The sequence below is a fragment of the Vulpes lagopus genome, chromosome 2 (assembly GCF_018345385.1).
Source record: "Vulpes lagopus strain Blue_001 chromosome 2, ASM1834538v1, whole genome shotgun sequence".
Lineage (NCBI taxonomy): Eukaryota > Metazoa > Chordata > Mammalia > Carnivora > Canidae > Vulpes > Vulpes lagopus.
This window is the reverse complement of record NC_054825.1, coordinates 94,149,539-94,271,434: the sequence shown is the minus strand read 5'-3', so window position 1 is coordinate 94,271,434 and position 121,896 is coordinate 94,149,539. Positions and strand designations below refer to the sequence as shown.

At 36.5% G+C, this 121,896-nt stretch overlaps 1 protein-coding gene and 1 pseudogene across 2 annotated transcripts; both read left to right on the top strand.

Annotated features, from left to right (window-relative positions):
- The first annotated feature begins 422 nt into the window (after positions 1 to 422).
- On the top strand, positions 423 to 92,939 carry SHPRH (SNF2 histone linker PHD RING helicase). Of its 2 annotated transcripts, none has more exons than XM_041744076.1 (30): positions 423 to 642; positions 8,383 to 9,053; positions 11,719 to 11,848; positions 13,731 to 13,949; positions 16,458 to 16,536; positions 17,414 to 17,564; positions 18,567 to 18,675; positions 19,285 to 19,541; positions 21,713 to 22,372; positions 26,945 to 27,196; positions 28,031 to 28,109; positions 35,059 to 35,222; positions 35,334 to 35,590; positions 36,896 to 37,017; positions 42,066 to 42,154; positions 43,695 to 43,787; positions 45,712 to 45,819; positions 46,755 to 46,897; positions 50,546 to 50,719; positions 51,023 to 51,085; positions 52,091 to 52,316; positions 54,250 to 54,393; positions 55,865 to 55,966; positions 62,365 to 62,436; positions 65,859 to 66,047; positions 79,950 to 80,042; positions 80,707 to 80,793; positions 81,529 to 81,707; positions 86,922 to 87,002; positions 88,400 to 92,939. In XM_041744076.1, the coding sequence occupies exons 2-30, from the start codon at positions 8,415 to 8,417 to the stop codon at positions 88,494 to 88,496; spliced, it is 5,058 nt and encodes a 1,685-aa protein (XP_041600010.1). In that variant the 5' UTR covers positions 423 to 642; positions 8,383 to 8,414; the 3' UTR covers positions 88,497 to 92,939. The 2 variants fall into 2 exon arrangements, with proteins under 2 accessions (XP_041600010.1, XP_041600011.1); XM_041744077.1 differs by lacking the exon at positions 423 to 642 and adding an exon at positions 707 to 851.
- A 7,210-nt stretch (positions 92,940 to 100,149) lies between these two features.
- LOC121485718 lies at positions 100,150 to 100,690 on the top strand (annotated as a pseudogene).
- The last annotated feature ends 21,206 nt before the right edge of the window (positions 100,691 to 121,896 follow it).

Genomic DNA, 121,896 nt, shown 5'->3' with positions numbered 1-121,896 from the left:
CGCGATCCTGGAGACCCAGGATCGAATCCCACGTCGGGCTCCCGGTGCATGGGGCCTGCTTCTCCCTCTGCCTGTGTCTCTGCCTCTCTCTCTCTCTCACTGTGTGCCTATCATAAAAAATAAAAAATAAAAAAAAAAAAAAGAGGTGCGTTTGCAGAGCACTCGCCGGCCAGTTTCCTAAAGCCACCAACTAACTCCCATCCCAGGCTTCCAGGGCAGCCCCGCCCACACCTAATACTCTGCGTAGGGCCCCGCCTCCCCCTTAGAGGTTCCAACCAATCCTGAACTCCTAATGTGGGGCCGCGCTATCGCGAGATTCCAACTGTATCCTCCGCGAGGCTTTCACCGTGTGGACTTGCGCAGAAGCGACTTGTGAAGCCATCACCGGAGAAAAGGGGCGGGGCGCTCCGACGTGCGCGTTCGCCTTGACCCCACGCTCCAGCGCGCACCCGGCAGCTGGGCGCTGTGGTTTCTGGGCCCCCGCCCCCCGGGAACCCCGACACAAACCAGCATAAAGCGCGCGTGCCCGACTGAAGCTGGTGTTCGGCGGGTGGCGAATGCATGCCCGTGACCTGCGGGGGCTTTAGAAGAGCCCCGGACCTTGGTGCAGAGCGGTTCAAGAGGCTTAGAGAACCAGCCTAGGTAGGCGCTTGGGGGATGGAGGGTCAGGGGTCAGAGGTCGGGGACGGTAGACGCCTCCACTCGGAGACGGAGGTCCCCGGGAGGGAAGACTGTTGTTCTGGAGCCCGGGAAGCTACAGGGCTGAAAGGGAGCCTCTGCGCGAGTCTCTCGGACCCTTTCCCATCCCAGGCTTGGGGGCCGCCGGACCGCTTCGGCTCCCCCGGGGGAAGGTAGGGCCGTGGGAAAGGAGGCTGTGCTTCTCCCCGGGGGCTGGGGCCGGGGCCGGGGCCGGGGCCTGCGGCGTTCAGACCGAGCGTCCGAGGGACCGCCGTCGCGCTCCCCGGCCTCGCGGGTGGCCTGTTTGCCCGGCCTGCTGCGAGTGATGCGGCGCTGACAGCCCAGCTCAGACTCCGGGAGTTTCGGAAGAAAACCGAGTGGGTATCACCGTTGGTCGGGCACACGCCCCTGGAGACTGGATCCGGGCCGCTGCCTAGCGTCTTGGTGCTCGGGGCTGTAATGTGGTAAAGGGGAGGCGAGGCTTCCAAGTTAGTCTGAAAGTTCTCAGTTACCTTTGGAGTCCGATGAATTACATTCGCTCTCAGAACCATCCTTGTACGTTGTGCATTTTGACTCCGTGGTCCGTGGTCGTTGCTAAGGTTGATGAACAAAGATACATTATTTGATGAGCAAAGATCTGCTATTTGATGATTGTCACTTTGAGGCATAGCACTATTAGTTAATGGCCATTAAGCTCGTGCTGTTTTGTTTTTTTTTTTTTCTAAGTGACTTTACATGACCCAGGAGGTAGAAATACTAGATGTTTGATGGTTTCCTACGTGTATTTAAATTACTTTAACTCTTTAACTGGACAAACTATCTTTTTAAAGCCATTACAGCTACTTAAAATTGTTGTTATTGGATGGTAGCAAGATGTTGAAACGTCCATTGATAGAAATGATGCATCACATCTGTACTGTCACCAGAAAGACCCTTTGGTTTATAATCAGAAATGATGCTGAGCATTACTGAGCATTAACGAGAGACGTGTGTATGTACTGGGTAACCTGTGCTTGCTAGATCTTCCCAAGTCGAATTAGCCAATAAGCTAGCAGTTGACAATAAAATAGTTTACTTTTGAAAGATGCTACTGTGTATATGTCCTCTTTTGGCCCAAGCCTAAGAACTCCACTTGCAGAATTATTAAATCTTTTATTAAAAGTTCAGGCTACAAAGATTCGGAGGAAGAGAATGTACTGGTGAAAAATGCCTTCTTTTTGAGGGCATTTTTCAAGTTTATGTGACTGACACATTTTGGGGTTCAATAGATGCAAACACTCTCATCTTGCTGAAGTCATTACTACAGAAAGATTGTGATATTGCTAGATCATTAAAAGCTTCTCACTAATCCGTGATGATTGGGCTTTGCTTGCATAAGGCTCACCTTGGGCAGCAGTGTGGCAGATGTATACTTCTTATTGTTCTTAAATTCTAAATCCAGGCCTACCATGGAATTGTTTTAAGTCAGGATTTGTATGTGTCTTTTAATGAAGAGATAATAATTTGGAGGGAAAAAAAATCTAAATCAGAGTTTAGTAATCATTTGTCATATTGTCTTAGTAACTTAGCATTTTATGTTTATTTGTCTAAAAATCTGTCTTTTGTTTTCTCTTGAAGGTATGGGTCAGTCAGTTTTCTCTGTCTCATTCAGGGCCAGAAATAGTAAAGAATAGTTTCACATTACTTGTGATCTTCTAGAATGTGGTTAAGAGACTTGTCTAAAAACGAACATAGTACTTAAGAGGGAGGATATTTGGTATTTGGGGAATTAGAGATATTTGTTTCACCTTGTTTTGAATATCAATTCCATGCTGGCATTGGGGGTACAATGGTGAATAGGATACCATTCCTGCCCAGCTGTCATAGCCTTCAAAGTCATACAGTTGGAACAGTACAGCAGTTGGGATCAGGGAGGAATGGCCCTTAACTCAGCATGCCTGGTGGTGGAAGGTTTTCTGGGGAAGATTGGAAGAGCAACAGGTAGAAAAAGTATGAGAGGGCATTTCAAGCAAAAGGCTTTTTACACTTAAATGTAGGACAATTAAGATGTGGTTCCTATTTTTTTTTTTTTTTAATTTAATTTTATTTTTTTTATTTATTTATGATAGTCACAGAGAGAGAGAGAGAGAGGCAGAGACACAGGCGGAGGGAGAAGCAGGCTCCATGCACCGGGAGCCTGATGTGGGATTCGATCCCAGGTCTCCAGGATCGTGCCCTGGGCCAAAGGCAGGCGCCAAACCGCTGCGCCACCCAGGGATCCCTGGTTCCTATTTTAAAACCTCAAATAAACATGTTTTACCCAAACTCTGATATTTAAGGAGGAGGAATAAGAAGTAGAATAATCAAAAATGGGACTCAGGTAGTGTATAGAAAACCAGAAGAAGGATTTGGAATATGATTAGAAGTCTATAGAATTTTACTGGTACTTGACTTATTAGCTGCCAATTAACATTATGATTATAAGTAGTTTTGATCAAATAACATCTTCTTAGTTCAAGAAGTTATCCCTGGATAGAAATCCCTTAAGAAAAGAGTCAATCTGGGATCCCTGGGTGGCTCAGAGGTTTAGCACCTGCCTTTGGCCCAGGGCCTGGTCCTGGAGGCCTGGGATTGAGTCCCACATCAGGCTCCCTGTGTGGAGCCTGTGTCTCTACCTCTTTCTCTCTCTCTCTATCTCTCATGAATAAATAAATAAAATCTTTAAAAACAAAAAAAAAGAATCTAAATAAGATTTTTTTTTTTTTAATCATGAATGTATGTTCAGTTCTGGTTTAATTGGCTAGCATAGAACTTGGGCATCAAGATTTTTTAAAGTTCCCCCAGATGATTCTAATGTGCAGTCAACTTTGAGACACACAGATGCATGGTCCTCCATCCTACCACATTACAGCTTGGTTATTAGAATATATAATTTATAGTTTCAAAGATGGTGGTGATTAGCAGTTACTGCTCATTGAATGTATGCTAAACTTCTGTTAACTATATTATGGCACTTATATTATTTCTAAGGATAATCCTATCATCCCCATCTTAGAAATGAGAAAACTCGCACAGAGAGGTTAGTTAGATAACTATCTGTGCACACAGTAAATGCCAAAGCTAGAATTAGAATCTTTTCTCCTGTAAGCCATTGCTTTGCAGCTGTGAGACTCTATAGCTAGTTCCTTTTGGGGCCTTTAGAGTTAACAATTCCATAATTGCCATGTTTTTAATATTAGCATTATTGTTGGTAATAAATTATGTAACCCACCATCACCACCACTGCTGCCTCATATCCACACTCTGCCATTAGCAGTTCTACCCGGTAGAGAAGTATGGTACATTACCCTCCCTCTTCAGTTTGGTCCGTTACTGCGACTTGCTTTATTTATTTTGTGGAACCTTGTACTTTTGCTGTGACCACACTTTAAAAAGTACTTGTGTGATTGGATTTACACTGTTACCCTTCAGCTATAGTGATAAGTATATTTGGGAGTTGCTTTACTGGTCCTAGGAGGAAAATGAGAACTACATTATAAGCAGGGTTGAACTGCTCCTCCAGAAACCTCACCTACATCAGCCAACCCTCAGCTAACCAGCTAACCTGCAGATCTGTGAGATTAAATGATTGCTTTCTTAAGATATTGAGCTTTGGAGTGCTGTACAATGTTATCTGGCATTATTTGTGGCCATAATCAACTAATAAGTTGATATAGCTGAACTTTTCAGAGTTCTAGCAGAATGACCAATTTCCAGTATTCTAACCTATGTTCTGATAAGAACTGGACGAAGATAAACATAGGTTATTGGGTATTATTCTTCCAAGATCATAGACAAGATAAGGTACTTATAGTTAACCATAGTAAGAGATTGTTTACAGTTTATTACTTGCAGATTCATAAAGCAGGCACTGGCTAAGGAAATGGAATTCTCATGATTGACTTAGACCTGTACTACTTGCTAGCCTTTTTGCAGTTTTGAGAATGTCTTATATTTGCACCGTCTAGTATAGTAGCCACTGTTCACCTATGACTGTCAAGTGCTTAAAAGTGTGACTAGTGAGATTGAGGAGCTGAGTTTATGATGCTGTTTAAGCTTATTTAAAGTTAAAAAGCCACATGCAGTGTGACTACTAAGAGAATTAATTATCCATTTATATTTTGTCAGTAAATTACTCATTTTTTCTAGAATTTTCAAGTTAATTAGAATAAAAATGTTCTTTTTTTAAATAAGATTTTTATTTATTTACTTATAAATGAGAGACACACAGAGAGAGGCTAAGACATAGGCAGAGAGAAACAGGCTCCCCAAGGGGAGCCTAATGTGGGACTCCATCCCAGGACCCCAGGATCATGCCCTGAGCCAAAGGCAGATGCTCAACCACTGAGCCACCCAGGCGTCCCAGAATAAAGCTGTTCTTAATAATTCTCTTATAATTTTATTTTTTTAGGATTTTGTTTATTTATTAGAGAGAGAGAGAGAGAAAGAGAACACAAGCTAGGGGCGAGGGTGGCAGAGGCAGAGGGAGAAACGGACTCCCCATGGAGCAAGGCGCTTGACTCAGGGCTTGATCCCAGGACCCTGGGATCAAGACCTGACCTGAAGGCAAGTGGTTAACCAACTGACTGAGCCACCCAGGCACTCCATTCTCCTCTAGTTTTTTTTTTTTAAGATTTTATTTATTTATTCATGAGAGACACGCAGAGAGAGAGAGAGGCAGAGATACAGGCAGAGGGAGAAGCAGGCTCCATGGAAGGAGCCCAACGTGGGACTCAATCCTGCGTCTCCAGGATCACACCCTGGGCTGAAGGCAGCGCTAAACCGCTGAGCCACCCCGGCTGCCCTCTCTTCTAATTTTAAGTCTTTTCTGCATCTCCTTTTCGTTTGCACTTTTAAAATCAGCTTTATTAAGGTATAATTTACATATAGTAAAATCCAGCAATGTTAAGTGTACCATTTGATGAGTTTTGACAAGTATATACAATTACGTAAATACCAGTTGAACATTTCTGTCATCCCAAAACTTTCTCTCCTGCTCCATGCCATCAGTCCACCTCTTCCCACTTCCTCTGCTTTAGTAACCACTCACTGACTTTCAATCAGTAGGTTTTTGCCTTTTCTAGAATTTTACATAAATAGAATCATATAAGGTCTTACACATCTGGCTTCCTTCACTTAGCGCAATGCTTTAAAAATTCATCCATCTTTTTTTTTTTTAATTCATCCATCTCATCATATGTTGTATCAGTAGGTTATCAAGAAATATCCTCCTGTTTATCCATTTACCAGGTAATGGACTGTTTCCATTTTTGGCTTTTGTTAAAATTGCTATTAACACTCAAGTTTAAATCTTTTGTGTAAATCTATGTTTTTATTTCTCTTTGGTAAATATCTAGGAGTAGGATTACTAGGCTGCACAGAAAGTTTGTATTTCATTTTGTAAGAAAATTGATGGACTTTTCCTCATGTTTGAGAGTTCAGTTTTAGTTGCTCTACCTCTTCAGTCTTTTAAATTTTAACCATTCTAGTACACACATACATACATAGTTCCCTGTCATGGATTGTAGGTTGAATTTGCATTGCCTTAATGACTGATGATGGCGAAGATATTCTCATGTGCTTATTTGGCACTCGTAGATCATCTTTGGTGAAGCGTATGTTCAGAATTTTTTCCGTTTCGTCATAAGGTTGTCTTACTATTGATATGTGAGCTTTTTTCTATTCCACATACAAATCCTTCATCAGATACTTGCTTTACTAATACTGCATCCCATCCCATCCCATCTGACTTCCCATTTCCTTTCTATAACAGTATCTTCTGAAGTGCTAAAATATGTAATTTTGTTGAAACTTTATCAATTTTTTGCATTCTGTTTTTGTGCCCTATTTAAATTTTTTTACCTAATTTAATGTCACTTTAATTTCTCCCCTGTTTTGTTCTAGAAGTTTTATAGTTTTAGCTTTTATATTTCAGTTGGTGATCTATTGCAAGTTAATTTTTCTATGTGGTGAGAGGTAAAGGTCAAAGTTCATTTTTTTGCATATGGCTATCTGTTTATTGAAAAGAATATTTTTGCCCATAGATTGCCTTTGAATTTCTTTCAAAAATTAATCGACCAGGTGCCAGGGTAGATCAGTCAGTTAAAACATCTGACTCTTGGCTTTGGCTTAGATCGTGATCTCATGAGTCCTGACATCAAGCCCCAAATGAGGCTCTCCGTTCAGTGGGGAGTCTATTTGAGATTCTCTCCCTCTCCCATTCTCCAGCCCCACCCCCATGCTCACTCTTACTCTCTAAAATAAATAAATAAACAGTAAATAAATCATTTTAAAAAAAATCAGTTGACCATACATGTATGGGTCTATTTCAGGATGCTTTAGTTTGTTACATTGATCAGTATGTCATATACCATTACCACACTGTTTTAATTACCATCAGTATAAGTCCTAGAATAAGTGTAAGTCTTTCAACTTTATTCTTCTTTTTGGAAATTATTTTGACCCTTCTAGATCTTGGGCATTTTAATATAAATTTTAAAATCACTTGTCAGTTTCTGGGGCGGGGGGGGGGGGCTATTGGGATTTTGAATAGGATTACTTTGTAGGTCAACATCTAGGAATTGACATTTTGACATCTTGCATCTTTCAGTCCATAAACTTTCCAAATTGAGAATATTTCTTAAACTACCCTGAAGCTAAATTTTAACTGTTTATACATCCTTTTTTTTTTTCCAGCTGTATCATTAGAATAGGTGGAATTAGGCATCAATCATCATTACAACTTCATGATTTAACCTCTGAGTTGTGTGTTTCATATAGAAATTGGCTATTATTTTGAGAAAAGTATAGTTTGACCCTACCTAATTGGTGTCAGACCAATTTCCTCTTCAGAGATGACAAAGCTTTCTCTTCTTTTTCCTACATTTTTTCATCTCTTTCTTCTTTTGTCTTTGCTCCATTTCCCCTGGTTGCCATCACCAGCTTATTCCTTGCCCAGCTATTCTTATTTATGCCAATTCATAAAAAAGAAATATGTTCTGTATTTTTTTTTTAATTTTTATTTATTTATGATAGGCACACAGTGTGAGAGAGAGAGAGAGAGGCAGAGACACAGGCAGAGGGAGAAGCAGGCTCCATGCACCGGGAGCCCGACGTGGGACTCGATCCCGGGTCTCCAGGATCGCGCCCTGGGCCAAAGGCAGGCGCCAAACCGCTGCGCCACCCAGGGATCCCCTGTTCTGTATTTTTATTTTCTTCTTTTGAGAGAGAATATATATATTCGGGAATTCTTCAGCTATGTGTGGGTCAAGGGAAGTTTTGTTAACCTGTTGGGATTATAAAACAAAATCGAATTTCTGTTGTGATGAGTTCAAATGTTACTAAAACTCTTCAAATAGCATTTCCAGGATATTTGAGAGATTTACCTTAGTGTCATGCTGCTCATTACATGCATTTTTAGAATGTATTTTGTTCTATATAACACACTATTACGTTTATCCATTAAAGAACTGGTAAGACCATTGAATTTCTATGATGCATGAGATTATCAATGTGACCTTACTTGTATTTGACTTATTTTAAAAAAATTAACCATTGCTTTTTGTATCTTTTTAAGATTTCATATTATGTGTGTGAGCTGTTAGTTTATGGTGAATTATTCATCTGGGAGCACTTTAATACCAAAATTCTCTCTTGGAATGCTTACTTGTTGCATTTGTCTCCTAGAGTTCACATTTGCTAACCAAGAAAACTTGAAAATGAGTAGCCGGAGGAAACGTGCTCCTCCAGTGAGAGTTGATGAGGAAAAACAACAGCAGCTTCATTGGAATATGCATGAAGACAGAAGAAATGAACCTCTCACCCTAACTGATGATGAGAACCCCTCCTCTGGTTCAGATTTCTCTTCTGCTCACTGCATCATCTTAGGTGATAGTCTAAAGGAAGAAGTGGCTCACAAAGATAAAAAGAGGTGTTCGGAGGCAGTGAGCATCTCAAAATCAAACGATAAAGAAGAGACTTGTGGCACTTTTTCTCCTTTGTCTATAAAGCTGAATATCGTGATTTCTCCCTATCACTTCGATAATTCTTGGAAGGCATTTCTGGGAGAATTAACTCTTCAGCTTCTTCCTGAACAGAGTTTAATTGAACATTTTTCTGAAAAGAGTTTTACACTGATGAGTTCAGAGTCAAGCGATCATTTCCTGATCTATGTTAATTCAGAATGTGAAGATGTAGAGAAGCAAGAAAAAGGACTCAATGAGCCAATTAGTACTTGTGACAAGGGTATTCGAGTGGAATCATCTTTCAGTGGTGAAATATTAGAAGATTTGGGGTGGCTACAAAAGAAGAGAAGAATAAAACTTTACCAAAAACCAGAAGGAAATCACATGATCAAGGTACTCAATTTTTATGGTGTCTCTTAAAGGTTCTTCTGTGTTGGGCAGTCCCATTTTGAAGTTAACTTAGAAGGAAGGTCTAAAAGCCAGAAATAAACCTCTCATTAAGTTTCAAAGTGTACTTTATTTTGAGCTTTCAGTAACTGTAAAAAATGTATACTCTAGCTGATCATTTCCAGGCTGTCCTTTTTCAAGATACTCTTCCAGCTCTGCTCTCCGTGTCTTGTCATCTCTCCTTTTTCCTGTAGCAGTCCTTTAACCATTGCCCTGCTTGCCTTTTCAACTCCATCTACTTTGTCTCTGGATTAGTATAATGTGAATGAAATGAAATTCTATTCTTTACTGCCTACAGAACCAAGTGTCATCCGGCACATAACTCTCTTCTTTGATAGGCCCTTTTCTACTTTTCCAGCCTCTTCTTTTATCACTCTGCTTTTTATTTTGTCCCAGAAATTCCAAATTGATTTATTTCCTACATGTTTTCTGGCCATATATCTGCATCTTTGCTTTTGTTTAATGGTTCTCTGCCTGGTTTTTTCCCTTCCTTTTCCCTAATAACTCCTGGGCATTCTCTAATATTAAGCTCAGAGTTCACTTCTCTAGGGAGATCTTTTTGTAAATTTCATGGATTGTCTTACATGCCCTTTCCCCATAATACTCTATACACATTTGTTTTTACCATGACCACTTGTAGTGTACTTTCATTTTAGATTTTTCTCCTTCAGCAGACTACGACATCATTTATCTTCACAGCCTAGTAAAAGTCCTGATACTGAACAGATTTCCAGCAAATGAATGAGTAAATTTATAATTCATTTCAGGCTCTTCTATTTCCTAGCTAAGTATCTTTATGTGACTCATTTAAATGCTCAAATTTCAGTATCTTTCTGTATAAAATATAAATAATAAACATTCTTTTTGCTTCATATAGTCATGTTGAGAATCAAGTGCATTGCTGTAAATAGATGTCCTTTATAAACTATAAAGTAGGCTAATATGCCTTCAGGCCAAAGCTTGAAAGGAAAAGAAATTCTAAAATGTTAAATTCACTTTTGTTCAATTGAAATCTGTGTCTTGTGTTTCTTACATTAAAAAGCAATTGTAAAAAAAAAAAAAAAAAAAAAGCAATTGTAGGGCAGCCCCGATGGCCCAGCGGTTTGGTGCCGCCTTCAGCCTGGGGTATGATCCTAGAGACCCGGGATTGAGTCCCACGTCAGGCACCCTGCGTGGAGCCTGCTTCTCTCTCTGCCTGTGTCTGTGTGTCTGTCATGAATAAATAAATAAAATATTAAAAGAAAAAAAAAAAAAACGGGTAGCCCGGTGGCTCAGCAATTTAGCGCCACTTTTAGCCCAGGGCCTGGTCCTGGAGACATGGAATCGAGTCCCATGTCGGGCTACCTGCATGGAGTCTGCTTCTCCCTCTGCCTGTGTCTCTGCCTCTCTCTCTCTCTCTCTGTGTCTCTCATGAATAAATAAATAAAATCTTAAAAAAAAAAAAAAAGCAATTGTAAAAAAAAAAAAAAGCAATTGCATTGGTATGCTTTCAGAATTGATAATAGGAAAGAAAACTTAGGAGCATTAGATTGTAATTAATTCCTCCCTGGAGAACGAAACTATGCAACCACTTACTCCCTTTCCTTGCTGATTGTGTGTGAGGAAATTGTGGCTCAGTGATAAGCATGTATATAAGAATTCGTGGCTTGTGTATCTATTCTGTCCACCTTCCCCATGGACCAATCCTTGATCTATTCTGTTTTCTTATCCCAATTTTTATAAATATTTAAACGTTTATTGCTGTTACAATAAGCTAACTCTAGATGCATACAAGGCAGAGTACAAATAATAATTAAACGTACTCTTTGTTACTCATTCCTAAATAATGCTGGGTTGGCTTCTTGTTCTTTAGGAAAAGAATATGAGCCTCTGTGTGATTATGGAATCAGATCCAGGATAATGGAAATGAAAGAAAATGTATTTATTGAGTATTTACCATTAGGAAGTTTTAAGATTGTATTATCTAGGCTATTTCATAGAGGTTTCTCTCCTATTGCAAATAACAGCATTTGGGTTTAAATAAATCAATTACCTTGCCTATTTTTTTAACTTTTAAACACCGATGCCAGTATTCAACTTTAAATATTTTGACTACAGAACTTCATACTGAATTGTTTTACAAGAATCAGGATATATTACATCAATCAAGATCTGTTTTCCTATACATTTTAGTGTTTGATCTAGTAATAGGTATTCCCAAACCTAACTGCTTAAGAACCCTGGCATATGCGTCAGAATCTTCTGAGGGAATCTGCATTTTTAACCAACTTCACTGATTATTTTGATACTCATCAAGTTTGAAAATCATTGACTTGGTAGGTGGGATTGGTATTCTCATCACATTGTCCCAAGTTCAGTTCCAGTTTAGGAAGTATTTTTTTCTAGCAACTTGAATGGTGCATCTCACATAGTAGGCACTACATTTGTAGAATGAATTTGTTATTGAAGTTTTGAAATTTGTGAGGGAGATTTAATAGGTATGTATCTAATATTTGTGGAGCAAATATGGTAAATATGTTTAAAAAAAGTAATGGTTAAAAAATTTTTTATGTCCTCATATAGAATGTATAGGACTATTAAAACTATTTTTATGTTGATTAATTCTTTGTAGGTTGGAATTTATCTTTTGGAAGGTGGTCTAGCGAAACTAGACTTTTTGAGTGATGCAAATTCAAGAATGAAGAAATTCAATCAACTTATGAAAAGAGTGATGGAAAAGTTATACAATTTTGTTATTCCAGGTAAATTAAAAATTGCTGATACTTTAAGAATTGGGAGGTTCCCCAAATCATATACATAACAAGCAGAAAAATGATAAACCATAATAAAATTAAACAATCTCTATAAAATCACTATCTGATAAAATTATATGTATCTGAAATGCCCCACTAATTTGTGTCTTTCCTTGCTAAATACTGAGCTTAGAGAAGTACCCACGAAATATTTGCAGTCAATAGTCAGAGTCTAAAGGATCCAAGCTGATTAGAATTTTTGCATCATTCTTGTGCTTTTATTTTGTCATGGCCAGAGATTCTTGGCTGGCCTTATTCCACCTCTCCTTTGCAGTCTGACAAATAATCTCAAGAGCCTGCTTCCCATAAAGACCAGTTAACTTTGCTACTGTTTCTTGGCAAGATGTTGCATCTTTGGTCAGGACTGCAGCTTCAGAGTTGTCTACCTTTGGTTCCCAAGGAGAGAGTGTGGATGGCTTGGTGCAGCCCATCAACACTCCTGGAAAAACAGCTCAAACTCTACAAGGCCTGCTCATGGTGGGTCAGCATTATTTCAGGTTCAAATTACAGAACATTTCATACTGGAATATTTGGGAAATCAGTTTCTAAGCTTGACCATTGAGTTGTTTCTTTAGTACATTCTTTTGCAAAGCTTCATAATACTAATAAAAGTAGGGGTGCTTGGCTGACTCATTTGGTAGAGTGTGCAACTCTTGATCTCAGGGTCATGAGTTCAAGCCTCATGTTGGGTGTGGAGCCTACTTAATTAAAAAAAACTAATAAAAATAAATCATTTTGTATATTGACTTAAAAGAAGGAAAATCTCTGGTTTCAGAATTGGAAGGGATGCTTTTAAGTACATCTAGAATTTTTAAGGTTATGGTAAGAATTATTCTGCCTTTTCAAAATAATACAAATTGAACTTTCTTTTTTTCAAAGAAAAACTTCAATTTAGTTATCAGTACTAGAATACACAAGTATAGTAAAAGTGTGAAATAACCTAACATAAAACTAGACATTAATTATAAAATTTTGAAAATCTTGTATGGCATATTTTTTGTTGAAAAAAGCAAATTATGTATTTTGTGATACAGTCTTCACTCTATGGCATGTGAAGTGCATTCTGTAAAAGTGTAGATAGGCCTTTTTGGAACAGTTCAGAAGTAAATCATAAGCTAAAGTGGGTTTGTACAGTTATTCAAGATTTTGAATTTTTGTTCATGTTATAGTAGGCACCAGTCTTCTTCCAAATGGCAGTCATGCCCAACAAATGTATCTGATATTTTTACAAATTTGTATTAGTGGCTTAAGCAATTATCTCCTAGTTGGCTTCTGCTGCTACCAAATGCCTGTCCTTTTTTAGCATAAGAAATAAAATGGGAACCTTTGTCTTACTAGACATAGAAAAATTATGTCTGCATATGGATTTTTTATGTTAAGATGTAAAAGTGAAATAAATTATCCTTTTATAAACTGCAAAAGATATTCACATTCAAATGTTTATTAAATATCTACAATGGGCAAAGCATGTGCTAGCTGCTCTGATGAGCTATAAAAACAAAAGACAGCCTTTGCATTACAGTTCAGTGCACAAGGGAAAAATACACATAAATGACTGTACTGCCAGATTGATTGCAATCTATCGCTATATCCAAAGTAGAAGAATGTTACAGGAAACAGAGGAGAACATTAGTTCTAACCAAGGGAAAAAAGAAAGGAAAAGCCATGGAAAAGGTTGAACTATCTTGAAGGGTGGATTTTTGATCAGTGAAGAATTTAGGTAGGGCCTTCCAGTCCCAGAGATGGAAAACTACATAGTAGAATAAAAATTGCTTATAGTTTCAAGAGGTAGATCGGGTTGTTTTGAGTATATTTATTGTTGGATATACAGACGTGTTGGAAGAGGATGAGGAAGAGTCAGAGAGTGAGCCAGAGGGACAGGAGATTGATGAACTCTATCAGTTTGTGAAGCAAACACATCAGCAAGAAACACAGTCCATCCAAGTGGATGTGCAGCATCCTGCCTTGATTCCTGTGTTGAGACCGTACCAGAGAGAGGCTGTCAATTGGATGCTACAACAAGAGCATTTCAGAAGTGCTCCTACTAATGGCAAGTATAAGATGCTTAAAGAAAGGCAAATTGATCATAGAGATTATATGAGAGATAATTGGGATGGGGGATATTGTTAAGCAAATCATATTGAAACAGTAGAATGGGTTTTACTATGAACAAAATGAGAGCTTAAGAAATTCTTTAAAATTAAAATCTAGAGAAATTAATTTGTGGGTTCCCTCATCTTTAAGTGTTTGAACTAATTTTTCCTACCTTGATTAGAATTTTTAAAAACCAATACATTTTTTACATGTCTTTCCAACTAAGAATTGCTTTTGGAACCTGATCAGATGGGAATCTTGCTAATTATCTGCAAGAGGCTTCATAATTTAATGATGGATATTAGCAACAGAAAGCAAATTTACCAAAGTGGGAGAGTGATGTGTAACTAATTCTTCTGGGTTTGCATTTATTTTCTTTGCTCCACAAAATAAATAATAAAATCTTATCTGTTAAGTGTTTTCCTTAAAGTGAATTTATGGGAGTCATTTATACCACTTCTTTATTCATTATCTTTAAAGAGACAGGCACCAGGTGAGATTTTTTTTTTTTTTGTATGATTCTAGAAAGTGAAGTATCAACTGTCTCTCTTTCTTTCTGTACAGATTTATTTTAATGATGGATAGCTCTTATTTCTCCCATAGGATCTAGTTTGTACTTTTTTATTCCACAAAATTCTTTTTTTTTTTAATTTTTAATTTTGGAAAAAAATATCCATTTATAGTCAAAATTTCTTCCCACTCCCCCTCATTCCATACTCTAAATTATTCTGAAGTAACCATTTCATATATCACTTAATCTGCTAATATTTCAGTTTATTTTATTAAAACAAAGGATTCCTTTAAAACAGATATAAAATATATATCTTATAATGGCTTTTTAAACCCAGTAATTTCTTAATATCACTGAATCTCTCCCTTCTATACCTTCCTTTCTTCTCCCCTTTCTCTCTGTTTCTCTATTTCTCTTTCCCTCTTATAATTTATTCAGATCTGAAACCATGTAACATTCATACATTGGAATTAGTTGTTGTCTCTTAAATTTCTGTAATCCATAGATTTTTATGTCTTCACATTCTGTATTTTTACTTCAAATTTATTCATTGAAGAAATTGTTAGGTCTGAAGTGTGCCACAGACAATTTGTTCTTCAAAATGAAATAACTTTTCTTTTAAGTAATTAAGATATAACTTACAGTAAAATGCACAGACCTTAAGGGCACAGTTTGATAAATTTGCACAAATCTGTGCATCAGTATCTCCAGTGACCCAATTAAGACGTAGAACGAAATTTCCTCAAAAGCCACCAGCCACCCCTGCCTCTTAAGACTTGAAATGGCTGTCTAAATTATGTGTTTTAAGTTTAAAATATATATCAGATTTCAAATAGTACAAAAAAGGATGCCAAACATCTCACTAATAATTTTTATATTGATTACATGTTGAAGTGATAATATAGTGGTTATATTAGGCTAAAAAATTATTAAAATTGACTTTACCTATTTCTTTTACGTCTGTTTTTCAATGTTGACATGAAATATTTCTGTCACTCCAGAAACTTCCCTCATGACCCAGTCAGTTCTACTTCAGCCCCTTCAGGAGGCAACTACTGCCATCATAAGTTAGTTTTGCCTGTTTTTGAAACAGTAAATAGTTTGACAAAATATGGACACCTGAGGCAGGAGAGAAATTGACCTCTTTCAACATAATGTTTTTGAGATTCAACTATGCTGCATGAATCAGTAATCCATTCTTTTTCTCCACAGAATTTATTTTCTTGATTCAGTCTCATGTGTCATTTAATAGTTATGTTCCCTCTGGCTCCCATAAATTGAAGCTTTTTATCTTTTAGTTTTTTCATTTTATAAAACCTATATATCTTTATTCATACTTCATCTATTAATCCCTAAAGAAGGCAACAAAAAATTACTTGCTGTTTCACTGGTAGGTAGAGACATACTTCCTAATTTGGCAGTTGGTTTAAATGACTTAAAATATTAAGGGAAAGGATAGTGAAAGATTTTGATTGAAATACATTCTCTACTTCAGTGTCTTAAGATACTTTTTCCTCAGTTAAGTAAGCTGTTCCTCTCAGCCCATGTAAAACGTTAGGTCTGATTTAGGTTAATGTATTAACCCACTAGCATATGTCTGTTGAGTTATTTAAAAACTCAGGCAACTTCTTGAAAGATTTATAAAGGATAAGCTACTTTCCTTTATTGGGTAGGAATTGGTCACATATACTAGTTTTCTTTTCCTGTTAATCCTCTGTGATTTACTACACTTTGTTTTTCTGTCTTAACACTTTATCTAGAAAAATAGTGGTATCTAAAGCAAAGGAAGAATAATTGTAAGAAAGATATCTGAAGAAAAGAATGAAATCCTAACCTTTTCCAGGTGTATGTGACTTTCCAGGGTGTCCTGACTGCTAATTTATTTTTATTTTAATGTGATTAGCAGAAGGCAAGACAAACAGAAACTTTTCTCATGGTTATATTTTTCTTTAGAAAATGCCTTGCACTTCTTATGGCGTGAGATTGTTACACCTGAGGATTTGAAACTCTACTACAATCCATATACAGGCTGGTAAGACAAATTTCTTGTGCTTGGTATTAAAAATAAATATTATGAAAACCTATTTGAGATTGGTAGTATATGTCTTTAGTTTTGACAATAACTTTAAAAGGAATACTAAGTTAAAGTCCTGTTAGACTTCATATCTTTACCTTTTTTAGAAGTAGAACAAATAGAAATTAATAGTAATTTTCATTTTTCAGTAAATGAATGCTATATATAATAGACTTAAGATGCTTAGTTATTGACATTCAAAGAGATAATAATGTTAAGTGAAAATGTCATCTTACGGACCAATTTTTATATTTTCTTTTTTTTTTTTTTTAATTTTTTTTTTATTTATTTATGATAGTTATACAGAGAGAAAGAGAGAGAGGCAGAGACACAGGCAGAGGGAGAAGCAGGCTCCATGCACCGGGAGCCTGATGTGGGATTCGATCCCGGGTCTCCAGGATCGCGCCCCGGGCCAAAGGCAGGCGCCAAACCGCTGCGCCACCCAGGGATCCCCTATTTTCATTATTAATTTCTATTATAAAAGCCTTAGGAATCATTAAATATAATAACATAATGGGTGAATCAGTAGTTATTGGCCTCTTTTTTTATTCACAGACACGAAAGAAAGCAGACATGTTTCCTGTTATTTATAGGAGAGAAAAAAATGATGGGCATTTACCAGTACCACTCCTGTTTCTACAGACTTAGTTGTCAGCTCGGGTAGTTTTTTGATTACCGCAGTTCTTTGTTTATGACCTAGGGTTTCAGATTGCTTCACCCTAAGATATATTTTAAAGAAAACTTAGACTTTTATGGATTTCTTCCAGTTTTCTTTAGGAATAGTATAGTTTTTACTTAGATTCCTGTGATATGTTTTTCTTGTTTTTTCCTTTAGCATCATCCGTGATTACCCAAATGCTGGGCCACAGTTGCTTGGTGGAATCTTAGCAGATGAGATGGGTCTCGGAAAGACAGTGGAGGTTTTGGCTCTGATTCTGACACATACTCGACAAGATGTCAAACAAGATGCTCTCACTCTTCCTGAGGTAGGAGGAGTACTGTAGTGCTGAGAAAGCAGGGGACATATGTTCTCAAAGAGCATCATATGGCGAACATTTGCTTGGCACTTAAGCCAGCACTTTCAGTTTACTTTGAGGCTAATGATTTTTACAAGTTATTAGTTAACTTCAAGTGGGCACAGATAATAGGATGTTTGTGACCTGGCAGGGTTTTTGTAAGTGGTATTGGCCAACTAGGAAGGAGATATGCTCTCTTAGGAAAGTACTGTGAGTTCATTGAATATTTTGCCAGTACTACAAGCTTCCATATTACCACTAAATATTTTTGAGTGATTTTTTTTTTAATTGTACAGATCTCAGATATGTAAATCATAGAATCTAATGATTGATTAATAGATTGCTAAATGAATCAAACTCTTAAGTCCTCATTCCAAAATATATAATTGTGTTTAAAAATATAAATTTTAGAGTTTATGAGGGTGCCCTGAGACAAATGTAGCTCATAATTTCAAATAACCAGATCTAAAAGCAACACCACACTAGTTAAGGACATAATTGATTACTTGTAGGGCCCATGGTGCTCACAACTTTAATGATAATGTGATCTTCTGATAGGGTCAGATTTGCAAAGTTAAAGTTAACTTTATAGATTTGAGTATGGAATAGAAAATACCTATTTAATTGTAAAAAAGAAAAATGTTAGAATATATAGTTTTAATTGTCGGTAACTTCTATATTAATTCCATACTTAAACAAGCCTTTAAAAGGTAATTTTAGAAGTTCTACACTTAACATTTGGGTAATTTAAGATAACAGTTTTTAAAAGTGATGGCCAGCAGTAAGCCCTGAGATATTAAAAAAAAAAAAAAAAAAAAAAAAAGGTTTGTATGTATGAATAGCATTCTAGCTCTTTCATCATTTTTTACAACTCTCTTGCATCTCCTTAGTAGAAGGAGGGTTAATTTTAATAAGCAATCCCAATTACTTAAAACAAAGCACTGTGTGACTACTGAATGTTGTTTATATCAGGGAAAAGTGGTGAATTATTTCATTCCATCACATTATTCTGGAGGAAAAGTAAAAAACACAGAAACCCAGAATATGGAATTTGAACCAAAAGAAAAAGTTCAGTGCCCCCGTAAGTATGAAATCTTTAAAGAAAATACCTTTTTTACAGTCATCTTTGTGATAGTTCTTTCATTCCTTGTATAGAGCTATATTGTAATTGTTAAGAATTGTTTTCATAGTCATTTATACTTTGTATAAATGGAGTCAATTACAAGTCTTAACAAAAGTAAAGATTTATTCTTTCATTTGATTTTTTTTTAGTCTAGATAGTTCTTATTTAGTCTTTTATATTTGAATTTCTTAATCTTACAGTTTAATCCAGGTTTTATTTATTCTCAGTCATAGTTACTTCAAATTCTTCTAGCAAATGAATATTTCCCTTAGGTAGCATGTATATAGATAATTGTGAGAGGTTTTTTAAAATACAATTTTAAATGATAGTTGCTTTCTAAGGTTAACAAATTAAAGAATAATTCTTCCTTAAGTTATTTCTATAATAATTTATTAATGTATTGAGATAAACTTATTACATATTCTTCAAAATGATGATACACAAGCAATATATCTCCAATAAATCTTTGCTTTATATTTTCTCAACTTAGTTCTCAATGCATTTAACTGTGTTGTGTTTTTTGATTTTAATTATTTTGACTGAGCTAGCATATCCTTTTGCATATAGCTACACGTGTGATGATCCTGACAGCTGTGAAAGAAATGAATGGAAAAAAAGGAGTTTCCATCCTTTCCATCTATAAATATGTCAGTTCTATATATAGATATGATGTTCAGCGGAACAGGAGTCTTCTGAAACGGATGCTGAAATGTTTAATTTTTGAAGGTCTTGTGAAACAGATCAAAGGCCATGGTTTTTCTGGAACTTTTACATTGGGGAAGAATTACAAGGAAGAGGATATATATGATAAAACAAAAAAGCAGGTAACAGAACATTTGTTAAGTTACTGTTTGTGATGCCTTATAGAAGGCATTGAATAGATCCCATTTGATACTGAGGCTCTTAGACACTAAAGGTAAAAAACAAACTAAAATAATCACATATGGCTGTGACTTATCTTTTCTACTTCCTGAATATAAGTTTCACCAGAGTAGAAATATTATTTTGTTTACTAAGCCCAGAGAAGAGTGCTTGGCACATAGCACATACCCAATAAATATTTACTGGATGAATTATATTAGTGGGTTAAGCATATTATAGGGTTTAAAATAACTCTAAAGAATATATTTTTTAAAGAGAAAAAATAAGCAGCTCTATCCTCATCATGCTATTGTCAGCAGTTAAAAACATCTGTAGTTTAAAAATATTAGATACCTTACATTTGCTTAGCTCTTTATATACATTTTCAGTTTTTTATATAGATTCTTATTTTTCTCATATCATCTTAGGAAATTTTTACATTTTGTTATAAAATTGCTTTTTGGGGCTCTTAATTTCAAATTGCATTTAAAAAATTGGTTACATAGCTATTAAATCAGGTAAAGGGGGCTTGACTGAATCAATCAGAATAGCGTGAGCATTGGTTATAGAGATTACCATAAATAAATGAATGAATAAACTAACTTTATTTTTTTTTAATATTTTATTTATTCATGAGAGAGAAGACAGAGAGACAGAGAGAGGCAGAGGCACAGGCAGAGGGAGAAGCAGGCTCCATGCAGGGAGCCTGATGTGGGACTCAATCCCGGGTCTCCAGGATCAGGCCCTGGGCTGAAGGCAGGTGCTAAACCACTGAGCCACCCAGGCTGCTCAGTAAACTAACTTTAAATAAATAAATCAGATAAAGACTAATACAATAAGTCAAAGATTAGGACAACCAGCTTGTCTACTGTGAAAGAAATGGCAGATTAAAAAGTTCACTTTCTGGAGTAGGGAGACTCCAGCATTTCCCTCTCTAGATTAGAATGCTACAAAGATTTTCTGTGCTCTAGTAATCCATTTGTCACCAGGAAAGAAAAATCTTTTTCTTTTCTTTTTTTTTTTTTATTTTTAAGATTTTATTTATTTAGTTATTCATGAGAGACACAGAGAGAGAGGCAGTGACACGGGCAGAGGGAGAGACAGGCTCCCTGCAAGGAGCCCAATGCATGACTCAATTCTCGAACTGGGATTACACCCTGAGCCAAAGGCAGATGCTCAACTGCTGAGCCACCCAGGCATCTCAAAAGGAAAATCTTCAATTAAAACCATTCACTTAATTTTAAGTGTTCCAACTCCTCTGTTCAATCTCAGTTCTTTTTTTTTTTTTTTTTTAAGATTTTATTTATTTATTCATGAGAGATTGAGAGAGAGAGGCAGAGACACAGGCAGAGGGATAAGCAGGCTCCATGCAGGGAGCCTGACGTGGGATTCGATCCCGGGACTCCAGGATCACACCCGGGGCTGAAGGTGGCACTAAACCGCTGAGCCATCCAGGGATTCCCCAATCTCAGTTCTTATATCACTTCTAGGGCGCTATTGCTAGTGCCTACCTCTCCGTCACAGCCCCTCTGTTACATACCCTCTTACACATTCCTATACCATTGTTTCACTTGTTATTATTCTCCCATTTCCAATTGACCCCTTTGGAGACCACGAATTAAGTATTTCTTGTATTTGTATCCCCAGCATCTAGCACTATACCTGGCACAGAATTGGCATTCAGTAAAAAATTTCAGGAAGGGACACCGGTAGAAAGGAGAAAAAAGGAATTTATTTGCTAATTGTAGTAACTAGTAGATTAATTTTCACTTTATTTAAATGCTATGTCTTAGTGCTTGGTATGTTTATAATGATCCTAGTTTGTCTATTTATGTATTATAAAAACTGCAGTCTTTTATAGGTTTAGACAAACTATAAATTATAAGAGGTTAATTTCAATATACTACCTTTCTAATTTTTATTGTCTTCAAATTTTACTTTACCATAATGGAGCCTCCCTTTTTTAGACCTAGAGACTACAGAGGGCAGATTGAAAGCCACTGATCAGGAATGATTCTCCTCTGGGAAAATGGTATCAAAGAATGACTGTTGGGCTTTTATGGAAAACTTATAAGTAAGGTTGGGAATATAATTTCAGAAATGTAATCATTTGAAATCAATTTATTTTCCTTAGGCAGTAGGGAGTCCAAGGAAAATTCAGAAAGAATCCAGAAAATCAGGGAGCAAAGACACAGATTCTGAATACTTGCCATCAAACACATCTGATGATGATGATGATCCTTACTATTATTATTATAAGGCTCGGAGAAATCGTAGTAAATTCAGGAAAAAGCCTGTTACATCCACAAAAAAGGGAAAAGGTCAGCCTAACATTAATCTCAGTTCACAAGATCACTGTCCAGCTACCAATGACTCTGGAATTACTGATGTTGCCACATCTGAAAGTGCATGTATCTTTGAAGGCAAGCAAGAACATGCAGCTGAGGACCAAGCTGAATCTCTAAACCCTGCTGATGGTGATGTGCCGCAATCTACTATCTTGAGTCCCTGTAATTCCTCTGATTATCGCTTTGAATGCATATGTGGTGAACTTGACCAGGTAGACCGTAAACCTCGTGTTCAGTGCCTGAAATGCCACCTGTGGCAACATGCAAAATGTGTGAATTATGAAGAGAAGAATCTGAAGATTAAACCTTTTTACTGTCCCCACTGTCTTGTTGCAATGGAACCAGTATCAACAAGAGCAACTCTGATCATCTCACCCAGTTCCATCTGTCATCAGTGGGTGGATGAAATCAACAGGCATGTGAGGTCATCATCTCTTCGAGTCTTGGTAAGGCAGTTTGGGCTCTTAAAAGGGATAGGAAAATGTTAGTTTTTGCTTCCTTGTGATAAGTTTCATAATCTTTGTCACTTTGTTCTTTATCCCAAAAATTAACTTAATGAGATAATATGAAGTCAGAACTTGAAAAGGAAAACGAGAAATGAAAATGAAATGAAAGAGTGGATTCTATATTCTTGTCTGACATCAGGCACTTTGAGTGAAAAGATGTGAAAGCTTTTGAAAAAATTCATCATGTAAACAAAAAAGACTTCATATATGCATTTATACTCTCAGACAGAAATGCAGTCCAAAGGCACCATTGTGTTTAACAGTAGCTACTTGTCTGATCTCTACCTCTTAGCTCCAGAATCATCCTCTGATGCCTCACTGTATCTGTAAAAATAAGAATTTACTCATTCAACAGTTATTGAGCACCTACAATATACTAAGAATTGTGCTAAGTTCTAAAAATAGTACACCCTCACATACTTTGAAGATTAAATGATTTGATAAAAAGTGCTGGTACATAGTACGTTGTAATTTACTAATGTTAGTATTTCTTTTTTTATTGAAGTATAATTGACATACAGGGTTCTATTAATTTTAAGTATGTAACAGTGAATTGACAATTCTATATGTTAAGCTATACTCAACATGGTAAGTGTAGTTATCTGTCACCATGCAGTGTTATTACAGTATTATTGATTATATTACCTATACTGTATTTTTCATCCTGGTGACTTACATATCTTAGAACTAGAACTCTGAGGCAGCCTGGGTGGCTCAGTGTTTCAGCACTTCCTTCAACCCAGGGTGTGGTCCTGGAGACCCGGTATCGAGTCCCATGTCAGGCTCCCTGCATTCAATGGAGCATGCTTCTTCCTCTGCCTGTGTCTGTGCCTCTCTCTCTGTTTTTTTTTTTTTTTTCTCTCTCTCTCTCTCTGTGTCTCTCATGAATAAATAAATTATAAAAAAAACCTTAAAAAAAAAGGACTAGAACTCTGTACTTCTTAATTCCGTTCACCTATTTCACCCACCCCCTCAATTCCCTCTGCTCTGCTAACCACCAGTTTGTTCTCACTAGTTATACTTTATGTTTATTCATTTGGTTTTTTAGGGTTCCACATATAAATGAAATATGGGTTTATCTTTCTTTCTCTGACTTACTTCATCACGCCTAATACCTCAAGGCTCATATTGTCACAAATGGAAAGATCTTACTCTTTTTTATAACTAATATTCAACTAATATTTTTATACACCATATCTTTTTTATCTGTCCATCTGTCATCTGTGTCAGTGAACACAGGTTGCTTCCATAACTTGGCTATTGTAAATAATACTGCAATAAACCTAGGGGTGACTGTATTTTCAAATTAGTGTTTTCATTTTCTTTGGGTAAATAGTGGAATTACTGGATCATATAGTATATAGTATTTCTGGGTTTGTTTGTTTTAAAGATTTTATTTATTTATTCATGAGACACAGAGAGAGGCAGAGGGAGAGGCAGAGGGAGAAGCAGGCTCCATGCAGGGAGCCCGACACAGGACTCGATCCCAGGTCTCCAGGATCCCGCACGGGGCTGAAGGTGGTGCTAAACTGCTAAGCCACCCAGGCTGCCCAGTATTTCTCTTTTTTAATTTTGGTGGGAACTTTCAAACTATTTTCTACAGTGGTTGCAGCAGTTTACATTCCCACCCACAGTGCACTAGAGAATTTCCTCTTCTCCATATCTTCACCAATGCTTGTTAGTTCTTATCTTTTTGATACTAGTCATTCTGACCAGTGTGAGGTGATACCTCGTTGTTTGATTTGCATTTCTGTTTAGTGATGTCGAGCATCTTTTTTATGTGTCTGTTGGCCATCTGTATATCTTCTTTGGAGAAATGTCTGTTCAGATCCTCTGCCCATTTTTTAATCATATCTTTTTTTTTTTATGTAAAGCTATATAAGTTCTTTATATATTTTGGATATTAACTCCTTAATGGATATATCACTTGCAAATATCTTTCCCATTCACTGGATTGCCTTTTTGGCTTTTTTTTTTTTAATTTTTATTTATTTATGATAGTCACAGAGAGAGAGAGAGGCAGAGACACAGGCAGAGGGAGAAGCAGGCTCCATGCACCGGGAGCCCGACGTGGGATTCGATCCCGGGTCTCCAGGATCGCGCCCTGGGCCAAAGGCAGGCGCCAAACCGCTGCGCCACCCAGGGATCCCGTTTTTTTTTTTTTTTTTTTAATATTTTATTTATTTATTCACGAGAGAGACAGACAGAGAGAGAGAGAGAGAGAGAGAGAGAGAGAGGCAGAGACACAAGCAGAGGGAGAAGCAGGCTCCACGCAGGGAGCCCGACATAGGACTCGATCCCGGGTCTCCAGGATCAGGACCTGGACTGAAAGCGGCGCTAAACCGCTGAGCCACCAGGGCTGCCCTGCCTTTTGTTTTGATGGTGTTCTTTGCTGTGTTTAAGGTTTCTGTTTTGCTTCAGTGTCAGTAGTTTACTTTTGTTTTTGTTTCCCTTGCCTGAAGTTGCCAGGCCAACTTCTAAGAGGTGACTGCCAGTGTTTTCTTTTAGGAGTTTTATGGTTTCAACTCTCACATTTAGATTTTTTATTCTATTTTGAGTTAATTTTTATATGGTATAAGAAAGTGGATCACTTTTATTTGTTTGCATGTAGCTGTCCAGTTTTCCCAGCACCCATTTATTGAAGATACTATCTTTTCTCCATTGTATATTCTTGCCCTTTTATCATAGATAAACTAACCATATAAGTATGGGTTTATTTCTGGGCTGTCTTGTTCCATTGCTCTTTGTTTTTCTTTTTGTGCCAGTACCATACTCTTGATTACTACAGCTCTCCAGTATATCTTGAAGTCGAGGATTGTGTTACCTTCAGCTCTTGCAGGATTGCTTTGACTATTCAAGGCTTTCTATGGTTCCATACCAGTTTTGAGGATTATTTGTTCTAGTTCTGTGAAAAAATGCTATTGGTATTCTGATAGGGATTGCACTGAATCTGTAGATTGCTTTGGGTACTATGGATATTTTAACAATATTAATTGTTTTAATGCATAAGCATGGTTTATCTTTCCGTTTGTGTGTTTCATCTTCAGTTTTTGTCTTCAGTGTCTTACAGTTTTCAGATAATAGGTATTTCACCTTCTTGGTTAAAATTATTTCTAGTATTATTTTCTTTGTGATATAATTGTAAAAGTGATCATTTTCCTAATTTCTCTTTCCTAATTTCCTAATTATTAGTGTAGAGAAGTACAAAAGATCTCTGTATATTAGTTTTGTATCCTGTAACTTTACCAAATTCACTAATTGGTTCTGATAGTTTTTAGGTGGAATCTTTAGGGTTTTCTATATATATACAATTATGCCATCTGATAATAGTGACAGTTAAACTCCCTTCTTAATAATTTGGACCAGTTTGGGTGTGTTTTATTTCTTTTTCTCATCTGATTGCTGCAGCTAGGACTTTCAGGACTATGTTGAATAAAAGTGGTGAAAATAGATACCCTTGTCGTACTCTTGACCCTAGAGGGAAAGCTTTCAGTTTTTCACCATTGAGTACGATGTTAGCTGTGTGTTGTCATATACGGTCTTTACTATGTTGAGATGTTTCCTCTAAACCCATTTTGTTGAGTTTTGAGGGTGGGTTTTTTTTTTTTTAAGATTTTAATTTATTTATTCATGAGACACATCGAGAGAGAGAGAGAGAGAGAGAGAGAGGCAGAGACACAGGCAGAGGGAGAAGCAGAGTCCATGCAGGGAGCCTGATGTGGGATTCGATCCCAGGTCTCCAGGATCATGCCCTGGGCCGAAAGCAGGTACTAAACCACTGAGCCACCCAGGCTGTCCAAGTTTTGAGTTTTTGATGTTAGTGTTCTTCACTCCCTTTGTTCTTTCCACACAAATGTTACTTAAGGTTTTTGATATTTCAGCTACTGCTTATAGACATGGAAAAAGAATATAGTAGTAAGTAAAACACCCATCTGTGCCATTGAGGAGCTCTGTTTTGTAAGGTAGATAGCCCTTGCTTTGAATCTAGACTCTGCCAGTTTTGAGCAAGAAACTTGATGTTTCATATGTGTAGGATAGGAGTAATAACAACTACGAACAAGATTGTTATTGAAGATAAGAGTTAAAGCTTAGCATGGTGTCCGAAATATAAAAGATATTCAGTAAATTATAGCTCTTACTGTTCTACTTTTTCGTACCTTTGTGCTTTTGCACTACCTACCTTTTTCTTCTTGCTCCCCCTGGGAGAACTCCTAAGTGTTCTTCAAGATCCACCTCAAATTTTCACTCCTCTCTGAACTTACCTTCTCAGCTCCAACATTGGTCTTTCCACTGTGCTACCACTTTTACTTCTGTTACATTTCCTTTCACATTGCTTATGTCATTGGTCTTCCACCCTAAAATGTATCTTTCTCTAGGCATGTTGAGAATATATCTCATAGCATGTCTGGTACTAAACAAATAGAGCTCAGTAAAGATATAAAGGAATGAGTATTTTAGTTATCTTTGATGAGCCTTTCTGCAATAATTCTATCTGTGGTGATTATTTCCTAGGTATACCAAGGAGTGAAGAAAGATGGTTTTTTACAACCTCATTTTTTGGCTGAACAGGATATAGTTATCATTACCTATGATGTCCTTCGTTCAGAACTAAACTATGTAGATATCCCACACAGCAATAGTGAGGATGGACGTCGCTTACGGAACCAGAAGCGCTATATGGCCATTCCCAGCCCCCTAGTAGCTGTGGAGTGGTGGAGGATTTGCCTCGATGAAGCCCAGATGGTTGAATGCCCTGCTGTGAAAGTGAGCATTTCTGCAGAATCTTATGAGCACTGGGGAAGAAGAAAAAAGAGATTGGGGAAACTGTCCATAAAAAATTTAATAATTTAAGTGTAATTAACCCACAATACTGATATTGGCAAAAAGTTTGCTATTAAACACAATACATTTGCTTTTCTGTTGTTCCATGAACTTCATAACCCTTAGGAATTATTTTGGTACTAGGTGAATTATTGCTTTATATGCAGAGCCTATGTGTATTTCAATAAGATGGCAGTTTATGTGTGGTGCAGATGAAAGTAAACTCTGTTTAGGGACTTTTCTAAGCATTTCTGCTAAGTGGAAAGCTTATCATATAGGTCCTGATAGTTTTGGGCCAAAGTTAACCGGCAATTTTTTATCAGAGAGACCATATCATAACAGACCATGCTACTTTAGAATGCAGAGTATTGATTCAGCTTTTGTTCATCATATATCTTTATTCTGTCTTCTTTGGCCAGTTTGTAACCTGAACTCAATTTATGAATGGTATCTATTAGTACATTAGTCCACATCTGAAGAATGGAGTGTCTTAGGGGATGTATCGGTCATTCAGGGAGGCTTTTCATTCTACACAAACTTGAACTACTCTTCCTCTTTTGAGGAGGGCACATGGCAGCTTGCTACTAATGGGAGCCACTGCTAGAAGATGACCCATTCATTTTGACATTTAACTTTGAGTGTGATAGCTGTTAAATAAGAGTGAATATGTCTGACCTGAAGCATAGCTTTTCATGGACTGTTCTTAGGAGTAAGCATATTCCTGATTTGCCGTCTTTTTTTTCTTTTCTTTTTTATTTCATATTTCTCTCTCATTAGGCTGCAGAAATGGCTCAGCGCTTGAGTGGGATTAATCGCTGGTGCATCAGTGGCACTCCAGTGCAAAGAGGATTGGAGGGTAATGTGTGCTTTCCTCACATTTGGCATGTATTTTTAAAGCTTGCTTTTTTTGAAGAAAATATATGTTTAACCTTTGTTAAAATCCTTACTTAAGTGATGTACATATATTTATATTTAATTCCTAGTGGTCTCAAGCATTTATCTTTTTAAATGAAATTGAGGGGGTTTTTGTTTTTATCTATGAGGACAGATACACCATGAGTAGTCCCATAGTCATAAGTCAAACAGTCATTGTGCCCTCCTCAGCAGGTCTAAAGATGCAGGTCTAAATTGAAGTCAGAGTTCCAAAGCAGTAGGTACAAAACAGAAAGAGCCTAACAAGAGAGAGAGGAGAGGGAAAAGGAATTAATTTCAATTGGCTCTGTCTACAAAAATCAGGATCATGATTTTCATTGGCTGATCCATAAAGAGTGGGATCACAATTTTATTAATTGTAAGAGTTATAAAAGTTCATAGCTTTCTAATATCGCCTCATACACTTAGACCATTATTCCTTCAACTGTTCCTCTTGGGCATTTAGATTGTGTCAGGTTCTCCTCCACTCCCACTTGCACGTTGTAACTCTTGCCTCTACATTGATCTCATCCATATAACTTTTTCTGTAAAACAGACGTGGCATTACAAATTTCATTCAAGTTGTGAATATTTAAAACTAGAAGTTGTATTAAATGTTTTACATAATAAATTTTCAGAAAAGCTGTTATTAAAATGTAGTTATAAAATGTAGATATTCTTAAAGCCCTGTGGCAAATGTTCATCCTCAAAACTTATGTTTCTTTTTAAAAAAAATTTACTGAAATTCAGGTTTTCATACATTGTTTTCAACAAGTTAACTTACCATTTTTTTTAACTTACCATTTTTTAAGATAAAAATATCTTTAGTATTCATTACTATGATCTGAAAAACTAATTTTTAAATTATTTTTAGGGGCAAAATGTTTTCTAGGAAGATTTTAACTATGTGTTTAAATATTTGCATAATTTATCAATAATATCAGGCTAATTAAAAGGCCAAATTTAGTGGTCTGCTATTACATTTGGAAATTGCCCAAATTTTAAGTGTTTAGTTGTTAATAAGATTTTATTAGGTTCAAAAGTTAGCTGAGAGGGTACAAGAAAAAGAAAATGACTGTCAGAGTTACATTTTTCTAATTTTAACATTGAAAGAATATAACAGTAATTACTCAGTTTCCTGGTTAGGTTATTTTGGATACATAAGGTATTGAGAGGTATTTAAGCACTTACACCACGTAACAAATTCTTGAGTAATTTTTTTTAATTCCAGTATAATTATCATATAGTGTTATATTAGTTTTAGGTGTACAGTGTAGTGATTCAGTATTTGTATATATACATTGCTCAGTGTTCATCACAGTAAGTGTACTCTTAATCCCCTTTACCATCTCACTCATCCCTCCACCCACCTCCCCTCTGGTAACTATCAGTTTATTCTCTATATTTAAGAGTCTGTTTTGTTGTCTTTTTTTTCTTTGTTCATTTGTTTTGTTTCTTAAATTACACATAGGAGTTAAATCCTATAATGTTTATCTTTTTCTGACTTATTTCACTTAGCATTATATACCCTCTAGATCCATTCATGTTGCATGTGGCAGGATTTCATTCTTTTTTATGGCTGAGTAATATTCCAGTGTATATATTACATCTTCTTTATCCATTCACCCACCTATCAATGAACACTTGAGTTGCTTCCATAATTTGGCTGTTGTAAATAATCCTGCAGTAATGCAGGGATATATAGCTTTTTGAATAAGTGTTTGTTTTTTTAGGGGGGTAAATACCCAGTAGTGGAATTGCTGGATCATATAATTCTATTTTTCATTTTTTGAGGAACTTCATACTCTTTTCCACAGTGGCTGCACCAGTTTGCATTCCTACCAACAGTGCACAAGATTTTCTTTTTCTCCACATCCTTGCTCACACTGTGTTTGTTGTGGTTTTGATTGTAGCCATTCTGACTGGTGTGAGGTGATATTGTGGTTTTGATTTGCATTTCCCTAATGATAAGTGATGTTAGCATCTTTTCATGTGTATGTTGACCTTCCAAAGTCTGTATGTCTTTGGAGAAATGTCTCTACAGCTTTATTGAGGTATAAATGACATACAATAAAACTGTAAATATTTAAAATATAAAATTTGTCAACGTTTTACCTACATATATCCCCATGAATCTATTTACACAATTATGATGATGACCAGCCCCAAAAGTTTCCTCAAGCCCAAGTTACCTGAAAAAGGCCTTCTCTAAACTGTCTGATAGTTGATCTTTCCTCTTTGCTTCCATAATTCTCTGATGTCTTTAACACTATGATTCTTCATTGTATCTCTTCTTTTTGTAGTTGTTGTAGTAGAAATATTAGCCTGCCCAGATTCACTATGGTGTAGTTGGAAGTGGAAATCTCATTTATTTTCTTTTTTTTTTAATAAATTTATTTTTTATTGGTGTTCAGTTTACCAACATACAGAATAGCACCCAGTGCTCATCCCATCAAGGGCTCCCCTCAGTGCCCATCACCCATTCACCCCCACCCCCCGCCCTCCTCCCCTTCCACTACCCTTAGTTCGTTTACCAGAGTTAGGAGTCTTTATGTTCTGTCTCCCTTTCTGATATTTCCCACACATTTCTTCTCCCTTCCCTTATATTCCCTTTCACTATTATTTATATTCCCCAAATGAATGAGAACATACACTGTCCTTCTCCGATTGACTTACTTCACTCAGCATAATACCCTCCAGTTCCATCCACGTTGAAGCAAATGGTGGGTATTTGTCATTTCTAATGGCTGAGTAATATTCCATTGTATACATAAACCACATCTTCTTTATCCATTCATCTTTCGATGGACACCGAGGCTCCTTCCACAGTTTGGCTATTGTGGACATCCTGCTAGAAACATCAGGGTGCAGGTGTCCCGGCATTTCATTGCATCTGAATCTTTGGGGTAAATCCCCAATAGTGCAATTGCTGGGTCGTAGGGCAGGTCTGTTTTTAACTCTTTGAGGAACCTCCACACAGTTTTCCAGAGTGGCTGCACCAGTTCACATTCCCACCAACAGTGTAAGAGGGTTCCCTTTTCTCCACATCCTCTCCAACGTTTGTTGTTTCCTGCCTTGTTAATTTTCCCCATTCTCACTGGTATGAGGTGGTATCTCATTGTGGTTTTGATTTGTATTTCCCTGATGGCAAGTGATGCAGAGTATTTTCTCATGTGCATGTTGGCCATGTCTATGTCTTCCTCTGTGAGATTTCTCTTCATGTCTTTTGTCCATTTCATGATTGGATTGTTTCTTTGGTGTTGAGTTTAATAAGTTCTTTATAGATCTTGGAAACTAGCCCTTTATCTGATACGTCATTTGCAAATATCTTCTCCCATTCTGTAGGTTGTCTTTTAGTTTTGTTGACTGTATCGTTTGCTGTGCAAAAGCTTCTTATCTTGATGAAGTCTCAATAGTTCATTTTTGCTTTTGTTTCTTTTGCCTTTGTGGATGTATCTTGCAAGAAGTTACTGTGGCCAAGTTCAAAAAGGGTGTTGCCTGTGTTCTCCTCTAGGATTTTGATGGAATCTTGTCTCACATTTAGATCTTTCATCCATTTTGAGTTTATCTTTGTATATGGTGAAAGAGAGTGGTCAAACTCTCCCTCTTTGCTGATGACATGATACTCTACATAGAAAACCCAGAAGCCTCCACCCCAAGATTGCTAGAACTCATACAGCAATTTGGTAGCGCGGAAGGATACAAAATCAATGCCCAGAAATCAATGGCATTTCTATACACTAACAATGAGACTGAAGAAAGAGAAATTAAGGAGTCAATCCCATTTACAATTGCACCCAAAAGCATAAGATACCAAGGAATAAACCTAACCAAAGAGGTAAAGGATCTATACCCTAAAAACTATAGAACACTTCTGAAAGAAATTGAGGAAGACACAAAGAGATGGAAAAATATTCCATGCTCATGGATTGGCAGAATTAATATTGTGAAAATATCAATGTTACCCAGGGCAATTTACACGTTTAATGCAATCCCTATCAAAATACCATGGACTTTCTTCAGAGAGTTAGAACAAATTATTTTAAGATTTGTGTGGAATCAGAAAAGACCCCGAATAGCCAGGGGAATTTTAAAAAAGAAAACCATATCTGGGGGCATCACAATGCCAGATTTCAGGTTGTACTACAAAGCTGTGGTCATCAAGACAGTGTGGTACTGGCACAAAAACAGACACATAGATCAATGGAACAGAATAGAGAACCCAGAAGTGGACCCTGAACTTTACGGTCAACTAATATTCGATAAAGGAGGAAAGACTATCCATTGGAAGAAAGACAGTCTCTTCAATAAATGGTGCTGGGAAAATTGGACATCCACATGCAGAAGAATGAAACTATTTTCTTTTGATGTTAGAGGAGGGTTTCTCAATCTTGGCCCCATTAACATTTAGAGCTGGATAGTTCTTTTTCTTTGGGACCTGTCCCTGTGCATCTTAGGATATTTAGCTTCTACCCACTAGATGGCAGTAACACTCCTGCAATTGTGACACCTACAGCTGTTTTTTAAGCATTGCCAAATATCCCCTCCGGGCAAAATCATACCACTTCATAACTACCAGGTTGACCACATTGAGTTGTATGTCCATTAAAGAAATTACATTCACGTTTTTATTTTTCTTAATCTCTAAAGTAAGATGTTTTAAGATTAATTATAATAAAGTATTCAAAGTATTTAGCATAGTACCTGGCAGGTATTAAATATGCAGTGAATGGTAGCTGCTTCTACTGCTGCTTTTGTTGTTTTTATTATCCATTTATATATTCGTTTATTCATTTTAGCTTCTTTAGAAGTGTTGACTCTAAATTACTTACGTACTTTGCGGTGCATTTATTGGTTCACTTATTCTTTGTGAAGTGTAACAGCAAAAAATAGACAAAGTCCCTGACCTTTTTGAGCTTACAGCGTAAAAGGGAAGTTATATTAAGTACTTAGACAAATATAAGATTGTGGTCAAGATAATTTTAATGTATGAAATAAATATAAAAGTCAAACTCTAATAGGCTTCAGAAAAGATGTCTTGTTCTGTGACATCACATAATAGAGATATAGAAGGAAGTGACAGCTGAGCCAGGATCCGAAATACTAATATGAGCCAGGTAAAGAGGGAGGGAAGAATTCTCTGTTGTAAAGGAAACAAAATCTAATAAAGATGATCAGGCAGAAAGAGATCAGAAGGATACCAGTGTGACTAGAATCCACAGAGCCAGGGAGAACACAGTAGGTTGAGAGGCTGAGTAGATAGACGTAGACCAGACCATGGAGGATTCTGTAGGCCATGATAAGGAATTGTTTTTATTTTCTGGAGAAGAGTAGGAGCTATTGAAAGGATTTAAACAAAGTGGTTGGGGATCATCTCATGGCGAGATTTGGATTTTAAAAGCTCAAATTGCCATGTGGAGATGGTTCAGAAGTGACAAGAGTGGATAGTACATTTTCAATTGGCTACAATAAGTAATCTAGATAAGTGACACTGGCACTTTGGATTTGAACTAGGATGGTCCTGAAGAAATGGGAAAAAATGGATAAGAAAAAAATTAATAAGGCTTAACAGTGATCAGAAGATGCCAAGACATCTGACTTGCATCTATGGACAGTGAGAGTATTTACCAATGAAGAGTACCAGAAGAGAAGCATATTTGGGCAAAGAGGTTATAAATATGATTTTGGCAAGTTGAGTTTGAGGCATATTTTGGATCTCAAAGAAAAGGTAGTACATATGCAACTAGATTGATTTAAACAGAAACATATATATAATATATCCATCAAAATCTGTATATAGGCAATACTTTCAGATGTTAACTAACTCTTAGAAATCATCAAAGTAACTTAATTCAACCTAAGTATTTGTTGGGCATATTCAGAATAAATGCTGTACATAAGGTCATGGCCTTTTTATAAAAACAATTGTCATGGTTTCTCAAGAGCCTAATATGAACATGTTTAACAATACAGAAAAATATAAAGAAAATTACACTCCACTATACTCTTCATTTGAAGATATAACCACTATTCTATTCTATTTTACATAAAAGTTTTTAGGTTTATCTTCATACTGCATGCATTTTATATTCTTTTTTTATTGTGTCCTAAGCAGTTTTCCATATTTTAAAACTTCATTATAAAAATGAAAACTATGTAGGGTATTAATGTTAAGTGAACAGAAAATGGTGTATAAAATTGAGTGTACCCAATCATGAAATATATAAGAAGTACCATGCAGTAAATCTGACAAACACAAGACCTACTGGATAAAAAAAAAAAAAAAACTTTGTCTTATGGAGAATACTGCATAATTTATTTACTCATTCTTCTATTTGAGTCCTTTTTGTTCTGTTTGTTGTTGCTATGAACATCACCATGTCGATTAATCTTGTCTATATTTTTTATCATTGTTTTCGTCTTATTTCCTCAGTTTTAGAATAATTAAACCAAAGTATAACAAATATTGGATCAGTGAATATTCTTCGTATCACCTAAGTCATTTAAACTTACTTTCATATCCAGCAACTTTTACATCCAATAGTTTCAGTGTCGGACTCTTCTTATGTATCTCTTGATCAGGCACACACAAGTGAGTCATTTTCTGGTTTTAGCTCTGACAGAAATTTCAGACTTTTGAATTAAATACAAGGTCTGTGTAATGGTTCCACATTTTAGCTCCTAGCATGAATCCTAGAGCAAAATAAATACTAAACAAATGTAGTCAAAGTGGAATTAACTTTCAGATTCAAGAGTCTGTACAATCTGTATTTTAATTCATAGAAAATTTGTGTACTGTGTATAATGTCTGTGAAAGTGGTTATTCAAAATAGTAATGAAGAAATATAGAAACAGTTATTCTCAATGTGTTTTTTTTCTTGTTTTCTTCCCAGATCTTTTTGGGTTGGTGGTCTTTCTTGGTATTGAACCTTACTGTGTCAAACACTGGTGGGTTCGACTTCTCTATCGCCCTTACTGCAAGAAGAATCCTCAGCATCTCTACAGCTTTATTGCCAAGATACTATGGAGGTCTGCAAAGAAGGATGTGATTGATCAAGTCAGTAGGATAAGTTCTTTACTGATTAAGGACATTACAAGAAAAGAGAAGCAAAAGTTGGGATGGAAAGTTGAATTTTCAGGTGAAATCATTTTTTTATTCTCCCCACAGATCCAGATACCCCCTCAGACAGAAGAAATCCACTGGCTTCACTTTTCTCCAGTGGAAAGACATTTCTATCACCGTCAGCATGAAGTGTGCTGCCAGGATGCTGTAGTAAAACTCAGGAAGATTTCAGACTGGGCACTGAAGCTCAGCAGCCTGGACAGAAGGACTGTCACCTCTATCCTGTATCCATTGCTGAGACTCAGGCAGGCCTGCTGTCACCCACAGGCTGTTCGTGGGGAGTTCTTGCCACTCCAGAAAAGGTTTTATTATCAATTTCCTTATACTGCAATCAATAATATAGTAGTGATATTTAAGCTATTAGTTTCCTAGCCCACGGTTTCATTCAAAGTGTTATAATGAGTTGTCAGTTATTTTTAGTAATGTGTTTCTTTGGTATAGAATCCTATTTATGAAAGAGTCACATTATCAAAATTATTTTCATGATTTTGAACATTTTTTTTTAAAGATTTTATTTTTTTAATTCATGAGAGACACAGAGAGAGAGAGAGAAGCAGAGGGAGAAGCAGGCTCCATGCAGGGAGCCTGACGTGGGACTTGATCCCGGGTCTCCAGGATCAGGCCCTGGGCTGAAGGCTGTGCTAAACCACTGAGCCTCCTGGGCTGCCCTGAACATTTCTTTTAAAGTTAGGACTATTTTGGGGTTTTGTCATTTTGTTCTGTTTTTGTGTTGGCTTTTCTTTTGTTGTTTTTGGCCACACTTCACATATAAAAGCATTTGTTCTTGTTAAATTTTTTTGTTCCACATCAGGGAATTAGAGGAATTAGAATACTATTACGTATTTTTTTTGTAATTGTGCTGAGTCTGTTTGATTACTTCATTTTAATACAATAAGATATTTATGTCCACACTAGTCTATTATCCCAGAAAGTTTCTGTTCATCAGACTGTGACTCAGAAACTGGCCTTTTTTTTCTTAGCACCCGGTATTAAAATGATGAGGTGTTATTAAAAAATATGAAGAGGATTTACATTTTTGTCTTTGCCTTTAAGCAGTTTATGAACAAATAAAGGAGATGAGAAAGATTATAGATTTCTAGATAGAAGGCAAACAAACATTTCATAAAAGGCTATGGACAGTTAGAAGATGGAAATAATTTCTATATAAATGTTTCATGTTAGACAGTCTTTGGGTGGAAATGGCATTTGATCTGATCCTTGAAGAATTTTTTTTTTCTTTTTAGATAAAAATAAAGTCAGACCCACGGGGATTAATTAAATTATAATGCTGGGGATTCAGAGTTAATCTTACCTTCTGACACCCATACTGTTTCAAGTATATCATGTTGTACTTTGTATTTTAGGAAGATTTTTCTAGTTCCCTCTCCATTAACTAAACTGGAACAAAGAATGATGGGATCAGATAGAAGAATGCTTGCTGAAACAATAATAGGCAATTGAGTTAAAAGTGATAGTGGTAAAAATGGAGGTAAAGAGAAAGATCCTGAAGATACACAAAAACTCTGTAAGGGTCTGATACTCTTGATCTTATGTGATATAATTTAGGATTTCCTTTTAATTTCTGAACAATCTGTCTTTTCTTTTAGCACCATGACAATGGAAGAGCTGCTGACATCTCTGCAGAAGAAATGTGGAACTGAATGTGAAGAAGCACATCGGCAACTAGTTTGTGCTCTCAATGGCTTAGCCGGCATCCACATCATTAAAGGTAGAAGGTGATTGCTTTATTATCTCTGATTCTTCTGAATACTTAATGAGACAGATTAGTTACAGTGGAAATCAAACCCCCCTTCCCCCGAAAGACATTCTCACACACTACTGATCTTAATTTAGGTAGGTTCAACCTAATGGAGATCACTTATGCAGAACATTTGAGAAACCTTCAAAGTTTACATATGCTTTCACCAAACATTTCCACTTCAAAAGGTTGTTGTTTTTTAGGAAAGGTAGGATTTGAACAAAAATTTGGCAATAAATTATTAACCTTAGTCTATAGTAGTGAACAACTGAGGACAAGCAAAATATCTATAAATAGAAGAAAAGTTACATTTTCACACACTCAGGGGGATGTTAGTCATCAATTTACAAAATAATGTTTGTAAATTCATTTTTTCAGCACATATTAGAGTGTCTCCTCTGCATCAGTTATGATCTCAGAACTAAATACAGTAAATAAGATCTTTGATCTTATGGAAAATGAAATACCAAGTCAGCAAAAGAAAATAATAAAGATCAACACAGGAATCAATTAAAAGGAATTCTCATTCATACAGTGATATTGAGAGTATAAAATTGTACAGCCATCTTTCTATTACTTCATCAAAATTAATAACTTCTACTTCTCAAAAGGCATTCCTAAGAAAATAAAAAGGTGAGGCGCCTGGATGGCCCAGTTGTTTTAGTGCCTTCGAGTCCAGGTCATGATCCCAGGGTCCTGGGATTGAGACCCACGTCTAGCTCCCTACTCAGTGGGGAGTCTGCTTTTCCCTCTTTCTCAGCCCCTTGCCTGCTCCTCTCTCTCACACACCCTTGAATAAATAAATAATCTAGAAAAAAAAGATAAGCCATTAAATAGAGAAAATACTTGCAAATCACATCTCTGAGAAAGGATGTGTATTCAGAATATAAAAAGAACTATTAAAAACCAGTAATAGGAAAACAATGTAAGGAAAATAGGCAAAATGTTTGGACAGAAAGTTCATTAGATATATGCACTTTCAAACCACAAGAACATAACTATGTGACTATTGAAAAGGCTTATTAAACAGATTAAATGTTGGCAAGGATGTAGAAACAACTGGAATTCTCATTCATACAGTGATATTGAGAGTATAAAATTGTACAGCCATCTTTCTATTACTTCATTTACTCATTAGCTTCATTTCCATGACCTCAACTTACCTTTGTAATAAGCTTGCACTGAGCTCAGTGCTTCTATCTTTGTGTTTAGAATAATTCATAAATAGAAATTTATTCTAAATTTTTATGATAACCTTTCTGGCTATCTAAACTTAATTCTTTTTTTTTTTAAGATTTTATTTATTTATTAATGAGAGACACACAGAGAGAGAGAGAGGCAGAGACATAGGCAGAGGGAGAAGCAGGCTCCATGCAGGGACTTGGTGTGGGACTTGATCGCGGGTCTCCAGGATCAGGCCCTGGGCTAAAAGCGGTGCTAAACCGCTGAGCCACCAGGCCGCCCACTAAACTTAATTCTTTTGCAACTTTAATGAATCATCAAATACTCTATATTCAACAGAGTCTATTGTTACTTATCTGTTACTGCATTTGTAATATAATAAGTTTGCATATTTTTATAGCTTTTATACCATAATGACTTTTAGGAGCTTTCTTGTAAGTAATGAGGAAAATACTGATGCAAGTGTGCCTTTTTATAAAATCTACCTTTAAAACCTTCTTAATAGCTTTGATTTAGATAATTTGATTTTAATTTCTTCAAAACTGAGTAGAATATAGTTCTTGAAACTATATTAGAAGAAATAAAAGTTACCAGTTTTATGATTTCAAGAATAAAGTTATTGGAATCAAGTTCTTGAAACCATAGAAGTATTTCATAATGGTGAAGTAATATACAGTTTTAAGCACTTTATAATTTAGTATATACAAATGCTGTTTTATTTCTACATTCTTCACCAAATTAGCATATTTAGCTCTTCATTTATATTGTTAGAACTAGAAAGGCATTTTGTGATAAATGCCAGTTCTTTTGACCTAATTTTTTGACAAAAATTACTAATACATTAGTCTACTTGGGTACATAGTCATGGAGAGAATTTACCATTTTTCTCGTAATTTACTAATAAGACCATAAAGAAATTAGTTGCCCAAGAAAACATAGTATTGTCTGACACAAGGAAATATTCTAAGCCTTTTGAAACTAGGTGGTCTATCTGGTTATTAGCTTTTCAGCATAACAGAACCAGAACTAGGCAGTGTCCCTCGTCCTGAACACTTGCTTAGAGTTCAGAAGACTCACAGAAGCTGAGTAGGAGTAGCTCTAGACAAGAACTGAAAAAGACAGGGCTTCTTCTTTGCTATAGTTGTAGCCCTCTGAACTTGTGTATGTTGTTCAAAGCTTGTTAATCTTTTTCCTTAGCAATAAAATACAGATAGTACCACTTTCTTAGTCTCGGTTGAAGTATTAATGTGAAGTGTGAATATACATTGGCTCAGATCATGACCCGGGGGTCCTGAGATTGAGTCCTACATCAGGCTCCCATAGGGAGCCTGCTTCTCCCTCTGTCTATGTCTCTGCCTCCCTCTTTCTGTATTTTTTTTTCTCCCCCTCTCTCTGTGTCCTCTCCAGGCTGATATGTCCAGCCCCTGAGGAGGGTGCTCTGAGCCTGAAGTGAGGGACTTGGCTCTGAGTTAACTGCACTCAACCACTGAGCCACCCAGGTGCCCCAAGAGCTGACTTCTAAAAGAAATCTAAAATTAACTGCAAATTCAAGGGATTTGTTTATATTATATACAAACATGTATATATAATGCATATTCTAAGGTCCTCCCTGATTATGGTTTTAAAAACAGTATTACTCCAACTTTGTACAATGTGTTTTCTGCACATACTTTTTGGAGAAAATTAGCTTATTAGCAAGTATCAAATTCAGTGCCATTTATTTACTTGGAAACGTTAGTGCCATCAAGTGGCAAAGAATGAGTATTTCTAAATTTGGCTTAAACTTGTATCACTTACTGAATTTTTATGTGTTTCCCAGGAGGCATGTATTTTTTTAATAAAAAATTTTAAAAGAATTATGGTGAAAATTCAGATCAACTGCTTTATAGTCTAGTCATTATACTATCTTTAAAAAGTTGTGATTATGAAAGGAGAATTGTTAAATGAATTATTCTCTCTAAATGACAGTATAAATACTAATACAATGTTTTTTAGTCTTTTGAAAAACTTCATAAGAGTCTTCAGAACTGAAAAAGGGGAGTTTCTTAGTGTGAAGATAATTGAGTGTTACTCCTACCTTATAATATGATATTATTTTTGCAAAAATAATGTTCATCTTTATCAAAGTGAATAGAAATTGACTGTAAAATACTGTGAAATGTGTGCTTTAGAAAACTTTGTATTACATAACTTGTAGAACTAAATATAAAGCAAATGGTATAAAAGCAAGTCTTTTGCACAAAAATGTGAATGTACTTAATGCCACTGAACGGCATATTTAGAAATGATTGATGTGGCAAATTTTATGTTAGGTATATTTTACCACAATAATATATATATATAGATAGATATAGATAGATATAGATATAGATATATTAGCTTTAATGGAAAGAGAGAATCAACACAATTTACAAAGGTATATACATATTTCTTTCATTATGTCTATAACAAAGTCCTAAATCCATGATATTAATAAAACCAGTTTGAAGTGAATAAAAGGAAATATGTGATGATCATGAAAAAAGGTTTCTCAGCAAAAATAGGAACATCTCTCTTTTTTTTTGTATTTTATGATTTTACTACTGTTAGATCTTTATTTTAATTGTATTTGCAAATTACCAGTTTTGAGTTTTTCACCATACAGCAAATATGATACATTTCTGTTATTCAAGCCATTTAAAATGTTTCATGTCTCCTTTTATTGAAGTATCAGGAAACTTTTACTGAAAGAACCAGATAATAAATATTTTAGGCTTTGATCCAGAGGATCTGTTGCAACTACTCACCTCTGCTGTTAAAATGCAGAAGTTGTCACAGACAGTACATAAACAAATGAGTGTGGCCGAGTTCCAATAAAACCTTATTCATGGACCCAGAAATTTAATTCCATATAATTTTTCATGTCACAAAATAGCATTCTTTTGAGTTTTCTCAAGTGTTTAAAAAGGCGAAAAACCATTCTTACCATTCTTAGCTCAAAATTGCAGAGATATTGTCAGATGTGACCCATGGGCAATAGTTTGCCAACCTGTACTTTAGTTGATACTTTTTAAGTTACTTTATTTGAATGAGCTGCTAGTTATGAGTAATAATAATAATAATAAAACATTAATCTCAGACTAATTGTGATTTTTGTGATCAGAAATGGAAAGAAGAATCCTGACATTTTTGAAAGGTAGTTTTTAATTGAAAATCATGCTGGCTACCAAACACAATACCTATTAAAAGGAATAGATTATTTCTTTTAGAATTAAGTGCAGATTGATCATAGTGTTTTGAATATTTATTTTTAAATTTGTTCTTAATTTCAAACATCAAAATCACTACTAATTGGCGCCTTTTAACCTCAGTAAGAGGAAAATCATTTGTCTCAATTAAAAGTTTATACAGACTTTTTCAGTGTAATTTTATTTAAGATTTTATTTATTCATGAGAAACACAAAGAGATAGGCAGAGGGAGAAGCAGGCTCTCATGGAGAGCCTGATACAGGACTCAATCCCAGGACCCTAATATCAAACCTGAGCCAAAGGCAGATGCTCAACCACTGAGCCACCCAGGCATTCCTTTCAGTATAATTTTAAAACACAAGTTTATCTGATTGGTGTTCTGTGCTATGAAATTAATAAACAGAGCTATCATCAGCTTTTTTTTTCTTTTATCATCAGCTTTTTTATTGGCACAGTCATATTAATACCAAGTCAGATACCTCTGAAAAACCGTGAGGTATAGTCATTGTTCTATTTACAGTAGATATTTTTAGATAATATATAACTAGATCATATTGGGAGGTAAATACATGACTTTCTTATGTTTTCAATACATTTTAATTCCTCAGGTGAGTATGCCTTGGCAGCAGAACTGTACAGAGAAGTGTTGCGTTCATCTGAGGAACACAAAGGAAAACTCAAAACAGATTCACTCCAAGTAAGTAAACACAAAACAATTTCAACTAGTCTGTTTATTTTATGCAAAATAATTTTTCATGATCTGATTTAATTTTTGGAGGTATCTTAGGAAGATCTGGGTATTTGAATTATAACATTTATTTTTTAAGGGAGAATCTACTATTAATACGGCATACAGAACACTAATATCATGTTAAGATCAGATCATTGAAAACTTTTCCTTAACACAATTTGAGCACCACCCTTCTCAGAGAAAACCAAAATCAGTTTCATAGTAAAGGTCTTATTTCATAATGGCATAAACTGTCTTCAATTTACAGTCTTAAGAAAATAGTTTTATGAAATATGTCTATCTCTATATTTAGCAGAATATGTAATATAGGTATATTTCTTCTATTACACGTGCCTTTGTCTATATAGGGTACTATGATTACGCCAAGTGAGTCCAATAAAGTAGAAAGATTGACTGCACAGACTTGATTGATTCGTCTTCTGGGAAATGAGTATGCATGAGCCTAGCAATTACAATAAAAATAAGAATAATGAAAAACATATGAAAACAAGGCTGTGACCTGGATTTGTTGAACTTAAGGGCTGAAAAAAGGAGAAGTTAGAGGTAAAGATGGTGTAGGAAAAAGGAGAAAACTATATCTTTTATCTCTGTATTCAGTACAAGCCAGGCTTCTCAGTATGATATTGAGTTTGCAGCTGGTTAGAGGCTCCCTCTGAAGTCAAGGGCTGTGAGAATAAGTAATTTCTGTTAATTGACTCTTTACCTGGGAAAATAGCTACCGGCTAAAGGATAATCAGGAAAGAGTTTTGATAAGATGTGATTTGGGCCACTGATTTGAGACTCTAAAGGTTTACTCTGTCTGATTATGGACCATGGTACAGATCTTTGTAGAGTTCATATTTGAAGAGTCACCACAAACGTTTTAGGTCTTTTCAGCATGGCTTCATAGATTATAATACACTCAGCAACACTATCAGATTTAGTAGCAACAACAACCTATAGATGACACTATGGAAACAAAGTGGCAGAAACTCTACTCCTCTTCTCCTGGACTAGGACTTCTGTTGTTTCTTAAACAAGGTTGCGGAATGGATTGGGAAGAATATATGTCCAGTGGATCATATACACAAGGCTCTCTAGATAAATGGTAAATAAGGATCACTTGTATTAATCTTAGTAAATTTAGGCTTCAGTTTCTAATGGGACTTCTTTGTCATTCAGAATCTAGACCTTGGGACCTACATGTTCACATGTTCCTCAGCGAATATTAGGAGGAGTGTATGGGGGAAAGGGTGAAAACTAAATGCAAGCCTACTTACATTCTGTATGGATAAGGATTACAGAAGTCAGACCTTGGGTTGTAAGCAAATGTGTTTGCCTCATGGAAGGAGGTGGAAATACAAAGGTGACATGCTCCTGAAAAAAAAGAAGCACGAGTAGAAAGATGGGCAAGAAGACAGATAAGTCCAGTATGCCTGAATCCAAGAGTGAAGATTAAGCAATCAGCCTGTTTGGCTCTCAAAATTATTGCCTTTTGTGTTTGTAGAGACTACATGCTACCCATAACTTGATGGAATTGTTGGTAGCCAAGCACCCAGGAATACCTCCTACCTTACGAGATGGCAGACTTGAGGAAGAGGTAATTATTTTTTTATTTTGTCTGTAAAGGAATTTTTTTTCAGACTTTATCCTCCATCCATTAATATTTCCTAGGGCATAGAACATCTAAATAAAAGTTAATCATATGTTTTCCTGCTGCTTTTATATTCCAGATTTTGCTTTGTGATTTTGGATGGTAGAGAATTGCAGTACTCCATATTATTTTACTTCTTTTGTGATCTACTTGCATATAGATATGGTTGTTGGTAGCTAGCAGCACACAAAAAGAAATAGAAAGGAAGGAGACCTTGTTGATCACATGGCAGATCTGCAAAAGATATGGCTTAGTAAAAATGAAAATCTTTGTGTTTCCTCCACTTTTCTATATATTAGTAAAGGCAATAAATAAACTCAGTATTTTGGTGATATTTTTTGTGTCCTCTCGAAGAAGTTCCTTCTGCAGTGAGTCTTGCCTCATTGGAAAGAATGACATAAATCATTCACTATAAATTGTTAATGAGTCTATTATGCTAATTCCCTCATGGAGTTTTGCTTTTTTTAAAGTCAAGGAATAGATGGCAAAGCTAATAAAATCAAAAGAGTAGTATATATGTTTGATTATTGAACCTGTAAGTGGGACCCTTTTTATTTGAATTAAGATACAAAGGGAGATTGTATAAGTACATACAGCCCTTTCTTGATGTTAGATGACAGTCTGAATGTTGGAGTTTTTTGTTTGTGAGCACGAGGAGGGGCAGAAGGAAAGGGAGAAGCAGACTCCCCGCTGAGCAGGGAGCCTAATGCTCGGCTCTATCCCAGGACTCTGGGATCATGACTTGAGGTGTTGGAGATTTTTGAGTGAAATCTCATTCCCGTTGCAGGCATCTGATCTTACATACAATCAATCACTTTTTTAAATGCCTTCAGTGACAAGAAACACTGGTATACTGTCTAGTCTATTAGTAAATAGCTCTAATGACCAAATAATTATAGCCAAGGAATTTTAACAGAAATTAATTGGAAGGTTGTGACAGGAAAAGGAGAAATGCATCATGGAAAAAGGAAAGGGAAAAATGTGTCACACTGGGTAGGTACATTTCTAAGGAGACCACATTATCACTTTTGCCTAATGCTCATAGATTATGAAGCCACAGTTCCAAGAAATCTACTTCAACCACCAACATTTGCAAATGAAGTAACAGAAGCCCAGAGAAGTGAAATGGCTGGTCCAAAGAGATAAATCTATTGACTTGAACCTCATGAAATTGCCATTTTTGTAAATTGAAGGGTCTAGTGTTGGCAGTTCATGTGGGTCAACGTACCTCTAATAGGAAGCATTAGGATTTCCTGTTCAGGAGTCTTTTTGGTTTTCTTCCCACTATCCCATGTCCCCTAACACGTGTGTTACTGTATACCCTCAAGTATTGTTTCTTTCTTTTTTTTTTAAATATTTTATTTATTTATTCATGAGAGACACAGAGAGAGAGGTAGAGATATAGACAGAGGGAGAAGCAGGTTGATGGGAGCCTGAAGCAGGACTTGATCCTGGGACCCAGGGATCACAGCCTGAGCCAAAGGCAGATGCTCAACCAGTCACCCAGGCGTCCCTCAAGTATTGTTTCTAAAATCAGAAATTCTAAAAGATTGCTTTGCCTCATGATTTGAAATACTGTTGTTCTTCCCATTCCCTTTTTTTTTTTTTTAACTAAGAAATTAGAAATCTAGGAAGCAGACCCTTGGGATTTCTTAAAATTGTGATTTATAAGTAAATGTAGTCTCTTTAATATCTGTTTTAATTTCTAGCATGGGTTTATGTTCTTAACAGTATACTTGTAGAGGTCTACGTTTAAACTATGTTATGTAGTTTTACATACATAAATAACCATATTGTTCTCATGATATTGTACTAAATTCTTTTTTAGACCTGAAATGAAAGTTTATATTCATTTCCTGTTTCAACACAGGCTAAACAACTGCGAGAGCATTATATGAGCAAGTGTAATACAGAAGTCGCTGAAGCTCAGCAAGCTTTACAGCCCGTGCAGCAGACCATAAAGGAGCTCCAGAGAAAGGTACATCCCCAAAATAACTTCTCTTACCTGTGTTTGTCTCCGTATAGCACTCTGGTTTTTGTCTTGGTTTGGAGAAAAACTTGAACTTTCTTATTCATCTTGGAATTCTTAGCACCTTGTATAGTGCCTGTCCTTTAATAAAAAATGTATTTGCTATTCAGAGTATTTGTTGATTAATAAACAGGTGTGTAGATAAATCATGTACTTGGAAGTTGTGCTCTTTTTTTTTTTTTTTTAATGCTATGATGGGTTTTCTCTTATCTTGTAGACAATAACTCGTCTTTTGAGGAAAGTAAAGACTTCCATAACCTCCTTTTGACCTTAGATATGTAATGTATGTTTCTAAAATCTTTTCTTTAAAGATGTCAGAACATTAGGAGTATTTTTTTTATGGAACACGTGCCATTTGCAATTTCTAAAATTTCTCTTTTATGAAATCAGTAATAAGCCTAAAGAGGCTATCCAAAACACACAGTCTTTTTTTATTTTAACCAGTTACTCCATACTGTATTCTTCCTAATTCATTAATTATTTAGTATTCAGGCATATAATTTTGCCAGTAATCATAGAGTATTATTGAGTACGATCTAGTTCAATTAGTTGAAGAGTAGCAGAATATCTTTATTATACTGAGAAGGAGACCTATCACCTTTTCAAATATATACAGTGAATACTGAGTTTTCATTTGGTAGTGTATTTTTCTTAGCACAACTGTGTTACTCAGATGTATACAATAAATTCTCATTCATCCACAGTAATTCAGGAAACAGGTATTCTCGTTAATTATGTATGCAAAAGTTTGTATATAGAGTGTGTATGCTTTTCTCCACCACTGTTATAATTTCTTTGAGACTAGCATTTATTTCTTCCTTTGAATTTTTCACAGCACCTTTCCCAGTGATAGAAACAGTGAGCTGTTTTTGTCCTCTTTACAGATTTATTCTAATTCTCCTTGGTGGCTGAATGTGATCCACAGAGCAATAGAATTTGCTATTGATGACGAACTTGCTCAGCGAGTGCGAAATGAAATAACAAGCAACTACAAGCAACAAATTGGCAAGCTTTCTATGTCAGAGAAGTAAGAAAACAGTACAAAATAGAATAACTTTATGAGTAATGACCCCAAATATTCAGATCATTTAATGTTAAGAGGTGGAATTAACTATCAAACATACTGTGATTATGAATATCTGGATTTTACCTATTGTTAAGAGTACATTTCAAACAAATATTAGATATAAGCCTGAAAGAGGAAACCTGTCTTCTGTATGTTAGTCATTTTTAAATAGTCCATTTCTACTGCTTTTTAAATCTACTTAAAGTGTATTCATTGTACCTCTGCTAGACGCCCCAAAGCCAACTATAAACAAAGTCTTGAAATAGACTTTGTTTTGAAGAAATTTGTCCTTGAGGTTAGACATTCATGCTTCCACTTTGTAATTCACCCACAAAGAGCTAAGCATCATAGCATCACAGTAGTCCAGGTTTTATGTTGTAAAATTATCTGCTCTCTGCCCCATCTTTCTTCTCATCAACACTCATCATTCTTCAGGGTCTTTGTAGGTAAGTTGGATTGTTGCTTTTTGTATAACTGGTGAGTGATTTTTCCCAAAGACCAACTTATTCTTTATCAATAGTATCCACAGTGGTTTAACTCAAAGGAATATCACTCTAATGTGGGAACTTGAAGTATTCTGGCAGGTCTATTGATTGTAGGTAGGGGACAGAGAGAGGATCTTTTATTGCTTCTTAGATCACATCCCAGTATAAGGTCAGCCTTGGGATTAATGTTAGTTTTTCAGTGAAAAATTCATCATAAGAATATCTTTCAGATGTTTTAAAGTGTTTTCTTTTACTTTTAAAAGCATTTCTTTTAAAATGCCTGCTAAAACCCTAACGATATATGCTACATTTTCCATGTGTCATTACTAATTTAGATTTACAGTCATCATCTTTTTCACCATATAGAACTGGACAGGCTTCATTTCTGAGGTATATGCAGTACATTATACTCTTGAGTGCACTTCCTTTTCCCCTGGTAAACCCAGGAGTCACCGTTCCAGGATAAATTGTCATTTAAGTCATGATTCATTTTATCAAGTTTTAAAGCTGATATGTTTTGCCAGCATTGTGGAATCAGTTGATAAAATCGTAAAATTATTTTGAAGTTGTTTTTCTTAAATCACATAGAAACTACTTAAAAGTTGCAAATTGCTATTTATGAGAACATAGCCCCTTGTAAAAGTCGAGGTCCCAGTGCTATAAAACGACCAGTAGGTAGTGTAAAACATGCCATTTATTACACATTTTTTCTTCAGAAACATTAGACATAAATAGAAAGTAATAAACACTTTTAAAGTAAAATTTTTTTAACGTATAGTTTATCATCTAGGTGAGTTAATATTTTTTGTATTGCATCTACATTCAAAGATCATTTTAATACTGGGGCTGTGTTTCTCAGTGAGATCCATATCTGTGAAGCCAAATTTTCATGTTTGCTTCTTAACCAAATCTTAGAAAAGCAAAACCTTAGTTTTCCTTAGATTAAGAGCACAGGTAGATTCTCGAGTCAGACTGCCTATGTTCATATTCCAGCCAGTTCCACCAGTTACTAGCTCTCTGACCTTGGGAAGGTTAGATAAGCTGTTAGTTTCGTCATCTATAAAACCACACAGCATTGTTGTGAAGATTAGCAAATTAATGTCTGCAAAGTGCTTGTGTACTTAGGATAGTACCTACCAATAACATGTTGATTATAACATATTCTTCTTTTTCACTTAAATGACCTGCAAGAGAGAATATTGCTGAAATAGTTAGATGCTGGTGTATGATCATTTTTTTAGCCCCTGTTGCATAATTTATGAATAATAGTAAATAATACTGATGTGAATAATATACCTAACCTAGTTATGTTCTTGTATCCCTGTGCAAATTCTTTCAGAAATTATTGAGCAGTTATATTGTGTCTATTTCATATTTTTAAAGATATGATCTAATTCTTACCTTCTAAAAATTAGCTTAATCAGGAGACAAACCCATGAACAATCTTAGAAACATAAATATGTATAAATACTTGAATCTGACAAAGTACTAAAATGAATGATATTTTCTCTTTTTTTTTAAAGATTTTTTATTTATTTATGAGAGACACACAGAGAGAGAGAGAAAGGGAGGGGCAGAGACACATGCGGAAGGAAAGCAGGCTCCATGCCGGGAGCCCGATGTGGGATGCGATCCCGGGACTCCGGGATCACGCTCTGAGCCAAAGGCAAATGCTCAACCACTGAGCCACCCTGGCATCCCAATGAATGATACTTTCAAAGAACTCCATGGACAGAAAGAAACAGATTAGTGTTATAATATACTAAGGAGCCTTAAGGAAGGAGAGCAGACTCTTAATTTGGTGAAAAGCATGTTTGGCATTTTAAAAGAAAAAAGATACACCCTTAACCTAAAAAGCCAACAAATCCTATTTGTATTTTCCATTTTTGAATTTCTTATTATTTTAGGATTTCTTTCTCATTTCAGAAACCCATTCACACACACACACACACGTGCATTTCTTTTCTTGGCACACATTTCACTCAGTTTTATTTTTTATTTTTTTTTTTAAGATTTTATTTATTTATTCATGATAGACATAGAGGAAGAAAGAGGCAGAGACACAGGCAGAGGGAGAAGTAGGCTCCATGCAGGGAGCCTGATGTGGGACTTGATCCCGGGACTCCAGGATCATGCCCTGGGCCAAAGGCAGGCGCTAAACCGCTGAGCCACCCAGGGATCCCCCATTTCACTCAGTTTTAAGAGTTAAGAGGGCAGCCCCGGTGGCTCAGTGGTTTAGCGCCACCTTCAGCCCAGGGCATGATCCTGGAGACACGGGATTGAGTCCCACATTGGGCTCCCTGCATGGAGCCTGCTTCTCCCTCTGCCTGTGTCTCTGCCTCTCTCTCTCTCTGTATCTCTCATGAATAAATAAATAAAATCTTTAAAAAAAAAAAAAGTTAAGGGCATTGTGTTTGGGTTTAACTCCTAACTCTGCTACATGATCACTTTGTAATTTTAATTAAATTATTTTAATTCATTAAGCTTCATCCATAACATGAGCACAATAGTATCTGTTGAGATTATACAGGTAAAGAGCTTGGCAAAATGCTTGACATCATATAATAAATGTTTAGCAAAATGTATATACATGTAAATAATATGTATATATATTGTAAAATATATGTGATGATATTCATATACACACACATCGTGTATATGTATATATGTATTTATAAACTCTTTGTAGCAAGCAATATAACTCTTGGCTGTTTTTCTTCTTTTTTCTCAATTTTTCTCTTTATTTTTCATCCTGCAGTCACCTCTCCATATAAAGCAAGGATTTCAGGAGGGACATTTGTGGTCACTTGTTACTAAAAAAGAAATAATGTCGCAGTCTTGGTCTTTCAAAGACATGTGAGACAGAGACAGGTTTCACAGACTCTTTTTCAGTTCCTGAGGACAGAGACTATTAAAATTTTGATATATTTTATAGTAAATAACCCAATGTTATTATACCTTATCTACTAGTAGATTGAACATACCACTAAGGTAAATTCAGTCAAGGTAGGCTAAATAAAATGTTACAGTTTCTTTAATATTTTATTTGGCAACCATTTTCTCAATTTGAGGGAATTGACATACTCTTCTTTGTGTTGTGTGTGATGCTGGTGATGGAAACTAGGTTCCACGACTGCAGAGGTCTTCAGTTCTTACTTACAACACAAATGGAAGAGCTAAATAAATTCCAGAAGCTAGTAAGAGAGGCTGTAAAAAACTTGGAGGGACCTCCATCTCGTAATGTTATTGAATCGGCGACAATCTGCCACCTCCGACCAACCAGACTTCCTCTCAACTGGTAGGTAATAGGAGAAGTCATGCAATGAAATGGCATCACCCCATTAAGCTAGGTTTCTTCTGAGAGAATAAATAGTGGCTCATCTAATAAAGGTTTTTTTTCATTTAAATTCAGACGAAGTTGAAAGAAACATAGTGTTAATCTAACTTTTAAAATACCACATACTGAAAACTATTTTTTTCTTAAATGGTATACGTATTGTAAAGAATAAAATGAAATATAAAATACTAAGCCACTTTTAGAAATTGCCTGATTGCTAGTTATCTGTTTAAATATTTCTCTGATCATTTCTTTCTTTTACAGCTGTGTCTTTTGTAAGGCTGATGAATTGTTCACGGAATATGAATCAAAGCTGTTTTCCCACACGTGAGTTCTCTGATTGATTACCATCAGGAGAATGAAATGTTTACAAGACTTGGTGTTTTGATTTATAAGACTATGTATTTTCCTCACAGTAACTTTCCTGCGTTTTTTCTTTAATTACATCAATTCAGTGAATTTTGGCATGTCATCATTTAACATGTTCGGTTTCACTTATACGAAGTTACTTCCAAATGTTCATGTCATCTAGTAATGTGTGATGAAGAAACAGTTTAGGGAAGTGACAGACTTTCAAGTCCAACACTTTTCAACTCCAATCCCTGCCCATATTGTGGGCAGATTGCCTCTGTAAGTCTCAGTATCCTTATTCATGAAATGAAAATAGAAACGCTTACCTCACTGAGTTTTTTATGAATATTAAATTTTGAAGTGCACATAATTGCTTAGCACATAGTATGTGATACATAGTAAGAGTTCTGTAAAAGGTTAGCTGTCATTATTAATATACTTTGTCTACACAAATTTGAAGATCTCATTCCATGTCAAGAATTAAGGTACCTCGTAAGTGCATAATAGCTATGATAATTAGCAAAATTATTCCTGTTTTACAAACAAATTAAGAAAAGGCTAAGTTCTGATTGCCTTGAAAAAGATTGACAGTGTACTTTGCGATCATCTTATGGTTTGGTCTGGTTTTGTTTTGCTTTTGCATGGTTGGTAGTAGTGATGGTAGTTTGTGTTTTGTATTATGATAATTCTCAGAGCTAGATTTTAGCATGAAAATTTATGGCCATTTTTTATCATGTCACATTGCTGTCAAGATACTGGACAAATTTATGATGCCTTCAGCATTTATAGAATTGCTGTAGTTTTCTAAAGACTTGTAAGCATGATCTTGTAGACATGAAAACAACTGAAACTGAACAACTGAAAGTTGTTGATGAAAAGTTATTGACCTTGCTTCTCTCTTGCCTCTGCCAGTAGGATTTTTATAATGCTTGTTAACCCACTGACAGTAATTACTATTGTTTTGTTCTCCTATGTTTTCAGAGTCAAAGGCCAGACTGCAATATTTGAGGAGATGATAGAGGATGAAGAAGGATTGGTGGATGATCGAATACCCACCACAAGCCGGGGTCTGTGGGCAATAAGTGAAACAGAGCGGTCTCTGAAAGCATTGCTCTCATTTGCAAAATCACATAGATTTGATGTTGAATTCATTGATGAAGGAAGTACTTCAATGGACCTTTTTGAAGCATGGAAAAAGGAATATAAGGTACAGTATTTCTATTTTTTCCAATATTGAAATTTTTTCTTCTTTATATTAATTCTAATTACTACTTGACTTTGCTTTTTTTCAAAGAGTTTTTAAAAATCTGTTTTACAGACTTGAAGTATCCTAATTTGTTTCCCTAAAATGTAATGATTGTAATGAAGAATAATAAATACAATAATACTGAATAAATAAGGAACTTCCCATATATTAAATTACTAAAAGAAAGTCATTATTAAAATGAAATTGATATGAAGCCTTTTATTTAGCTGTAAAAGTGTTTCATTCTATTCTTAGCTTGATCTTACACTGCAGGTCTGTGAAATTGGAGTTTTATTTGTTTTCATTGTGTTTTGTTTTGCTTTTGCTCTGTGAATAACAACCAAACGTCAATTATTTTTTTAAGATTTATTTATTTATTCATGAGAGACACAGAGAGAGGGAGAGACATAGGCAGAGGGAGAAGCAGGCTCCCTATAGGGGGCCCGATGTGGGACTCATCCCAGATTCTGGGATCACGCCCTGAGCTGAAACAGACGTTCAACCACTGAGCCACCTAGGCGTCCTCAAACATCAATAATCCTTTTTTTTTAAACATCAATAATCTTGAAGATTGGAGAACATAGTAAATATTTCTCAGCTTACAAGGCTGGAAACCATTGCAGTTAATAAAGTAGAAAGTGACCCTTTATATTTTGATAATTTTATATACCACAACTTTGTACTTGAATGAGATTCCAAAATTCATTAATTTTAAATTATTCTTTATATTTGGAGTTGTTATCCATCATCCTGTTTTGCAGGTGAGATGGGTGAGGAAATGAAAAAACTTTTATTTATAATACTATAATTCCATTTATATCCTTTTTTAAAATCTGAAGTTCTTGACTTTTAAAGCAAAAGATAAAAATTTCTATCCAGGAGGAGAAGATATGCTATCTGTAACATCATTTCATATGTTTGATAAACTGAGGAATAATAATTTTATAGTTAAAGTCATTCATAATAATTATTTTTCTTCTCACATTATTATTCTAAATGCAAACGCACGTTAATTACAACAAGCAGTTAGAAGAAGACAGTGCTATATACAGTGTCCAGTTGGCCCTGCATTTTTCCTCTGGGCTTATTTTGATGACAGACTATGTTTCAGAGGATTGCCTATTATGCAGTTTTCTCAGATCTTTGAATTTTTTCTCTATAACGTTGCAGACTGAACTCTTGTACAGCAATGCAAATTAATAAGCTAATATTAGACATATTAGTCAGGGTCTACCTCAAAGTATAGTGTTAGTGAAGAAAGCATATCAAAAATTTTATACCGACTGATAACATTTCTATAAATTTCAGAAACTTGTATAATCTAATTATTAAGAATGTGTAGATTAGTATAACTCCAATGAAAAGTACAGAATGTCTAATTCAGAATAGTGGTTAGTCCATTGTAGGAGTTGAAGGAAGAATGTGCAAGGAAAGAGGGATGCAGTTGAGCAGGAACAGATTTTCCAAGGCATTTATAGTGTTCTCTTTCTTAAATTGGATGTTAAGTACTCAGTTGTTTATTTTAGTATTCTCATTACCATATGTACATATTATTTTGAAAATGTGAAATATTTTATAATAAAAAATATTTCTTAAGAAAGCAGAGATTCCACCAGGCTAGTGTTGACCTGTAAAGATCTTTGGTCTCACCAAAATATCTTTGGGTATTCTGTTCCTAAAAGTCTAAAGGCACAATATTCTACAGGGGCCTATAGAGGTTATTCAGTCATATGTCCTCATCCTAAAAAGTGGCCCCAAAATTGCTTGTATCATAGACACTTAATGAAAAAAAATATATCTTAGAGCTCACTGAAGACTTTGAATCATGGCACATTTTGGTGGTCTTAACCAATTTTAATTCTGCTTACCATCCTTTGTGTTTTCTGTTTTCCAGTTGCTTCATGAATATTGGATGGCTCTGAGGAATCGCGTGTCTGCTATTGATGAACTTGCAATGGCTACAGAACGACTAAGAGTACGTCATCCTAGGGAGCCAAAGCCCAACCCACCCGTTCTTCATATCATTGAACCACATGAGGTAATTTGCAAATAAATCACACAAACACAGCCAATAGGTGTCACAAAAATCCAAGGTCCATAGAAGAGTTAAGACAGTCATCTCTTCCATAAGAATGTATTTAGTCTCTGCTCTTAGTTTTAGCCATATAAAAGTGTTTGGCTTTATAAATCAGAATGGACAAGGATGAACAATGTCTAACACATGCATAGAATTCACTATTTAGTTTTGTTTGTTTCTCTTCAGATTGCATATTCATGTGTTTCTGAGTACCTTCTGTATGCCAAAATCTAAAGGTGGTCTTAGTCAGTTTTAGGCATATGTCCTTCTTACCTTAGTTTTTTTCAGAAAAGTTTTCTTTTGCATTTCTTTTCTTTTGCATTTTCTTTTGCATTGCTTTTCTTTTGCATTTTTCCTTTGCTACTTATAAGCAAATATTAACAACTTATCTTCTAATAAATCCTCTTTGTATCCCAGGATTAAAAAATGACTCTGCCAACCTTTTCCTCCCATATTAAAATATAATTCTCTTTATAAATTTATTCCTTGTGTATTTTTGTTGTTGTTGTTGTTGTTGTTGTTTTGTTTTAAGTAGGCTCCATGGCCAGCATGGATCCCAATGCAGGGGCTTGAACTCATGACCCCCAGATCAAGACTTGAGCTGAGATCAAAGCCAGATGCTTAATCAACTGAACCACCCAGGCACCCCTGTTTTATCTTTTAATTCTTTTTCTTTTTTTTTTTTTTTTTTTAAGATTTTGTTTATTTATTCATAGAGACAGAGAGAGAGGCAGAGACACAGGCAGAGGGAGAAGCAGGCCCCCTACAGGAAGCCCAATGTGGGACTCGATCCCAGGTCTCCAGGATCACACCCCAGGCTGCAGGTGGCGCTAAACCGCTGTGCCACCGAGGCTGCCCTAAATCTTTTTCTTTCAATAAAGCTTAGAAATTGCCTTAGAAATATTTTTAAATACTCATTTTACACTATCTCAACTTTTAAAATATGAATTGTCAGTAATTTTTTTGTGTGTAATCAAGTTTATTTTTATAATCTTCATTCTACTATTTTCTACTGGGCAAAAGAGATATGGGTATGGATGTGGGTGTGAGTATGCATGTACAGGAAGAGTCTTCCCTAGGTTTCATAAAATAACTCTTACCAAAGCAGCAGATCATTTAGCTTTTCTTCATCCCATGGATATATTACTGAAAAATAATAACAAATAGAATTTGGATAGATTTTTATCCAACTTAAAGTATATAGGGAAATTTCCTATTTAAAAGAATTTTGTATTGAATTTTGTCTTCTATAGAGCTCTCTGTGTGTATTTCCTTTTAAAATATCTAGTATCCATTGGCAAATTTGAGTTTTCACATGTCAGTGGGTTTTCTTAAAATAGGACACAAATTACTGAGGAAGAATTGTACCTGTTTATTATAATTTTACCATTTTATAAGAGAGAATAAAGAGTTGTTTTGTTTTGTTTTTTAGGTAGAACAAAATCGTATAAAACTACTAAATGATAAAGCCGTTGCTACTTCACAGCTTCAGAAAAAACTTGGGCAGCTTCTTTACCTAACTAACTTGGAGAAGGTATTGTGTTTAAAAGATGCTACTTTTTCCCATGCTGTATATCAATAAACTTTAGTGACTCCTTCCATTTAATCTCTTAGTCCCATAATTAATGGTACAGGGTTTTCTTTAATCTTTTGTTTGTATTAATTATATTAGAATACTAGTTATGTCTATAGTAGCTACACAAATCACAACAGGTGAACCTATAGAAAATATAAGTTACACAGATTATATAAAGGATGTGCAGTCTAGAGTATAGAACAATGTAAACAGACTGTTGTTCAGAACCTTGAATAGTGAAAGTATTACAATATACCTCTGGGCAAAGGTTGCATTGCATAATCTGTATATACATATATGTGCAACATTAATGCGTACATAAATTTTTTTTCAATTTGTTATTTGGAGCTATTAAATATTTGGAAGGCTACTAAATCAGAAGATGTAATGATTAATTATTTAATGTAATTTAAAACACATTTTCTGAGTTGTGAGCAATGTATATATTGGACATTGATGAATAGTTTAATTTTATTGCAGGGATAAATGGCTGTTGGCAGTACCTTATCAGAAAGATAGATTTTTTGGATAGGATAAATGAAGGAAGGCAGTAGACTAGAGTTGGTACTGAAAACTCATACAAAAAAAAAAAAGAAAGAAAGAACACTCATACAAAATACAGTAAAGTGAATCAATAAATCCTAGTGCGGATAAAATGAAAAGTTGGACATTCATGTAAGTAAAATAACATGGTAGTTAAGAAGAAGATTTTGGGACCCAGTTCAGGTTTGGATCTTAACACCAGTATTTTCTACATATGAGACTTTTATTCAAGTTATTTACCTCTGTTTGCCTCATCTGTAAAATGAGAATAACAAGATTCTGTTGTAGGACTCTCTTCAGGACTGTATGAAATTAATATACATGAAATGCTAGAGCAGTTCCTCATTTATTAAGCACTTTCTAGGTCTTTACTATTAATATTATCGTATTGTTGCTGATATTACTATGATGACTGCTAGTATTATCCTGGCAGGAGAAAATGATTGGGGGAAAAATTTTTTAAGATTTATTTGAGAGGAAAAAAAAAAAAAAGATTTATTTGAGAGAGAGAGAGCATGAGTGAGTGTGGGAGAAGAGGGGGAGAGAGAATCTCAAGCCAACTCCAAACTGAGCACAGAGCCCTGCCACCTCACAGCCCTGAAGTGGTGACCTGAGCCAAAATCAATAATAGGACACTTAACTGACTGAGCCACCCAGGTACCCTAGATGGGGCAAACTTTTAAAAGTCAGTTTCACACAAAGTGCTAGCATTAGAGAAATAACATTTGGAAAAATTTCTTGATGTTCTTGAATGTGAGTTTTGAATATTAGTTTTCTATACTTTAAATGTGAAAGTCAAAACTAAGAGATAATTAATTGTTATAGGATATAAATTGATATCCATCCTGTATTTGTTGAATCGTTTTTAAAAAAATAAAAATTCTAAGGATATACTCTGCCTTGAAAATCCAATTCAGTTAATAATATAAGAAAAAACATTATGAAGGAAAAATCAAATTACCATTTCCTGCCAACAAGTAGGCAGAGATTTTTAAAACAACACTCCACAGTGGTAAAAGGACAGTGAAGGGATATTTTGTGTATTACCAATGGAAATATAAATTTATATAGCCCTTTCTTCAAAATACTTAACATGTATTAACAATTTTAGAGAATTCATATCCTTTAACACAGTAGTTCTTAGAACTTTTCCTGAATACTCTAAAGATACAGAAATTTGGGAAGTGAATTAAACGTAAAGATAGTTATTGCAGTGTTATTTATAATAGTAAAAACTAGAAGACCAAATGTCCAACGAAAAGTACTGTATTTCCATATAAAGTCATGGATTATTTACATATAAAGTCAATGAGGTTATGATATAAATATTGTAAATGGCGTTTTCAGAAAATAAATGAGATAAGAATGCTCATGTTAGAAAGTTGAGAGAAAAAATAAAATAAAATTATAAATGGAGTATAATCCCAATTTTATGTGACTATGTTTAATTAAATAAAAAATAATAAACTAAGCAAATTTTTCTATTTTCTGGCAATCACCAGATACAAAAGTAAGCGCCTATGATGTATAGGTATTATAATAGGAGTTTGAGACAGACTTGGTCCTTAGCCTCAAGCAACTTAATGTAATTTGATGTTGACAGATCATAGACACTAATCAAATTGTGATTTAATAAGTTGTTAGTGATTCAACCAACTTGGGAAATAAAATATAAATTAATTATTTAAAGCAGAATGGCATACATTCAAGAGTTCTGAGGAAATTTAAAGGTGAACATTTTATATTGTTGATCAAGTAACAAAAAACTGGTAAATTTCTAGTAAAATTTCAAAGCATAAGGGAGATCTCCAATAAATAAATATTGAATCACTGTGTTATATACCTGAAATTAATCTGTGATGTGTCAGTTAGATCTCAATTAAAAAAATGGGTTCTTCAGAAGAAATTTTCTGAATACTAAGCAACCACACAAGATCTTTGGGGACTGCTACTTCTCATATGAGAATAGCAGTGATGTCTGGCCATTACCTTATTAACATCTTATTTTTAAAGACAGTGGAGACTTGTGGAAGCAAAAAGGTTGAGGTGAAATGACATTCCAGGGAAGGAAGAGCTCTTTCTAGGTGAGCTGAGATTGCTGGCTATTGTCTTGCCTGAAAACATTTGCAGTATCTGGATACAGGCTGAGATTAAGGTCAGTGTTGCAGAGGGACTCAAATAGGAGAAAGAGAAATCAGAACTTTTGGTGGCCAGGTGAGTTAGTGTTACACTTTGGAACTTTGAGGAGCTTCAGATACACAACAAACTTCACTCATTTGCTGAATGATAAGGGTTACATGACAGCTGGGCCTGAACTAGAAATACAGTGAAATCTCAGTTTCACAGCACTTAGGAAATAGTTCCTCCCCAAGGGAGCAAGGGACCAACAATAAACACATAACAGGTCTTATCCTTGAGACATTTAAAACGTGGTGGCTTGATTTTGAACATACCTTACAGCCCATCCCCAAAACTAGCTCAGTTTTTTACTGAATTGAGATAATCAGCCACAAACGCATCAACCTAACTGCCTACTGAGGTAGGGGCAATCCTCTGTGGGGAAAAATAACATTTAATTTTGTCCGTGCAGTTTGTTATATAAATAAACTAGGAAGTGAGGCGTACAATAGGAAATTACAAGAAACATGAAAGGCAGGAAAATGTGACCAGTAATTAAAAGAGGAAAGACGGACAATCAAAGCAGATCTACACATAATCCCGATTGTGGACATAGCAGGAAAGGACTTAAATTATGATTTATACATGAAAGGGGAAATTCTGGACAGCATAGATAAAACGAACTAGAATGTATATACAGTAGAATCAGATGGACATTTTGGAAAGGCAAAATCCAATATCTGAAATTAAAAACTCATTGGATGGTGACTAGACCCAGAAGTAGGGAATTCAGGTAATTCAACCAAAAATATTGAGTTTGAAAAAATATAAATAAAAATAAAGAACAGGATATAGTGAAAAAGATGTGGGACACAGCCATATGATTGGCATACATGTCATTGAAGTTCCAGGAAAACAAGAACAGAGCAACCTGAATAGATAATGGCTGAGAGTTTCCCCAAACTGATGAAAGACAATAAAATAATGCCTTAAAGATTCAACAATCTCAATCCAAACAAAATAAAAATATTTTTTTAAAAAACACCTACAAATATCATAATCAAACTGTGAGAAACCAAAAATCATGAAAAAAAGTTTTAAGCAATTAGAATTGGGACAAAAAAGACATAATACTTTCAAAGGAGCACCATAAAACTGGTGACTCTACCTTCTCCTTGTTGACTACACAGAGAAACTGTTTGCTTTTAGCATTTTAAAGATGACATTCCACTGTTACCAGGTTTCAGTGGTTTTATGCTGTGCAACCAGGTAGCAGTGGAACAGCATCTTTAGAATGCTGTTTTGAAAAATGAAATTAAGATGTTTTTAGATAAACAAAAACTTAAAGAATTCCTTCCCAATAGATTCACTCTATAACAAATATTAAAGGAGGTTCTTTGAATCAAAGGGAAATTATCCCAGATTGAAAGATGGACGTTCAGGAAGGAGGAATGCAGGGCAAAAGAAAGCCTAAGTATACAGGTAAATAGAAAATACTGATTGTGCAAAGCAGCAGTGCCAATGTATAGGATATAAAACACAGAACTGAAATACCTAACACAGAGGAAGAAGGTAATAAGCCGATACAAGCTATCACAAGATTCTTTCCTATGTCAGCCAAATGGATAGAAAAAATCAGTAAAGATAGCTAACATTTGAACACTAAACAACCATGACCTAATCGACAAAGCAGCTACAAAATGCACTCTTTTTTTTAAAGATTTTATTTATTTACTCACGAGAGACACAGAGACAAAGACAGAGGGAGAAGCAGGCTCCCCAAAAGGAGCCTTATGTGGGACTCAATCCCAGATCCTGGGATCACGCCCTAAGACACTCAACTGCTGAGCCACCCAGGCATCCCAAAATATACTTTTCTTAACGGTACATGGAACATTTACGAAAATAGACCTTGTGCTGATTCAAAGAGCAACTCTTAAAATTTTTAAAGGATTGAAATTCTACAAGATTATGTTTCATGACAAAAGAGGAATTAAACTAGGAATGAATATGGAAAGATAGCCAGATGAATCTCCAAATATTCAGAAATCAACACACTCCTAAATAACTTGTGAGTTAATCACAATTAGAAAATGTCCTGAACTGAACAAATGACAATGTGCAGGTAAGATGCACTTAGAAGAAATTTATAACTTTAAATCAGCGATCTGCAAAGTACTATACATGGGCCAAATCCAGCTCACTACCTGTTTTGTATTTATAGTGAAGTTTTGTTGGACTCATTTCCTTACATATTGTTTATGGCTGCCTTCATGCTACAATGGCGGAGTTGAGTAGTTGCAACAGAAACCATATGGCCACAAAGCCTGTAGTATTTACAACTAGGCCCTTTATGGAAAAATAGTAATTCTTTTTTTAAAAAGAGATGTTGTAAATTATGAAAAATAGCTTACAAAAATGCTGCCTAATGCCCCATATTGTATGCATCCCCATGGATGATCTCCCATACTGACTAGGTTTTATCATATGACCTGGTTTTGGCCTGTGACATAAGCACAGAGATGTGAAAAGTACATGTACGTTGGAGTTTTCACAATCTTATTGCTCTTTGGAACTTTGAGTCTTTGTGAAGCAGCCCAGATTACCTTTCTTCAGGAGCAGAAATCTCAGCTTAGCCCTTTCTTCAGACCAGCTAGTCTCCCAGCTGCTAGACAACGACATGAGGCCATAATGGACCATCCAGCTCCTCAGGACTCAGTCCACACCCAGATCACTTAGGTGACCTGTAGAATCACGAGAAACTCATGTTTGTTTGAGCCACTAAGATTTTAGGTGGTTTCTTATCTGAAACAGAAATCAGTAATAGAAGAAAAAATTCAATTTAGAAAAAATCATTATGTTTTAGTTAATGGAATTGTTTTGAGACTATAGAGTTACTGAATCTATGCACAATTTACCTTTTTTTTTTTACTACTTAACAAAAGTCAAAAGATAATCAAAACCAATTTTTAAAAAATATTTGGTTGATGAAACCACAGACTTTAAACTTCAATGATCAATGAGTCTAATTTACTTTTCTTTATGTTTTCCTCAGTGTTAATACTAAAACCTGCCCATGACTTTGAGCTAAAAATTTTTGAAATAGTTTTAAAGAGATTTTGAAGAGAACTGTTATATTTCAATATAATTTCCAGGCAAAATAGGTCTCAAATCAGATATTTCTGCTCTCTAGTTATGTGCTTTGCCATAATGAGATTACAAAATGAGAAGAAACCCATATTAGTAAGGAGAAATGTAAATGAATGCTGCTTCTTCCCAAGTCTGTGATCACATGTCCGGTGGATGTACAGAATAAATATTGTCTATAGTATTTAAGGGGCCTTTATTTCAGAATTCCAAATTGTATTTTTTTAAATAATACATATACAAAATCTAGCTTAAAAGTAAAATTTTGAGAATTTTTCTGTTATAATTTGCCTTTTATTTTGCCTTAGTCACAAAAATTAGTAATATAGTAACTTTAATAAACTCTAATGACAGTTATTTCCATTTTTTATTTGTTCCTTGAATGTTATTTGTATATCCCAGGAATATTAAGTAATACATTAGTAAATCACCTTAATTATCAGGTTATTTAACTAGCAATTGCCAGCATTTACTTTTATATATGAGTTATAAAGTGCATATCAGATTTTAAAATGCAACTAATCTTTTTTAATTATTTTTTTGAACAGTCTCAAGATAAAACATCAGGAGGCATTAATCCAGAACCTTGTCCAATCTGTGCTCGGCAGCTGGGAAAACAGGTGAAATAATAATAAGTATCATATGTGTTTATAAGACGCTTTACACTTTTCAAAGGCATTTACCTACAATAGCTCACTTTTCCTCTCATGACAGTTTTTTTTTTTTTTTTTTTAAGATTTCTTTATTTGTTAATGAGAGACACAGAGAGAAAGAGAGGCAGAGACATAGGCAGAGGGAGAAGTAGGCTCCCTGCGAGGAGCCCGATGCAGGACTCTATCCCAGGCCCCGGGATCATGCCCTGAGCTGAGGACAGATGCTCAGCCGCTAAGCCACCTAGGCGTCCCTTATGACAATTTTATATACAAGGCAAAAATTACCTCTGTCTTAAAAATAGGGCCAAAGGTTAAATGACAAGCTGAGTACCACATATGTTTGAGCAGTGTCCCTCCTTAAGTAATAGGTGAAAAAAAAAAAAGTAATAGGTGAAAACATATTTCTAGAATAACCCCATATTTTTCATTAAAGGTGCATAGTTTTGCATATTGTTTCTAGTCACAAGATCAAGTCTAAATACATAAACCTGTTTATTAGTAATTATACGAAAATATAATAGAGCATACATTGATTTATTTAAGGTATTACAAAGGTATGGCAACATAGCTTTTACTTGGAATTATTAATATTTAATAGTATCAGGCTTTAACATACAAATAATATCTGTCCTAGGGGAATTTAGTTGTTATTTTTACAAGGCCATTATAATAAAGAATAAATACTTCTTTTTGAATATTGGCATACAAACTTCTTTTTTTTGTTGTTTAAGATTTTATTTATTTATGAGAGAGGGAGAGCATAAAGAGAGCATGCACACAAGCAGGGGCAAGGTGAGAAGAGGGCTACCACCCAGCAGGGAGCCCAATGTGGAACTTGATCCCAGGACCCTGGGATCATGACCTGAGCTGAAGGCAGACACTTAACTGAGCCACCCAGGTGCCCCAGTGTACAAATTTCTATAAACTTTGGCACCATATTCTCCTCAAAGAGATTCTTTTATCCTACCAACTGTGATTTTTATTTTATTTATTTATTTTTTTTTTATGATAGTCTCAGAATGAGAGAGAGGCAGATACATAGGCAGAGGGAGAAGCAGGCTCCATGTACCTGGAGCCCGATGTGGGACTCGATCCCGGGTCTCCAGGATCCCGCCCTGGGCCAAAGGTAGGCGCCAAACCACTGCGCCACCCAGGGATCCCTGATTTTGATTTTGAATCTCTACTTTGTATAAGTCAGTATATACAATATCAGAATATTAATTGCTCCTCAAAATTTGAAGTCTGTAAAAGTGTTCTTAGCTGTTTTTTTTTTTCTATGGAACCAAGAGTAGAGAGTTAAATGTATGAGCTCCACATTCTGACCAGTAGTAATCAGAAAGAAAATACCTTTTAGTTTCTACAATTTATGGAGACCATGAGATTTTAAATGATATTTTATTGATAATGAATTTTAAATGCATCAATATTACTTTTGAAACCAAGCAGAATAGTAATGTACAGATGCTAGTGATTTCTGAGAAAAGTCACTGGTAAAAATGTGATAAAAGTGATAAAAATGGAAAAGATCATGAGGTAAGCACTGTCTTTTTTACTTTTAGTTTCAGTGAATCTCATGCAACTGGATGAATTAGAAATTTTAATTTATGTCTTAAACATTTCCAGGTTTTAAAGTTCTTTCATGTATATTATTTCATTTAATTTTAGTATTCCCATACTATAGTATGACCCATATTTCCTTCAGTTAGGAGAACATACTGGATTACAACAAGAGTAACAATACTTTACTTTTTTAATTCTGTTCCTCACCACAGTCTGTAGGAACTCTAGATCCTTTAGCTTCCCAGTTCTCTTCTTCCCATCCTAATTTAGAGAAATCAGTCAGAGATAACTCATATACTGACTAACACCTTTAGAGACATTGCCACTTGTCTTCTTTTTGAGCTACTTCAGTCAGCTTCCAGTCACTTCTGAGGCCCTGACAGCAGGTGTCTGATTTCTCCTGAATTGCAGGTATAGATGGACTTGTCTTGTTCACCTTTTCCATTCTGAGCTCTCATGAGCCACAAAAGTTTTCTCAAATAGAGGAAGTGCCCCTCTGTTTCATTCTCACTGGCAGAAAAGGTACACAGGGTACAGAAAAATGATGCCGTGTTTATAAAAATGCCAGCAAGGGCCTCCTGGTGGCTCAGTTGGTTAAGCGACTGACTGACCCTTGGTATCAGCTCAGGTTGTGATCTCGGGGTCATGGAATTGAACTTAGTGCAGAATCTGCTTGGGACTCTGCCCCTCTCCCTCTCCGTCTGCCACTCCCCTCTGCGTGTGTACACATATGCTCTCTGTCTCTCTCAAATAAATAGATAAATCTTAAAAAAAAAAAAATTTGCTAGTGAAACAGCTCTTTAATTTTACTCCCAAGGACTGCCACAAGTCCTTGAGAGCAGATGTGCAGCTAGACAGCAGCATGAACCCTAAACAGCCCCTCCCCCTTCTCAAAAACTGTTTTCAAATCCAGTTCATATACCTTATTCTTCTCTTCCCTTAGTGTGAGTTCCCTTCTGAGGGGCTTTTTAGTTTATCCTGCAAAGTATCTCGTGTGGGCCCAGCTAATTAGCTTCTTTCCATGCATGTTCATACATGCCCAGATCTAGAAAAACACAGCTTAGTGCTTAGGAATCTAGTCACTCATAATACTTCAGTTTTTGTTGTTGTTTACCAGGTGAAAAAAGTTAAATAATTTACATAAGATGCCATAGCTTTTAGAACTGACACCTCACCTAAAACCAGTACTCCTCTATATCCCTCATTGCCAAAAGAGGGAGTCTCCATGGTATACTCCAAGAGTCAGAACTATTGTACTTTTCTTGAAGTAGAACAAAACAGAGTTTTCGAAAATGTCTTTTTATTAATTTATGTTTTAATGTATTCAGAACCACTTTTAAAATAAATCTGAGGTATCAGCCCATCTTACATTCTATCAATAAATACTGTAGCATGTGCAAATGTAAATCCACTCAATGAGTTATACAGAATATATTGAGGATATTATCTCCAAATTAATGTTGTTCTCAGTCCCTCTATTATATCTGCAGTTGCATGCTAAAAGAGTAATTTGCATTTTTCCTAAATCCTGAAATGAAAACAACAACTTCTTACAAAATAATGGTGGCTGACTGTTAATGCTCACAATTAGACTAAGTAGAACTAAAGACTATGAAAGCGTACTCTGGTTGAACTAAAGTAATTCAAAAGTAGTCAAAGTACAAGTAGTTAAAATAAGCTTAGCTTTTATGCCTTAGAATGTTAATGTCATAAAACATTTAGGAAGTGAAATTAGGATTTCCCTTCTCCTCCTTTTAACATATTTATAAATTAAAATGCATCTTTGATAGCATTTCCCTAAGATATGTTCTGTGTATTTTCTTTTTCAGTGGGCAGTACTGACCTGTGGACACTGTTTCTGTAATGAGTGCATTTCAATTATAATTGAACAGTACAGCGTGGGGTCTCACAGAAGTTCCATTAAGTGTGCCATCTGCCGCCAGACCACATCTCACAAAGAAATCTCATATGTCTTCACCTCAGAGAAAGCCAGCCAGGAAGAAGACATCCCTGTGAAGGTAAAGTAGGTTAAAAACATGCGGAAACATAGTCAGAGCAGTGTAAGAGAAATTGGCGTTTGGTAGTGAGAGCATCAAAATCAGAGCAAGGCTGGCACAGTAAGTATAGAAACCACTGTTTCTGTCTGTAAGAACACTGCCTGAAATCCTCAGCTTTACCATCTATACTGTCTGTGGGAGGAACACAAAAATGCTTTTTCAAACGTGGCTGGCCGTAGGTCCACTGTGGCAGAAAGTAACGTCTTAGAATTTCAGTTCCCCATCCATCATCTTTGATAGTATTTCTGTCCACTACAAATAGAGCTCTGGTTAAATTAGAGATTTACTTAAAGAGGGGTTCTTCCTCATTCTCTCATTTGCCCTAGATAGCAGGGAAAAGGAATGAGCCCAGCCTCATTCGAGGAAACAATAGAGTGCTTAGGAAGTTAATGTACTTAGGAGGTAGTGTACTTTTAAATGACATGATTTGGTATCTCATGGTATAGCCAAAACATGGCCTTATTTTCCTAATTTTTTCCTGTGCTTCATTCAGAATTCTAAGAAAATTACTAGAAATCCATGGCAACCTGGGTGTCTCAGTGGTTTACTCCAGGGCATGATCCTGGAGACCTGGGATCAAGTCCCACCCACATCGGGCTCCCTGCATGGAGCCTGCTTCTCCCTCTGCCTGTGTCTCTTTCTCTGTGTCTCTCATGAATAAATAAATAAAATCTTTAAAAAAATTTTTTTTGAAATCCAAACAGGATCTCTAATTGGACTTTCTATCTAAGGGGCATTTATGTAATGAAAAACTTTCTCAAGACTTTTTTGTTCTTTGCCTACCTTAAACATGCTTTTTTTTTCTTCCTAACCAAATTTATTTTATTTTATTTTATTTATTTATGATAGTCACACAGAGAGAGAGAGAGAGAGACAGAGAGACAGAGACACAGGCAGAGGGAGAAGCAGGCTCCATGCACCGGGAGCCCGATGTCGGATTCGATCCTGGGTCTCCAGGATCGCACCCTGGCCAAAGGCAGGCGCCAAACCGCTGTGCCACCCAGGGATTCCCCTAACCAAATTTAAATTTTTTTTTTAATTTTTATTTATTTATGATAGTCACAGAGAGAGAGAGAGAGAGAGGCAGAGACATAGGCAGAGGGAGAAGCAGGCTCCATGCACCGGGAGCCTGATGTGGGATTCGATCCCGGGTCTCCAGGATCGCGCCCTGGGCCAAAGGCAAGCGCCAAAGCACTGCGCCACCCAGGGATCCCACCCCTAACCAAATTTAGACAAAGAACAAATCAATATATGATTGTAGTAGGAAATATAGGCCTGAGAATTAAAAATCCTTTATTTTTAAAGATTGTATTTTTTGAAGAAAATGAACTGCAATTTGAAACTCTCAAGAGTTAGGGCTCCCCCTCCTGACAAAAGTGTGGTTTAATTAAAGTATGTGTAATTGCTGTTTATTCCTACCATTTTTTGAGTAAAACCTGAAGGTATCAATGATATTACTCTCTAGTGTGTTGAGATAACCAGAATCCCAAAGTTGGAATGAATTTCACTCATTTATTCATTCATTCATTCCATACCTATTTATTGGACACATAGTGTGTGCCAGGCAGTGTGCTGGGCCTCACAAACACAGCATACACTCCTGAATAAAACAGATACGATCACTGTCCTTGTGGATTTTACAGCTTGGTAATGGGGGGGTAGGTGGGGGACAGAATTTGAGTTGGAGTAGGAGCACAGACAATACACAAATAATTCACATATAATTGTGATAAGCCCTACAAAAGAAAATCAGACCTGGCTTCTCTGAGGGAATGACAGTTAAGTAGATGTCTAAAGGATGAATGAATTAACCAGGCTGGGAAGAAGAGAAAAATGGTCCTGTGTGGAGGAGCCTGCCAGACAGAAACAAACAAAAAACAATACATAGAAGTACCTGAGACAAGAAGTCACACAGTGGAATTTAGTGGCTCCAGTGTAGAAGGCACAAAGGACAAGTGAATGAAATGAGTCTGGAAACCACAGAGAGACCAGATGCTGAAGGGCCACTGAAGATTGAAGAATTTTCTTTCCATATAAACAGAAAGGCATTACATGTTATATGCAGAGAAGTACCATGATCAGATTTGAATCTTTAAAAGGTCCCTTTTGTGCAGTGTGGCAATTAGATTAGTAGGAGTAGAAAAAAATAGAAAAACTTGGGAGAGACCAGATCAGGAGGCTACAGCAATAGTGATGGTGGCTTTGATGAGGTCAGGGGTAGTGGAGATAGAAAAAAATGGATATAGTCATGAGATACTTGAAGTAAAGTTGATTAGTAAGATAGAATGCTGGAGGGATTGATAGAGATTTAGTAGGGGACCCTCTGGGTTCTGATGTGAAAAATCAGTTGGATAATGGTACAGTTACTGATAGAAGGTATTTGGAAGAGGAGTGCATTTGTGTTTGAAATCTCTAAAACATCCAAGTAGAACTGTATAGCAGAGTATTGCTATGTGGAACAAGAGATAGAAAATTCAGAGTTACTGGCATAATGATGTATGAAGCCATGAGAGAGCAAGTAGAGATCTCACTGAAGTCAAATAAGGAGAGATTGGGTTACTGAGCAAATAAGCTATAAGAGTAAGTGTCCTTGTCAGAGGCTGGGCTCTCTTATCCTTTCAGAAAGGACAGGTATTCAGTATTCCAGATGTGACTGCAGAAGCAAGTGACCCAAGTGAGGTGGAAGAAATAATGTGATAGAAGATGAAGTGGTAAGACTTAAATGTTGAAGGAGTTGTTCAAGTGGACAATGTATCATATCTAGAGTTGAGGTATAGAGTTAGTCACCAAGATTATTCCATGAATGAAAGGTAGTGTTCAAAAAATAAAATAAATTAAATTAAAAATAAATTTAAAAAAAAGAAAGGTAGTGTTCAGTAAATGATGACAGCAACAGGTAGAGTTAGGGAAAAACCGGGTTTCATGAAGCCCAAAAGAATGGAAATTTTTACAAAAATGAGGAATAATTATCTGAAATCTGCATGAGGGACCAGAGGATACCCATACTCATAATGCAAGGAATAGGAAAGAGTGAATTCCTCCATCCAGAGGCCTGCTGAGAAAGTGGTGTGCTCAAAGGACAGCCAGGTTCTAATTAAAGCAAGAAAATAGAACACAATGTTTCCACCAAAGGTTAAAAGTGTAAAAAAGTTTGTTAACCATAAAGCACTAGTTCCTGGGGAACCACCAGAGTTTGGGAGAGAGAGAAGAATGGGAGGGTGGGAACTGCCATAGCAATGTGGGAATAACACAACTGTTGTGATCAAGTGATGAGAGGGTCATGACTTCAAGGAGTCATGTAGTCCTGCTCCCTCTGGGAATCCCCTGGATAAATGAAATGTGTATTTTTAAATCAAATGCCCAAGAGTTGCTAAGTGAAGAGGAAGGTGGTCTGTGGTGCAATCCGCTGACCAGCCCTAATGAGGCATTTGATGGTCAGACTCAATCTTCCTGTCCACCCAAAGAACTGCTTTCCTGCCAGATTCCCTCTCCCTTTTTTCCCCAATTCTGCACTTTCCCCCTCCTTCTCTTAAAAATAGTCTTTCTCAGCCCTTCTTTCTCTTCTGCTGTCTTTTCCTTTAGCCTCAGGCATCCCAAGGGCCACTGATGGCATCCGTGGCTAAGAAGGGCTGCTGACCCTTAGATACAAGCATTCATCACAGCGTAAGGAACGAGTGAGAAAGAACTGCTGCGTCAGGCTTCATGCCATGAGGTTTAGGAAGTGATTGCTCTAGCTACCAGTAAACAGCACAGCCTCTATGAAACTGAGTCATGGAGCCCATCAAACCCAAACACCTGTTCATTTAATGGCACTTTTTCTAGACACACAGGAGAGAGATCAGGACAGTTACACTCACTGTCCTGTTGGGACAGGAATATCAGTGTACAAATACTGTTATGCTCTGACTTCTTCCTGTCTTTCCTACATACTGATGAGCACATACATGAATTAATCAAAGCATCTTATAAAAAGTTACAAGATTACAGAGTCTACTAAACTTAATTTTTCTTTTGTCATAGATGCATGTATATTTGTATTTCCTTTTTATTAAACATGACTGAATATTGTACCCACTATACTTGTAAGTTTCATCTTTCACATCCTCACATTGCTTCTTCTTGCCATATTTACTTTTGCTTCTCCCTGCCTTTACTGTCCCCGTTTGTCCTGCCACTTCTGCCTTCTGCTGCCTGTCCCCTTTTCTAACGTCTGTCACATTTCCGTCTTGTCTGCCACCTCCTCTTTGAAGCATCTGCCTGTTGTTTTCTCAGACCCTCACTGCATCTGAAACTACCCTACTGAATAGTCATATCATGTATTGTGAAGTTGAGAGAGTAATCATATGTAAAATAAAGGTGACTCTATGAATAATTGAAGCATTACTTTGAAATTATATAAATATTAGTTCAAACTATTACTAACCCTAGGGACTTGTTCTTTTATGTTGATTATCAAATCTCTGGCCTTTATTAAACAATAATGAAAAGTAATTTATTTCATTGAAGTTTTTGTATTATCGGAAATGTTTATTTCACTTAAGTATTACTGTCAAGATTCTCAGGAGAGACAATGTATCACACATAGTGGTTAATTATCTAACTGGTCTTGGATAAAAGATATTTGGAAAACATAAAAATAATATTTAATAATATAAGACATTTTTTTCCTACTGGTATTTCACAATATAAGGAATCTTATTGATGGACCATAGAATATTGGTCAGATAAACTGAATATTGAGATGACAATGTTCCCTTTAGTGGATACATGTAAGTTAAAGACTGTATCTACCCTAATGTCTGTGTGACAGTATTCCTAAATGACCCTTGGAACCTACTGGGCATTTCACAAAGTAAACAAAATTCCCCTTGCAAGTTCTGACAACTGCCAGGCGTTTTGGATGGTGAAGTAGGCTTCCTGGCAGAACATATGCCCCACGTGGCATGTTCCCTGTGTTCTAAGTTTGGATAGATTTCATACAAAGCATTTTTGTCAGTGGAAACCCTGACCCTATGACGGACACGGCTCTTTATGTCATATGAAGTTTCTATCCAGGAGAAAATATGCTACGTGGGTATAGCCACAGAAAACAGCAGCCTTCCCACCCATCCTACACATGTGCACTACTGCTTCATCTTCTCAAATGTTTGAGTGTCTAATAACTGGCCTACTTCCTTAAATAAAGATTTTTATCAGGCCCCATTCCCATTTAAATTTTAACTCATTAGACCTGGGATCTGGCCCATGAATCTGCATTTTTAACAAATAAAACTATTGTTAACAGAGCTGTCTTAACACAGCCTCTTTGTGAAGGGACAAGAAAAAACTATATTTCTACACTCAAACTCCCCAAGAATTTTAGAAATACCATGTGTCAAATCGTATGTGTAGCTACCTGCTGTTTCTCTTCTTTTTTGAGTTTTTGTTCATTTATTCAAGGGTGACTTGTTAAATCTCTCTTGTACTTTCTAAATATAATCGGGATCCCTGGGTGGCGCAGTGGTTTGGCGCTTGCCTTTGGCCCAGGGCGCGATCTTGGAGACCTGGGATCGAATCCCACGTCGGGCTCCCGGTGCATGGAGCCTGCTTCTCCCTCTGCCTCTCTCTCTCTCTCTGTGTATGACTATCATAAATAAATAAAAAAAAAATAAAAAAGTGTTATATTTAAAAAAAAATAAATAAATAAATAAATAAATATAATCAAACATCTGGATGGAAAAAAACTGATTCCAAAATTCTGACTGAGCCTGAAATAATTTGGTGAATATAATCCACAATTATATTTAAATATACTTATCTAAATATTTTTACATAAGATACTTGTATATGAACATTAACTGGTAATTTTAGAATGCAATTGTAGTTTTTGTTAGAAAATGTTATGACTAAGTATAATTATAATCATAAAAAACAATTTCTGTTCACTGGCCAAGTTAACACTTTATAGTTCTGAACTGTTAAGGAGCCTGGTATGGAAGTTAGCAATGGCTTACAAAAATCAAACATCCAGTAGATACTTCTAATATATAAACTATCTTTTTGAAATTACTGTTCTGAAAAACTTATATTTGCAGGGTGTAAACTCCATTACAATATGGAAAGGACATTGTACATGAAGTGAGAACTTGTTTTATGCACTATATCCCCAGCATCTAGAACAATGCCTGGTATATAACAGGTACTCAGTTAAGTAGTGGATATCTGGATAGATGGATGGATGATGGTGGATGGATGGATAAACATAAACAGATAAGCAGTTAAATAATATCCCTAAAAGCCTTTGGGTGCCAATAAAATTTTTAACCTTTTTTTTTTTTTCTACAGTTGCTAACCTATCTCTTTTGAAATCATTATGCAAATGTTTAAAGGGACAGAATAATATTTTTAGGACCTAGTGCACTTGTAAGATTTCCCACCGCACATGTGGCATCCATTGTACTTCATTCAAGTAACATGTGAATGCTTGAAGAATCCAGGACTTGCCCCAGGCATTAGCTTGAGAATTGTTCCTACTTCATGAGACCAATCATACAAGCTATATAACTGCACTAAATTGTATCTGTCACTACCAATATGGGTTTTTAGCATGGTGAACAGGTGCAAACAGAAATAAAACAATGTTAACTGATCTTACTCAGCAGAAACTACTATGGATAGCACAGTCACATTCAAAGAGTTAGCTGTCTTTCAAAAAGAAAAGTCCAGAATAAAAGTAACAAAAGACAGAAATGGTTTTATACTGAACATTCATGTTATTTGCAAATTACAAGCCTACCATGAAAACCTAAAGAAAAAATCGATGATCTGTCACCATGTGATATTTGATCATGTTACTGATTAGAGAACATAGTCCTTTTTTGAGGTGGGGCAGTGACTAAGTTGTATAAATTTATCTTCTTTACAGGATGTTTTTTAGTCAGATAAGATATTCAAAAAAATCTCTAATCTCAAGACCTTTGTAGTATGTTTTACTGATTGCAAAAATCAATCCATCTAATAACTGGAAGATTAAAATAAAATCTGTGCTCTGTTTCAGATGTAATTGCCTTACCTCTCACAAAGCTGAAACTCCTCATCTGTGGTAGATAGATAGCTCAGATTAGGCATCCATTTGACCCTAGAGCAGTAAGAGACACAGCAGGTACGCAGCATTAGAGCTCTGTCAGAATTCAGAGAGTCAGTTTGTTTGCCATAAACACAGTGCTGATTGTATTGTGGAGGTGACAAGATAAAAAGGTCCCAGAATTACAGGCCTCCTGCCCATCCCCCTGAACCTCTTGTCCATCTGTAAGAAATAAGGGTAGACAAGAATTATAACATTTTTAGCAGCAATAATTTACACAGAAAAACAAATTCAGAATAAAATGGAATGGCACACAATGAAAAGAAATGCTGTCCTTCATTCTCCCTTATTTGCCTTGCCACTGTGATCAGTTTCTATTTTTAGTTAGAAAGATCACCTATATGACTTTCAATAATATACATAGGTTTTGTTTCTTAAAGTATTAGCTGTAGACAGTATCTATTATCTCCTCACTTCAAAATAAGAGGACATTAGTGCATCTTTCAATCTATTCCTCTTTCAATCTTTCTTTGCTCTTCCACATCCTAACTTCTGTTACAGGATCATTTTTATAACATGATGTTTATATAGCATTCACATCTTACTACCTAATTATAAATGTCTTCCATATCTACAGAAAGTCACTAAAATAGTGAACAGTATTATACACTGTAGAACAGAGTAGTGATTGAAGTCATTTAGAAAGGAATATAATTCTAATCTTGCAGATTTAAACTTTGCTTTTTGAAAAACTTTACAAGCACCTCAGTCTAATGGCCCTTCTAACTTTTTTATAGAAAACTTCCTTAATGTCTATGTCAACTTTATCTGGCACCAATATCCATGTAATGCTCATTGTAATATTTTTTTCACTGTGCTGCAGTACTTCAAGAAATTTTAGCATGAGTTTGAATGGCAGATTTCAGAAAACAACTTCATTTTGATTTCACTTTAAACTGATAAGTAGCTTACAGCCCCATGATTTGAAACATTTCACATGTACTAGTATTTATGTATTTCACATATATGGACTATATATAATACACATAAAATCTCTAAAGATACGGCCTGCATGTTGACCTAAAGTAGTCTCTAAACAATATTCTCTCTAATATTCAGTGAAAAATAAGACTGACTGCATTCCTCATCTCTACTGTTTGACTCATTTTCCTGATGTTCTTCAAGACCCAGCAGCCACTTTAGCTCTTAATTTTACCAGTGGAGCAAAGCATAACGAGAATCCATTGATACTGCAGAGAAAAAGTGAGAGAAGTAGACAGATTAACTAAAAGAGAAAATAGAAGGGCTCCAGGGAAAAAGACTGGTGACAAAGGGCTATAATACAAAGCAACGATACCTGGTGCTATGACTGAAAACTCATAAAGCACTATTTTTATTTATATAAATCAAATGCAAGTAGCACTTCGCTGCTATGGTAGGGAGATGTCATATCTGTTCCCCTTCCTTTCCTGCCTTCCCTAAACAAGGATTCTCAGCAATAGGAAATAGTCATGAAGGGAATAGAGTGAAGCCAACAACTGCATATCTTCCACACCATACTCAAAGATTTTACCTATTCTCTCTCTTGCCCCAATAATAAGACTTCAGGGATTGAAAAGCAGTACCTTACTCTACGAACAACCTGGTAAGATATTGAGTCCCATTATGGAGGGGAAGCGTTTATCAAAGTCTAAATCAATACTACTTGATTGTTTTATTATTAGAATTCTTCTACTGAATATATGACAAAGAAATAAAAGTGAGTTTTCCATCCTTTTAACACATTTAACACTCTTAGAGTAGATAAGAGGCTGCATGACATTTCTGATCTTTAGTTATGAAGCTAGACATCCTCTAAGCCAGACTTCACAAGAAATATTCTTTGTTGGCCTTTGGTGCTAATGGGTATCTGCTATTTTTTGTTGCCTTGACTTCTACCTAAAAGCCTAGAGCTTTTAACTTTGCGGTTAATTTTCCACCAAGTAGAAAAACCACCTGTATATGTAGCTTGGAAACCTTGTTTGTTTTTGTTGATTAAATTACAGGCAAGGGAACAAAGATTTTTATAAAGAATATTTTATGATTCCTTTGCTATAAAGAAGGACAATCCCATCCGTATTCTTCATTAATGATATAATACTCTTCACTGCTTATCTCATGAGTGGAACACCAGAAGTATGGACTTGATCTGACTGGTGACACTTTGTACGTCTCTCATCCTGGTTCTCCAGGTGACCTTAGAACTAGTGCCTTAAGGAGAAAAATTGTGAAGATATGGTCATGGGAAGGCAGTATAGATGATTTGTCTTTATTCCAAAGTTGAGCCTTCATCTTTGATGTTTCAGAAACATGAAGAAAAGCCAAGCATTGATCACAAAGTCAGGGTTGGTGGATATATATCTGGAAAAAAACAGAGATTCAAAGAAGGGGTGGAAACAATGAAAGGAACAAGAGTTTCACAAGAGGACAGAGGTGCTTATAATTAAATACAGCTTTATCAATCTAATATATTAAGTGATCCAGCATTTTTGTGGGATGTATATTCCCATGCACCGTGCTAGCAAATACATATCATTCCAGCTTAACTTTGTATGTTTACTGATCTAGCTAAAAAATAAGCCAAGTTGGACTCAGGCTATCAGGTTACCTTTCTGGAGAATATTCATACTTTGTTACTTTGTTAACACCTTGCATAGGGATAGATTCCTGTGCACAGTTCCTCATCCTAATCTCTTTTGTGCCTCCTTCTGTGATCTCCTCTAGCCTTGCCTGTATATAACCCATCCCTTCATGTTTTAACCTTTTTTTTTTTTTTTTTTGACAAACTGAATATTTAATATGTGGCCATATTGAATAATCTTCTGAAGAACGGAGTTGAGCCAAACTTCATTTATGCATTTGAGATAGAAACATTAAAAAAGAGCAGTAGAATATGTATAGTACTCATTAAGATGGTATAATAAAACATTCATTTAAATTGCATCTAGGTCAAATCAGCAGTATAAACCATCTTTTTCATTTTTCTCCATATTCTGTAACATGCATTAGACTATATGTTTTGGGGAGTAGGAGGAGGGTATATCTTTTGATCTTTGTATATCCAGTGCTTAATATAGTTCTTGGCGTTTTTGTTGAATAAGTAAATGAATGATTTGGATAATCAAATACAAACTTACTTGAAATGTTGAAGGGACTTGAGTGATGAGGAAAATGCAGAAGAAAGTTTGCCCTATCTCTTTGTTCACTTTCATTGATTCTAAGACCAACCATAGTCTTTTCAGTAGTATCTTGGGACTCCTGCTTTTTCATTTGGAAATAAAAATCACAAGCAAGGAAGAGAAAAGAAGTCCATGAATAAGGGCATAGAGTGGTGGGAATCTAGGTTTCTGAAGATTGAAGATAAGATAAAAGCCCACTGGGTTTGGGCACCTGGGTGGCTCAGTTGGCTAAGTGTCTGACTTGATTTCAGCTCAGGGTTGTGAAATTGAGCCCCACATCAGGCTCTAGTCTGAGCATGGAGTCCACTTGGGATCCTCTCTCCTTCTCCCTCTGACTCTTCACACCCGCCCCCCCAAAAGTCACTAGGTTTGCTGACTTTATTAACCTCTCCTGTAGCTCCTAATTGTTTGGTTAAAAAAAAAAAAAAGATTAGTGTTTATCAACCCATATATAATGAAATGGTACCACCCTCCAATTCACAGAAGAATTCTAAATGGCTAGTTAATGATATAAGTTCACTGTCAGGAAAATATAGACTAAATGAAAATTTAGTTCCTCCTTTCACCTATCAGACTGGCAAAAAATTAAATTTTAACAAATGTGCAAAGAAGCAGACATTTTTAACCATTGGTAGTTAAAATTTCCAGCATTTTTAGATGGCAGTTTGACCCACCAAAATCCACCAGGATCCAAGTATATTAATAAATTTTTTGAGTCTTTGGCCATCAATTCCACTTTAACGTGCCTATCCAACAAAAATATTTTCACATATGGCTTTGTATCCAAAGCTGTAAGTATCACTAAAGTATGGTTTATAATAGCAAAAGAGAATGCAAGAGTCTAAGTGTATATTAATAAATAAATATAAAGATCCTCTATGAATAGATTGTTAAGATACAATGTTAAATGAAAAGACCATTTTATAAAACAAGTTTACAAATATTTGTGGAGTACATATGCATTTTAATGTAGGCTTCTAAAATGCCTAAGGAGGTGTAACAGAATAAATGCCAATTCTTAGTGCTGTTTTGAGAAGGTAGGGCTTTAAAAAAAGTATTTAACTTCTTTAATTCTTATATTTCTGTTAGCTTAGTTGTCCAATAAGCATATTTTGACTTTATGTAATTTTTTTAAGTTATCCAAAATGTGCTTGTGATAGATGTGGTAAATCAAAGAGAAACCAGATCCTATTCAACTTCTATTCAGTTTTTCTCCTATAGCTTACTGCCTTTCTATGGTAACTTTTTAGATCAGTAATCCTTAATTGTGCATAGCATTTTCTTTTCATTTAGTAGCAAATTAGGAATCGTTATTAAAATAAACTCAACAGGGCAGCCTGGGTGGCTCAGCGGTTTAGTGCAGCCTTCAGCCCAAGGTGTGATCCTGGAGACCTGGGATCGAGTCCCACGTCAGGCTCCCCTCATGGAGCCTGCTTCTCCCTCTGCCTGTGTCTTGCCTCTCTCTCTCTGTCTCTCTCTCTCTCTCTCTGTCTCTCATAAATAAATAAATAAATAAAATCTTTTTAAAAAATAAACTCAACAGGGGCATCTGGGTGGCACAGTCGGTTGAATATCCAACTCTTGATTTTGGCTCAGGTTGTTATCTCCAGATCATGAGATCGAGGCCCACATAAGTGCTCTGTGTTCAGAGTCTGCTTAAGACTCTCTCTGTCCTTCTCCCTCTGCCCTCCCCACTCAATGTGTGCATGTGCGCTCTCTCTCTCAAGCAAATAATCTTTAAAAAAATAAACTCAACATATCCTCTTGCAACTGGAAGCAGCGTTTTTAATGACAATTTATGATCATTTAAATGGCTTCAAATAGTCTAAAATAGGAAATCTTTTGTCTTGAAAGAAACTATTTAAACATATTGGCCTAACAGGATTTTGCATGTATTGGATTTGTTTTTTAAAATTATGCAGGGCATGCAAGTCAGTATACATGGGCTACCCATCAAGAATTCTATGCATTTTTCTCTTCTCAGTAGCCACTTCCATCCATGTGGAAGAAAAGAGTGTTAAAGTAGTCTCACTACCATGTACCTTTCTGCCAAGCAGAGCTTTAGATTTCTAGGCTTCCTTATTATTCATTCACAGTGAAAGTAACTGAACTAGGACCAAATGGTTCCAGGCTGTGATATTTGCAAGGGCTCATTGAGAGCTACCACTGAACTGTCCAGACTTTGATAAAAGTGAATGTTCTGGTCTTTTCCTTCACAGAGTTAGCACTCTAATTTGGAATGTTGTTTATTAAAGATTATTAGGTTTTCTTTTGAACTTTTCATAAGAAGCAACTAAATGGAAGGTTTTATAGTTATGGTATTTCATTTGAAAATATTTTTGAGGGGCGCCTTGGTGACTCAGTTGGTTAAGTGTCTGCCTTTAGCTCAGGTCATGACCCTGGAGTCCAGGAATCGAACCTGGCATTGGGCTCCCTGCTCAGCAGAGAGTGTGCTTCTCCCTCTGCCCTTTCCCCCTGCTTGTGCTCTCTTTCTCTCATTCTCTCTCTCTCAAATAAAATCTTTAAAAAAAAAAAATTTTGAAATGAGACTTTGCGAGGGATACGTATGTTTCTATCTAAACTCATTAACAATACTTCATGCTGATTTCCTGCTTTCTCTTATTTGATATAATTTTGCTCTTTTTTAAGACAATTTTTAGACTGAAACAGATCCTTTATATTTTTTAACCTTGCACGTATAATTAGCAATCTGCATACCAGAGAATTATATAATTATGTAGACTTAAGATTTTAGTATTAGAATTTTAAAACTTCTTCCATAATTCTGTCTTGCTAACTAAAAGTTGCAATGCCTTTCTTTCTTGTTTCATTTACATATTTTACCTCTGAGTGTCTCTGTAAAAGTGCTAAAAATCCCATACCCTTAATATCTTCATGTCTTGCCATCTCCCAGAGCATTCCAGGAGGAAAATTTTCTCAGAAGGCTATGAAAACATTTGCTCATTTCCTCATTTTATTATTTCTTCATTTTTTTCCTTTTCATACTTTAATGATGGAAATGGTTATGGAAAATGTAAAACCCACCCGTGTGTGTTTATTTAGCTTTATAGAAATCTGCTGCTATCCAAGTAGATGTTATTTATACCTCTGTCACTGTCCTTTGTAATTCCCTACAAGAAAGGATCCTTCCTGAGTTGGATCCTTCACAGTTTGCTTACATTAGAATTCTGATTCATTATATTCTTAAGATTTCTAATGCCATATAATATCTGAAGTGAGGAGTGCTTTTAATATATGAATTCTGCTGATCTGAAATAATAAAATCTTCTAACTACAAATCCTACCTACTTTAACCTAAAAATCTTCTCTTTATGGTCATATATCACTATATGATTTTCTGGTATGTTTCAGAAGCAGTTTTCCCTAGATTTAAGTTCTATAGCTTCTAGCTAAAGAAAATTTCCAGCAAATACAAAATAAAGAAGAGTGAACACATAGAACCTGATAGTTTGTTTTGATGTACATGTAGTTTTGGTAATAAAAGTGTTTTATATTGGTTTTCCTTTCCATTGTAAACTAGATTTATTTGGTAGTGATGTGTTTTCTTGTTTATGTCCAAAGGGCAGCCATTCTACAAAAGTGGAAGCTGTGGTCAGAACTCTGATGAGAATCCAACTTAGAGACCCAGGGGCTAAAGCACTCGTCTTCTCAACGGTATAATCAACATTTTCATTCTGAGTCTTACCTCAGACTGGCTTTCTGTCAGCTCATATCTGAGAACTCATGTTTAATGTTTGTTCTAATATAGTTGAGATTTAGAATTACTGTTAGATTTTCCATGTTCTTTTTTTTTCTATTTCCATAGGATAAAATTATTTTTAGAGAAATTTGGTGATGCTTTACAAAGGCAATTTCTATAGCTACATTTCCTGTTAATGTTTTATGGGCATTTTCTAATGTTAATTTGTTAAAAATTAGAATCTGTAACCTTGAAAGTCTCATTCCACAAATTAAATTGGTTATTTGAGAAAAAGAAAAAGTAATCTATTGAATAAAATATGAAGTAAAAGTTGTAGTTTTTATTTTTAAAAGATAGGCAACTTTATCCATTAAGCATTCCATTATTTATGTTTATCTTAATTCAGTTCCCAAAAACACCTATGTCTTTTACCCTAAATTTAACCAGCATTTGACTTAGAACAAACAAAAACCACTGCCATTTTGGTAGTGTAAAATAATATTGGTAGAACCACATTTGAAAGTTTGTTTTTATGTTAATTCTGAAGTACAAAAGTAATTTAGATTTAGTTCCTTTTCAATTCCTTTTTATGTGAAAACTATACAAAAATTTGTTTTCTTATTTTTTTACGTGTTCTAGTGGCAAGATGTATTAGATATTATTTCAAAAGCCCTCACTGACAACAACATGGAATTTGCTCAAATCAGTCGTGTTAAGACATTTCAGGTACGTCAAGAAGATTTTTACTTTTTTTGAGGGGAGATTTAGTTGTAAATTAAAACTGCTGTTAATAGCTTACTTGCATTTATTGTCTTGTGTAAAGATTTGAGTTATTGATTCATTATAAAACTAACATTCAAAAGCAAAGTAGAGAAACTAATTATTTTCTATCTATTTATTTATACCCATAGCAAGGTCATTTTTTTTTTAAGATCTTCTGACTTGAGGTCGTTTGCTTCAATAGAGGAAAAGATGATCTGTGATACACCTGTTCAATGGACAGGGCCCTCATGCCAGGATTAGGTTCTCAAGACACTACACCAGGAAAAAACCCTATGTGGTCAAATTGCTTACGCTACGCTCAGCACGACGACTGGCGCACACCCTGAGACAAAAAAACACAAAAGAAGACCAAGTAAAAATGTAACAGATTTATGTCTCTGATCTCATCCTCACTCTGGCACACACTTTCTTTTTCTCTCTCATGTAGTTTAATTGGCATACATCAGGTACATGTATCTTGTGTTTCCACTGTATCATAAAGAATAAGAGAGTTTATGTGACCCTTGTCCTCACGAAGGTCAGACAAGTTTACATTTTCTGAAATCGGTAATTTATATTTAATTGTCTTAATTATTACATTTCACAGTGACCTGAATACTATTAGGCTTCTTAATATGAGCTATAATATACTGCTCTAAGTGATCCAGCTAAAATCTAAATATACCTTTCTTTTTTTAGGAGAACCTTTCAGCATTTAAACATGATCCCCAAATCAATATCTTGCTGCTGCCCCTGCACACAGGTTCTAATGGATTAACTATCATTGAAGCAACTCATGTTCTCTTGGTGGAGCCCATCTTAAACCCTGCCCATGAGCTTCAGGCCATTGGGAGGGTGCACCGGATTGGACAAACAAAGTAAGGACTAAAGTTAGCATCAGTTACATTTGCTTCCAGTTTCTAAGATATAAATCAGTGTTTAAACTCTTAATTTATGTTCATATAACCTATTCATTTTTAATGACTTATTTATTAAATGTTCAAGTATATGACCAAAAGACATTTTGAGATTTCCAACCCTCTCTCCTCCAAACAGCAAATCCCTGAATTCTCCCATATTTGTGTCTCCCTTCTTGGAAAAATTACGCTGTTCACTTCACCAAAACAGTTTCTTAAACTAAGCTGCAGAGTTGAAAGCATCCATCATGACTTTGAGGAGAAGTGATTTTTGATTGTTTAAAGTAGCCTGTTTTTAAAAGAAGGCATATCCCATTCGTGACTCCTTTTTAAATTCTTTCCCTTAGGAAAAGATAGTCCCTTAGGGCTACTCTAAGAGATAACTAGATTTAGTTGAGGCCCAACCTAATAGTGAGTATTGTGTAATATCTACTACTTTCATTCAAATGTCAGAATAGACAGTTACCCTTCATAAGGCTTCTTAGATGTATTACCTCCTAGATGGTAGATGCCTTGAATGTTTAAAAAAAATCTGTACTGAGTATTCATTAAATATTGACTGAGTGGCAACTATATGTCACTCATTATACTAGATATTGAAGACTCAAATTGAGTAAGACATAGTCTGCTCCCCCAAAGAGGTTGCTATGTAGTATAGGAAGCCCAAGAGCTGACCTATTGCAGCAAAGTGTGCAAAAATGTAATAGAAGTACTGTGGTAACAGAAGGGAGTCATTAGTTGTGCTTAGAGTCATGGAAGGCTTCATTAGGTTGAGTCTTGAAGGAACAATTACTTCAAAGCTAGGCTAGAAAGGGGTGCTCACACAGCCAAAGAGAGTTGCATGTGCAGGAACACAGAGGAGATAAACACCAGGAGATCCCTAGGGACCCAAAAGAGTTGAGAATTGCTTAGGAATAGAGTATGTGGAGAGGAGTAACAGGAGATGCCATCTTGTATGACCTACTGTTAAAAGCTGGATTGTTCTGTAAGCAATAGCCAGGAGAACAAATGAGGACTTTTAGTTTTCAGCATGAAAGAGACATGTTCATCAAACAAACCCATAGTAAAATATGACAAAGTAACATAACTGTAATAACAGCACACTTGTTCTAAGTACTGTCCAGTGTCATTTAAAATGCAGTTATGTCTTATTTGGTTGGGGTTTTTTGGGTTTGTTTTTTTTCTTATATTTTTAAACATTGCCGCCTTGTCTTATCATTGTTTTCCAAAGCATGGACTGGATTCAGCTCAGATGAAAGGCCATTCAGCACTACCTGACAATCCTACTATGCTTCCCTAGTAGATAGATTTTTTTTCCATTTTCTGAAGAGATGATCTTAAAAGTCTTCTATAACTTCCTGCTCCCCACTGATGACAGTCTTGCCTCATATGTAGAACACAGATAAAGTCAGATTTGAAGCATCTCATCTTTCCATCACCAACTTGAGTAATATACCTGCATCAGTACCCACATACTTCATTCAGTAAATTTTTATTGAGCACCTTCTGTGTGCCAGGCTCTGTTCTAGTTATTTGAGATGCCCTCATGGAAATTATGATAGTTGGTAGAGAGACAGATGGTGAACAATAACATAAGTAAAATATATGCTATGTTAGGAGTTGGAAAAGTAGAGTAGGGAAGGAGGATAAAGAGTGCATTTGGGGGCAGCCGGGTGGCTCAGCGGTTTAGCGCCGGCTTCAGCCCAGGGTGTGATCCTGGAGACCTAGGATCGAATCTAACATTGGGCTTCCTGCTTGGAGCCTGTTTCTCCCTCTGCCTGTGTCTCTGCCTCTCTATCTTTCTGTGTCTCTAATGAATAAATAAATAAAATCTTTAAAAATAAAGAGTGCATTTGACTGGGGACTCCTGAGCGGTCCCATTGGTTAAATGTCCACCTCTTGATCTTATCTCAGGTCTTGGTCTCAGCGTTGTGAGTTCAAGCCCCAAGTTGGCCTAAAATGGAGCCCAGTTAAAAAAAAAAAAAAAAAAAAATTTGACTAAGCAGGATGGCATGCAGGTTTTTGTTTTTTTTTTTTTTAAAGAGAAGGAGGAGCAAGGGGCAGGGAGGAACAGAGGAAGAGAGAGAATCTTAAGCAGGCTCCATGGAGCCTGACATGGGGTTATAGGGCTCAGTCTCTCAACCCTGACATCATGACCTGAGCCGAAATCAAGAGTCAGATGCTTAACCCACAAAGCCACCTGGCATGCAAGATTTGTATGGGGAAGAATATTCAAGCAGATAGCACACTTAGTGCAAAGACCCTGTCAAGACTGCCTGGTATGTTTGAGGAATAGTAAGGAGCCAGAGTTACCGAAGCAGAATAAGTAGAGGAGAGTAGTAGGAGATAAAGTCAGAGAGCTGGTAGGGGAGGGGATTTTATAGGGCCTATGAGGTCACTATGAGGACCTTGATTTCACTGTGTATAAGATAGGGAACCAACGGCAGGCTTTGAGCAGAGGAGTGACAAGTTCTAACTTGTTTTGAGATAATCTTTCTGAGTGCTGTATGTTCAGGGCCAGGGGAAAGGGGAACATATGGGGAGTAGAAGAAGAGAGAACAGTTAGGAGGCTGTTGTGTAATCCTAGTAAGAGTTAAAGGTGACCTGAACCATGGGAGCAGCAGTGGATATGATGTGAAGTGGTCAGGTTCTGGACATATTTTGAGAACCAGTAGTTATGTGTGGACAGAGTAGACATGGGATGTGAGCAAGTCAAGGTCAATGCCATGGTTTTTGACCTAGAAAACTAGTAGGATGAAGTAGGTTTCAGATGAGCCAGGAAGGACTACAGGGTAGAGCAGGTTTGGTAAGGAAAGAAGAGAAGTCTATTTTAAATAGAAATTTGAGATGTTTGTTTGATATTTATTAGAATAATGGAGATACGTATTCTGTAATTGGATGTACAAGTCCTGAGTTCAGGAGAAGTCTGTGCTAGAGATATATTTGAAAGTCAACAGCATATAATGGTATTTTTAAGTCACGGGGCTGAGTGAGATTACCAAGGGAATGTGTATAGATAGAGAAGAGGATCAATGACTGGACTCCAGAGCACACCAAAGTTAGAGGCCATGGGAGAAGAGAAAGAACCAGCAAAGGTAACAGATGAAAATCAAACAATGAGTTGGGAAGAAAATCAGAATAGAGAGGTTCCTGGAAGTCAAGTAAAGAATGTAACTCAAGAAGAAGGATATGACCAACTGTATCAACAACTGTATTATTAAAATGCCAAGTAAGATAAAAAATGAGAATTGACCCTTAAATTTAGCAGAATGGAGATCGAAACCAGTTTTGGTAGTTGTGGAGGCGATAGCCTGATTTGAGTATAAGAGAGAATAGGGTTTCATTTATTTATCAACAAACACTTATCTAGCAGAGAGGGTTTAAGTAATTTGTCCAAGGTCACATAGGTAGCAAGAGTGGCAGCGGGTTTCAAACATAGCTCCTCTGCCTCCTCAATCATACTTTTAAGCACAGTACACTGCTGTCTCTGCATCGCTGATGGGACTCGTATTTTGAGCAGTTTTGCTTCAAAGAACAGAGAAAAGGAAGAGTATGAGATCAAGAAGTTTTTTTGTTGTTGCTTTTTCCTTTTATATGGGAGAAATAATGGAGCAATCCATTAGAAATGGAGAACTAGTGAAGCAAGAGAGAAGAGAGAGTGCCAGAATAATACTCAAGTGCAAGCCTTGGTTGTAGGTAGAGGTATGAATATTTCATCTATAGCAATAAGCAGGAAAGCACAGTATGTTCCTTCCCTTTTATTACAGTGGGTGAAATGTCCCTTTTCTTTCAAAAGCCAGCCATTCCACTTGTCATAGGTCCCATCCCTTCTCATATTCTCAAGGACATTCCTCTTGTAATATATGACCAGATAAATATGTCTTAATATCATCTGCTTTAAAAACACTCCACTGCCCACCTTCCCCTTCTTAACCTTACTCTCTCAGCCTTTCCGGTTGAGTTTTTGTCCTCACTGTGCCACTGAAATGTGATTCATAATATTATTAATGACCTACTTCTTGCCATTGGTCCCTGCAGGTTCTTTTTTTCTTATCTACACTTCTAAATGAGCTTATCCAGTTCCAGAGCTTTAAGTAACATTTATATGTGGATGACTCTCAGATATATGTCCCTGGTCTAGACATGCCCTTTCAGCTCCTGTCTCAGACTCTCATTCCCAGCTCTTTTGCTTCACCCATAGCTGGACTCCACCTCCCCTTAGATACCTAGCTAATGGAAAACTCAGATTTAACATGGGTAAAAGAAAGTGTATTCCTACTGCATTCCCACCCACTCCAAGCCCTCCCCATCTTATAATCTGACTCTCTTAACTGTAGTTTCTCAGACCATAAATCTAAGACTCTTCCATACTTCTCTCTTTGTGCCACACATCCAAACCATCACTGAAGCCTTGCCAACTCTACCTGCAAAAGATATTCCAGACCTTCTGTTAGTTACTGTTTCCATGGAAACAACCAGAACACAACTCTCCATCTTATCTGGACTCCTACAGAACTCCCTAACTGACTTCTTGGTCTTCCCTTTGCTACCTAATAGGCCATCTCCCACACAGCAGCCAAAGGGGTGTCTACAGTATAATCAAGTATAAATCAAATCACACATAAAACCCACGGATGACTTCCCCTCATAACCACAATAAAACCCAGATTCCTGCCATGTCCCTCCAGACCCTACACGATCTGTTTCCTGCCCACTCTCCAATCTTATTTCCACTCCCTGCCTCTCTGTTAAAATACACTTCTGCCACGCTAGGCTTCTTTCTGCCCTTCATACATTTTAGGCTTATTCCAAGCATGTTCTCTTCCCAAGAGCTTGCATTTATTTATTGTTGCTTCTGTTTAGATGCTCTTTCTGCTTCTTGGCTTAGCAGCCTCATTCCCATCAGTCATGTTTCAACTCATATGTCAGCTTCCTTATGGCATTATCTGTATCATCTAATTTATGTGTTTGTTGTGTGTCTGCCCTCATTAGAATGTTAGTTCATTAAGACTAGTTTGTTTTATTTACTGCTGACCACCGCCCCAGCACCTTGATTAGTACTTGCCACAATGGGCACCGTGTGACTGATGAATATAGCATATAATATGTGAAGTCTTGTTTGTTCTAATTGGTTTTAAGAAGTTTTTGAACTTACCATTGTTTCATACCTTCTAGACCTACTATTGTACACAGATTCTTAATTAAAGCAACAATAGAAGAAAGAATGCAGGCAATGCTGAAAACTGCTGAGAAGAGGTACATAATAATCTGCTACAAGCCCGATGGATGTTACCTGTTTATATAAGGTTATACAGGTGTTGGGACTTCTTCACTTAGATGACCAGATACATTTTTTAAAGGCAAAACAGGACATTTTACCTATCTAAAATTTTCCAGTCAATGCTCTGGGCATCCTATATTTGACTTAATTTATTAATAGAGATTGTAATGTTTAAAAATATTTAAACTGCCCTACATTTCTTTGCCATGTTGGATTACTTTTTAAAGAAATCTATCTTTATGCCCACCCTAAAAGCCTTCGTCTGATATCTCTAAAAGGAAACTTACAGTGTTGCTTTATACATCACACATGCTGGTCACATGCACATGAGAAGATCTGGACTTAAAATTCAGCTGATGATTGTGATATTTGTTCCAAAGGCAGAACAGAAGCAGAGAGACCAGAGTGACCTTAATTTTAAAAACTTAATTTTAGGGACTCCTGGGTGGCTCAGTGGTTGAGCGTCTGCCTTTGGCTCAGGGTGTGATCCTGGAGTCCTGGGATCGAGTCCCACATCGGGCTGCCTGCGAGGAGCCTGCTTGTCCCTCTGCCTGTGTCTTTTCCTTCTCTCTGTCTCTTATGAATAAATAAATAAAATCTTTAAATAAAAACATTAAAATTATAAAATTTTATAAAGTTTAAAAATTATAAAACCTTCTAATATTTATTCCATAATTTTCTTCAAAGTCATTTTGAAAACATAAACCAATGCCTTACTATATATCCTTATGAGACAGGTATGGTTGGCAGATACAGAGGAATGATTGCCTTGGAAGGGATGTCTATACAGAGGCACAGTGCATAGCAAAGAAGCAATTTGAACCAGAAATCTCCTTCCATTGGTGGTTTATGAGAAGGAAAGAGTCTGCTGTGAAAGCTATTTGCATCAGACATGAAGGCTTTTTATTGCTGATGTTTCCATGTGTAACAGAAATCAGCAATTATAGTTAAGCTGCTTAAATAAAATAGCAGTTACAAGAGCTGTTGAAATTCTCTTCAAATACACTAACTTTGGGTAGTAAGAAGGCAGATTCTAAGGTGAGAGCTGTAGCAGCATTTGGCATGGGTTCTGTTTCTTTATTTTAGGAATTGTGGAGAGAAAAGACATTTTATAACAAAACCTAAAAGTGCTATACAGAAGTCTTCACTAATTTTGACGAGATGTACTAATGATCCTGTCATTGACTTTCTTCTTGAAGGTTCTTATGGTTCACTTACAAACACTTATGAGCAAATATGTTTTTATATTATAAGAATATTTTTATATCATTATGTCTTAATATTATTATGAGACTAGAGCAAAATATAACACAAATGTAACCATTTATTCCTTGGTTTCTTTCTGACTCTACTTCCTTGGGAAACCCTGCAGTCACACGAGCTCATCGGTGAAGCATCCCGAAGCTTCCGTCTTAACCTTGGCTGATCTGGCAGATCTGTTTACCAAAGAAACTGAAGAACTTGAATGAAGTACACTTGATTCAATCCAGAGACTTTACTGTAGTTAAGTTTTTCATTGCTTATAGAGAAGGTTACAAGTAAAAAATCCAGTAGATGTCAGTAAATACTGTTCTTCATTGAATGAATTTCTTTCTTTTTTTAGTTGTATGGTGTCCTAGTAGTTACTGAGTCCTTTCCAATTATCTTGTTTCCAAAAGATCTATAAAGATTTTTGATCTTACACTCCTAATACAACATTTATTTTTGTCCCAAAGAATAACTACATCTGATGATGCAAGGGAATTAAGAGAGGTAATGTGTACTTTTCTTTTGATAAGATCAGTCTTAAAAAGAGTTGGAGTAAGGGAGAGAATAAACTGGTCTAATTTTATATGACCTAGTATATTTGACCCACATAAATCTCGTTTTGGAAGGGCCTTCAGTATCTTTAGTACATGATTCACCAATATCTTGGTAGTAATATTTTAAGTAGATGGCAAATTATATTAACTTCTAGTTATTTGAGTAGCTTTAGACTATAACTCCATGCATAGTGACTTTACAGTAATACTATTCCTAACAATAAGTTAACATTAGGCAAGTTTTTCTTTTCTCTGTATGTTGCTACTAAAAATTGAAACATTGAACACTTTTCTTATTTCTATGTTGTGTTAAGTAGTATCAGTGTAAGCAGTGAACTTTAAATAGCATTTAAGTGTATTCATGTTTATCATAAAATTATCTAAACTGCTTTTTCTATTTTTAATTTTCCTTGTTTTTACATATTTTAAGATTGATGTATCTGTAAATATTGCAGTTTTTATCATTTTATTTCTTAATCATAACATGGAAGTATGGCCAGGTTTTGTGGGGTTTTTTTTTTTCTTCATTATAATATTGATGTCTTGGATTCTTTTTCTTTCTGTGTTGTTGGGAAACTAGACTTTTAACCACTAGTATCTAAATTTGTGATAATTTGTTATTTTATTTTACTAGGACTTCTCTCAAGGACTAGTATTTGATCTTTGGAATAAGAGAATGTCGTATTTACATAAGCAAATAATTGCAACTGATAACTGAGTGTTTCTTCTTCTGTGAAGAATTAATGGACTTTGAAATCACTAAATAAGGAGTAGGTTATTTTATCCTAGACATTTGATGTAACACAGCTATTCTTGTTTCATTTTCTTTGAGCCTCCAGAGTTTTAAATGACCCTCAGGACTCATTAGCTCCTACTTAGCTGCCCAGAAAACTGTAATAGAAATATCCCTTATATCACATTTGTCCAAGAAGCTTTGGTGCTTAGTTAAGGTGCATTTTCTTATTCTAGGTTTATAGGGTGACATAATTCCACTGAAGAAAACACACACACGTTTTTGGTGCTTATTCTTCAGTTGAAGGAAGATATGCATTGATTCTTTTATATGAAATTAAACAAGACTATTATTTTTGTAGCTCTTTACATATTATGAAGAGCTTTCCTGTACATTCACATTCAGCTTTAATTTGCCCAACAGTCCTGTGAAGTTGGTATAACTAATATCATTCCTCTTATAAAGGTAGAGAACCAAGGTTCAGAAATACAGAGAACCATGCTTGTGACACGTAACAAGGCAACAGTGGAGCCCAGATGCCCTAACTCCCAATCTCATGGTCTTTCTCTAAATCTTCTGTCATACTGAGATTCAAAAGGTCCATGGTTATAATTTGATGATCAGCATATTTCAGTATTTCTGTTTGTTTCCTAGTATTCCTTTTTGAGCTAAAGTTTTAGGGAAAACAATTTGATATGCTTCGATTTTGTAAAAAAAAAAAAAAAAAAAGAAAGAAAGAAAAAATATATATAAATACACCTATCTGTATTAGAGAAAAACTGTTCTTATTTATTTCTGTAAGATATCATTAATTAAATAAATATTTTAGTGGAAATTGAAATTTGGGGATTTATTAATTTCTGAGCTATACAACATTCAGTATATTTTCTTGTTTTTTGTTTTGGTCTCTTAACAAAAGATGTCAAAATAGTTTTTACTATAGAATTCCATATTTTATAGACATTTATCATTTGTTCAAAACAGTCATGGCATTTCTCCCAGAAAGTTGGTCAAAACAAATACAGATCTAATCCCCACATCTTCTTGGCTTCAAATGAAGGACTTTTCTGTTTCCTTCTTCCATCATTTTATATTTTCTGAACTATTACTGTGCTCATAAATAGTTGTTCTGAAGTGGGTGCTGTTCTAATGAACCAGTGAGGAAAAAAGAGATCGTGCCAATCCTTAAAGAGCTTAAATGTATTTGGCTCTGGGGAAGTATTCTCTGTTACATGAATCTGAGTCAGCTTATTAGGACTGAAAAGATGAGTTGTATACAGTGTAAAATACATGTGCCTAATTCCATATTTCTTTGCTACAAACCAGATAACTTTACTGTTTATTGCAGCTTCAGCTTTTCTCGTGGTCTTTATTGTGGCAGAACGATCCATGTGTTTGGCTTTTTAGGGATTCATCCTTTTCATGTCCTCTTAATAACAAACTAAAAACTATCGACATGGTAATTCAAGATGTGACCACAAATGCTTTATGAATAATTACAAACTCATAATTCGATAAATATTCAGGAATGGGATTGAGCCATACAAGATTAGCCATCAACTTAAAATGCCCTTTCAAGTAGACAAACAAATCGTCTTTTAAATCTTCTCCTGCTCTCATTTACTAGATTTAGTAAATTGAAATTTTAGTGTGCTTGAATTCTTTATTAAACTACAGAATAACCTTTTGAAATGCAAAAATCACCTATGCTAAAATGAGATCAGGCTTAGTTAAATTAAATAAAAGTATCTTTGGTGGGGGGCACCTGGCTGGCTCAGTGGGTAGAACATGTGACTCTTAATCTTAGGGTCATGAGTTCAAGCCCTATGTTGGACATGGAGCTTACTTTAAAAAAGGTATCTTTCAGTTTTTCTAGAATTTAAACAAAATCCCCCCAATAACGTCATTTCATGATCTTTAACTGGCATGCCAATATAAAAATGAAATATCATTAAAACAGTACAGTGCAAGCAATGTATTTTGAGCCTGTCTACTCTGATAAGGGAAATCTAATCTTTAATAATATTTCTTCAAAGCGGGACCAATTAACTATATTTTATAAAATGTATGAGAATCTCCATGTATCTCTGTTATGTTGTGAAACCCACAAGAATGCTATCTTGTTAAGGTTAAATAGGAACCACTCCCAAGCCTTCCTTTAGAGGAGGAGCCTGCAGGGTAATTGACAACCCAAGGAGCATTCCAGGTCTCAGGACAGGTATGCGGTGTTGCATCTGAATTCTAGAAAGCGCAATGTCACAGACAGAAAATAGCACAAGAACCTGTCTTCCCTTACCTTCAGCCAGCCTTTCCGGGACACACATACCTTGTCTTTGAAGGTCCCATACCATCCCTCATATTCTTTTCCATTATTTAGTATCAGTGACTTAAGACTGATTGTGCTTGTTGAAACTGACCTTCATTATATGGAAACTGAATCCTTTGTACTGCAACTTATGTATGCAACTTCTTACAAACCAGAAATAAAATTTAGCCTCCTCTATCTGTATGATGATCATTTGTATAGGTGTCTATTATTAAATTGTTCAGTAACTTTCTTTCTTCCTATCAAATAACCCATCCCTTCAGTCTTTTCTTAAAAGTCTTCCTCCAAAGCCCTTTGTTATATTTGTCTCCTGGAAACTGGTTCTTATTTATGCTCCACACTTCTGATAGAGCCTGATCAGGGAACAGTTTTGTCCAAGGACTGATACTGTTTGTGTGAGATCTGCGATTTGTATACTAGCACAAGTGCCTTATGGAGCAAATATTTGTTCCCAAATTTCCTTAGAAATCTAGTGTCTCCTCACTTTGTTAGTGACTTGTTTAGAGTATATCTACAGAGATTACCTGTGTTTATTTTCTTTCATGACCATTTAGTTTATATTTACCACATCCCTAATTCTGTACTCAGAACTGCAAAGGCATGTTATGCCCCCTTCTGTTTCCCAGCTTCCTATAATCACATGAGAGCTACATCCAGTTATTTTTTCAGACTCCTTTTTTAAAAATATTTATTTATTCACGAGAGAAGCAGAGAGAGGCAGAGACATAGGCAGAGGGAGAAGCAGGCTCCCTCTGGGGAGCCTGATGCAGGACTCAATCCCAGGACCCCGGGATCATGACCTGAGCCAAAGGCAGACGCTCAACCACTGAGTCACCCAGATGCGCCTTTTTCAGACTCTTCATAAAAATTTCCACTAAGAGGAGAGCATTATTGCCTATTGATTGTGTTGAAAATATTTTTCTTTGGCAGACACGAGAAGATGTCTTTGGTAAATGTAAACCTATGCTTAAGAAGAGAACTTAGTGCCTGATCTTGCTTTATTGTATCAGTATTTATCAGTGATTAGTTATTAAACTATTAAGCATCATTATGGGATGTTGTATTTACTTAAAACTTCTTCTGGGCTTCTCACTTTTTAATTCTATAATTGATTACCTGGTTACTTCTTTTATTCTGCGGGTGACCATTCTACCTTGCTTCCCACATGACTGCTTACCAGCATGATACAGTACAAATAAATACATAGCACTTCTGTCCTCTTATTAAGTTGCTAAGGACAACTCAGATAAGCAGACATCTGATTTATGCAATAAGTTCTTTTAAAAGGATGATTATACAGCAAAGGATTGGCAAGTTTCCTTCTTAAATGGTTTTGGTCTTTCAAGCATTAAGATAAAGATCTTTACTGATTAAACCACTTTTTAATTCTCTTCTTTCTTCCTTTCTTCTAATCTGTTCTGTTCTTCCTCAGTTTTGAGACTGTTTGTCTCTATCAGAAAAGTAGTTTATCCACCATTACATAAAAGGGTACTTACCAGATCCCCTACCTGAACAGTCCTAACGGAGTCAGTGGGCTTGGGGAGTGAGCAGGGCACCCCTCAGATGAGCTTCAGAGGGCACCCCCCCAAAATTGCAAATAGCTGCAGCTCCCTGGAGAGAGTACTATAGCAGCCCAAACTAATGACATGACCCATATAAATAAAAGCCATTAAAGCCCTCAGTAATTTTGATACATAGGAAAGTCCTGAGACCAAAAAATTTGGGAACAACTGCAATAGCCTATTTTTAAAGTATCTTCAATTACATACTTACTTATTCATTAAGAACAAGGTAGGGAATGGCAAAAATTTTCTAGCCAGGCATAAATTTGCTATATGTACATGTTTATTGATCACAGACAAAAGTTTATGTTAAAAAATCTACCCGCACAGCAGCAACAGTATATGCAAGTTTGGTGGATCTTGTATATAACAAGGGTTCCGTTTAATTTTGCATCATGCACTGTTTAAAAAAAAAAAAATGGTTGAGTTGCATATAACGCTGACTTTGAACCAAATGCTGTTGCCATATGAATATAAAATGGAATAGTGATAATCATTCTGTGACTGCTCTGTGACCACAGAGATAATTCTCACCTGTGTGAATGGTGAGTTGTATAAGTCACCTCTGTTGGCCATAGTTTCCGGTATCAATCAAATAGTAATCTGTGTGTTGCTGTGAAAGTGTTTTACAAGTTTGGTTAAAGTCCATATTCAGCCAACTTAAAAGGAGAGCATTATTCTAGATGACCTGGATGGGCTTGATTCAGTCAGTAAAAGGGCATTAGGAGCAGAAGTGAAACTTCCCAGAAGAAATTCCACCTGTGGACAGCAGCTTCCACTCATGCCTGAGAGTCCCCACCTGCTCTATAGACTTTGGACTTGCCAAACCAACATCCACAATCACAAGCCAATGCCCTATAATACTTTACTATATCTCTCCTGCCGGTTTTGTTTCTCTGATCGAACCCTGAACACATAGACCACCCTTGGTTACCACTTTTAAATAGCATTATCATATTTCTTAGAAAATACACCCAAAAGTGTCTAGACATAACCTAAATGTTTGTATATAAAAGGAAGATTGCAGTGGGAAAAAAAGGTTTTTAAATTAGTATTACTAGTGTCCATTATGGCTTCCACTGTGGCATGTGCACATTGCAGGAACAGGCAGGCAAGGAGATCATTAAGGTGTGGAAAGAAGATATTGGAACTTCTACTGAGTTGGGAGGATTATTTGTAAAAAGAGAAATTTAGCTTCCTCTTATTTAATACACAGATGAATAGTAACACCCTTATTCCCATCCACATATATGGCAGTCATATGTCACCTATGTAAGTGGAGATGGGAGGTCCTCACACATCAGGCAAGGAAGGGTGAAGAATTTCATTTTTGTATCAAGATGTTGGAGGGTAAAAGCTAGTCACCTTCCCTACTAAATGCAGAGGAGGGATGTATAGCATCCAATATGATGTTGATTATCCATAAGAAAGAAAGTTTAGAACATAAAATGGGTTCTTGAAGAGATAGTGAAATCATTTCTGAAAGTTTAAGAAAAGATGGAGTTTTATCAAACTACAAATGAACTCTAAGGTTCTTTTAAGTCCTTTAGTTAATGATGGTATTTCCCATTCTAGGTTTTGTTTTCTTTTTCCCAAAACGCGTGGCGTTAAGTTCCAGAATCTCTTTACCCAAGTGAATAATAAATACCAAAAAGAGGGGCACTGCTATTTTCCCTTTCTAAAAAGCTCATAAGCAGGAAATGCAACTATTTTTTAAAATTTAATCAAGAATTAAATGAATTCAGTAGAAAAGGCGTTGCCTTCCATTGGGTATGCAGTAAATAGTTGTTGAATTTAATTCATTGGAATAACTGATAAACATGGCTCACATCAAAGCAGAGTTGTGAGGGCTACTGAACCATTTGCAAAAATCCAGTCCACTAAAGAGACCTGGCTAATTATAAACACTGAGAAATCATTTCACATTTCTCCTACTGTACTATTCCTGTGTGTTCCACATTTGATAGTACGTCTGTTTGATTTTTATTCTTTGATTTTGATATCAGTAACTGTTACACTAACTTTTATCTCTAAGACTTATTTAATATTGCATTGAGCTGTTTAGGTTTTTTTGGACTTCCATGAATCCAGCTGTCAAAAAAATGTGGTAGCTCTGCCCTGAAATCACAAGACAACTGCATTGTCAGTGGATCTGTTGAGGAGGCCAGCATAAAATATTAACCATGTTTCTCTCACACTAGTGTCAGGAAGCAAGAATTTCCTGTTCCCTTCAAGGTCTTCATAGATGGACTAAGAAATTGACATGAGACAAATTAACAGGAGAAAGTCAAATTTAATCTCAAACATATGGGGAATCCACACAGACATGGAAATTCCATGACAAGCAAAATGAAGTCTATATGTCATTCTGAACTAAGAGAAAGGGATGGAGTCTGGGACGTCAGAGGGATGGAATGCAATTCACAGGAAGTTGAAAAAGAGTAAATGTTTGCTGAGCCACTGAGAAATAATGGGGCACAAAGGACTTTGACCAAATAGGCCTTACCCAGTTCATAAGATAATGTAGTTAACTATGGTGATAGCCCTCTTCCTGGAGCAGGTCCTCTATCTAAATTCTTTTAGACAGTGGTAGGGGGTCGGGGCGGGGGAAGCGGGGAGTAAAGAGCTTTTCCAAAATCTGCTGGGGTCTGACTGCTTTTTAACTCAGTAATCTTCATGCCAAAATGGCCCATTCTGGGGCAGCCTGCCCTTGGCCCCTACACTAGACAAAATCATGAGGTTTTTTTCCTCTCCAATTGGAAGCAAATTCAACCTTAAAAAGCACTGATATCCAATAATAAAAAGACAGCCCAATTTAAAAATGAGCAAAGATTTTGTGTATGTGTGTGTGTGTGGGTGTGTTTTATAGACATATTTTTATTTCAAAATGAAGACATTGAAAGCATAAGAAATCCTAAAGTCCTATGAAATTACTTCAAAAATATCCTATGTATTTTGTATTGCCACAATATAGTGCCACTAAATGGCCTCAAAAACGATTATCAGGTAGTACAAATAGTAGCATCTTAACTCTGAAGGTTTTTTTCCCAACTTTAGCAAGAAGAATAACTGACAAATTGTATATCTATTTAAAGTGTACAGTGTGATGATTTGATACACATACACATTGTGAAATGATTACTAGGACCAAGGTAATTAACACACCATCACCCCACATAGTTAAAAATCTTTTTCAGTGTGTGGTAAGAAAGCTTAAGATCTATTGTCAGCAAGTTACAAGTGTACAGTCCTGTACTGCTAACTACAGTCCTCGTGCTGAACTTTAGAATCTCGGAACTTACTCACCTTATAACTGAAAGTTTGTACCCATATCTCCCTTCCCTCCAAACAAAACTATCTAAGTGGCCAATAAGCACATGGAAAGATAATTAACAGTATTAGGGAAACGCAAATAAAATGCAGTCAAAACCATAGTGAGGGATTGGAGGATGGGAAGAGAGGAATGCACAGGCAGAGCACTGACGGATTTTAGGGCCGTGAAACTCTTCTGACACTGCAGTGATGGCTACATCACTATATGTATGTCAAAACCCATAGAATGTGCAACACCAAGAATGAACCCGAAGTGAAATAAGTCAGACTGAGAAAGACAAATATATTGACCCAGCAACTAAAGGGACCCCATGAAAAACTTTATTCGCTCCTTCTCCTGCTTCCAATCTCATTAGGACCTACACTCTGGCCTCACGCATACCTTATACAACAGATGGAGTATGTCCTCCTTCTAAAGGTCAAGGACTTAATGATTTCTTTGGTCTTTCAGTACAATAGGTAACACCTAAGGAGTGACTAGGCAGGGTCATGATGAAGGTTTTCCAAGACCACTGACTCACCAAGACCCCTGACTCCAGAGCATAAGTGACTTGTGGAGGACACCTAAACTCTCATCTTTGTTCTTGGATTACTAAAAGACATGTACACCAGACCACTGTCCTCAATAAAAACCCCAGTCCCCAAGCAAAGACAAGACCCATTTTCCATTTCTTTCTGAGTCTTCCAGATGCCCTGTCTGTATCTATAATCTCTCTCTGTCTCCACTAAACTCTGCTCTTACTGCCTTTCAGCTCATGTTTGATTTCCATCCTGCATGAAGCCAAGGACCCCCTTGGCTGGTCCTGCAGGATCCCCTTTGGGCCCTCAGACCCAGCCAGCCTACATCAACATGATTCCACTCATAAGTGGAATCTTCAAAAAAAATTTTTTAATAAATTAATAAAAAGCAGGATAAGAGCTATAAATGCAGAAAACAGTTGCCAGAGGGAAAGGAATATGGAGGTTGGGCAACATCAGTGAAGAAGAGTGAGAGATACAGGCTTCCAGTTACAGAATAAATGAGTTATAGGAATAAGAGGCACAACATAGGGAATACAGTCGATCCTGTAACAGTGATGCATTGATGTACTGGGAGAGATGGTAGCTACACCCATAAACATAGCATAATGTATAAATTCGTCAAATCACTAAGTCGTACACCTGAAACTAATGTAACATGATGTGTCAAACGTACTCAAATAAATTAAATTAAAATATTAAAGATTTTAAAATAGAGTCAAGCCCATGAAAAGTTAGTGACCTCTTCCCCAACTACCTTATAGGTAGTGCAGGTGCTTCTCCCCTGTTCTCTATCACCTGCTTATTCATGACCTGGCATGGATGACTGCCCTTCCCCCAGCTCATTGTACACCCATTCCTATTTCCGGGATTTGTAAATGATAAGTCTTGTGACTCAAAAAAAAAAAAAAAAAAGGATGAATGTTAATATAAACTATGGACTTGGAGTGATGATAGTATGACAATATAGGTTTGTTGATTGTAACAATAGTTAACAATATATGTTCATCCAATGTAACAAATTTACCACTCTGGTGTGGGATATGATAGGATTGGGAGCAGGTAGGAGCAATATGGGAATCCTGTACTTTTTGCTCAATTTTGCTGTGAACCTAAAATGGCTCAGAACAATAAAGTCTATTTAAAACACACACACACAGATATAGCATTTCACACCCACTAGGATGGCTATAATAAAAAAATAGACAATGACAAGTGTGGGCAAAGATGGGGAAAACTGGAGCCTTCCTATATTGCTGGTGGGAATGAAAAATGCTACAGCCACTTTGGGAAATAGTTGGTTCATTTCTTTACAAAGTTGAACATCCACTTACCAGCTATGCCACTCCTTTGTATTTACTGAAAAAAGAAAACATATATCCATACAAAGACTTGCATATGAATAGTCCAGCAGCTCTGCAAATTGTGAAACACAGAGTTCCCATCTGACCCAGCAGTTCTGCTCCTAGGCACACACCTGTGTTAGTCTGCTGTGGCTGCCATGACAAAATGCCACAGACTGACACGAGAAATTTATTTCTCACAGTTCTAGAGACTGAAATTTGAAAGATCAAGACGTTGGTAGGTGTGGTTTCTTCTGAGGCTTCCCTTTGGCTTGCAGACAGCTGCCTTCTCCCAGTGCTCTCACATGGTGTCTCTCCTGAGTGCCTGGATATCAGTGCCCTGATGATATCAGTGCCCTGATGTCTCTCTTTTTCTAGGGACAGCAATCATATTGGATTCTAGGCTCACCAAAAAACTTGTTGTTGCCAGCATTAGTTACAGCAGGGAGCCTGGGTGGTTGAGTTAGTTAAACATCTGCCTTTGGCTCAGGTCATGATCTCAGGGTCCTGGGATGCAGCCCTATGTCAGGCTCCCTGCTTAGCAGGGAGTCTGCTTCTCCCTCTCCCTCTGTGCTTCCCCCTGCTTGTGCTCTCGCAGTCTCTCTCTCAAATCATAAAAATATAAAATTAAAAAATAAAATTACTCTAAAACAAAAATCTAAAAAGTATGAAATGCTTCCTTACTAAAGTGATTTTTTTTAAAGTTGTAGCATCTAGAATTACCAGCTATAATTGCCCCTCATCTGAATAAACAGCCATAGAAATGGAATGACTAAACAAAGCATAGATCACGTTCTTAGACATAAAACAAAGGTGGCTATTATCTTCCAAAAATTCACTAAGCTTGATGGTACTCTCATGAAAAGCCTTAATCTGGCACACTTGCCAGTTTCTAATAAAGAATCATATGATACTTCACCTCAAGTAATGACTAACCAATAATCATGTAACCCTAAAGTGATGTATTTTGTCCCATCCTAGAAATACATCATAGTGCCAATCTACCTTTGCACTCAAATATTGACTTGAACAGTTGAACGATGAAGCTCAGTTCAAGGAATGAGATTGTGATATAAGCTATAAAATGAATTGTGAGCAATCTCATCAGGGATTGTTAACCTCAACACTATTGACATTGTGGGTCAGGTCACTCTCGTGGGGCCTGCTCTACACATTCTATGATCTTTAACAGTATCCTTCACCTCTGCCCCCTACATGCCAGTAGCACATCCTAACCCCCAAGTTATGACAACCAAAAATGTTTCCAGACATTACCACGTATTTCCTAGGGGGCAAAATTGGGAACCACTGCCATAAGTCAAGGAAGATTTCATGAGTTTTCATGGTACTAACACAAACTGTGTACCAAAAGAAAAAAAAATCATGTTTGATTTCTACTTTACTTGTATAAGCTCTGTTGATTTGAAATATCCAGAATATTGTATAAAAAGCAGTTCCAGGGTGGGACCGGCTGACAGTAATAGAGCTGAACGGCTGTTCACAGAGCAAGTGAAGATGAATGCCAGAGGACTTGGATCTCAGCTGAAGGACAGTATTCCAGTTACTGAACTTTCAGCAAGTGGACCTTTTGAACAGCATGATCTTCTTTGAAAAGGTCTCCCTTGTGTGAAAAATGAACTTTTTTTGCCCAGTCATCCTCTTGAATTATCAGAAAAAAATTTCCAGCTCAACCAAGATAAAATGAATTTTTCTACACTAAGAAACATCCAGGGTCTGTTCGCTCCACTAAAATTACAAATGGAATTCAAGGCAGTGCAGCAGGTTCAGTGTCTTCCATTTCTTCCAAGCTCAAACCTTTCATTGGATATTTTAAGGGGTAATGATGAGACTATTGGATTTGAAGATATTCTTAATGACCCGTCACAAAGTGAACTAATGGGAGAACCACACTTGATGGTGGAATATAAACTTGGTTTAATGTAATCTGTTGTGCTGTTCATGAAAATAGAGGGGCTGCATGTTGTTTATAGTCATCTTTTTACTATAATTTGATGTATACAACGTTAAAAGTACTGACACATGAGAAAAAACAAAAGCAGTTCCATTGATCTTACTAAATTTAGATTACCATATTCTTTGCCAGTTTTATTTGGAAGATATCACATTTTGATCTAAAATTTGAATCCAATGCTGAAATGCCAGCTTGGAGCCAGAGGAACGAGTGTTTGTATTATAGTAAAAGACTGCCCATTGACACTTATAAAGGGAAATATTTATAAAAAATCAGGAATGTAATTTTATAATGAGTTTTGCCACGTAGTAGATTTGCTATCGACAGACTTTGCAAATACACTCGATGTCTTTATCATTAAAGACACCAACTCAGAATGGTACAACTCACTTTCATTGTCCCTGTAGCCTATCAATCGCCTAAGAGTGAAGGACATCATCATTTAAGTCTGATACATTGTACTTCAAGGGTTGTAAATATGAACTTAGTGCATTCTGAAACTATGGTATGGATGGCACTGCCCCACACATTTTGATATGTCATAACAGTAATATAATACCACCTTGTAACATTGATTTTCCCACTGAAAAGTCTTTACCTCCCTCAAGAGGATCATAAGTAGACGGGATGGTCTTTTAAAAGATGGGATGGGATGAAATGGTCAATAACTTTCCCTCCTTCCTCCTTCCTTCCTTGCTTCCCTCCCTCCATTCCTTCCTACCTCCTTTATCAAGAGTCACTGAGACACTAAAGCTAATATCCCGTCACCCTTCGTTATTACAAGCAAGCAAGCATGGACACACTAGCCTCTCCAGTAGCAGGATGGGAGGCTTTATCAGGAGCGATCCCCAGAGTTCACATCCATGGGATTGGCTACAGATGCCTACTAAAGATATATAATGACATCATGAGCAGTGAAAAACAAAATACACTTCTTAATTGGAAGTTTTGTGAAGTAATAGTGTAAGAATAAACCTACTGGCTGATTTCTGTACCTCAGTAAATGGCACTCCGTCTTTCTCTTCTCAAGACAAAAACCTTGCAGTCATCCTCATGTTTTTTTCTTCTTTCACCTCTTATATCCAATCCATCGGTTCACCCTCAAAATGCATCTGAACTCCAATCACTTGTCATCACTTCCACAGCGAACAGCTAATCCCTGCTGTGATCATCTTAACTGGGTTATTGTGACGGCCTCCTAGAGTCTTTTCCCAACACAACCACCAATGTGATCATTTTAACACATATGGCAGATAATGTCCCAGTTCTGTGCAAAGTCCTCCCATGGTTATTCGGCTCACTCAGAAACCTAAATCTATATGAAGGCTGGAGGCCCCTGCTGATCTGAGCCTCGGTGGCCTCTGTCCTCATGACTCACATTCTCCCTCTATCCCTCTGTTCAACCTCAGGGAGCCTCTTGTTCTATAGCTGCCGAGGATGTTCCCTCAGGGCCTTTGAAATGGCTGTTCCCTCTGTCTGTATGATCTTCCTCTAGATATTCAAATGGCCCGCTTCCTCACTTCTTATGAACCTCTGCTCCAAGGCCAGCTTATCAATGAGGCCTTCTCCACCATTCTACATAAAATTGCACCCTTCCTACCCACTACTGTCATTCTATCCCTCTTACTCATTTTCCCCAAACTCTTATCACCATCTGACATATATTCATTTCATATTTTTTTCTTCCTTCCTCTATAGAAAATAAACTCCCTAATTATTTTCTTTACTGTTATAGCCCAGCAGTTGGTAAACAGTAGGAGCTCAATAGGTACTTGTTGGGAAAATGAATGAATAAGATCTTGTCTTACCATATTATAGATGGAGTTAAGATTAGTTCTGTTCTAAATATTTCCCACAGAAAGTTGAGTTTAAAAAAAAAATACACATCAAAAGCTTATAATTCATCTCACTGTTCCATAAAGTAGAACATGGGATATGTTTTAAATATTATGGATTCTGGGATCCCTGGGTGGCGCAGCGGTTTGGTGCCTGCCTTTGGCCCAGGGCGCGATCCTGGAGACCCGGGATCGAGTCCCACATCGGGCTCCCGGTGCATGGCGCCTGCTTCTCCCTCTGCCTATGTCTCTGCCTCTCTCTCTCTCTCTCTCTGTGTGTGTGTGTGTGTGTGTGTGTGTGTGTGTGTGTGACTATCATAAATAAATAAAAAAATAAATAAATATTATGGATTCTAGTTTTTTGGAGCAGTTCTTGCTAATCAAGGCTTTGCCTTTTAATCATGGCTTCAGCTCCAACCATAACATTTATAAACGACCCTCTAATCTTTATTTCTACTCTTTAACTCTCCTTCTAGCCCCAAACCCTCGTTTCTAACTTGCCTTTGAGTATATCCAGCAACACCTCAGTTTGGAGTAAGGCTATTTGAGCTCTTGACTTGATCTGATTTTATCATTAACAAGCAGAGAGTCTCCTTGAACAGAACAGTGATTCTCTCAGCTTCCTCATATGTGAAATAGCTGGGTTAGCTCAGCCACTCTCAACAACATATTGGTATATTTCAGTCACTAGAGATAGTTGGGATGAGATGCGAATTATGCCTCACCAAAGTATTGTCCATACTCCAGCTGGAAACTCTGAAATTCTACAAAGAGGGAGTGGAGTGGTTCAGTCGGTTAAGTGTCTGCCTTTGGCTCACATCTTGGTCTCCAGGTCCTGGAATTGAGCCCCATATGGGGCTCCCTGCTCAGAAGGGAGTCTACTTCTTCTCCCTCTGCACCCCCAACTCATGCTCTCTCTCTCAAATTAATAAAATTTTTTAATAAAATAAAATTCCACAAATAGTGCTAGAACAACTGTACATCCACATGCAAAGAAGAAGAAAATGAAGGAGGAGGAGAAGAAGGAGGAGGAGGAGGAGGAGGAAAAGAACCTGGGCACAGACCTTATATACTCAACAAAAATTTGCTCAAACTGACATTAATGTAAAACTCAGAATTTTAAAACTCCCAGAATATAATTTGGGAGAACTATAGATGAACTTGGGTTTGTTGGTGAGCTTTTTGAGACAACACTAAAGCCACAGTCATGAAAGAAAGATTGATATATGTACTTCATTAAAATTAAGTTTTTGCCTTGTTAAAGGCACTGTTAAGAGAATGAAAAGACAAGCCACAAACCAGGAGAAAATATTTGTAAAAAACACATCTGATAAAGAATTGCTATCCACAAAAAAATTGTTATCCACAATATGCAAAGAATTCTGACGGGATGAACACTGGGTGTTATACTATATGTTGGCAAATCGAATTCCAATTAAAAAAATACACAAAAAAATATGCAAAGAATTATCAAAACTCAATATTAACTAAACAAGCAACTGATTTAAAAAATGGGCCAAAGACCTTAAGAGATACCTCACCAAGGAATAAGATATACAGATGGTAACTAAGCATATGAAGAGATGCTCCATATCCCATGCCATCAGGGAAATGCCAATTAAAACTACAGTGAGATATCATTACACACCTATTAGAATGGCCAAAATCCAAAACACTGACACCAAACGCTGGTGAGGATGTGGAGGAACAGAAACTCTGATCCATTGCTGGCAGGAATCAGAATAGCACAGCCACCTTGGAAGACAGCTTGTTGATCTTATTATCCTATCTTGCATTCATGCTCTATGGTATTTACCCGAAGGTGTTCAAAACTTATGTCCCCACAAAAACCTGCATGTGGATATTTATAGCAGCTTTATTCATCATCAAAACTTGGAAGCAATCACAGATATCCTTCGGTATGTGAATGGATAAATAAAAAGTGGTATATCCAGACAGCGAAATATTATCCAGTGCTAAAAAGAATGAGCTATAAAACTATGTAAACTTCATAAGTGAAAGACATGAATCTGAAAACACTACATACCACATGATTCTGACAATATGATATTCTGGAAAAGGTAAAATTATGGAGATGGTAGGAAGCTCACTGGTTACCAGGACTGGGGGGAGGAATGGATGAATAAGAGGCATACAGAGGATTTTTAGGGCAGTGAAATACTCTGTATGATACTATAGTGGTGAATCTATATCATTACAAGTTTATCCAAACCTGTAGAATAACTCTGAGACTGAACCCTCACTTAAACTAGGGACCCTAGAGGATACGATGTGTCAGGTTAGGTTCATTGATTATAACAAGTGTACCATTCTAGTTGGGAGATGTTGATATGGGGAAGGCTATATACATGTTTGGGGGCAGGGTGTATATGGGAAATCCCTGGACCTTCTGTGTCCTAAAATTGCTCTAAAAATAAAATGTATTGGAAAATAAAAATATTAAATATATTTAAAAATATAAATATAGAGGGACGCCTGGGTGGCTCAGCAGTTGAGGGACTGCCTTTGGCTCAGGGCATGATCCCAGAGTCCTGGGATCGAGTCCTACATCGGGGCTCCCTGGATGGAGCCTGCTTCTCCCTCTGCCTATGTCTCTGCCTCTGTGTGTGTCTCTCATGAATAAATACATAAAATCTTTAAAATATATATATATATAGATAGATAATAGATGATAGAGATAGTTGGTAGATGGATAGATAGATTGATAGGTAGATCAGAGCCTAGCTCAAATATTCTCTCATTTTTTTATACCCCTCCCCAAGCCACTCCTTCCCCAATCCAGGCAAAAATTATAGCTACCTTTTGTGTTTTTCCATGTACTTTGATTTTACTGTTTATATGGAGCTATATGTCAAAACTCTTTAGCTACATAGCTTCTCCCAAGAGATCTTTATTTTTAATCCTCTAGGCAATAGCACTGACTTTTTACATAGTAAAAAATTTAGCACAATTCAATGATATATATTATGGAGCATTTAATTGTTTGCTAACTTAATTCTGGTTTTTTTGAATCTTCAGATGTTTGGGTAGGTAACAAATAACATGTCACTTAGCTGCCTTCTGCTCTCAAAGGCAGATATGATGGTCTCTTGCAGTTTCTGCCAGTGGCAAAATTTGGAGATTCTTGAGGACTTTCTGTGGTACCTCTTTCCCAGACTCCTGTTAAGAAATTTCTCTAAAAATACTCCCCCTACCAGACAATTTTCTCATTTTGAGTTGTTTATTTAAATTTGTTTCAGTTATAAAGCAACTCAATTTTATCATCAACAGATTCTGACTCTAAGAAGAAATCAAGAAGGTAACCAAGGATAGTGTGAATGTCAGTTATAGCTTATAATTGCATCAGGCCTCACAGAGGCTTAATATCCTGACGAGTCTTATCCTTTGGATAGGAATGTACTGTATCACTGGTTCTCAACTACAACATTACAGCCTACTTCAAAATCCTCTGATGAGCTTATTAAAACAAGATTGCTGGGTCCTGAACCCAGAGTTTCTAATGCAGGAGGTCTGAGTGGAGACTGGTTATTTCTAACAAGTTCCCAATTAATGCTGATCCTGCTGGTACAGAGAACCACACTCTGAGAACACCTCCTCTATATGGGCAAGTGCCTGCGGAGAATCTCTCTAATGGTAAGTCTCCAGGATCGCGCCCTGGGCCAAAGGCAGGCGCTAAACCGCTGCGCCACCCAGGGATCCCGGTATATCTCCTTTTTAACTGTGAAGACCATGGGTTCGTCAGAAATGTGATGTGTCAATGTTCTAGAACTCTATAATGTTATATGACATTGAAATGGAGAAACAAGTTGCATTTGTCTGCCATACACTTAAAAGGATCAGTGCATTGTCCTTTCATCACCACCGAATGAAGTAAGTACAACTTAGCAGGGTCCAAGGAACCAGCTTTAAAGAGGGTGTACAAAAGGAGTAAGACAAATGGCATAAACTTCCAGGGCAAATACATTTGCAATTTAAGTGAAGGCATCCCAGGAGAAACACTGAGTATGAATGCATGTTAGTCTACTTATGTCAGAGAGCCCTCACACTAATTCTTTCATAGCCCAGGACAAGGAAGAGTGACATTGACTCTCTAGACATGGTGGAAAGCTAGAAAAGAAGCTGTGCCCTAATAATTTTGTAGAAAGATTTCTCTTAAGATTAGCACCTTAAACAACACACACTCCTTGTAGGTTGTGTTTTGACCAGCAACACTAACTCTTAGGCAGAAATCAGTGAGATCATCATTTGTTCCAAAGATTTGAATCATGTGGAAATCCCAAGTGGTTTTGTTGTCACTGTTGTTTCTACAAAGATTTTCCAACCGGAATGCCTGGGTGGCTCAGTGGTTGAGCAGTTGAGCAGTTGAGCATCTGCCTTTGGCTCAGGGTGTGATCCCAGGTCTAGGGACTGAGTCCCACATAAGGCTCCCTGTGAAGAGCCTGCTTCTCCCTCTGTCTATGTCTCTGCCTCTCTCTGTGTGTCTTTCGTGAATAAGAAAATAAAACCTTTAAAAAAAAAGAATTCCCAGCCTTATTAATATGGGTTTATTTCAAATACCTAAATGTGGAAGGTTTTCCTTCTGTATAGATATTCTGGAGCAATATGCTTCTCTCCTCAGGCGGTAGAGGCTACAAGGGGGAACAAGGAAATCTCTGAAAGGTTCAAAACTGTTATGGTCAACTAATTATACATACCATAAATTTAAAAAACTTCTTTCAAGTCAGTTAAGCAGATAAGAGGTACATTTATTGTCTATATGTAAATCTATTAGTCATAAATCTTATTGTTTGGAAGTTAGAACTAACCTATGGAAAATAAGTGAGGGGAACAGGTTGATCTTTTTGTGTACCTTTCAGATGTTATAATTACCTGGAAGTCCTCTTTGCACATAATTAAGCAACAAAGAAAACTCAGTTCTCTGGCTAAGAGTTCACATTCCTTTGAAAGAGTCTGATCTCATGTAATCATCTCTGTAGCTCTTTGGAAATAGCAGATTTGTCTAAGAATGCCACTCTATAAAAAAAAAAAAAAAAGAATGCCACTCTATACCAACAATTGCTTTTGAAACACTCTCTGGAGGGAAAGATCGATTTTTTAGTTGTTTCCTAACATTTAACATAAAATAATAATCATGTAACCAGTAGAAAACACAAAGCTATTACGAAATCAGTAGTAAGAAGATACTTGAATTCTTGTTATAAACAGCATATCAGTTATCTAATGCTGGATAACAAATCACTTCAAGATTTAATGACTTTAAAAAACAATGATTATATCTCTCACGATTTCTGTGGGTCAGGAATTTGGAAGCCACTCTCATGAGGCTGTGGTCTTCTATAGGGCCTCCATGCAACCACTTTAAGGCATGACTGGCCTGTACTCTGTATTTAATTTTTGACATGTAATCATTTACCATCTGCTTTACCCCTAAAATGTAGGCTTCATTCAGGATTTTTCTGCAGGATTTTTGTTCTTTTTTTTTTTAGATTTATTTCTTTACTTAAAGACTGAACATGAGCAGGGGAGGAGCAGAAGGAGAGAATCTTTCAAGTAGATTCCCCCATCAGTGAGGGAGCCCGATATGGGGCTCAATCCCACCACCCATGAGATTACAATCTGAGCTGAAACCGAGAGTCGAGCACTTAACCGATGGAACCACCCAGGCACCCCAGGGTTTTCATTCTTTATTCCAATATTTAGAATTATATCTGGAAGATAGTTTTCAATAAATACTTGTTCAATGAATGATGCTATGTTTGGAATACCTTCCCCCCAATTAAAAAACATTTTAGAATTTGATCAAACTTTTCATTAAGAAAGATGAAGTCTCATAAAATACATCTGAGAAGCATTATATTTAACAAAGAATAAAAATAAAATCTTATGATATAGGATGTTTAACTTTCTCCTAAAAATAACTCTAATTCATTATAGATGTTTGTCCCGAAAGTGATACTTCAAGAAATCAGCTATAAGATTGCTTCATAGTATATATATATATATAAATGGTCCTGATTGCCTAGAGCTACCCTCTTTCTTTCAATTTCAGATTGAATCAGTGGGGTGAAATATAAAAAAACAAGACTCTTTGAAGACAACTACCTCATCTCTTTTTGATTCTTTACTTTTCACTTAACTTTTTATATACTGAGTACAAATACTAGAAGTTCATATATGTCATTCTGCTTTAATTTCCTAATGCTCACGAGGGGGTTCTCTCATTTCCATTGACCATCTTTCTATGTCCTAATTTAACTTTGATAACCTTATGGCAGTCCGTCTGGCTGAAAACTGGTTATCTTATCAAAACATTCTAATAAGATATAATATTTAACAAAAGTTACTTCTACCCCAAATAGTCTATTTTTGTTCTTATTATTTTTTGAAAAAGGAACTCGGGGGCGGGGGGGATCTCTGGGTGGCTCAGCGGTTTAGCGCCATCTTCGGCCCAGGGCATGATCCTGGAGATCTAGGATCGAGTCCCACATCAGGCTCCCTGCATGGAGCCTGCTTCTCCCTCTGCCTGTGTCTCTGCCTCTCTCTCTCTCTCTCTCTCTGTCTCTCATGAATAAATACATAAAATCTTAAAAAAAAAAAAAAAGGAAAAAACTCAGTGATGGAGTTAGAGCAACTTCATTTCAGATCCAAGCTCTCAGAATTATCAGCTAAGTGATGTTAAGCAATGTTTTGAGCTTTAGTTTATCCTCATGAGTAGAAACAAAGATAATGATGTTACTTGGTGTAAGGGACTGAATCCTGTCCCCCTCAAAATTCTTACGTTGAAATCCTAAACCCCAGTACCTCAGAATGCTACTGTATTCGGAGACAGGGTTTTTAAAGAGGTAATTAAGCAGGGTGCCTGGGTGGCTCAGTCTGGTAAGCATCTGCCTTCTGCTCAGGTCATGATCTCAGAGTCTTGGGATCGAGCCCTGAGTGAGGCACCCAGCTCAGCAGGGAGTCTGCTTTTCCCCCTCCTTCCTCTACCCCTTCCCCAGTTTGTGCTTGCTCTCTCTCTCTCTCTCTCTCTCAAATAAATATCTTTTAAAGAGAGAGACAGAGAGGTAATTAAGGTATAATGAGGTTTTATGGTTGGGTCCAAATCCAATATGCCTGATGTCCTCATAAGAAGGGGAGATTAGGACACAGACATGACCATACACACTAAAGGAAAGGTATGTGTAGACAGGAAGGAGACGAGCATCTATCAGCTAAGGAGTGAGGTCTCAGAAGAAATCGACCCTGCTGACATCTCAACCTTGAACTCCTGGCCTACAAAACTGTGAGAAAATAAATGTTGTTCAAGTCATCCAATCTGTGGTACTTTGTTATGGCAGCCTGAGCAAACATATATGCTTGGTGAAGTTTTTTGTTTTTATTTAGTTTAGTTTTGTTTGTTCATTTCTTAAATAGATTTTATTTATTTATTTGACAGAAAGAGAGCCCAAACAGGGGGAGCAGCAGAGGGAGAGGGAGAAGCTGACTCCCTGCTGAGCAGGGAGCTGGATGTGGGGCTTGATCCCAGGACCCAGACTCTTAACCAACTAAGCCCCCCAGGAGACCCAGTTCAGTTTTGTTATTTAGATTCTACAAGACAGTCTTTGTGCAAGCATCTGTATTAGTGTCCTGGAGCTGCTGTAACAATTTACCATAAACTCAGTGGCTAAAACCATCAAAACTGATTTTCTCCCAGTCTGGAGGATAGAGGTTTGAAGTCAGTTTCATTGCAGTAAAATCAAGATGTTGGCAGGGCTGCATTCCCTCTGGAAGCTCTGGGGGACATCCTTTCCTTGTCCCTTCCACTTTTAAAGGTTGCTGGCATTCCTTGGTTTATGGCTGTGCGGCTCCAGTCTCTCCCTGCAGGGCGCCTTTTCCTCTCCTGTCTGCATCACATCTCCCTCGGCCTCTCTTTCAGAGTGATACTTGTGATTATATCCAGGTTAATCTGGTCAACTAATATTCAACAAAGCAGGAAAGACTATCCACTAGAAAAAAGACAGTCTCTTCAATAAATGGTGCTGGGAAAATTTGACAGCCACGTGCAGAAGAATAAACTAGACCACTCTCTTACATCATACACAAAGATAAACTCAAAATGGATGAAAGATCTAAATGTGAGACAAGATTCTATCCAGGTTAATCCAGACAATCTCCCCTTGTCATGCTCTTTCACTCAATCACTTTTATAAAGACCCAGTTCTCTGTGAGGTGACAGTTCCAGATCCCAGGGACGGGACCTGCTGTCTTTGGGAGCCGTGGTGGAGCCCCTGACTGTATGGAAAAGGGGGGTGCCTTCAGATTCTCACTAGGTGAAACCAAGTTACCTTCCAGTTAGCAATGTTTCATGAGCAAGGTGTTTCATGTATCTGTTCATTTTGAGATCATGGAGAAAGGTGGAAATGGAAGCTAAGGATGCTGGGACTGCTAAAAACCAGCACAGAGGGGATCTCTGGGTGGCTCAGTGGTTTGGCGCCTGCCTTTGGCCCAGGGTGCGACCCTGGAGTCCCCGATTGAGTCCCACATCGGGCTCCCTGCATGGAGCCTGCTTCTCCCTCTGCCTGTGTCTCTGCCTCTCTCTCTCTCTCTCTATGTCTATCATGAATAAATAAATAAAATCTTTAAAAAAAAAAACAGCACAGAATATTTCTGTAGGGACCTCCATTTTGAAATTTAGCTTCTTACTCCGAAGTTTCAGATTTTGTATTCTGGGATTGAAATAAGTAATTTGAATGTAAAAAGTAGGATACAGAGCTAGCCAGTAAGTGTGGGCAATCTCTAAGTGTTTTGACAAATCTTTATATTCACTGTGAGGTTTTGTATTCCAGAAATCCTGCTCTGTGTCTACCTGCCGCAGCCAGTACGGGCCAATGCCAAGAGAGGTGGCAAGTGATTGTATGTTAGACCAGCTGATGCTCCTGTGGAGAAAGCACTTTTGACCTCTGAACTCCTAGTGGCAAAGGGCCCAGAAAAGAAAAGCTGATTCTTAGAGTTGCCTTTAATGCCTCTTCACGGGAATCAGAAACTACCATGTCCCCATTTGCCCAGCACGTGAGCTCTGTACCTTTGAGTCTTTGAATGCCTCCTAAGGTGAACCCTCTGACCACTTTCAAAATGAGGTCAGAGGTTGCTGGCTTCTGCACTGCCAGTAATGTCTGCTAATAACAATACCTCCTATTAGTCTAGTATTTTACAATAAAGAGCACTTTGGTATAGGTTCTCTTTCCCAGTCACTAGGAACACAAAAGAAAATAATATACATTTTCAGCTCTTAGGTATTATTTCAACCCAGGTAATTATAATTCACTGAATTCCCAAAACTCAGGGAGGAACATGAAGGAGGTATCATTATGCTCATTCTCCAAATAAGGAAGTTGAGTGTTAAAAGCTAATTTCAAAAAAAAAAAAGTGACTTTCGTATAGATTTTTAATATGAGCCTTTATGAAATATTTTGTTAAACTCATTTGATAAGCGAACCAGGCAGATGGTACAGCCAGTTTAAAAAAGAAGGGGCACCTGGGTGGCTCAGTGGTTGAACATCTGCCTTTAGCTCAGATCAAGATCCCAAGGTCCTGGGATCAAGTACCCCATCAGGCTCCCTGCAGGAAGCCTGCTTCTCCCTTTGCCTTTATCTCTGCCCCTCTCCCTGTATCTCTCATGAATAAATAAATAAAATCTTTTTAAAAATTAAAAAATTAAAAATAAAAAAGAAGTCAAGAAGCATTTATTTTATGGTTTAAAGGAAGCTTGAAATAAATTGAGAATAGAAGCCAAACTGTTGTCTACCCCCACCAGAGGCAGAGGGAGATAGAGGTCAATGAAACTCATACTGGACAGGACAAAATTTGTATGCCTGTTACTTAGCATGTAAAGAGTTATAAAATAACTCCTATGGAATCAAAACCAAGTAACCTGAGGAAGGGTGGGTAGGCAATATGTAGGGTTTCCCAATTAGAACCTGGATGTGAATCATAGACTTTCTGGCACCAAACACAGAGTTTGGCCAACCCCACTGTGTGGTCCCAGCCTCTGAGAAAGATATTCCTTTGTCTCCTTCATTAGGGGAAATAAGGAGGTCTCCAAAATCCACAAATGAGAGCATGAAAGGTAAACCAGTCAGAGACTTCCTACTATCCACGGTCAGCCCTGCTTTGCCTTGAAACACTCACTGCAGCAGCCAATAGACCAAGAGGCAGGTGAACCCAGCTCTTGGGGGGACCACCCAGACCTCTCCTGAGACTGGCATACAACTTCTGAAATAAGGCCAGCTCTGGAATTTTGCTCAGATGCATACTACTTCTCACTGCAGTTGGAATAGCAATTTGAATTGGAACGAAAAGTAACTGTTTCCTTCTAAATTCAGGTGGAAAATATCTAAGAGTAGTCAAAAGTGCCAGTATGTGTTGACTCAAACAGGGGCTTAAGTCAGAGACCTGGCTTGGTCATAACTTTAGGGAAGAAAATCTTCACCCTGGAATAATAAAACTATAGCAGTTTATGAAAATTTGACAGTCCTGAACATTCCATACTAGAAATAAATATAAAAGCACCACAGTCTCAAATTATATATCTGTATTCTAAATTTTATTTGGTGTTTTAGATTTACTGAGCTTAAAAAAAAAAGATAACATTAACAACTTTACCTATCACCAGTGACCTAAAAAATGTGGCAACTCAAAAAGAAACAAATAATCATTTCAGTGTTGACTTTCCCAGAAATCTAGGACATCACTAAACCTTGTGGTCCCTTTGGGCTTTTCACTTCGAAAGAATGATGTCCCTTTCTTTTTCTTGCCTTTATGCCTGAAACCTTTTAAAATCCTGTTCATAAGCTAAATGATTTAGAAAAAACCAAAAACAAACAACAAAAAGAAACATCTTAACACCAGATAGCAAAACACTGCTTCTTTACAAGAGGCATTATCATTTGTTCTGTTTTTGGTTTTACTTTTCTTGTTATTGTCATTTTCACTTAAAAATTTTTAAAATTATTTTTTCAAGGATCTTTTTCAGCTTAAACATGTTTAACATGAGTAAAATAGTAGGGACTATTTTGTAATGAATGTCTTTAAAGAATAATGTGAAGACCCCTAAATTCAAGTCCAAACCAAAGAAAGGTGAAAAATGAAGAGAATAATGAAACAAGGAGATGAGACTATCAGTGATAGCCCTGTGGGATTTGTCTGAAATTATAGAGGAGATAAAGTGATCTAATTTGTCATTAAGATGAGAGAATAAACCACTGACATGAAGAAATGCTTTGAAGGTTCATGGAACCATTCACTGCCAGACACTGTTAGGATTCAAATTACTCACATGGATTTAAAAAGAGGTAAAAAAAAAAAAAAAAAAAAAAAGATGATCGCAAAAGATATTAACACAACCTGCTTAGCAATAATTTTCCAATGATACATTATGAGTAATTGTAATTCTTCAATACCTTCTAACCTACCGAGTGTAGTTCCTGATTACTGACAGCCAGCCACAACAGGATCTCTAAAAGCAGGAGGAAGCAGTAGCCAAAAGATGCTTCTTGTCAAAGTTACCTTTCAGGGGACACCTGGGTGGCTCAGTGGTTGAGCATCTGCTTTTGGATCAGGTCATGATCCTGGGGTCCTGGGATGGAGTCCCACATTAGGCTCCCCATGGGGAGCCTGCTTCTCCCTCTGCTTATGTCTCTGTTTCTCTCTCTCTGTATCTCTCATGAATAAATAAAATATTTTTTAAAAAATTACCTTTCAAAAAATACTTGGATCATGTCACTTCTCTTCTTAAAAATTTTTACTGGCTTCCTGTTGACATTGGAAATGTCCCAAACTCTGGAACAAGATAAAGTTTGTACTCTAGTAGCTGGCCCAGCTTTACATGTCCAGTCCCATAATAGCCACTTCTATGAACTGAATTGTGTCCCCCCAGATTCATGCTCTGGGACCTATCCCCCAGAGTGATGGTATTTGGAGATGAAGCCTTTGAGACATAATTAGAGTTACAAGAGGTCATGAGGCTAGGGCCCTCGTGATGGGATTAATATCCTTATAAGAAGAGACACCAGAGACCTTGTTCCCCCTGTAACCCTAAGCATGCACCTAGGAAAGGCCATGTGAGGACATAGTGACAAGGCTGTTGTCTACAAGCCAGAAACAGAGCCTTCACAGAAAATGAACCAGCTGGCACCTTGACCTTGGACTTCCCAGCCTCCGGAACTGTGAGAAATAAATTTCTCTTATTTAGACCTCCAGTCAATGGTATTCTGTTAAGGCAGCTGAAGCAGACTAAAACAGTCACTTTTTCCAAACAAAACTCTAGTCCCACTAAAATCTCATCCCCTCACTACCTGAATGCCTTTGCATATGCTGTTTTTCTACCAGGAATCATCTCCCTCCCCTTCCCTGTGTTTTTCACAACAGGGGCGATTGCAAAACAAAGATCTGCTACTGTCAGCTTCAACTTTTTTTTTTTGGTCAGCTTCATCTTTAAAATATTTTGTTGCTTAAAATATTTGTTTCTTATTGAAAGAGATGTACAACTTAAACTTGGGAGGTACATTGCAACATACTTCATTTATCCATGCATTTCATTGGAAACTTGGCCTCACCTATGTCTACCTGTTTTAATAGCTAGTCTTGGTTATCTTAAACATTATTCTGAAGATTTATCTGTTAACTTTGATCAAAACTATCCTCTTCTAACTGGAATCTTGCTTCTGCTTAGTCTGTGACCATTACTATGGTTGACCTTTGTTTTTTTTCTTTCTTTCTTTTTTTTAAATTTTTTATTAAAAATGTCTTTCATTATTTGAAACCAAAGACACTTCAACATTGCCTTTTGGAACACAGACAATTTTGTTTCCAGATTGCTTTTACTATTTCCAGTCATTGATTTGACTACATAGATCAGTTATTCTGAACATAATAATGATATATGCTTCAAAATGTAAGTAGATCCTGGGTTCATAACAAAGAATATCCCAGAAAAAAAGTACTTTACATTGCAATATTGAAAATTTATTCTGATTTTATCATAGAATCCTTAACCAAAGCCCCATGCCCAAATTCTATAAATGATGCTACACACCATATTAAACCAAAATGAGTTGTATATCTATCACTTGAACAGTGCAATACTTTCTAAAGTATACATAGATCAATTAGGGGTTTTTCTGAGCTTTTGCAGTACTATCTTCAGCAATCAGGGTGTGCTTAGTTGTGCCATTCAGGGCTTTGGTCACGCATCTGTCTACCCATTAGGTTAATGTTCACGTGCTGATGGTCTTTTTGCTGACATCTGGGAGTATGTGTCTTAACTGCCCCTTGGCCAAGATAGTGACAAATGATTTGTGGTTAATTGTCTTATTTTAGGACATTTTGCAGAAGTCATTTCTGCAAAGGCTGCAAAACAGGATGTTAGTGCTGTTTTCTTTTAGTTGTCCTGGCTCCATTACTTTCTGTTGGGAACCCCAGCCCTGACCACTGAACTTTCCAACTCCTAACAGTACCACATGATATAAGAAGCTCTGTAATAGAATACCTAAATCCAGTTTGAGAGATTAAGAAAGTAGGATATGAACTGGAAACTGAACAATGAGTGGGGATTAGCCAGATTTGTGCAGGGCTGGGGGAAAGAGAAGAATGCTAGGATAGAAAGAACAGTATTTGCTTATATGTAAAATTTGGACCAAAATACTATGAAGGTCCAGCAACAATTATACCTTAATAACTAATAAAACAAGGCATCAGAATCTACAATTTACTAAAAAACAAAAACAACAAACAAACAAACAAAACCAGTCCCCTCAAATTGGGAAAATAAGCAAGGGCACTTTTGGTTTGCTTCAGGATAGTGGATGGTTATAAGAACTTTTTGGAAGCCAAGCATCAGGGATGCTTGACACCCTGCAATATTACGGAGAATACTGCACAATATCTATTGTCTCAAGACCTTGAGATCACAACTAGAGCCAAAACCAAGAGTCAGACATTTAACTTACTATACCAGTCAGGCACCCTAGTAACATCTGTTTTATTTTTGTTTTAATTTCTTTTTTAAAAAATATTTTATTTATTTATTTGAGAGAGAGAGAGCAAACACAGAGGGAGAAGGGGAAGCAGACTCCCCTCTGAGCAGAACACCCAATGAGGGACTCGATTCCAGGGCCTCAAGATGGTGACCTCAGTTGAAGGCAGATGCTTAACTGAGTGAGCCATCCAGGAGCCCCCTTGTTTCGATTTCTTAATACAAACAAACTCTTTTCTCCCTCTGCACTTAATTTTACCTTGGCAGACACTGACTTCTATGCATTTTCACTACAGTCCTGATGATGGAGATATTAGTGTTCACTTTTGAGGGGGAACTAGATGTGGCCAGTGAGGAAGACTGTGTTCTAGGGTCTGAATTCTGGATACGTGGCTTGGAATTCTAATTTCCCACTTATGTGTTCTAAAATCTTAGGTGAGCCACTGACCTTTCTTGATTCTCTTTCCTCATCTGTAAAATGAAGATTATAAAGAACCTATCCTCTGGGGTTGCTTAGAGCAGTAGAAGAAATAATGTATGTCAAATATTTTATATAGTATCTGCAACAAAGTACTTCACAAAAAAACAGATGGCATTTAGGGTTAAGGATAGACTTTGGAGAGATGAGGGTAGATAATAGTGAAAGATAAGACTGGACAGGCAAGTAGGACCAGGTGAACAGACATGTTTGTTAAGCATTAATTTCTAAACACTGCCCACATAATATATCAAATCTTTTTCTCTGCTACAAACATAATTAGAAAGTGAATTGTCATTTCTGGGGCACCTGGCTGGGTCAATCAGTGGAGTGTGCAACTCTTGATCTTGGGTGTAAGTTCGAACCCCACGTAGGGCAAGGAGATTATTTTAAAAATAAGATGTTAGAGCAGCTTGGATGGCTCAGTCAGTTAAGTTTCTGGCTCTTGATTTTGCCTCAGATCATGATCTTAGGATCATGAGATATAGTCCCATGTGTCAAGCTCTGCACTCAGTGGAGAGTCTGCTTGAGATTCTCTCCCACCCCCTCTGCCCTTTCCCACCCCCTGCTCACACTCTCTTTAAGTAAGTAAATAGATAATTAATTAATTAAAAAATTTTTTAAAAAGAAATCAAATTTCATTTCTACAAGAGAGAAATTAAGGTTCAGAGTAAAGTGATTTGGTGGCATTTATTTAATAAATATTCATTCATGAGACTGTCTCCTCAATCCTAAAATGTTAGGTGGTTGGGAGAGGAATGTTAATAGCAGGTGCTCTTTTGCTTTTCATTCCTAAACCACAGATTCCACACCCTTCTGCATAACCTATTAGGAAATCCACCCATGACTCTTGTAGGATTTAAACCTTAGACTGATTCCCTAAGGGGTCGTTGGCAGAAATAAAAAGTGACTCATTCGACAGAATTAGGATCCTGGGATTCTTGCTTCTATTTTTAAAGGTATTAGGGCTGGAAAATTGAAGTTATAATAGCAAAACTACATGGGTAAGTTAACTGAGAAAGAATGACAAATCTAATTTTCCCAGGAGTGCAAGTTGCAAAGTCACAATCTCTTGGCAAGGTAGGAACAAAGCTTGTACACAGCTGATTAATGTGGTGACTTGGCCACCAGGTGTGACATATGCTAAGCTAAATCCAGACAAAAGAAGCTTAAGTAATATAAAATTAATGCAGATTCTATTTGATCTTTGCATTTATTGTTCCTTTATTCAAGGGTCATTGAACAAAATAAGGCCTAGGACATTGTAAGTTAGTATGTGGCAACAGCAGGATTCCTGGTATTTAATCAAGTATAATCCATGGCGTTATGTCTTCTCAATTCTTTCTAGGTGCTTTCAAGTTGGGAAGAATAAAACACTATTGGAAATAATGAATGAAAAAAAATCTAGAAAATAAATCTGGATATCCAGATTCAGTGACATTTTTTTTACAGTGATCTCTACTCCATATTATAATCTAAGTATATCATAGTTCTGCTATTTACTAACTGGTAAGCTTCCCATCCAGGAGAGGTTGGGGTTGGAGATGTAAAAAATAAAAATCATATTCTTAGAACAAATATGATTGTGTGACACTGCATTTCAACGAAAAAGTAATGGACATGTTGGAACTTTCTCAGAGTTAGACTAAAAATCAATCTTAAACCATGGTAAGGCCAAAAACAAAAAAAAAGGTGGGGGGAAGGAATTTATTTATTGTGCTAATTATCTGGACAGTTCATTGCAGGACAGCTGTGAACAGAAGCAAGAGACTGCACCAGCAGGCTCTTTTCTCCATCTCTGGCTGTTTTTCCTCTGTTGTCCTTGTTCTTAGGTCTAAGTGCTGGCAAAGGTGGTACCTGGCAATCTTTGTCAAAGTGCCATTATCTCTCTGGCTGCAGATCCCAGAAAAAGGGTGCATCTCTCTGCTTAATAATTAGAATTGCAATCCATAACCTAGCTTGAATTACGGGTCATCCTGACATTTGGGGAACTGAGTAAATTAACAGGTTAGTGTCTATTTCTGACACTTATACATTGTGCCATGACCATGACCCACTAGCTTATGGCTGAAGATTAAGATCCTTTAAATTTTTCTTTATATAATGTACTTGCAATAAAATTATCAACAAACACACAAAATTTAATTTATTACCATTATATAGATAGATGTTTATTCAATCTATTGTTCTTGGAGCCAATTTTGAGAGTGGAAAGGGAGCCACAGTGGGGGGGGGGGCAGAGATGGGCTCCAGAGACAGAGAACATCCAGTATTTCCTGTGAGATGTGAGAGATGGTGCAAAAAGAAAGAAAGAAATGATGAAAGAAACAAAGAAAGAGAAAGGAGGGAATTTGTGAAAGCTGGCACAGTGTCAAAGCATAAACAAAATGCCTTCCAGAACAGATTGTAGAAAAGGCATTTCATAAGTTAAACAATCCTCTAACTGTCAAGGTTGTGAAAGAGACCAGAGGCTAAGAAAGGAAGGAGTCTCTCTTTTTCTGTATTGGTTAAAGCAGAAATTCCCAGGATCTTCCTTGTTGTTTTCACTGCCAATAGTATGAAAATTGATAGTCATTTAAATTTAAATTAACTCAGTCCATTTTAAAATATGTTTTTATACTCACAGTGGACTACAAAAATTTACTTTTGTGGTTTTAAACGTCTTTGTTGGTAGAATGGAGAGACAATCTTATTCCTTCTAAACAGCATTATATCATGTTTTTCAAAGACATTGTAAGTATTGTGGAAAATTATTTTCTGAAGATACTTACAGATTTTAGCTGTTGATAGCTGGCATCACTCCTTAAGGCGATTCTGATTTCACTGACCAAATAAGATAAAATGTCAAACCTTCCTCAGGTTTGACTGAAACTAATGACAGTCTGAGCCAGTATAGAAGATGTAATCTCTCTAAAGGTCTATTGTGTTTCCAGCCTGGAAATGGCTTTTCACTCCCACTTATTATATGTTGACACTGTACTGGGGCTTCACACGTATTTTATCTAACAGCATTCTAGGGTAGATGCTACTGATCTTCTCAAAGTTACCTAAGAAGGACCTGAGTGAGACTGGGTAGCTGGGCTAAATTGTAAAGCTAAGACACGGATCCAGGTCTGCATGAACTAAAGTTCATGTTCCTTCCACTTTACCTACTCCAGCATGTATAATTTTGTTGGTTTGATACACAGATAGAAGTAGAACAATCTGGATGCTAGTTATTGTGTCCCTATATCTACACTAACCATTGTCTAAGTCCAAATTTCGACAAATCAGGAGAGCAAACAAACTGAGTTTGAATTTGCTGACAAATACCTGCCATCCTGGTATCTTGCAGAAGAACATTTAAATGTTTTCTACACCAGATGTAGAAGAGGCATAGCTGAATTTCTTTTAAATGAAAATTAGAACAAAAAAATGAGAAAAAGAGAACATAGAAAAAATTAGAGATAAGCTATATACCCTTTGCAAAATGAAGAGTAAGTCACATCTTTGTGAAAAGGTAGGCTTGTGGGGCTGACTTAGGATTGGGGTCAAAGCTTTTCTTCACAAGCAGGTTGATGCTCCAGATTCCACACAACGAAGCTTGGAGGAAGCAACATGCATCGGCAAGGACTTTTGCCTGAAAGTGACAGAAACCCACTTTGAACCAATATAGAAAAAAAGAAAAAGAATTAGTTATCTTACAACATGTAAAGGAGTGAACATCCAAACTACATGAAAAGCAAAGATGCAGTTGGGTTGCAGGACACTATAGATCAAGAATTTGAATGTTACCAGATTGCTCCTCTCTCTTGCTTATTTCCTCTCTCTCACTTGCTGTCTCTGCATTGTGCCAATTTTTTGGCACACGGAGGTAGGCTTTCTTCGTGAGGCAGGAAATGTGATCACTCACAGCACCCAAGTTTACATTTTAATTCCATCATAGGACAGACTGCCTATACTACATTCCTGTCCCCAACAAACAATCAAAGGGATGCCTGAGTAGAACAGTTGGGTTTAGAAGCCCATCCCTGGAGTGTCAATGCTTTCTAGGAGGCAGAGTTAAACAGAGAACAGCATGATTGCAGTGGAAAGAGAAGTAGTTTCCAAAAGATAGAGTTGCTTTTTCCAGAAGGCAGGAGATTTACAGTAGAACAAATAGCAAACAGTCTCCACAAGATTGTCTTGTCTCAGTGACTTTTAAAACCAAAGATTATAAATTGTCAAATTCTTCTGTATGATAAATTTAATCTTTAATTTAATTGATGGATAAAATATTTCATTTGCTAATACCCTATTTTGTTGTGAAAGGGGTTTAAAATAACTTAAAGGGATCCATGAAATATATAATAAACTGCCAAATATGCCAATAAATCATAAATTTATACAAATTATATTAGGAAGAAAATGGAAAAACAAATATGGGACAAAAAATAGAAGTAAAAGTGAATTAATTGAAAATGCAATCATGCTGGCATTTTGAGGCTACAGATTTTTCTTTATGGCAGGGAATTAGAAAAGGGAATCTGGTAACATAATTCATGATATGCGTAAAATAGAACAAATCAATTTCTCAAGATGAGCAAGACTATTTGTTATACTAGAACCAGAAAATAAATAAATGTTCTAAGGTGTTTTTTTTTTTAAGATTTTTTTTTTTTTTTTTTAATTTATGATAGTCACAGAGAGAGAGAGAGAGGCAGAGACACAGGCGGAGGGAGAAGCAGGCTCCATGCACCAGGAGCCTGATGTGGGATTCGATCCCGGGTCTCCAGGATCGCGCCCTGGGCCAAAGGCAGGCGCCAAACCACTGCGCCACCCAGGGATCCCTTTTTTTTAAGATTTATTTATTCATTCATGAGAGACACAGACTGAGAGAGAGAGAGTCAGAGACACAGGCAGAGGGAGAATCAGGCTCCTCACAGGGAGCCTGATGCGGGACTCCATCCTGGATCCCG

Bases quoted from the DNA above. Each gene is read 5' to 3' on its own strand.
- SHPRH (XM_041744076.1), top strand. From the start codon at position 8,415: ATGAGTAGCCGGAGGAAACGTGCTCCTCCAGTGAGAGTTGATGAGGAA. The intron at 35,223-35,333 runs GTCAGTAGGATA...TTCTCCCCACAG, and splicing joins AGAAGGATGTGATTGATCAA to ATCCAGATACCCCCTCAGAC. The intron at 54,394-55,864 runs GTAATTTGCAAA...TTTGTTTTTTAG, and splicing joins ATATCATTGAACCACATGAG to GTAGAACAAAATCGTATAAA.